This window comes from Denticeps clupeoides, chromosome 5 (assembly GCF_900700375.1).
Source record: "Denticeps clupeoides chromosome 5, fDenClu1.1, whole genome shotgun sequence".
Taxonomy (NCBI): Eukaryota; Metazoa; Chordata; class Actinopteri; order Clupeiformes; family Denticipitidae; genus Denticeps; species Denticeps clupeoides.
The window spans coordinates 15597379-15722404 of record NC_041711.1 but is presented as its reverse complement, the minus strand read 5'-3'; the positions used below and the strand labels follow the sequence as shown (position 1 = coordinate 15722404).

The following is a 125026-nucleotide window of genomic DNA, read 5'->3' as shown; positions in this document are numbered from 1 at the left end:
GGCTAAAAAAAACAGACATAAAAGAATTTCTATAAAGAAATACAGACAAAATAAAGGATGGATGGCAGCAAGCCTGTTTTTATAGACGAGACAAACAAATTAACACTGAGCAGCTGCTTTGTGCCCAGGTGGCAAAGCGTTTTCTCTGTTGACAAGTTACCTTCAGCAAGGTCTGCTCTTTCTGGATGTCTCTCATTCAAGCAAGGCCGCAGTAGACCTCATAAAGTTGAATCGAGCATTTGCCGCAATGCAAAGATAGCTCCCTTTAATTGCATCTACCTGTCTTCAGGCACGCTTTGTTTTGATGCATTCCTCAGTCATGGGAATAGTATGAGCTAGTGTATAAGAAAACAAATTAGAAAAAAATCTGGCTGAATAAGTAGTATGACTATCTTAAAAGGCTCTGAAGACTCCTCATTACAGATACAGTGCTTTTTAAAACTCTCACTCCCAAACACAATGCATTCAGTAAATTATTTCCATTACTCTTTGACAACAAATCCATTGTCAAGTGAGATTTAAACATGAAGGTCCTAATTGGTTTCACTAAATGTCAGACCAATTTGAAACAATATCCTGCATTTTAGAACTAGATAAAGCTGCTGTAAGACCTTTGAATTCGTACTTAACACTGCAATCTTGCCAAAATTGCTTCCTTGTAAGCTAACCTTCTGTTGTCACTTAGATACGGTGATTAAATGTCACTTCACATTATTCTTTCAATACTGTGAGGGAAATTATTTGGAGGTCGATGCTGACTATGAATCAATAATAGATGTTTAATCTGGCATTTGAGGGGTAGCCAGGAAGAGGCTCTTTGTGTGGATGAAAAAGTTTGTTGATTTGAAAAGTCAGTTCACATTCATTTCTTTCACTGAGAGAAATTAGGTGGTTGCCTGGCCTTTTCTGTAGCTATAGCAAGTGACATGGTTTATATCATAACTTTCAAACACAGTACATCCCATTGAAAACATCAAAATGTCTGTGTTTCAAAACACAGGAAAAAAAAGAAAAACTCAGACATGAAACCATCAAAGGTCAAAGGTCATTAGAATAGCAGGAGAATACCATAACCTTTTCAAACCTTATCATAGTGAATCCACTCTGATGAATCCCTGGAGTCTCTTTCTCCCATTGACTTTCAAAGATAAGGTATATGTCACTGCTAGGCTGAAATGAAACTCTCTCATTACGTTGCTAGATAAAGGCACAAGTTGTGGAGATGTGTCTTATGAATGTGCCTGGACTATATTTTTTTTCTCAAAAAATGATAAAAGATATTCTTTTAACTGATTCTGTTCATGGGAAAATTAAAGAAAGGAAAGAAAATAAAGTTTCACCAAACTTTGAACTGCTATCTTTAATTCTGGAATTTCATAATTGTGCAAGCATAGTAGACTAAAAAGCGTGTGTTGTTTTTTAAAAAATGTTCAGTGAGTTGTTTTACAGTGTTTTGCACTGAAAAACAACCACAAATGCTATGTGAGCTCAGTATCCAAACCAAATCTAGAAAGGACAAAAAAGAAATATCATATTCCTTAGAAGGCCATATACCAATTGCATTATTATATATTATTAATAGATCAATGTGGAACAATATTTCTCTAAAATACTATCCTTAATTTTACAAGTGACAAACCAACCATCTTATGGAGTCACAGACTTAACTGAAACCGGAAGGACAGATACTTCAAAAAAGCCATTAATGCTGGATCGCTAAAAACATGGTGAAATGATGCATCTGACATGTGGCCATTTCTTATGTGATGTCGTAATGTACACACTGAATCAGTGAATTCCATGTGTTTCAGTTATGATGTTCAAGAATCTATCTGTCTCTTTAATCCTGCACATACAATTTACAATTGACCTGCAAGCTATTCAGATAATATGATGTCACTGACTGGATTCGATTACTCTCAACCTTGGAAGAAAAATAAAAATGAAGAGAACTAAAACATCTCTGCACTTTGCAAATTCTATAATAAGAACTACTTGTTCTTGTCCGAAGCGTTTCATGCAATGCACATGAAGTAGATGTAGAGAATAACTGTGATGCCACACTGTAACTGGTGCCCAGGTGCTTTGGGGTGATTAGAACCTTTTATATGTTGAGTAGAACGGACACTCCCCTGTCATACTTTGAGTCATGTGTGCTGAGTTACTAACTTTGGTTTTGTATGCTTCTCATGCCATGATTTGTTTTCATTTATTATAGATCACCACTTATCACAATGTTGTGCGCTTGTGCCTCCTCTATCACCTGATGTTGCATTATAATAACTAATAAATAAACTAATAAAACCTTCCTCAAGAATGCAGCTCAGTTGCATTATGTTGAAATTGGTCATTTTCTATATTTTTTAGATTTACCCTGGAATTTTGATTCACTGAGAGTGATCCTGAGAGAAACAATATCTATATGACAATATACACTGTAGACCGCACCTAGTGTGGTAGTAGCCTAGTGGGTAACACACTTGCCTATGAACCAGAAGACCCAGGTTCAAATCCCACTTACTACCTTTGTGTCCCTGAGCAAGTCGCTCTGGATAAGGGCGTCTGATAAATGCAAATAAAGTGGGGAAAAAATTGTGAAAGTTTCTTTCCCCAATATTTCAGTCAGGCAACTTCTTATGATTAGGACAATGTTTAGCACAAACAGGAAGTCGTGTCTGCATTTTTCCAGAAAAAAAATTAAATTAACTGGTTCCTCAGAGTCTCATGTGCCTATTTCAACATCCAATCAACTACACTGCTTCGCGTGTTTTCAAGCCATGATGGTCGGTGGAGGGGTGGGAAATTCTCTGGTCAGAGAAAGCATGAGAACATAAGGGGACAACATAAGGGGACAAATTCCAGATCCGACCGTCTGAGCTGCCGGTCTCTGAACGACGAAGCAGAATGGCCAAAGCACTCTTTACACATTTCTAGCCACTGCAGGACCATAGACAGACTAGGAGAACTCTTATTAATGTTAAATCATCTCACAAAGTGAAATTTTAAGGGAAACTTAAATGATTATAATGTTTATGAGGAGGTTATTCGGATTTGTTGTGTGCATGTGTGTGGGTGTGTGTTTACAGAAGTTATAATTTCCATCAGATCATCAGAGATTTCCCCGATTTTGATTATTATCTGTAGGCAAACTGTGAGATACAAGCCTCTGACAAGCACCATGCTGTTTTCATCTTCCCATGGCAGTGCTAATCCCATCACAATCCCTTATCTATTTCCCATGTGAGGCTCTATTGGACATGATACATAGACCCTTTTATTTGCCCTGCAGGCGTCACTAAATCCTCACAGCCATCACGGAACCTGCAGTGGCATCAGCTGCTTCACACACAGACAAACAGCACCAAGAGCCATTTTTATCCGAAATAGGTGCTTCACCTCTGTCATCAAGCAATAGCTTCAATAAGATGCCAGGGGCTGATGTTCCAAAGAGTGTGTAAACTCTCAGTAAATGCAAGTGCTCGCAGCACTGCGGTAAACTGAAGATTGAATGTCTCTTTCAGTAGATGTTACACAGTTGCACAGACTCATGGTCTTCAAACGTATGGCCTTGTCTTTTGCTGATCTGATAATGTGGAATTTATCTGCCAACGTGATTACAGCTCACACTTTCAACACACAGGAATAGATCTTTTGCTTTTAGTGTTTTTTAGTGTTTTGCTTTTAGTCTCTGTGTAAATTTCAAATTTCAAATTCAAATTCAAATTTTATTTGTCACATACACAGTCATACACGGTATGATGTGCAGTGAAATGCTTTCTGCAACTGCTACAGACCACAGTATTGCAAATGTTGCAAGTAAACAATGAACCAATATGCAAATATTGCAAACATAACCAAGTATTACACTTTTACGTCTTTAACATAAAATATGTGTAACTGGTAGGGTGAAGGTGTGCAAATGAGTTACAGTTTTTACAATGTTTAAAGAAAGAAGAAAGAGCCATAAAAGAAAGAGCAGTAAGGGCCTAAAAAGCGCAGTCATTTTGTGCAAAGTGATTTTGTGCAAAGTGGTTTTGTGCAAAAGAGTCCGGAGTGATTGGAGGTGAAAGTGCATGAGTTCTATGTACTGTTGTTGAGAGCTTGGACAGCCTGCGGGAAGAAGCTCCTCCTCATTCTCTCTGTGTTGGACTTCAGGGAGCGAAAGCGCTTCCCTGATCGCAGCAGAGAGAAGAGTCCATTGTTGGGGTGGGTGAGGTCCTTCACTATCTTCCTGGCCCTGGTGCAGCACCGTTTGCTGTAGATAGATTGAAGGTCAGGGAGCTTGGTACGGATGATTCGTTCGGCTGATCGAACCACCCTCTGTAGGGCTCGCCTGTCCTTTATGGTGCTGTTCCCCAACCAGGTTGAGATATTTCCCGTCAGGATGCTCTCTATGGTGCAGGAGTAGACGTTCCTGAGCAACTTGGAGGGCAGTCTAAAGTCTATCAGGCGTCTGAGGTGGTAGAGACGCTGCCGGGCCTTTTTCACCACGGTGTTGATGTGACAGGACCATGACAGGTCCTGCGTGATGTTAACACCGAGGTAACGGAGGCTGTCCACTCTCTCCACTGGGCTCCTTTTGATGAGAGGGGTCTGGTAGGTCCTCTCCTGCTTTGTACTGAAGTCCACATTTAACTCCTTTGTCTTGCTGACGTTCAGGTGGAGATTGTTCCTCTGGCACCAGTTTGCCAGATTTCCAACCTCCTCCAGGTAGGCCGTCTCGTCGTTGTCAGAGATCAGGCCCACCACGACAGTGTCGTCAGCAAACTTGATGATGGTGGTGGAGTTTGTAGTGGCTGTACAGTCATGGGTGTACAGGGAGTACAGCAGGGGGCTCAAAACACAGCCCTGGGGGGCTCCAGTGCTGAGAGTGATGGAGGCTGAGACATGTCCACCCATCCTTACTGCCTGTGGTCTCCCGGTTAGGAAGTTGGAGATCCACTGACAGAGAGTCTGGTGCTCCAGCTTGGTGGTGAGTGTGGAAGGGATTATTGTGTTAAATGCTGAACTGTAGTCAATGAAGAGCATTTTAACATAATTTCCCTTCCGAGTGTCCAGTTCTTGGGGACCGGAACAATGATGGACTCCTTGAAGCATGTGGGGATCACCGACTGAGATAGAGAGAGGTTGAATATCTCTGTAAACACAGGTGCTAGCTGGTCCGCGCAGGCTCTGAGGATGCTCCCCGAGATGCCGTCTGGTCCTGCTGCCTTCCTGGTGTTCACTCTCTTGAAGGCTCTCCTCACATCATGAATTTATGAATTTAGGGAGACAGTTGGTAATGCATATTGTGAAGAATATGAAAGTGAGGTAACGAAATGTGTCCTCTGTTTTTAACCATCACCCTTGGTGATGCAGTGGGCAGCCATGACATGCGTGTGGAGACGGTTCTTTGCTCCAGGGCCAGTGCAGTGTATCACAATGACAGTCACTTCACTTTCACTTTTTACGTTTACTCAGCAGCACCTTGGATTCGAACAACCAACAACGGGTGCCGCTTCCTTAACCACTAGGCCACCACTGTCCCTTTTTTTAAAAAAAGAGAGTCTTCTCTGAGCAGTAAATAACAATGAAGAGGAATCATTGCTGTCTGCGACCATTTTTTTTTTACATTTTCATCCATATAAAAATGTGGCCATTAAAATGCTGTCTTCACTTCTGATCACTCCTTCAATTGCAAAACTTTGTTTTTGCATTTTTAATTTCAGCACACATCTCCAGCTGTGTGCTACTAAAAATGTTAAACTACTGGCATTGTTGTTAGCACCTTCACACGGGTGTACAGTTCATTCTTTTCCTTCTTCGGTTATTACATTTATACTTACAGATTATGGTACTGCATATCATTCTGGAAAATAAATTGCTGGATAATATGGTAGATTAAGATAATCACTGATAAAAGACATTTTGAGATGAAGATGTTACATGGATCTATTGAATTTTTTCACTGATTCAGAATTGAATAGAGAATAATTAATTTCTATAGATATGTATGAAAAAGGCCCTTATCCACCTGGACCATAAAGCAGACTGAATAAAGGACTGTGATGTAATTCAGTTTTATGCAATACCATATTGTTTCACATTACTTTTGGGTACAGCACACAAATCAAATTATAACTGCAATCTCCCATCAAGCAAGCAAGATTGGTTCTCACAGTTGATTTTAGCTCCATCTGCTGGACCGTTTCTGTGACTAAGGCCCACTAGGCCCAACGTAAAACCTTCAGTCCCCAGTTCTTATCACAATATTAAAGGCAGGATAAATTGGTGTAATGTGCGACATGGTGGGAACATGGGTCAGTACGTGTACAAATAGATGAATGTCTGCAAAAGCTGTGATGATATATAAAATGTCATTAATCACTACCATTTAAAGTTTTTTTGTTATTTGGAAATGCCCTTGCTTTTGCTAGGAAGCTTTGTTCACAATTGACATCATCTAAATAATAAATAAGTAGGTGCTTCAGATGATTTCGGGTTTATTACATAATTATTTCAAGCTGTGTCAAGGCTTTCTTTCTATTTTTTTAAATGCAATTTTTCAAAAAATGTTCTTTTCATATAAAAAAACAAGAGCATTTTTATACAGAGTCCTGTTCCTTGTGTCCCTTCTCACATCATTTCAACCTTTTTTCCACCGACAGTTACATTTATGGCATTTATCAGACGCCCTTATCCAGAGCGACTTATAATCAGTAGTGACAGGGACAGTCCCCAATGGTAGTAAGCTGGGGGCAGTGGTGGCCTAAGGAAGCGGCCCCGTAATCAGAAGGTTGCCGGTTCGAATCCCGATCCATGCCACTGAGGTGCCATTTCACTGTGTGCACCGGGTGCTGTGTCACATGTGACAATCACTTCACTTTAATTAATTGATCACGGGTCTCTGTGGTCTTCTGGACTTTTATATATGTGATAAAAATGAATAAATGTTACATTTTTCAAATGACTGAAAAGGCATTTAATGACTTGTTGTAACTGTGAACGTCGTATGAGTTTTGATGGTGACTGAAAGTGTTATTGGGTTGGAATTGAAATGGCAAAAAAAAAAAGACGCACAGAGGCCGCGGCCACACGGCGCCCCCTGGCGGCGGATCGCCCGCACCGCGCTCCCCTCCAGCGGGAGCCGCCGCCTGGTCCTGCCGCGCCAGCCGCCCGTCTGCGGATCCTCCGCGCAGCGCTCGAACATGGCCGAGTGAGGGAGAATGCGCCCGCCCAGCTCCGTGCTGGTCTCGGTCTCCCTGTTCACGGCCGAGACGACGGCTGCGCTGTACCTCAGCTCCACGTACCGCTCCGCCGGAGACCGCATCTGGCAGGGCTTCACCCTGCTCTTCACGCTGGTGCCGTCGGTGCTGGTGCAGCTCACCCTCATCTTCATCCACCGGGACCTGAGCAGGGACCGACCGCTGGTGCTGCTGCTGCACATCCTGCAGCTGGGGCCGATCGTCAGGTAGCCGGCTTATTTCATTACGACCAAATATGCAACATTCCGTGCATGAATTGGAGCTAATTGAAGGTTATTATGCAATCGAAACTGCAGCGTAAACACGCAGCGTGGGTTTACTGTGCCGACGGACTGGCGTGGGGAGCGTGTGCCCCCCCCCTCCACGCTGTTCGCGTGGAAACGTCAGTTTGAGGTGCCTCACGATTCCCCTAATCATGAACCAAAACCGTGACGAGCAGGACATGACAGGCTGCTATTGGTTATCATCGTGATTTTATTATTTCCATAATTAAATGCATCCAGTGCATAAGGATATGTTTGTGTGCACATAGAGCATGTGTGTACCTCCAGTCCACCCCTATATGTGTTTTGTGTTCTTTTGACACCAACAGAAGCTGTTTACAGTGTGGTGTCCCCGTTCCACAGGAAGCGCAGCATCTGCACTGCGAGATAAACAGTCTTCCTAGAGTTGGACGGCGCCGCAGCTCTCTGTTCAGGACACAAGGCTGATAGTGCACATCACATGCCCTGCACTGGCAAAAAAGTGACACTTCTAAAGCACAAGGGGTGTAAGCTGATACGTATAGCTGCAACCAAAAGCTTTAAAAGTCCAACCCTTTCAAGACAGAAGCTGCCAAGCGTTTACTGGCCACTAAGCACACTGCTGTTTGCATGTGGGGGGATTTAAACAGGCACTTTGCCCAGTGCTGGGGCATTAGGCTTAATCTGAAAGCTCCTCCACGTGGCAGGCTGCCCACAGTGGTGCCCTAAAGTGCTAACAAGGCTGTGGTCACTGTTGGGATCTTCTGTCTGAACTCAGACCTATCGGCGTCACATTCTACACACTGCTCGAGGAGCTCTATAAAAAAAAAAAAAACTCTTATATGCTTGAGACAAGAGCCACTTAATTTGTTTGTACCTCTGACTGGACCTCTTGTTACAAGATACCCCTGGTTGGCCTAGGGTCAGGGGGAACAAGGGTGTTGGGGATGTGGGTGCTGTGAGAAACCCAGGGGAGCCACGTTAGCGACTGCGCCGGAGACCACGGACGTGGTAAAGCAAAAGAAAAGAACCCCGACTGTTCTGGACACCCTGGCTGACTACCTGACCCTCCAAAACGTACATGGGCTGGCACCCGCTCGCTACTACTAGTGTGTCTAACAGAGACTAGACAGAGTCCGTGGTAGAGGAATGCCAGGGTGTTCACCAGCCCACAGGCACCAGAAAATCAAGTTGGTGCTACTGACGATTTCAATTTCAATCAACTTCATTTGTCCCCCAGGGGCAATTTTGAAGGCACAGTGGAGCAGCTAACGTATAACTCTTGTTACAATAGACACAACATATGACACACAATAAAATATGAACAACAATAAATAACTGTACATAACAGGAGCAGTAAGGTGCATCATTTAAAAAGTGTATGAGGTGATAATGGCTGTTTTGAGGAGGACAGCTTTAGGAACAAAGGTGACCTTCCTCCTCTGTGTCCTGCAGCCGGTGGCATCGGAGAGCCACTCGCAGGCAGAGTTCAGAGGGCGTGAGGGCAGCCTGCATGTCTGCTGGATCTCACAGGCAGTCCAATAATCTTGGAGCCCACGCTGATGGTGCTCTGTAGCCGATAAGGTATAAATAATAATCATTACAATAGCGATGATGACGATATTGCTTATAATACCAGCAGGAGTAGGTCTACACAAGATAAGATAACAAAGAAGATTTGACTAAACACAAATCACCTCAACAAGGTGGACCGCATGAATGGCAGCCAAGAAGTTCCTTCAGGCTCAGAGCACTAATAAAGCGAAATCTCCGCCCACTCCACCTGCAGAAGACCTCCAGATGCAGGTGTGGTCTTCATCAGCCTGGGGGAGGAATCCGGGGGAGAAGCTCGACCCAGCACATACCAACAGCTCCAACATTTCATTCTTTTACAGCCCATAATCACATACAGTACATCTCAATGGGCTTTGACAGACCCTACGGTTGACACCCCCTTCTGCACACAAGGAGAAACTCCACCCAAAAAAACTCTTAAGAAGGAGAAAAACTGAATGGGGGGGACGCCCTTCCAGGGTAGAGTTGGTGATGGTTTGTCCAAGAAAGAAGAAAAATAGTCCAACAGGTGTAGTGGTGGAAAAGTCCAAATTGAAGTATAGAGCATTTGTCCATGCTTGGAGGTACTGGACAGTGCAGAGTGGGTCTTAGTCCAGTGTCATGCTCTACACTGCATGTCCATTATACGCAACACTCCCCACTTAATAATGACGAGAGACGAGTGAATTTTATCTGCTGCCATGGGATTGAAATGAGTTACGATAAAACATGGTAGTTTTGCTGTGGAATCTGTCTTCCCGGATGTGGCTGCATATGGACTATAATGCAAAATAAATAAGAGAATATTAATTTCTTCTTAAATCCTTTAGAGCAACACATAAACAACCACAAAGTCACAGGCTCCAACCCCACTTACTTTGTGCAAGACACTTAACGCTGAGTGTCTCCAGGGGGACTGTGCTCTGGATGAGGGTGTCTGATAAATGCCATAAATGTAAATGTTAAAATGTATTTGTGGTTTCCACACATTTTTCTCCAGAGCGTCTTCCAGATATTACAGATTCTGTGGCTTTGGGGTAATCCACGGCATTGTGGTAGTAACCACATCATTCTGAGGAGCATTAAGATCAAATTTTACATGCTAACACTAAATGTAAATGCTTGCAGGTGCCTGGATGCCTTCTGTATCTATGGAAGTGCCGGCAAAGTGGAGGAGCCTTATGTCACCATCACCAGAAAGAAGCAGATGCCCAAGGGTGGGCGGTCAGAGGAGGTGGAGCAGGAGGTTGGACAGGCGGAGGGGAAGCTCTTCACCCATCGCGCCGCTTTTGCCCGCACCTCCGTCATTCAGGCCTTTCTGGGCTCCGCCCCCCAGCTTACGCTCCAGCTTTACATCTGTGTGCTTCAGCAGGGAGTGTCCATCGGGAGAGGTATGCAGACCTACTCTGTCTCAACCAATTACTGTTAACGTTCACGGCATCATATTTCCTACAAACGCTGAACCCTACGCTGAAAAAAAGAAACCTGAGACAGGGATACATCGAAAACTTTCTCTAAGGGCCAATCAGCTTCTTCAGAACAATATTATGCTTCCATCCTTCTTTTTCATGTGGCCCAGTGTCAGCCGGTGACCAACTATTCAGTGGAGTTTACTGATGCCTGGACTCTGGAAATAGAATCTGCACTCCCTCAACAATCAAAGGCATAGAGGGCTTCAGGGAAAGCTGCACCGCCCGCTGCTTAGGAAGGCCTTTGTGTCATCAAAAAACGTTCACTTCTGATGAATAGCAAACCAGCTTTGGGAAGTGTAAGGCCCATTTCAGGTTTCATAAGATGTGCACATTTTTACACACCATTCAAAATGAAACCAGACTAATACATAAGCAGTTAAAAGGATTATTATACTAAATTATACTTGTTTATCATACTAAGAGAAATTAGTATTCATTAATGAGTTACAGTGTATAAAAGTGTTTTATTTCCACTTTGAGAGTCAAGTGCTGGGTTTCATCAGGAAATTAGAACAAACACACATTAATCAGAACATTCCCTGTGCCAGAATCGGAACGTGTTAATTAGCAGCCTGAGCGTGAAATGAGAGGCCGCATTCACTTTTACAGACACTCTGAACCACACGAACCCTGATCAGTTTAATCTAATTTCCGATAAAATAATAAACGTGAAATGCAGCTCTCATATAAAAATCATGTCCAGCCTCTCCATGTCCAGACACTAAAGGAGTACCAAAATACACCCTCTGTACCGTGCCGTCACATCCATCTTTTTATACCAGAAGTGAATCAGAAGGGATGATGGAGAAGCTCTTAATCTGAATAATGAATATTTTAGAAGGGTTTTATTGAAAAATATGCATAAGCAACGTTCAGTTCGTCTGTAACATTGGTGGGATGCCAGTTTTAGTGTGGAGAGGAATAGAAATTTGTGGGCTCAAGAAATTAAAGCCTGAAGTTTGTTGAACTTTGTGCACCTTCATGATGTGACCTTGTCCACACCAAATCAGAGTTCAATCTGAGAGAAAATGGGAGAATACGGGGGCGGGGTTACAAAGAGCAGAACTTTCATTCCAGGCTGGAACAGCAGGTCCTCCAGTTTACAGATAAGATGTAGGCCAAGACAAAATAGACTTAGTTACATAGCCAACCTGTTTTAACACTAATCCCCAAGGTGCTCTTTCACTAATCAATTACTTGTATTGGAAGCGTCTAAATACCTCTGGAAAATACCTTAGGGTAAGCATATAGTAAATATAACATCATGCAGTATAACATTATGCAGTATCTAACCATTTTTCAACAGAGATATCCATAACAATTAGATATACATAATTTTACATATTTGTGTAAAATACATGATTATTATGTCCGTATATAACAATATAATATTAAAAATGTTAAGCACAATACCAAATTAATAATTTGGATACCACAGAGGTATAATCTGTACTGTACACCAAGCAACTTTGAAGACCATAACATCTGCTCTACACATGCTGAAACTCTTTAATCAGTTTTACCAGTGTTAACAGTTATTTCCTTCATTTCCTGTCATTTTCACATGGCTTTTGGGTTGAGACAGGATTTGTGATGATATGGGGATGTTCTTTAGACCCTGAAAGAAAGAAGGTGAAGTGATTGTCACATGTGATACACAGCAGAACAGCACACGGTGCACACAGTGAAATGTGTTCTCTTTAACCCATCACCCTGAGTGAGCAGCGGGCAGCCATGACAGGCGCCCGGGGAGCAGTGTGTGGGGACGGTGCTTTGCTCAGTGGCACCTCAGTGGCACCTTGGCGGATCGGGATTCGAACCGGCAACCTTCTGATTACAGGGCCGCTTCCTTAACCGCTAGGCCACCACTTCCCCCGCTAGGCCACCAGTGCCCCACCTGTGTCCAAGACAAGCCAGGTTTTTTATCATTGTTTTACACTGCTGGCTATGTAGAGTCTATATTAGAGCTGTAAAATCGGATCTAAAACGTTATGCCTGACCCGGCCTGAGCTCTATAGAATTCAACCTGAACGACCCAATTGTGCATTTACAGTAACACAGTAACACAGTCAGTGTGGTTTCTCAACTCCCAACATTACTGCGCCATTTCCATACTGCCAGGACCCTGTCGGCTCTTATCCTTGCCTCCGTTTCACCACCTCAGCACCAATTTTTGCATCTGTTGCAGCGAAAGCCTGGAGACTCGAAATCTGGTTAAACGTCTCCTCCGACGACATTTGCTCTCTCATCTCATCACCTTGCTGCACAAGATGAATATTTACTCAAACACATAGAAATAAAAAAGAACACGGATTCAGATCACCCGAAACGCAATGTTCCTTTAACATTTTGCGCATGTTTTCTCTCATTATAGGGACACTGATGGTGATCTCCCTGCTGTCCATCGTCTACGGCGCGCTGCGCTGCAACATCCTCGCCATCAAAATCCGCTACGATGACTACGAGGTGGCCGTGCGTCCGTCAGCCTATCTGTGCATCTTCCTGTGGCGCAGTTTCGAGATCGCCACCCGAGTGCTGGTCCTGGTTCTGTTCAGCTCAGTGCTGCAGATCTGGGTGCTTCCCGTGGTCCTGCTCAACTTTGTCATCTTCTTCTTCTACCCCTGGGTGCTGTTCTGGTGCAGCGGCTCTCCCTTCCCCGAGAACATTGAGAAGACGCTGACGCGGGTGGGCACCACCATTGTGCTCTGCCTGCTCACGTTCCTGTACGCCGGCATCAACATGTTCTGCTGGTCGGCCGTTCAGCTGAAGCTCTACGACCCGGATCTCATCAACAAGTCGCATAGCTGGTACCATGTTGCCGGCTACTATGGCCTCCGATTCCTGGAGAACACCACGCTCACACTTCTCTGGTACATTTACCAGACAGACTTTTACCACTTCGTGGACGTGCCCTTGCTGGCGTTGCTGCTGCTGGTGGGCTACTCCATCGGCATCTTCTTCATGTTGCTCTTCTACCAGTTTTGCCACCCATGTCGGCGCCTCTTTAGCTCCAGCGTGGTCGAGGGAATGTGGGAGTGCTTCGGCTCTGTCCGCCTGCTCTGTGGAAACCGCGGCCAGGCAGGGCCAGTTCAGGCCAAGACCTCCCTGGAGCCACCGTGCCCCGCTGACAAGGACAGCTCCGAAGATGCGGCCACCAATGGAGACATCAGCCAGAGCTTGTCCAGCAATCCTTAAGAACCCTTTCTTTGCACTCTGGAACAAGTGCCCCTTATAGAGCCACAACAAGAAAAGCCAATGAAGATGGCGCTTTGCCTGCCGGGGCGCTGTGTAGGAATGTAAACGACCGCCATGAGAGCATGAGCCCGCTCTGTCTGTCCCGTCAAGTGATCAATAAGCATGACAGTGGCATTGACCCTTGTTGCACCCGACCCACAATGCATGTGAAAAAACGCTAACCGAAGATATTGAATTGCTGCTTTAGTCACATGATGTCTGGAATTGAACTGAATGGCAGTATTTCCAAGTGCTGGCGTTTCATTAATTTTACTCATTGTTTATTACACGACATGCGTTCAGATGTCCAGATAACTCGACAACGGCCTTTTGCCAACTGCATTTTCTCAGGTTTATTCAGACATCACAAAGTAAAAGGGAATTTTGCATTATTCCACCCCAAAGACAACAAAACTTATGTTCAGCCACTGAAGCCCCTACATTACATGAGATCGATCACATGCAGGCTGGCCAGATTTTCTTTATTAATTTGCTTTATATTGGTGTGCAATAGTGACACGAGAAGAACGAGAGGTTGTGGAAATACTTTTCTAAGATTGTGTCTTGATATTTGTATCTATGTAATTGAATGTTGTCATCGTTTAATTTTCTATTTTTTACACAAATATATTTTGCACCTGTTGCACTTGCATTTGTATTTATTTGCCTAGGGACCACCCCATTGCAGACTGAATAAAAGATTGTATTTTACACTCTGATGCCACCTGGCGGTCAAAACCTGTTCCAGAAAGAGACACCAGAGGACTTGTTACCATTTTTTTCTAAAAAGTGTTGGTTAACTGTGTTTATTTATGCAAAGCTTCAATAAAGATAGCCTTCTGGTGAAAATGTTGGAAAGGCATGAATATTTCATTCTGATGTATTTAAGAGTAATTAAATAATTTTCTGAAACAGTTTTCAATTATTTGAGGAACTCTTCTACTTCCTCAGTCAAAAAGGATCGTTTATTGGTTGCAATAGGGATCATGTTATTTTGGCTTCCCCTTCTTGCATGTAGCTCACAACATTCTATGGTGAAATAGAGGAAAATTATTTTGCTGCAATTGTTGTTTCTGAACACCGAACCACAGGATCTCTGATAAAAAAGAGGAAATGCGACAAAATAAGATTCTGTGTGAAGTGTATAAGTCCCATTTGAATGGCATGTTAATTTATTTAAGGTTTATTCTTTATAAATGCAAAACGGGAAACATTTATGGATGACATGAATGAATCTAGCATGAAATAAATGATACAAAAATATATATTTTTTAAATTTTATAAACTTTTCCACAAATGATGTCAGTCAACACATTATGACATGACCTGTGTTAGAAATCATGCACATACAAATAGTAATGAATGATTATATTGCACCATATCTTACTGCTGAACAAATTCGAATTTAGACACGCCCATTGAAGAGACAGGGTCTGCCTCCAGAGAGTTTGCAAATCAGTGGTTGGAACAGATGACTTTATTTCCCCTAAATATCTAACAGTTAACTTTTGTCCTTTCCATCTCACTCTCTCTTCTGCTCACACACTGACACTCTCTCTGTCTTTACCATGGGCAACTTTGCAGCTAATGAGGGTCTCTCGATTTTTGTAATTGTAAGTATCTATGCTGTGCTAAATACATTTTAATATCTTTATAATTTATTGTAAATTGTTTATTGTATAATTTTATATATCATTTATTATTATGTCCTGCATCTGCTTACCATGTTTCATTTACTTATCTGTGTCTTTTCGTATCTCAGCTTGTGTGGCTCGGGATCAACGCTTTCCTCTTTGTCCATTTTTACATCGTCTTCCTCGATGAAAGATTTTATTATACTCGGGTGCTGCTGGGGGTAAATATCCATTTCTGACTATTCTGACTGTCTCAGATATTTTGCCCATCACCAAGGGCATGAATTTCATGTCATTTCTGATACCTCAAAGCTGATTCTGGGTACAGAAGCCCAGGTGCATGGTCTTAAAATAACAGTGCAGAAGTGAAAGTTATCTCTTTCTTCATTACTGAAAGCATCATATTTTTTATGCTTGTATTTTATCTAGATATTGCACATGTGACAATGTGACAAGAAAAAAGGATTTATTCTCTTTCCTCAGCATGCTTTGTCATGGGCCAGGGCTCCAGCTGCCTGTCTGAACTTTAACTGTATGCTCATCCTGCTGCCTGTCTGCCGTAATCTGCTTTCCTTCCTGAGGGGCACCATCCAGGTAAGAGAGAACTACAGATGGCTCTAACACAGTGCTTAACACCCATATTGCAGTCATAAATCTGAGTTTCGGCTTTTTTTCAACGTCATTGCAGTGTTGCAGCCGCACTGCTGCTCGACAGCTGGACAGAAACATCACCTTCCACAAACTGGTTGCCTATATGATCGCCCTTCACACAGGTACAGATAAATCAGCCCCGCTGTTACACACAGAGCAGGAGTGAAGTGCTGTGGTTGAGCTCTTCAAAACATTTTCTTCATTTTCTTCGCTCAGCAATCCACATTATCGCCCACCTCTTCAATTTCGAGCGGTTCATGAATGCCCAGCTGGACGGGAATGCCAGCGACATCAACTACGTCCTGTCCCAGATCGGCAACGGTGACAACAGGTCATTCCTCAACCCTATCAGGACTAACGATACTGTGAGTGTGGCACAGAAGCGATTCTTTCCCCGCATCCATTTCCACATCTAGAGAAATCAGGAACCACCACCGCGCTCAGCGCAACAGTGCATGGTCAGCCCAGAGTGAGCAATGTAGCACAAGATCCGCCTACAGTCAGGCACTTCAGTCCGTGTGGGCTGAGTGATAATAAACGTGCACTTTCCCTGTGCACTTCCGTAGAGATGACCTCCTGACAGATGCCAGAAATAGCACGGCGGGAACCCCTTTCCAATACCAGGACAGAGAGCTGCCAAATGCTGTTATTCAACAGCGGGCCATTAAAAGGAATTGTGTGCAACGCTCAGAATTACAAATGTACTTCCTCACCGATGGCTGCACCCTTTTTAACACAGAACCAGACCATTGTGATGTTCACCACCATCGCTGGACTGACAGGGGTAGTCATCACGTTGGCCCTAATCTTGATCATCACCTCATCCATGGAGGTCATCAGAAGATCCTACTTTGAGGTGTTTTGGTTCACCCATCACCTCTTTGTTGTGTTTTTCATTGGCCTGGTTCTCCATGGAGTTGGGTATGTATTCTGTACAATAGGGTTAAAATTGAGATCATTACACTAAATTTAGGAATTGGCCACAATGATGGTCTCATGGTTTGGAGATGTTCTATCTACACTCATTTGTGGTGTTTTGGCAGACGAATTGTTCGAGGACAAACTGTAACGAGTTTAGAGAACCATAAACCAAATGAATGTGAAAAATACTTTGAGCAGTGGGGTAAGAACGGTTCACACTGTCAGTACCCTGAGTTTGCCGGAAACCCCCCAATGGTGAGCGCAAAAATGTTCATTTGACATTTACGCATTTGGAAAATTGTCCAAACTGGTCAAAATAATGTTTCTTTCTGATGCTTGCAGACCTGGAAATGGGTAGTTGCACCGATGTTTCTGTATCTGTGTGAGAGGCTGATCAGATTCATACGATCCCAACAGAAAGTTGTCATAACAAAGGTAGGGCTGTTCATTTGCATCTTATGATATTTATTTTGCAGCTTAATACAGACAACTCAGTTTTTTGGTTTCCACTCACTTTGCTAGGTGGTCATGCACCCCTCAAAAACCCTGGAACTGCAGATGAAGAAGAAGGGATTTAAGATGGAGGTGGGCCAGTACGTCTTCATGCAGTGTCCTTCCATCTCACAGCTGGAGTGGCACCCCTTCACCCTGACCTCCGCCCCTGAGGAGGACCATTTCAGCGTCCACATACGCATAGTGGGGGACTGGACTGAACGCCTGTACAAGGCCTGTGGAGGAGACAAGTCTGAATTCCAGGATGCCTGGAAACTACCCAAGTAATTTATCTCACACAACAGGCCAAACGTTCTATTAAGGTTCAAAATCTAACAAAGAATCAGACATAACAGACTGGCACATTATTTAGACATGAAGGCGCAAGATACTGGTTTTCAACAAAACATGTCGTGTGTCTTTTGCTGTCTGTTGCTGTGGGAGGGGTGGTTATTGTGATCTGTTGTAATTTCCACCATGAAGATTTCAGGGTTACCTTTAAATGTGACACAGCTTTTCATTTAATAATGAATAACGTTCTGTCTGCTTTTATAGAATGGCCGTGGATGGTCCCTTTGGGACAGCCAGTGAAGATGTGTTTCGTTATGAAGCAGTTGTACTTGTAGGAGCTGGCATTGGGGTCACTCCTTTTGCGTCCATCCTCAAATCAGTTTGGTACAAACATGTGCAAGAAAATGCTGACATCTTCACAAAGAAGGTGAGAAATCACAGCCTGCAACAAAAACAAACTTGGTGTTGCGAAAGGTTGAGAACAACAGTAAATGACAGGAAAACTCCCGAAAAGGATTTTGTTTCAATCACTGGTCCATTAGAAGCAAGTTGGCGGTCCGGATTTCACTTTCTGAACCCGTGATCTCCACCACTGACATGTAATCCTTGCTTTCATGGTCGGTATACTGGATCTGTGTTGCCTCCTCAGATCTACTTCTACTGGCTGTGTCCGGAGACCCAGGCTTTTGAGTGGTTTGCTGACCTGCTGCAGAGTCTGGAAGGCCAGATGGGTGAGAAGGACATGAGTGACTTCCTCAGTTACAACATTTACCTCACCCGCTGGAAAGATAAAGAGGTACCACAAGCTCCTGTTTGATTTGTTCATTTTGCATTGCTTTGCTTTAAAAAAGCCCTTGACCTATCAGTTAATATAGTATGAAGTGGTATTTGAGCGGAGTGCGCTTCACTTGCTTGTGCTATGGAGGGTCAGCCAAGCAGAAAAAGGTTTTGGAAAGGAAACAGCTGCATTTATTATTGGTGTATAGACTCGAGTGACACCGCTGGCTGTAAATGTCAACGTGTCCTGTGTTTCCAAGCCACCGAGAAATATGTATTCTGCAGGCAGCACACCTCCGTGTCCACCATGAAGCGGAGAATGACCCCATCACTGGCCTAAAGCAAAAGACCCTTTATGGAAAACCCAACTGGGACACTGAGTTCAGCACCATTGCAGCAAAGCACCCTGGGTAAGTACAATGAATGCCAATGTGCCGTTATTAAAAAGAAACAAATCGCACCGTTCCAGCGTATTTTCATGAAAACGTGAATAATAAAAGAACTTTGTGTGTGCAGGTCGAAAGTCGGCGTGTTCCTGTGCGGCCCTCCTGTCCTTGGTGAACAGTTGGCCAAGCAGTGCATTGCCCACTCAGAGTCTGGAGTTAAATTTATATTCAACAAAGAAAATTTCTAAGTCAAAACTGTGGCATTTTTATACCAGTATCTGGTCAGCAACGTACAGAATGACAGGCCGGATTACAATGTCTGCTCATAAATAATTAACGATGTCTTCAAAAATGAACTATCTATCCTCTGTAGTGAAAAGTGTGAAAGCAGTCATTTCTGAAATGCATGTAGAAATTTGCTGCCGCCTCCCACGTCAGATCCGCCGGCACTAGAGTCCGAGGGAAACTCCACGTAGCTTTAGGCCTGGTTCCCCATTCCTCTTTGTGCTTTATCTTTCAAGCTCATACATTGTGAAAAGTCAAGTTAGTCAGACATTATGTCATGGTGCCAGAGAAAGCAGTCATGTGCACGTCGTTTTTTCGAATGCCGCGCCTCCCTTTTTACGTCGTGTTCAAATCTGTGCTAGATGCAGCTGCCTCCTTTGTTTGTACTTCTTTTATGTATTTCATAGCTCTTTCCATGAAAATGTTTACAAAATTTCTACATTGTTTGAGAAATCATGATTTTCATAAAGATCTGATACTTGTCAAAGTTTGGTGTGTTATTTAATTTTTCAAACTCTTAAAAAAAAAAGTAAAACAGGAACCACAAAAGGTGTTGCAATGTCAATGTTTGCCAGAATTACATAACCAGTAAAACAATTAAAACGTTCAACATATAAATAATACAACAATTGAATTTGGATTTTTCACCTGAGGCCTTTTCTGCTTTACAAATCAGTGTCACTGATACATGTGGAACATCTTTAATAAATCCCTGTAGTTTCTGTAAAACACACCTTGGTATGCTTTAATGAAGCATTTCATCATTACAGAACATTAAATGCTGCACTAAAACAAAGCGGGGCAAATTAGCATAAATTAAACAATCATAAATCTAACTAACTGTATACCATAATTTACAAAATGGAGTTACACTATAACTAGCGAAAACCATGTCGTTAAAAGAAAATACATGGGCACGTGCATGAAGCCACCGGTGTGACTACGACCAGAGCGGAGATTGCTGCATGCTAGCACTGTGATTATAATAAATGCGGTACGGACACAAAAATAACAAATGGTCCAAGTCTGATCCATCTCCTTGCCAGAGATTTACTGGGGATTTAAAAATCATGTGTTCACTGAACGGTCAGCTGTCTCTCATCTCTCCTGCATCTGTGTGCATCTCAGACTCATTTCTTCAGGCTTCACGGAGCATCTCGTTCCTGGATTAGAGTGTGACGGCCACAGCAAAAACACTGACCACGCAGTACATTGTACGGTTCTCCCATCGCACAGTGCAGCTGCCTGCAGGGGAAACAGTGACAAAACAGAACTCCAGGACAGTGGAAACACTAACACGGGCTGCCTCGCTGTGCATCCATATACAGATGATCTGCTATCCCTGTTACTTTTCATCCTTAAATAACATGACAACACAAAGGAGACAATTTAGAGCTAATTTGGTAAGAACATAAAGTCAAGAATTTAAGAATATATAATGTGTGTAACTAATGTTAATGTCATATGCTCATACCATCAGTGGCAGTGTCCCAGTAGCAGGAGCTGGCCGTGTGAAGTCCTGCACCACTCTTTTGCATCACGGCACAATTCACTGAAAAAAAAAATAAATCCAAGGCATCCACATCAATAAAAAAAGTTCCAAATCCACATGATCACAGGCAGTTACAGGAAATGCTGAAAGAACTCTACCAATAAACTTGAAGGGTTTCCCCTGCTTGACGAGTTGGGTGAGGGAAAGCTCCACAATGCTGGCCGTCCACTGGTTCACTTTGTTCTGGCTGTAGTCAACCCCTCCGATGATGCTTTCAATGCACTGACATTGAAAAATAATGAGAGCGAGATGAGGGGGGGAGGGTGTGTTGCCAAATTGGGCTGTTCACAACCTCAAGAATGCACATACATATACATTTACAGCATTTACCAGACGTCCTTATCCAGAGCGACTTACAATCAGTAGTTACAGGGACAGTCCGGCAAATTAGGGTTAAGTGTCTTGCTCAGGGACACAAAGTAGTAAGCGGGATTTGAACCTGGGTCTTCTGGTTCATAGGCAAGTGTGTTACCCACTAGGCTACTAACAGCCTCACATACACAAATGTAGTATGGCAGCAAAAAAAAAAAAAAAAACGAATCAACAAATGAACGTTTAAAACTTGAGTTTTTAAAACCACAAACCTGGTAAATCATTCCCCAAGCAAGCACCCACAAATGACAGATGAACTAAGGGAAGGCCGAGACAGCGTATTGCAGAGCTATGGTCAGTACCTGTAGTGTTCTACTGGTGGAAACGATCAGCTGCACATGGCAACATTACACCGGGTTATAACGCTCGAGGTCATGTATAAAATCACGAGTATTAAAAACAGTAGCCGAATTCTTTTCAGTCAGGGTAATGCAACAAAAAAATAACTACTTAAATACAATACCTCTTTGACGCAGTTGCTTGCTTCGTCGGGGTTGAAGGCAACCTAGCACACGGATACCAAGTTAATAATGCGGTTAAACATTCTGCACGTTTACATGGAAGACGGGCCAGATCCTCTCATTATTGCGAGCTTTGCCGCTGCGGTTGAAGCCTCCTGAAAGCTTTTTTAATGTTTTCCGTCTTGTGTAGCCGATGCGATGGGTAAATCTCGCTCGTCTACTCTTGTGCCGAGTTAGCCTAGCCGCTCGTTTAAAGCCGTGTGTTGCTACTAAAAGAGCTCGGTTAAAAAACGCTCCATTTAAGATTTTTGTTCATTTTAAAAGGGTATTCGGGGGGGATAATGACCTCGTCGCCAGAATGGTACTCCTCCATCTTTTCCAGGGAAACGCCTTGTTTTTTTTTTCCCTTCTTCTTGTCAGACGGCCGGAGCTTCGGTTCCTGTTGCTGGGCTCGGCTGTGACGTCGACGACACGCAGTCAAGCTGAAGCGCGGCGCTGCGGCTGCGCGGCGCTCCGAACGTCGCCCCCTGTCGGCGAGGGACGGTCGCGCAACAAAACGAGTCCGAACGGAGCGGAGCGGGGAACGCGCGTTTACTGAAGACACGTACATACAAACCGAGTACAAAAGCCACGTTCACATCTCCATAAAAATCTCAGCAGCAACAACAAAATTATTCATATTCCCGTTGGGCTAAAATGTACACCAGACTTCATAAAGTGCAAGTGTGCAGAAGATTATCCAATATAAATAAATACTGTATGAAAATATATACACATTCTGATGCTATAAAATAAAACCACAAATACAGCTGAACACCACATCAACTCCCATTAAGGCTTACATTCCTGAAGAAAGATCAAATCTGATTTACCATTTGAACATAAATGGAAAACATATAAAATATTGTTGCCATTATGTGATCGCACTGCTACAGCAAATCCAGTTAAGCATTAGTGGTTGCAGCATTCACAAAGTACAGCTGTGTTGGGTACAGTAGTCCTGTGCTGATTTCAGAGAAGGGTGCAGGCTGCTGAGCGGGAGTGTCTGACTCCAGCGGCCCTCCCTGCCTGACGGGCTTCTCGTGCTGGGCTCATATCTGTGTTTCCGCCACCTGCGTCTACCACCGGGGGACTTTCAGCCATCTGCTTGCCAGAACAAGTCTCAGCTTTGTCTGTCTGCCGGCCCTTGGTGAAGGACATCCGCTTGAAAAGGGACAACTGCAAGGAACAGGAATGGCAGTGAAGCTTCCTGAACTCAACATACCTATATTCTTCAAACAATTTGAAACCCTACCTTGCTATTTGATGCAAATATGGTCCTAGGCTTCCCTTCTTTGACTCCATTCTCTGGCTGTTTTGTAGCATTGTGCTCCTCATCAGTCTGAGGCTTTGGGTCCGTTTGGTCTTGAGTGTCTGTGGTAGTAATGAATGTATAGTCCAGTCTGCCACAACAATTAAGACTATTCTCTAAAATCGGCTTACCGTTAATGAGACCATCTGGGACTGACTCGTTACTCGTTACTACTGATTCCTGCAATGGAAATCATTTTTCACCAAACTGAAATCTGTGAAATAAAGTTCATAAAATAATTAAAATGCAACTTGGTTGTACATGTAACACCTTAGGTGGAGTTTCTGTAGTCAGGGAGTTGATGCACTGATCATCTTTTACATCGTCCACTTCCGCTTCCCTTGTCTTTTCCTTTCCTGCCTCTAAGCATTTAGTCACTCCATTCTCCTCCTCTTCCTCCTCCTCTTCTTCTTCTTCTTCATCATCATCATCTTCATAATCTTCACCATTTTCTTCATTATCAATGTCCTCGTCTTCCTCCTCTTCACCTGTGACATTGTTAGCAGGCTTGAAATTCTATACCAAGAGAAAAAAATAAAGAATGTGATGAGTCTTATACATTATTGTGTAGGAGGGAAGGAAATGTGCTGAACACTGGTCTACATGGGTTCTAAGGCTTCTAAGGATATTTCTAGACTAAATAAATTATCATCATCCTCATCTCACCTTGCACTGGCACAGATCCTGCTATTAAAAGAAGTTCCAAACCCTTTTAAACCACCAACCAAAGTCAATCAGCATGTTCTAGGCTTCAAATCAGACATTCTGTACAGTAATGCTAAGAAGGCTCATTATAAGACAAAGTAAAATACAAAAAGAATGGGGAAAAAATAAAACCACAAGTACCTTATTATAATATATATAAAAAAAAAAAATCCATTACTCTACTACATGATACATAATAGAATGACTAGTCACGGAATAGTAACGTGGCACAACTGGTACATAGAAACCGTGAAACTATTGAAAACAGTGTCGTTTAGGTTGGTCATTTTTGCACAATATAACAAATATCAATATTCAGTGATGGAGTCTCAGCTGTTTAAACACTGTGGGCTGTGGAATTAATATTCTGTTACCAAACATACAGTAAATACATCGTAATAAAGACAAGAAAATGCACAAGTGTGGCATCAAAAAGAGAAATGTAAGAAATCACATACAAATGGCAAAACGCACAGATATAAAAAGAGCTGTAAGCTGCTGGCAGCTTTGGAACGAGAGATCACTTTAGGTTAAGGTACTGTGGAAGGACGTCGTCCCAGAACTGCTCCTCCTCAGACTGGCTCTTAGCAGGACTCTGACTGGACTTGGCTCGGCCTTTAACCTGTCTGGACACTGGCTTCGGTTTGGTGGATTTAGCAGTTTTTTTTTTCTCTTCATTTTTTATTTCTTCCTCCTCTTCTTCTCCTTCCTCTTCATCCTCCTCTTCTTCTCCTTCCTCTTTATCCTCCTCTTCATCCTCCTCTTCTTCATCCTCCTCTTCATCCTCCTCTTCTTCTCCTTCCGCTTCATCCTCCTCTTCTTCTCCTTCCGCTTCATCCTCCTCTTCTTCTCCTTCCGCTTCATCCTCCTCCTCTTCTCCCTCCTCCTCCTCTTCACCACTCTCTTCTCCCTCCTCCTCCTCTTCACCACTCTCTTCTCCCTCCTCCTCTGCTATTCCCTCTAGTTCCTCTGCCTCAGATTCCTCATCCTCATCATCCTTTTCTGTTTCTTCATCCTGTGACTCTTCACCCTCCTCTCCTTCTTCCTCCTCCTCCTCTGGCTGTTTGTTGTCCTCTTCCTGCTCATCTTCTTCATCCTCTTCATCTACTGCTTCAGTCTCCCCTTCTTCTTTGTCCTGGCTTGCTTCTTCCTCTTCATCAATTTCATCCTCTTTCCCTTTACTTTCAGCTTCACTTTCTTCCTCCTCAGCTTCTTGCAATTCATTTCCTTCATCGGTCTCACTCTCCTCACTTTCATCTTCTTCCTTCCCTTTTCCATCATCCCCAGTTGAATCCTCTTCCTCACTCTCAACCTCCTCATTCTCATTGTTATCTTCTTCCTCTTCTTCACCCTCCTCATCCTCGGCACCACTCACTCTTCCACCCTCCTCATCTACTTCACTCTCATCCTCATCCTCTGCTAAATCTAAGCCTTCTCTCTCACCCTCACTCTCTTCACCCTGTTCATAGTCATCCTCCTCCTTTTCAGACTCCTTCTCACTTTCTGATTCTTCTGTTCCTTCATTTGTTTTGCTTTCAACCTCTGTATTTCCATCTCCATCTTCATTATCTTCATCATGCTGTTCCTCCTCCTGTCCCTCATCTTTCTCGTCATGTCCACTCTCCTCTTCCATTTCTCCAACTTCATCTTCTTCCTCCTCTTCAGCCTCACCCTCCATTTCCTGCTCTGATGCCGATTCGCTCTTTTCTGCACTACTATCCTGACCATCTGGCATCTCTTTGAGGGTGGTGTCATCTTCCTCCTCATCAGAGATGTCATTCAGTGTTTTGCTATCATCATCTTTCTCTTCCCTCTCCTCTCTTGCCATTTTCACCTCTCCTTCTGATGTACCTTGGGTTTGAAGTTCTTCCTCATCTGACGTCAACCCTCTTTTCTTGGTTTCATCTTCAGATTCCTCTCCTGCCGTCATATCCCTGCTCTCATCACCCTGTTCACCCTCCCCATCTTCATCATGGCTGTGTAAACTCCCTTTGCCTTTTTCGGTCTCCTGATCAGAGCTTCCTGGTTCAGGCATGACATTTATAGTGACAGCAGTCCTCCTCTGTGCTGGCTCTTGAGTCTCAGACTCTGAAGAATCACTACACATGGCATCAGAGAGAGCGCTCCGACTGGCAGATCGCACCGCCCTGCTCTTATTCTCAGAGGTGGGCCAATAGGAATCATCATAGGAATCAAAATGGCTGGCAGCAATACCCTTTACCAAACTTACAGGACTCTCTGTGCCCATATCTCGGACAAAAGATGCCACCCCAGAGAGAGTGCTACCAAAGGAAGGGTCTGAACCCTGTTCCCTGTCAGTGGTAGCCTCAGAGACCATGATGGGTTCTTTAATGTCAGGGGTCCCATGTTTTTTTGTCTTTAGACTGGCATCATTTGCAGGAGAGAAAATCTTCTGCCTGCTTACAAGATACTCCTGTTCTTTCTTAAGGCTTGGATGATGTCCTTTGGTTTTCTTTCTTGTTGGTGCTTCCTTATCATCTCTGGATTTACTTTGGACTGTTATGGGCTCACTTTTCAGCTTTGCTGGACTCAGCTGTGCCTTGCCAAGTTTACCTTTAGTTTTCACTGGTGTGAGTGCCTCTTTAATGGTTAAGGATGTGACTTTGTGCTGTAATGACATCGTTTCTCCTTTTCCCTGGTTCTCCACTTGATCTTTCCCTTTGGAGAGTTTTGCTTGCGTAGGTGAGTGAACTTCTGAAACTGTTGTGCTAACATGTGCTTTTGGTTTGCTGTGCTCAGGTTTATCTCTACCTTCTGCTTTCATCACGTGCCGTTTACCCTCGGTGGGTTTTGTGTGTGGAGGTGAGAGAGGTCTTGACTCTCGCTTGCTAATGTGATCCATGCTCGGAGACCCAACAGCATGTTTACCTTTGCTGGATGTTATTCCTGTTCGCCTTTGTCCAGGCTCTTCAACAGTTAGGAGTACATTTTCTTTCCCCCTGCCCCTCATCTGAGAAGCTGTACCGCTTGAGCTCTCTGACAGGAGAGACTTAGAGCTTGCACTCTTGAGGAGCTCAGTGGGCAAAGCCCTTTTGGCTTTGGAATCAGCCTTCCCTTCAGGAAGCACATGCTCTTTCAACAGGGTCTTACCATGGCTTCTCACAACCTTAACCTTCTTCTATCCCAGCGCCCGAAAGCAGAGGATAAAAAGAGGGAAAGCGTTAGAGAAAAGAGTGAACATGCAGAGAAGGTGCTGAATGAACTCACAGCTGGAAGATAAACAAAAACACAATAGTCAATGGACAGTAAAAGTAAAGTAAAGAGTAAAAGACTGAAAAAAGGGAGGGCGAATATGGTGGGAGACCTGCATTCTCAGTATAATAATTCATGTACCATGCTGCTACCATGTGCAGCAAACCAAAAGCACATGGTAGCACAACATCTTACCTTCTGAACCGGTGATAAAGTCAGTGTGTTATCAGCAGGATCCATACTCATTACATGAGTCTGTAAAGAGAGAACCAAAGACACCATACTCACTGTTTTTTAGTACTTCAACTAAAACTTGTAATGCTTTAGTGACAGGATATGTTTTAACATTTCAAGTTGTATTTAATGATAAAATTCACTTAAATACTGTAATAGCCTATACTTGTTAATGGACGCTTACAACGTTGAGTAAATCAGTGGTCTCCCCCAATCCTTTCACACTGTCAATGTCATCAAAATCTTCAACGGCTGAGCTTTTCTTTTCTGGCACATGTTCTTTTGCCCCTTTTCCTGTAAATCATTCAAACCACCAGATAAAAACAAAATTATTGTCAGCATGCCAAAAGTGTCTGACTTCAAAAGCACCTTGGATCTGAAGTGACAGTAGATCTGAAGTAGAAACAAGAGCTTCTGTAAAGGTTTCGGTTACCTTTCCTATATGATCGACGTTTGTGTCTGTTATGAATTCCACTCTGATCTAGATTTGGTGGGGAATCCCCAGAAGGCATGCTGGCTGGCATAGTTTGGCTAGGTACAGTCTGAGATGTGCAGAGGTAGCTGCCAGTTAGAGGTGGAAGGGTACGGAACATGAGTCCAAACTGCTCTGACGATCGCTCCTAAGCAAAGAAAATCAGGAACTGAGTAATACATTTACAGCATTTGCCAGACACTCTTATCAAAGTGCCTCAAAATGTTTATTGCTGAAAAGCACTCATTTGGTTCACTAGTTCCCAATATCATTAAGTCATAGAACCCATGAACAACCCAGAAATGTGCCTGGAATTCATACAAGGAGATCCGGAAAATATATGAGAATGAGAATGTATATTAATAACAGGTATAAACACAAATTAATTTGATCATGCACATTCATATGTCCATACAAGGTCATAAATGAGGTCATGGGATTTAAAAGATATCACCCACCCTCTCTCTGCGCCTGACGCGGGCTGACAAACTCCTGTTCATGGTGGTCAGAATGGCGGAGGAGGTTGTGTCTGACATCAGCTCACTGTAAGGCTTTTCCCAGATATCTTCTGTAACGTCTTCCTCTTCCAGTGTCACCTCCTCCGACCCTTTGGCCCTAGGCTTGGCCAAAACAAGCATGTGGCAACCTCCACATGTTACCTGTTAAAACAGACACATTCAAGCTCACAGGACAACGCAGTTAAGGAGAATGTTTGGCTGGAGCACAAGGAACATACCGACTCCACATGGTGTTTGAGGAATCGGAAGCACAGGGTTGGTTTAAACTGATTGGTGAAGTTTTCCTCTCCCAGACCAAGCTTGCCATGCCGACCATCTCCAAATGTGTACAGAAGGCCAGAATCTACAGTGAAAATTGGCCATTGTTATATGTGTAATTCACAAATGTTTGTTAAAAGAAATACTGAACTAAAAAGATTTACATAAAAATTTTATATATATCAGATTAGAAAATAACATACATAAGAATAATCAATATCAAAGATATTCACCTGTTATAACAGCAGTGTGATTCTCCCCACACTCCACATGACGCACCAGTCCTTTGCGAAAGTATTCCACATCCCTGGGTAACCACGCCTCAAAAACGAAGGTTCCATGACCCAGTTGTCCAAATTGACCCAAGCCAAAGGTGTATAGTTTATCCTCTGAAACAGCAGCATTGTATGTCAAACAAGTATGTAATGGTATGGTACGTTAAACGTTACAAGATGTGGAATTAAATTATTAAACAATATGTCTTTTTTTCTAAATGTCCTGAATAAAAACTACTTTTTAGGAATTCTAAATACCCCATAATCATATTTTTATTAGATGGAAAAAAAAGAGTAATACAATAAGAGTATAAAATAACAGAAATAATAGAAAAGGTTAAACAAAATAATTTAAAGGAAAAGGACACTGTAGTAGTGTTGTAGTGTTAAATGGCTTTAGGATGAATTCTGATTCAAATAATGTTTCTAACTGCAGTATTGGTGAAGGTGTACTTAATTTTGAATACCCCAATTTTTTTTAAATACACTACCATAGACATACATCATGCAGAGTATACACAGCCTACACCACGATATTTGCAATTAATACTGATAACAGTGAATTTACAAATATTAAGACAAACAGATGAGACCAAATGTGCTAATTATATTTGTACCCAGATGAATTTATTACCTGTGAGGGCTACAGTGTGGCCTCCACCGCATGCCACCTGGAGGACTTTTCCAGTAATGCCCTCCACCAGCTGAGGCACCCTGTGATTGGCAAGTTTATTGGTATGCAGACCCAGTTTTCCACTATCTTTCTCACCAAACGTGTAAAGGGCCCCGTCCACTGCAAAAACACACAATCAAATATATGTACACACAAAACAGTTACACAGAACAGAACAGTAACGGAACAAGACGTCTTACTGGTAACTAAGGCCGAGTGGTAGTATCCACATGAAATCCAGGACACAGACTTCCCAACAGACAGTTCTTGTGGACTTAGTGCATTGCTCTCTTTTCCAAGACCAATCTGGCCTTCTGAGTTATCACCCCACACATAGAGCGTCCCGCCATCTGCAGACAGCGCACAGGAAAAAGGTCGCATCAATACCACAGGCATGCCAGAAGACATACCACTTCATTACACACAGCTTTCAACCAGTCACTTTTACAGGACTTTACAAGGGACAAATTCAGGTGCACGTGTTGTGTCATATGCAAACATGTTCAAACTGTTTTGGAAACACCCGACTTTGTATATTCGACCTCTTTATTGTCTTACCTGTGAGAGCGGCTGAAGTGTTAGAACCTGCGGCGAGCATTTTAATTGGACCGTGCTTCCTGAAGAAATCAACCAACTCAAAGTAGTTCCTCTCTTCAGAGTTCCCGAGGCCAAGCTGACCCTCATTGTTGCCACCAGCAGCGTACACATTTCCCTGAGCTGTCAGCAAGAGACATATTGCCTTAATGCACCTTTACACCACGGCACAAAAATATCGCCCGTTAATAAAAATACACTATAAATAATAACACTATAACTGAATAACACAATATACCGATATTAATTTATGAACAGAAAAACCCCGATCTCTACTGACTCAAACAAACAGTGTACTCTGGTGAGTATAAATAAAATTAATAATAATATTAACATATATATATATATATAATTTTTATTTATTTTTTTCAGACATCTATACACTTACTTGTGTAAATAATGGTGTGATTTCGTCCACAAGCTGCCAATTTAACTTTTTCTGACTTCAGAGCTTAAAAATAAAGATTCATTATATTATTTTATAATGCATTTTATACAAAATGTGTTTCAATTAAGTAAAATTACATTACATTAAACATATAAAACTCATTTTTATTCTCCTATATATTTTTTCTGTCTTTTCTCTGCTAGGTGCAGTGCACACAGTCAGGCTGGTGCTACTATACAAGGTGAAAACAGCATGATACAGCCTTATTGGACATTCAACAGTTCAACAATGTTATTGCTGTAAAGTGCAGAATACTGTATTTTAACACATGGAGATTTTGCAAGATTATGGAGCAGATTGGGATTATCTGAATGACAAAAAAAAATGTGTCTTTGTTTCGGGGAAGGCTCTCTTTCTCTCAGTTGTCACAAATGTCTCTCATTCACATAATGGAGTATCTGTGGAAAACTGCTGCACTATTCCAAAAAAAAAAGGAACCGGGTTTATAAATAAATGAAGTGGGCTCTAAATGTCGAGTGGTATGAAGCAGATGGTTGTGGCAGACTAAAAACAAGACCACGGCGAAAACGGTTACAAGAGGCAGTCCTATACTGGGTAACCCACCTTTCACACATGTTGGTTTATTCACAGTGGCCTTCGTTCCCAATCCCAACTGTCCCCAGTTATTACTGCCGAACATAAAAAGCTTCCCATTTTCTGAAAAACAAGAGAAAAAGAAATAGCACGTCATTGCAAATGTAATTAATGGAAACAAGTGTTACAAGTGTTCGCAACATATTCATTTGATAAAATTAGGAATTTAAGAGATTAGTAAAATGTAATTTTTTTTTTCTGCATTATATGCAACTGTCCTGTGATGAATTGAGAATTGCAGAATCTTTTTCTTTCTCATTCAAGTGATAGAATGGAGGCAGGTCACCTGTGATCAAGGCAGTATGTTCATCACCACAGGATATTCTCAGCGGCCTGTCATTCTTCAGCCAGAATCTGCTGGGCACGTTGTCGGCGAATTTGCTCTTGCCAAAGGTGAAGATTGCGCCCGATTCTGGTTCAAAACAAGCCGCAGTCGATTTTAATAAGCAGCAAGACACCTCTGATCCGGCGAGGGTGGTTCGATCACTACTCTGGACACTCAACAGGGCATTCTGTTCCATAACTAATAATAAAATGGCATTTTCACAGTCTCTGACCTTGCAGGTAGCTAGTTTAACCACCACGTTCACTGGCAAGGTATTCTCCATGATTACATTAAATACATTATTCAGTTCTCCTCACACGAAGAAGGCGAAGCTTTGAGGCTGTTTCAGGTCCGAGGTGAAAATGTGTTAAAATTGGCCACCGCCCTGGCCCCTCGCAGAATGTCCAACCGAACGGCGTGACGCGATAAAAGCGCTGCGTTACCAGGTATCTCGTCCTCCGTCTCGCCGGCCATGTCCGAGGATAATCGGCTTACTCCCACCGCAGCCTGTTAGCCGCCCTGCTACCGCCGCCGCCGCCGCCGCACCAGCAGCCCCCTGCTTTTGGTCGAGGGGCAACCCGGAAGTAAACAAAATCTCGCCCGTGGCAACCGGCAGACGCCGACGTGACCAAGGGCGGCGTCTTGCGTATTTATATTTCTGTATGGACGATCTGGCAGATTTAATGTAGATGTTAGACACACGTATCGCTTAAACCATGACGAAGAAATATCCCCCAATATCTAACAAATTTGGATATTTACAAAATAAAAAAATACAATTTCTGTTCCAAATATCCTGTATATGTCGCCATATGTAAAATATGTATTCACATTTACAATATTTATCAGACGCCCTTATCCAGAGCAACATACAATCAGTAGTTACACGGAAAGTCCCCCCCCTGGAGACACTCGGGGTTAAGTGTCTTTTTTTTAAGTGAAGTGATTGTCACATGTGATACACAGCAGCACAGCACACGGTGCACACAGTGAAATTTGTCCTCTGCATTTAACCCATCACCCTGAATGAGCAGTGGGCAGCCATGACAGGAGCAGTGTGTGGGGGAGCAGTGTGTGGGGACGGTGCTTTGCTCAGTGGCACCTCAGTGGCACCTTGGCGGATCGGGATTCGAACCTTCTGATTACAGGGCTGCTTCCTTAACCGCTAGGCCACCACTTGCTGAGGGACACATGGTAGTAAGTGGGATTTGAACCTGGGTCTTCTGGTTCATAGGAGAGTGTGGTACCCATTAGGCTACTACCACCCCGTACCACCCTGAATATGTTGACATGAAGTTGTATGTAGAATATGTGGACATGCAGTTGTATGTAGAATATATGGACATGTAGTCGTTGTCTCTCTTCGTCCGATCCCATTAGGGGTCGACACAGCGGCTCAACCAGTCTGGTTGTCCGCACAATGGTTTGGCAAACGTTTTGTGCCTGATGCCCTTTCGTCACGCCACCCTCTCTATTTACTCGGGTATACATGTCTCCAATGGCTTAATTTTGAGACATGCAGTAAACATATAAAAAGAGTATATTGTTCTTAGATAGTTAGGAAGGTTTGTTAGTTCAATCACATTAGCATGCAGGTGTGGTTAGTTTATGTTTAATATGGGATTGCAGTGCAGGAGGCGATGAACCTGTAACCTAACCAAGGTCAGCTGCTGAGTTTCTACTTTGTGTTCTGTTTTGCATGGCTTCACCATGTGTGTGTGTGTGTGTGTGTGTGTGCGTGTAAATGCACTCCTTGAAGTGACCGGGAACGCAATAGTGCAGAGTTGCTTTGTCTCTTGTCTTAATATAGCTCCGTGAATAACTGTGTGCATGAAAATACAATTGTTTACAACATTTCAGTGTGGCTGTCACTTCAGGAAACAAGCAGTTCTCATATAAGCAATGCCTATACTCTTGGATATTATTTTGTGTTGTGTTATTTGATTCATTTATTGATGGTTAATTGTTTTTGCAAGTACTGCCCAATTTTTGTGTTTAGAATAATGATTTTAATCATATCAGGTTTGCAATATATTATAAAAAAATAATGATATTTAGGGCAATCATGTGGCCTGAAAAGGAAACACAGAAACATGAGCTGCGTTCCTGACTGAGGTAAGTGCATTTATATTTCCTGGGGTAGGTGAAGCGCAAAAGCATTTTGCTGAGGTAAACTGAAGGTCACTTGAATTGTGCCTTTAAAAATGAATGGTTTGTTTAAGAAACAAACATTCAGGGACATAATGCTTCCCCTCGGCGGCTAGTCAAGTAACAGTTGTGGGAGAGCAAGTGCACCAGTTTCATAAATAAATGAAAGTCTCTCGGCATCCTGTTGCATAGTAATACACTACGACGAATGAGTCGCATACAACATTTACTCCAATATGGCTTTTAAAACAGCAATATTTTCATGGTTTATTACAGTGCATTTACAAGTAGTATATAGTTACACTTGTGTGTGTGTGTGTGTGTGTGTGTGTGTAATATGCCTGATACCTCTTCTATGGCCCAGCGGTTTTCAACTTCTAACGTCATTATTTAGAACACCAGTGTGCAAATTTTCTTGCTGCACTGTGAACTGCTTTCACAGTCCGATGCCAATCACATGAGCCTTCTCATTCGCAAGTGAGCTCTCAGTGCATGCTGGCTCTCACGTCTTATTTTAGCAAGTCAAGAAACTGGTGTATCGTATTCTCACTGCGGATGGGGATGACACAGCCTAGGTTATTTCTGACATGCTATCCACAATCCACTCACAGCAAGTCAGAATGTGATAGACACAGAGTGGGGATAATATGTGCTGCAGAAATATGTTCATATGCACATTTTGCACATACTGTTTCAGCAGACAAAGACAATCTTGACTGTGGCTGTACTTTGTAACACGACCAACATAAAATGCCAATTCTACATGACCCCATTAATAAATTTAAACTGCACTTTCAATTAGAGCTGGCATATTTTAAATGAACATGCATTATATTTAAAGGAATTGCTAACTAGCATCCGTAACCACCCTACTGCTGATTCCTCTCCTTGCCTATTCTGTATCTTTTACTGCTTCTATTTTCACGTTCCATGTCGAGTCCTTCTTCTCACACCGACACGCGAGGACCAGCAGGGGGCGCCCTGCCGCGGCTCGCTGCGCGCTGATTGGCCAGAGGGCCGAGCCCGACTGCGCTGGGCGAGACTGCAGTGGGTCGGAGGAACGAAGCCCAGCGGAGAATCTCAGCAGCGCAACTCCAGCGGAAATTCTGCGCCGCGCTTCACTGTAGTATGGCATCAAGGAGAATGGAGACCAAACCAGTCATAACCTGCCTCAAAACGCTCCTCATCGTCTACTCCTTCGTGTTCTGGGTGAGTGGACCGCGCGTTTCGAAGCTCTGCGTGGCCGCGGCGTGTTTTCGGCCACATGTGCGTTAATGTGGCGAGCATTTTTGGACATTTTCACGCGTATTTGCTGGTTGCGCGCGGCTGCTCTTGGAAATCAAGTGCATGTCACGTCGCGTCACGGACATCTTTCGGCACCGCTCATCCGCTCCGGATTTTTATTTTTTTTTGCACGTTGTCTGCTATTTAACGCGCTAATGTAATTACGAGATAATAAACGCGGTTTTCTGGCAGTTTCCAGCAGACCTCGCGGTCTCTCGTATTCGGCATCGTGCAAGTGGGAATGCCGGCGGGCAGCATCCCTGCGTCCCGCGTCCCGCATCCAGGGATGGAGAAGGGGATGGGGATGCGGCACCGCCCCTGGTTCCTGCTGTAGGTGCATGTGAATGGCGTCGTCCCTCGTTTCAGCCCAGAAAAGGCGCGTCACGTCAGATGGCTTTCGATCCTTTCCACCAGTGTGAATGTTATGGCGGTGATCGGGCCAGACAGTTTGCCCTGCAGTTTTATTCTGGCCTGGATGTACAGACGGGAAAATGGTGTCAAACATGGAGAGAGGGGGCGAGAGAGAGAGAGACATCCTGCTGCGGGCTGAGAATTAAACCAGAATGTCAATATTTCAATATCACAACCTGGCCAAGAGGTGAGGGGATTAAAACCCAATTACTGTCTGCCCTGAAGTGGCCGCATCAACTTCAGACTTAAAATGGTGGTTCTCATGCCAGCCCTGTTTTTTTACTCTCCCTCTATCTTTTTTTTTTTTGGTGATAGAGGGATTAACCGTCCTTCCCTCTGGCACCGTGGGCGTTGAGCCGTCAGCTCCGAAAATGCTGCCAGGGAACCAGGCCCCCATCAATCCGTCACTAATGTTCACTCCGCGGCCATGCCATTTGTATTAGCGTTGTTTCTCAGTGCTGCGCTGTCCGCACGCTGTACATCCCTGTACCCCTGAGCAATTCGTTCTTCAACCGGCGTCGCACGTGATGAAATGAAGCCCCCTTTCGGTGTCATTCTTCCTCTCCGTCGAGGTTCCAAACCCTTCGCTGTCACCGTGTTTGTGGGGGGGGGGACAGAAAGAGAAAGCGGCCTTTTTCATCCAGACAGGAATGGAAGAGTCAAGACTCTCTGCTGGTATGACATGTCCCATCAGCGTTTTTGAGTAATGACCCCCCCTCCTCACACTGTCCCCCAGTGTCTTCTGTTTGCGTTGCACTGCCCACTTGGAAAAGACAACACTTCAGCCTGCCCTCCGTTCTCCGTCCTGCTGCCGGCAGGGGGGCTGGGCGGGTTGGACCGGTGTGAATCATGCCTCTCTTCTCCTTCACAAATTGGGTGGAACAGAAAAACTTTTCCGTTGCTTTGAAGCTCGCTTGTTCCTTCCCTGAGACTGATGAGAGAGGATGGGTAACAGAGATACGGTGGGAGGGGGGGGCGCCGGTGCCGCTGCTGGTGCAATTTCCAGGAGAGAAGTGGGCTGTCACTCAGCGCCGGCCTGCCGAATGTCCCTGCTGCTGATAACCAGGAGCAATAGAGCTCTGTGTCGGACGCCCGGTATGACAGCGGGAAGCACTTTGTTAGACATCATAGTACATGTCATCGCGCCCCATATCTGGAATTTTGAAATGTTCCTCAATTTTGAATGGTTTAGACTCAGTGTAGGCTTCATCCATGAACAGGAATGGAGTCAGTGTGGTCCATGTTGGTCCGAGTCTTTTTCATGATGGTGGGTAAATCCCCATCATGTGGGTTTAACATTCAGTGTGCTTTAACACTGAACAGTTTTACAGGCTTTACACTGTAAAGTGTTAAATTTAACTCTGATTTGAACAGATCTCAAATAAACTATCTGCAGGATTAAGACTTGCATTTACTGTGTAAGTTCAATTATCTTGTCTGGCCCACTTTACACCAGATATCCATTTAGGGCTTTAATAAGCGCCATTACATCCATTCCGGTGTGATTACATGTCATTTTACAAACTGCTAAAGGTGCCAGAGGTACACAAAACCTTAAGACAAAGTGCAAATACCTACTTTATTTTAAATACCTAAATGATTTTAAGTAAACAGTTTTACCTAAAAGATTTTAAGTAAAGTACGTTTTTTTACTCAGGTAGCTTTTACTTAATGAGTGAAAACTGACTTGTGCGAACGGCTGCTCGGCATGCATACATGGCGCACCACGGTTCACTCTTTATGTGAATGGAATGGCATGTGTCTGTGACACCAGGATAAGCCTGTATGGTGTCCTATTTTAACCCCAGTTTAACTGCAGTCTCAGTTGTCGGACTGTGGTGAGGAAGTAACACCAGCGGGACATTGCTAATGTGTCGACACGAAAACAGGTGACAGTTCATATAGAATAAAGAACATCTGGGCGATGATCCATCCTCATTATTGTTAGAAGCAAATACTGTTAAAATTGCATTTATGCATTATAGCCAACTCATAATCATGCATACTCATCCTCAAAATGAACCCTAAATAACGATACAACAGATTTGCTTATGGACACAGTATGACATTCTGATACGTAGATTTATAAATATCTCACATTGCCCGGTTTCTCCTGATTACCCTGACTGTGTTGATGGGTAAGCCTGCCTTGTGCCCTTCCGAGAGCGGAGCTGCCATAAACAGCTCATTTCAGGTCTGGAATCCCTGGAAACCAGCAGTTGGTTTTTAATTTAACAAATCATAAAACTGCCTTGATAAACATTGTTTGACGAGAGCATTGCATTATTCAGCCACTGTCTAAATTGCCATTCTTGGAAAAAAAGCCAAAATGAGTCTGTAAATCATGGATGTAATCTAACCACTCTAGCAGCCCTGCCAACATAAAAACCATTGCGCAGCCAGGGTTCTGTCAGAGGCTTTCAGGCACAACACTGGGACATGCAAGTTGCTGTTAATGGCCTAGGCAGACAGCTTGTTCATTACAACCCAGGCCGTGTCAGCCTCTCAGATATGTCCTAATTTATTCCAGTGGCTGTGCAGTTATTAACATGCCACATGGGGCATAATGCAGGATGCTCTCATTAATGCATTTTGCACTTTGTGTACTTAGAGGTGGAGGCTTTTTGTTGGGTCTCATTAAGCTCATTATAGCTTATGAACTATGAGAAGGCAGCTTGAATATTGTCAAGTGAGCTGAAAGAGGAGGGAGGCAATCGAACCAGCGAAATGCCATTATGCCCAAGCCTCAAATCAGGGCCCTTATGGAGAGGCGATGCCTTTGGTATCGCGTAATACGATACAGCTCATGCCTTCAAATGCCAACAGTCCCCATGCCTATAATATTCTAAGCTGGCTCTCAGAGACCAGTTCTCGGGCCATATTATAAACCTTGCTTTACATACAGTTATGTGCACAGTGACCGTTCACTTAATGCATTTATTGCTAAATGCATTTATTGTTATTTTCCCATCCATGAAGAATGCAATAAGTCTATGTTAAGCAACACTGCTTCCCACTAGCACTGGACCAGCAGGTTTTATAGGCACTTCTATATGTGCCTCATGTTGCGCTGGCATGTCATTTTATTGTTACAAATTAATTTTAAATAGACAGCCTTGTTGTCACACCAAAGGATTTTTGCAGAACAATATTTGCATAATTCTGATCTCATGGCAGGCTTCATCCAACACGCAGACCCCTGTACTCTGTTTAATGGAAACAACATTTAATATGCAGAATTCTTCCTGTCGATGGAAAATGCTGACTCGCTGACCGAAGGTAATGTGTTTTTCATTGTTTCTGGTGCCAGCAGGCAACGAACCTGGCTCTCAGGGCTCTCAACTGATCCCTTCATCAACCCCCACCAAAATCCCGGGCTTGCCCATTTTTGACTTCAGCTAATCCTAACAACATCATTCTGCCTTCCACTGGAGGCCTATCCACCCTTGCTGTCCTTCTTAATTCCCATTTGCCGCTCCAGTAACTTTTTCATAAAACAGGGTTGGGAAGGGATTGAAGGTATAATGAACGTGGCTGCTGTGTGGCTACCTCCAGACTCCGGCTGCAGTGGAATGTAGAAGGGTCATGGCATAAACGAAGAGAAAGACAGAGAGTGAAAGTTCATTTTGTCTGTTTACTGTGCAGGGACTATGTCCAGTTGGGCTTTCATTTGATCTTTCGTCTTATTATCTCTGTAAGAAACCTTTTGTCTTTTGTCATAGAACCGTAGAACCAGCTAAGTGAATCCATGCTTTTCATGTAGCTGTGTGATGTGGTCTGGCTACAGTGGCTGCAGACTAATCTGCATGTGAGTGTCTGACTCATTGTAATGGGGGGATGTGACCACGTTTAGCAATGACTGGGCATATGCTGGCCACCGCTTATGTTCTATCAGCTCTGCCTGGCCCAGGAGCAAGAAGAGAAGCATCTGAGGAACCAACGTTAAATGCTCAGTACCCATATGTCACTGGAGTGGTCAAAAGGCTTTAAAAGAGGCCATAGGTCAAGCTAACTATGATGAGTGCTGACCTGAGTGATCACAGTTCATACAATTCACACCAGCTTGTAGAATGTGGAAGTTGACCAAAATTCCATTCTCCCTGGTCAGGAATCTCATGAGGGGGGTCATCGTACCCTGCAGTGCACCTCATCATGGCAGTTTTGACACATAGCTGGTAATGAAAGAGATCTATAATTAGCGGCCAGCCAGAGGAAGACGTGCTAAATGTCCTTGTTTGCGTTGATGATGACGGATCTGTGTGTGTGTGTGTGGCTTATCGCTCATTTGCAGTGGTGTTGTTTTAATCTGATCATTTCAGCAGTTGTTGGGCAGATGAACTTTCATTCGGCTTTAGGAGAAGCATATCGCTCATTTAATGAGAGTTTATATTATTAAAAACTACCTGTAGTATATGTCAGTTTTATAATGGAAAAGGTTTTGATGATGTCTCGAGTTTAGTGGATGGTAGATTACAATTTTTGTAATTCAAAATGTTTCAAATTTTGGTTGAAGTCACATCACATACTTAATGGAGTCTTATATCTTTCTGCACCTTCATAGGAAAAATTGATACATTAAACCAGTCTTACCTGATTTAATGTATCAATCAACAGATTTAAATTTTACATTCATAGCCTTTTAACTGACTAATATGATGTGCAAATTCCAACCAAGATCCAGTGTGCAAGCTCCGGCCTGCTTATTTTAACGTGCAGTTTGTGTTGTGGCTTGCATGAAAAAGGTAAACATTTTCTCTGCCAGAGTTTCATCACTTGGATCTACAGAGATTATGAAACCATAATATGAGTGCAGGCGTGTTTTTTTTCACCCGATGTTAGTAACAAGAATCTTGAGGAAGTTAATAAAACAGCTCCTCGGTAGAAACAAGACATTTCAGAATGGCAGAAAGGACGAACTGCATGTGCTTAGAGTGAAGGGCCGGAATGCATTGTCATGGTTGGCCTAGCGGGTAAGGAAATGGACCTGTAATCAGAAAGTTGGCCAGTTCCAATCCTGAACCACCAAGATACCACTGAGCAAAGTACCGCCCCCACACACTGCTCCCCGGGCACCAGTCATGGCTGCCCACTGCTCACCAAGGGTGATGGTTAAATGCAGAGGACACATTTTGTTTTGTCACCATCTGCTGTGCTGCGGTGTTTCACAATGGCAATCACTTCACTTTCACTGATATCCTGGATGGATACATGGGATGGGCAGCCAAGAGCCTACATTAATAAACAGGAAATGAAGATGAAATCAATAATTAGAGTGCAGAATAAATGGTGGAAAAATTTGGGCCAATTGTGTTTTTCTTATTGGGCATGAAAAAGCAAACTGTCCCTATTCCAGAAGGTTCTGATAAGAAGCATTCATAAGCAGGATGTACGGGAAGAGAGTCTGAGCGATGGAAACCACTTCAGCCTGTATCCCTGACAGGTGCAGAAAACCATTAAACATATTAGGCAGCCCCGCACCCTGAACAAATAGCTCTTAGCTGCTAGCTATTGGCCGGATGGAATGTAAAGTGCACTTTGTGTGTGTGTGTGTGTGTGTGTGTGTGTGGCCCAACAGATATGTATTTGTAATAGTTAACTTGGAGTTTATATCATGCCTTTTATAAGAATACTCCTCTGCTTTGCATAGTGATCCATTCATATATAATAAATTGGGTGATTTATTTAAAAAAATATCTTCATTTGTGTTTCCTCTGATTGCAGTACAGTGTGATATTGCACATTGCTGGGTAAATAGTGTGAAATGGCGGTAAAAGAGTCCACTGGGTAAATCGCAAACTGGCCTGACAGATTGACACGCTCCCCTGTCCTTTCTCAACCACACCAACGTGATGTGCCCGGTGTTTCTTTATGGCAGTACATCCCTCTGGTGTCTCACAGGTTGAAATGCAAGGCCTGCGCATGTGCCATCATCACGTTTGATCAAAGAGCCCCAGTTTATTAGGTTGTTTGGCGAAATCCTCCTTCCACCTGTTGTGTATCTTTTTTTTTGGCGACAACACACTGCCTGGCACTGCAGCCTGCAGTAACAAGTGAATCACACCCCTGGAAGCCGGCACTGACAAACAGCACAGTCGTGTCCATCAGGGAGAGAGGGATCGGAACAGAGACGAACGGTCATTTGGAAAGCTAATCCTTCTGGAGTGATCCCAAACCCCTGGCCCTATCCATAACTGCTGCATAACCTCATTACAATTACATACCTCATTACAAATCATTACAATATACTTTCCCATATTGAACGAGTCGTGTTTTTTTTTATCGATTTTTAATCGCATTTTTTTCTGATATTGCCAGGCTAAAGTAATAAACAGTTTATTAACATATAAAAGCATAACGTTTGCTGCCATGCTCAGACATTCCAACCTCCAAATCCTGTAGTCTGATGTGAAATGGATTTTATATTTTCATTTTTTGGCCGCTGTTCCTCTGCCGTCATGCGCTACTAAACCAATCGCAGTTATCAGTTTTCAGGTAGAATTGAAATAAAAGCACAACCACACTGAAATCTGACACATACACACACCACGGAGGGAGGTGCAGGCACCACAACATCAGTGAAAACATGGCACTTCAGTAAACAAAATTGCATTGCATTGCTTTTGCATTTCTGTGTTTTTCATCCTTCCTCTTGTGTGTAAAGTCATGGCAGGTTTTAAAGCTGTTGCTGAGAAGTGGTCAGAAGTGGCAGACAAAATGTTAGTTTGCAGTTTTTTCAATCATCCAAACTTTCAAAGTAGAGGAGCTGCTTCTTCTTCACATTTATTTGAAGCACCTTTTCCCATCAATCCCAGCCATGATTATGACCATTACATCAGAGAGTGTGTATTAGAGGTTTTCATAATCCAAAAATCTGTTCTTGGCATGAAAAGGACCATTGAAAGCCACGTCATGATTGTTCTGCATGATGGATCCAGCTGTGGTTTTGTTCGCCTTATGTCTTCATTCGAACCTGAAACATGCCTTTTGCCAGACAAAACAACACAGATTTTTTGGGGGGTTCTTTCTACGATTATATTCAAGGCACTCAACCAGGATGTTATTTTGCTAGTACATCTGTGTTCATTATGTAGCAAATCGTATGAAAGCCAAGTGGAGAGGAAACTGGAATATGCATGTGTGAGAAAGGACGCTGAGATGCTGAGACAAGAGAAGCTGAATTACTTTAATAGTGCGAGACAGGGATAAGTGTGCAATGAGTTCATGAGTGAGAGAGTCCTACAAAAAAAGTTTTGTGTTCATGGCAAAATGTATTTAGAACACAGAAAGGAATGATCCAAGATACGTTTTATAATGTGGTGTTTAAAATACTTTACTTTAAATACAGTTGCTTAATTTTCATTCTGAAATGAGAATGTGAATGACAAACCTCTTCCTTTGGCTGCTCCCATTAGAGTTCGCTACAGGGGATTGACCAGTCTGGATGGCCACACAATTGGCATGGCAAAGGCTTCACACCGGATGCCTTCCTAACATAACCCTCCACATTTACACTGTCACATGCAATGAGTTGTGATTGACATCCAAGGTGCCATTGAGCAAAGCACCGCCCCCACACTCTGCTCCCCCGGCGCCTGTCATGACTGCCCACTGCTCACCAAGGGTGATGGTTAAAAGCAGAGGACACGTTTTGTTGTGTCACTGCGTTCTGGGCTGCAGTGTTTCACAATGACAATCACTTCACTTTCACATAAAAGTTAGACCAGAGCCCAACATGTACAGCTAAAAGACCAAATTGTGGCCGTGGATGCCAGCCAACATGACTGTACCAACATGCTTTACGCATGTTACGAGTTGTTTATACATTCATTTCCACACCTCAGACTAGGGCTGTGCGATATGACATAAAATGCATATTGTGATAAAAATGTAACCATAGTTGGTAGATGTAATATATTGCTTTATATAATTACATTTAAATGTAACTGTTTTTGAAGGGGTAACATGTATCCATACTGCAGCAGGAAGTTGTATAATAAACCTTTTACAGATACCTCAACATACTGTATTCAGTTGTAAAGTTTACATAAAAATAATTGTCGCGCAGTGACTGGTGGCTTAATGAGAGATTGAAGGCTTGTTTTATTTTATTTATAGGGTCTATTATTTTTAAGACCTTATTTAATTTATATTGTTTAAATTTCAGCTCAGTGAAGCACTTTATTGTTACCTTTCTTCTAGTGTGCTTGAAATAAAGAACTTTATGTTAAGGGCTGCAGCTATCGAATATTTTTGTAATCGAGTATTCTGTCGATTTTTTCATCAAGTAATCAGATAACTCATACTTTTGCGTTTTTAACTCTGTCAATAGTGTGTTATGCAACATGAAAATCCTCTTAAAATGAGCAAGCAATGGGCTGTTATTCCTCACAATTTTTTTTTTATTCAAATACTTTTATTAGATCAAAGCTTAAAACCTTTGGGTTACAGGCTCCAGAACTAAGCCCATTTAATCAATCTTTCTGTGAAACATTCATGATGTACATGAAAAAAAGCTATGAAACATGGGTTAACCCATTTGTCCTTAGTTTTATTTTAATTAAAAAAACGAAAAGGTGTTTACCCCCTGCTTTAGCCCATCTGAGAATAATATAAATATATATAAAGTTACAAAATAGTAAATATATATATAGGGCTGCAACTAACGATTATTTTAAGAATCGATTAATCTGTCGATTCTTTTTTTTATTAATTGTAGAAAAAAAAAACAAGAAAAGCATTCATTTCCAACCATTTATTCAAAAACAGAACCAAAATCTTTAGAAAGTGCACAAACATGTTGCTCCTTGAGCTGTTATAATAATAATACAATAAAATAAAAATGGACTAACACAAAAAACATACACATGTATGCTTTACATCTGCCAAATATTGACTTTTGTTTTTAAATAAAGTGCCACCTGAGCTGCCAGAACGATAAAAAATGTATAAAAAAAATAAAGAACAATACAAATCAGAAAATTTAACAGGATTTGTTTGAATGTCAGAACTTGTTCTCTACACTACACTGCAGATGCACACACTCACAAACTCTCACACTGACACACACACACACTGCAAAAAATGCTTTTCTAACTTAGTAGTTTTGTCCTTATTTCAGTCCAAATCTCTAAAAAATCTTAGATACATTTACTAGACACATGAAATAGCATAAGAAATTGTCTTGTTTTCTGAAAAACATCTCAAAATTAAGTGATTGTTTGCTTAAACGTATCTGCCAATGGGGTAAGAAAACTAATCTTAATGAGATATAATCTCAAACAGAAGTTTTAAGCATCACTTAATTTTCTCATGCCATTTTTCTTGTCTAGTCATCTTCATTTAAGATTTTTTTAGATATTTGGGCTGGAAACGAGACAAAATTACTAGGTAAGAAAAGCTTTTTTTGTAGTGTAGCTATACATGACAACAGATTGAAAAATGAATGGTCCAAAAAAAGCTAGTGAATAAAAACATGTCTAGTCTTTTAATGCAAAGTGCAAAGTAACTATAGCACCCCTGCTTTACTACTGTTATTAACGCGCTAACGCTAACTTGTCATGCTTGTCAAGCTGGATGACGGGTAAACATTTACATTTACAGCATTTATCAGATGCCCTTATCCAGAGCGACAATCAGTAGTTACAGGGACAGTCCCCCTAAAGCAACTTAGGGTTAAGTGTCTTGCTCAGGGACACAATAGGCGAGTGTGTTACCCACTAGGCTACTACCACCCTCCTTTGTCCACGCGGAGACGCAGAGAACGCTGTTTCATGCCCCCTCCACACCTGTAGGTGGCGCTGTAAGTCCCCGTCTAGTTCTCCTCCACAGCGAGTTAAGCACCAGGGACATTACGTTCCTCACTTCAAAACGGAACAAAAGTAGGATTCTGTAGCGACTTACCCTGCTGCTGAACTCCCTTCCTCCTCATCAAACACGCGTTTCAGGTGCTGGATCATTGCCGTGGTGCTCCCGTGCTGTGCCATGTTGCTTTTGCATATTTTCGCGCAGATTTCTCTGCCTCTGCCATGTATCTGTCCTCTACCTCCGCTCGTTTTTTTTTAATTTTTGCTCTGCACTGTCTATGAGGCGCCAAACTCTTTAGTAATCGATTTTTATCGATTTAATTGATTCGTTCTTGCAGCCCTATATATATATATATATATATATATAAACAATTAAAGTATTACTAATAATCCAATTTAAACAATACAGTTCAGTTTCCAGTTGTATCCAGATGAGGTAGGTAAGTAGGTAGAATGTTTGGTGCAAAATAGAGAGAGAGAGAGAGAGAGAGAGAATTTGTCTTATTGCATGTGTGTGGAATGCATGTGCAAGCCTGCGCCGCTGTGATGTACTGTGGGGAAGAAAAAAACATTGAGCAACAAATGCTGTAAACTCAGCCAAAAGTAAATCTATATGCTAGTGAATGTAGATTTGTCCATCTGTCGCATTTATTATTACTACCTTATGTATGGGGAAGGCGTGTTTCGAGATGTAACCTATCTGTGTGTGTGTGTGTGTGTGTGTGTGTGTGGCACACAGGAGGGATTAATTACATGAGTGAGATCTCATGCCTTATCATGCCTCGTCACTATCGACAAATAATTACAAATAATGTACGTTCTAAGAAGCACTAATGTTAGTTAGCGATCATAAAAAATGCTGTAAATGTAATGTAAAAACACGATACCTTGTAGAAGCTCTGCTTGGAGAAGTGCGGTTCACGTGAGGATGATTTCGGGTAAGGAGCTGTAGCATTGACGAAGTACTTTTATGGTAAGCCAGGTCCGTTTTACAGTGTATACACCGCCCTAACGCAGCGTAAAATGCTCCCACACTTCAGACATTTTATGCCTTTTATGCACACCGGTATCTTTTTTTTTTCCGCCAGTAAATCGCGCCTCCTTAAATGTTTGAAATGCGCGTCAGTTTAAGCAGTCCGTGTAGAACAATGATTCCGGTGCTCCGGAACAGCTCCGCACTGCGTAGCTCCGCGGGAGCGATACGATAATAGATGGACTTAAGTGATGAATTAAACGAAGCCTTGAGGCCAAGAATTTTCCTCGAATATTTTTGTAATCGAATCATTTGATTATTCGAATAATCATTTCAGCCCTATTTATGTTAACCAGATTGGTAGTTAATCAGTTACAATATTGCCTAAATTGACAGCGATTTAAAAAGAAGAAAAAAGTTGCAAATGAAATGATTGATGCAGCCTTGTATGTATGGGGGAATCGAAAAAGGATGTGATGGAGCTCAACGTGTTTCTAAATAGCAAACTAGTGTCTCACAAAAATGCCTGCTTGTTGCCTGGAGCTGGTCTCGCTCTAGATATTTGTCGTCTTGCCCATGACAATTTGGATTATGAATGGGGCTCGTACGAGTTCCACAATGACACAAGGAACTCATGCCATCAGAGATCCAGGACTGCACCAGCAATCTAAAGTTAAACTTGACACTATGAAACAGCAGAGTCACTGAGACCCAAGTGGCTTTATTTAAGCGTGAGGATATGGGAGATGTGTGTTTGTGTGCTGTGGAGGGTATGGCTTCTCGTTTTCTCTGAATGGGATTCAAAGATGTGCTTTTAGCACAACAGAACAACACTGCCTTTGATCAGGGCTTTTCATTTGAAATGCTAAGAGGAGCGGGAGGAGCTTTGAATCAAAGCGTTCTTTTCTCTCTTTTTTTCACTCTCTGTGGACCATGTCCCCCGTACCCCCAAAAGCTCTTTTGTGTGCTGTGATGATGGACAGAAATAAGGAGAAGAGAACATTCACTTCTTTCCATGCGGTGGTAGCATGCATAGCCTTCCAATTTCCTCACCGAGCCAGCCAGGTCTGAGGCAGACTTGTTCTTACGGGATCTTTTGCTTTCTGGTATGTAGTTTCTTCCTCCAGGCTTTGATTAATGGGGTCTTTTTAATCTGCCAAGTCTGGCTAGGCCTACTGGGGCTGCCTCTGAACGCAGTCAGAACGTTCTCTACCCAGCTCCGCAGGGTCCTCCATGGAAGTACACGTCAGAGCGAGGACATAAGACTCCTGTGTACATCACTGAGAAATTCCCATGAAATCTGCTTAATGCAGTAAGAAGGCAAGAACGTTCACAGGGTCGCTGTTTATTTATTACAGTACATGCTACACCGGGCTACCCCCCCCTACGTTAGGGGTCACAACAGTGGACCGTCCGCTCTGGATGTAAAAGTTTTACGTGGACGCCCTCCCTGGTGCAACTCTGTTTCTACTTACTGTTCCTACTTAACGGAGGAAGGATAATGTGTCTTACCAAAGTGCAAAAATATTCACTCATTCCAGGATTCAGATAAAGTTCCAGGTGAAAAGGGGAGATATTTAGCACTGAAATTCACAATTCACATCAATATATAACCTATAGGACAGGGGTCTGCTGGAGGGCACCAGTCCTAAACAGCTTAGTCCTTTGCTTGTTCTACTATGCCAGAACTGGCATTTTGAGAGTCACACACGTGCTCACCTGACATCAACTCTGTCTAGTTCTGCTGAATGTCACTGACATAGACTCTGCAGCTGTGAGTTACAGTTCATCTGTTTATTCATTTATGTGCATGATAATCATTATGACAATCTGTGTAATAAGCATTATCACAAATTTCACAAATGATTTTGGATGTGTAATGCCAATTCCAAGCCTAGTGATTGTGTGCACTGTTACCATCTTAGACTCTTAGTATTTGTGTGCAGTGTGACCCATGGCAAGGCAGTATAACACAGTGATGTTAAAGACTCCCGTCTTATGCCACAACAGATGGAGGGGACAAAAGTGTTTTCACGCCACCACCCCCACACATGCCCATCAGTTCATTCTTCAAAAGTCACACACTGAGCCTCTCAACAGACTATGGCCAAAAGTGATAATAAATCACCAAGGCAGTTAATGAGTCAGATCCTTTCTGACACGATATCTCCTGATTACTTGTCCTTGATTACTCAGATATGGAAACATAATGGGAACAGAAAGACAACACAATGGCCTGAAAACACATACAAACTAAAGAAGGAGACACACAGCATTAACACACATGTAAAGATCATCAGGGGATGTGTGGTCATTTAATCATATTGACCTGATTATTGGGTCCTGATCACTGACAGCTGCCGCTCATTAGGCTTGAGTGTTCAAGACCCAATAATCAGGTCAATATTTTGGCATCACATATTCATAAACTCAAATTGTCTAAACTAAATGTTGCGATGTACTAGGGTATTGTATCTAAACTAAATATTAAATTTAAAATCAATTAAGATCAGTTGGGTGGTAGTAGCCTAGTGGGTAACACACTCGCCTATGAACCATAACGAATCCCACTTACTACCATTGTGTCTCTGAGCAAGACACTTAACCCTAAGTTGCTCCAGGGGGACTGTCCCTGTAACTACTGATTGTAAGTCGCTCTGGATAAGGGCGTCTGATAAATGCTGTAAATGTAAAATGTAAATGTGTGGACAAAGACTAGAATGCTACATTTATTCAAAAAAGTAATCAAATTATTAATCATCATAATGTATCTAATTGTAATATTTATTGTCTAAAGTGAAGTGATTGTCACATGTGATACACAGCAGCACAGCAAACGATGCACACAGTGAAATTTGCCCTCTGCATTTAACCCATCACCCTGAGTGATCAGTGGGCAGCCATGACAGGTGCCCGGGGAGCAGTGTGTGGGGACGGTGCTTTGCTCAGTGGCACCTCAGTGGCACCTTGGTGGATCGGTATTCGAACCGGCAACCTTATGATTATGGGGCTGCTTTCTTAACCGCTAGGCCACCACTGGTATTGCAGTTGGTTATAGTTGGTTTCGTGCAGCCATAACACCCATAACAACTAGACATTTACTAGGGACAGTGTTTTTCTTGAATGTACTCTGCATTTCAGATCTGCATGCTCAACAGCAAATTATCTGGTACCTTGAATGTGTGATCTCTCACTGGAGCTAATAAAAAATGCTCATACTGCTAAACGAATAGGATGGGAGACATTGACAATTAACCATTTCAACGCATCCATGTAATCAAGATCAAGATTTTTTTCTGTTGTAATTGATATTTTCCATCCACATCAAAAAGCTACAAATTGTATTTCATGCTGTCAGCTAGAAAAAGAACGACATGTTCACATTTCCCAATTACCTGCAACGATTCACACGAATGGATTTCTACCAGGCAACCAGGGCCACCGACATTAGATGTTGCCAGGCGCTCATTCGCTCTGTCGGCACTCAGACACTTTCCATTAGACGCCACTCTACAAGTGGGGAGAGCGAAATTAGCACCTGGGCTGGAGCATGATGACCGTGACGCACATTAAAAACTACATCACATGGCAGCACCTCACCTGTCCCTCGGTTGGTCAGTTATTATTTGCTGGTGAGACCTTCTTTTGAAGACTCGCATGCTTGAGTCGCTGCCTTCGGAAGAGTTACAGGCAGGCATCCTGGTTTGAGTTCTGTGTTGGAACCCCATGCTGCCTTTACCCCTCCTCCCTGCTCAAACACCCACACACCATCATCATCATCACCACCACCAGTAGCGGGGCTGAGGCGCGAATGTAGACACAATGCTGAATCATTCATGTTTTTGTTGAATAATGCATGAAAAGAAGTACACGGAAAGAGAAGAAAGACAGAAAGAAATGTGCCACCTTTGCTTTTCTGTACTGTTTTATTGGTGAATGAACGGTTCCTCGTATCCTGCTCTCTCTCTCGCTATCCGACATGCTCGCTCTGGTTGTCTCTCTTTTGAACTCAGTGACTCACTCCATCTGCTCTCTCACTCTCTCTCTCCTTCTCTCCCTCTCTGTGTATGGAGGCGTGGAACGTCATCCTCTCACCCCACTCAGACATGCTCAGAATGACAACATGGCTGACGCTTTGGGTGCAGAGCTGCACAGAATGGCCTGCTCTCAATAGAAGCCCATATAATAGATCCCTCACATGCACGCACACTTGAATTCGTAGACTGTCCCATGCGGTGTGGGTTCGTTAGTATGCAACATGATGTAAAAACAGAGAGAAGTCTGGTACCGCATCAGCCGCTGCATTATTAGGGGTTGGTGTTGGTTGTCAGAAAGACTTTGGGCGGAACCAGATTTGGTTAGTTGTTTCTATCTGGTGTACACCTAATGAGTGTGACACCTAATGAGCCACGCGTATTTTTCACATGTAAATGTGTGCGTTCATGACGGAAAACCACACACACACACACACACATACTTCGTTAATAAATAAGAGAGTTGATAAGCTGGCCTCCAGGCTCCTGATTCTATTGTCACTTCACCAGTGTAACACGTCGTGGGAGTGTAGAATCTACACGACATTGGTCCTACAGGGGGCACAAACTGACCGGTTCCGGGATAACCCATCAAACGTTTACAAAAACAGGGTGTTTGCCTGGACTGATGGACCCGTCTCATCGTGTTCATTTCCCCAATCTTTGCCAGGGGAGAGGGAAAAAACAACAGTAGCAAATGAGTGACAGAGAGGAGGACAGAAAGATAATGCCAAAATTCTGCCAGAGGTGAATGAGGAGTGTCATGATTGAAGGACATGGTGAGGACGGAGGACGCGTACGCACGATGTCACGAGACAAGGGATTTATTACATGGAGCACAGGACGGGGGGGAAAATCACTGAACAGCGGCCCGACGGTGAACAGAAACAAACAGGGCAGATTTATACAGGCAGAACACGAGATTCAAAACTTCGGTTCGAACCCTGATTCCGGAATATCCCCTTCTGGACTTGTCAGACAGGGAGGTCCAGAGTGTCCAGATTGATGGTTGTGATTTACATCCACAGCATGTCCCAGGTCTGCAGCCACAGCTTACATAGATCAGACTGGAATTTATCATAGTCTGTGTGTGTGTGTGTGTGTGTGTGTGTGTGTGTGTGTGTGTGTGTGTGTGTGTGTGTGCGTGTGGGCGGCCACTTTCCTAACGTACTTTTAAATCGCCTGAGGCATTCATGCCTGGTTGTATAAGCGCCGGGCAGCGGACAGAGGGAAGTGGGCGACGGTATATGTGAGCAGCAGCAGGGTGCAGATTTTTTTATGTCTGTGTTCCTTCACCCCTGCTGCACTCACAAGGCCCAGAACGAGGAAGTAATAGCAGGAATATCATCCCCGCCACCACCCTGAGTGAAAAGCCTCACAAATGAGTCGTGTGCTTTAGTTGATTATCATTGCATATAGAATATTGCATCCTCTGAGAGAGCCCACAGGATTAAAGCGGTGAGTGCTATTGGCTTGTGAACCTCAGTGGTTTAATGGATGGGGGACTGGGCAGGGATTGTGACGGAAAGTTACAGCAGATGCTTGCTGGGCCAGTAGTAGAGGAAAGAAAGGATGCCCCATAATGCTATTTATCAAGTGAAGATCTATCGTCTGACCTGGCCTCAGTCTTCAGCAGTCCAAACCCTGTACTTTTTGCAGATTATCAGTCTGTCCTTGATGTTTTTCTTGGAGAGAATGGGCTTTTTTGCTGCCTTTTTTTGATACCAGGCCACCCTCCAAAAGTCCATTCCTGAGCAAACTATGCACTGGTGGCGCCCCGATCCCACAGCTAAATCATTTTTAGGAGACGGTCCTGGTGCTTGCTGGACTTTCATGGGCACCCTGAAGCCTTCTTCACAACACTTGAACCTCCATCCTTGGAAGTTTTTGAAACGGTTGATTTAGGTACAATCTTAGTAGCAGCAATATCCTTGCCTGTGAAGCCCTTTTATGCAACGCGATGATGACTGCACATGGTAACCATGGTTAACAGGGGAAGAACAATGAGCATCAGCTTCCATTTAAAGCATCCAGTCTGCTATTCTAACTCATGGGCAGTGGTGGCCTAGTTGGTAAGGACGCAGACCCATAATTGGAAGGTTGCCGATTCGAATCCCAAGTGTGCATCATCCCCGCACACTGGCGCCCCCTGGGTGCCTTTCATGGCTGCCCAATGCTCACCATGATGGGTTGATGGGCAAAATGCAGAGGACACATTTTGCTGTGCACCGTGTGCTTGCAGTGCTTCACTTTACTTTCAGTTTTTCTTTTTCACAACAGAATGATCTCCAGCCTTGTGCTGGTCAACACTGTTAATGAGAGGATCTCTGAAATGGTCTCAGCAGGTAGTTTGGCCAGGACTGTAGTTTTATCTAGCCGACAGCCTCATAAATACCCAACAGACCCTAACGGTCCTGACCTCGACCTTGACTTTCAGGAGTAAGCCTTGAGTCTGAATCTGGGTCTGAAATTATAACCCTGCGGCAGAGAATTCATTCCCCTCAGCCAAATCTTTCATGTCACGTGTAGGCAGTGTTGTGCAAGTTCACACTGAAAAAGAACAAGCGCATACAAAATTCTGTTTCCTTTTTTACAAATCCACAATTCCAAAAAGGAACTAGTTTGTGTTCATGTGTTCTTTAAAAAAAATAAAAGGCGTCTTGTTTGAGACTACACTTATAAACCCAATGTCTGCACAAGCTACAAGTGTGCAGTGTGCAGGCAACTGTGCAAGACAGGTCTGGCAAACAGTACAGACCTAGTGGTGCTGTGTGACCTGCTTAAGACAGTAGAATTAGAGTAGAATTAAAAAAATACAGATCTTGTTTGTAGTTGGTGCTATTTAGTTCACTGATCTTGTGATGAAGTGAGCTGGGTTGACAATTACTTTGAATTACTTTTGACAGTTTTGGTTGGCAGATGCTCCCTTGTGGAGTTGCATTGCCTGAGTTTGGTCCCACAGGCATGAGAAGTTCCGTTCTCAAGGGTCCTAATGAAAAAATACGACTGGAGGACAGGTCGGCCTCAGGCACGTACTCAACTTGTACCAGATCTTTGAACTCAGCATCAAAGCTCTGAAATGAATTTGCTTAACCTAGTTTTACGTGAGTGGTGTGCCTGTGATCAGACATGCTTGTGTTTTTTATCTGCCTTTAATCTGCCTCTCTCTGTGGATGTTCTTTAGAACTTGTTTCTAGCATGAATGAGTCTTGAGGGGTAATTTCACCGGATTTCTGTATGACTGTCCTGTTTTAGGCCAGAATTGATTCGCAGGAGGTGGGTGGCTACTTTTGCATGGTAGAAAATGGCGTCGCTCTCCGTCGCTGCCTTGCTCTTCCCGAGAAACCATCCCTCTGTCTCTCTCTGAAGGACTGTGGGCAGAGGAGCCGGAGCCAGATGGTGTGTTGTCTGGGCATTAGACGCATGCTCAGAGGCATCCCCCTCCTCGCCTGCCACAGTTACGGCACCTGCATGCCAAGGTAGATGCCTGGAACAGGGGCAAGGTGCCCTCTGCTGTTTATTCTGGAAACCTTCAGCCCCGTCACCGTCCTGGCATTGCAAAAAAAAGATAAGATCACAGGCCCGAAGCCATGCCTTGACTTTTTTCAGCCTCACCAGGATGGAGATGAAAGCATATAGTTTTTTTTAAATCCCCTCATCATCATCATAACAGGGGCACATTGCAGCCATCTCTTTACCAAGTGTAAACAGAGTGTAAATGTTTGGTGTTTTTCTGACCCCAGGTTTGTCCAATTTGTATATATATTGGGGTATACATGTTACAATTTGGCAGTCCACAGATTACCTGGATATCTAATTATCTAAGTATATAAAAACAATCAATCTGTGCACATTCTGTGCGAAAATTAAAGCATCGAATGAACGTGCTGATTTTTCAGCCACTAGGTGGCAGCAGAGAACTGTCTGTGAAGCCACTGGGCTCTGGTTTGTAATGACAAAAAATGTATGTGAAGTGAAAGTGATTGTCACATGTGACACAGCACAGCACATCACCCAGTGCACACCCAAAACATTTTTTTAAATAATCCAAAATATTTTTCTGTCCTTGAAACAGATCACGGGGGCAATCCTGCTGGCGGTGGGACTATGGGGGAAGTTCATGCTCGGTCCGTATATCTCTCTCATCGCTGACAACTCCACCAATGCGCCCTATGTTCTCATCGGCACCGGCACCACCATCATCGTCTTCGGCCTGTTTGGCTGCTTCGCCACCTGTCGCGGGAGCCCATGGATGCTCAAGCTGGTGAGGGGAGAGGAATGAGAGTGTGGGAGAGTGTGTACCCGTGTGTGTATTGAATCAGGAAGCACCCATGCCCACAGATGAAAGAGTTCGATCACCATTGATCTGAGAAGTTTAATGGACAGTGACACACAAGCCCAGAGCTCCTGCAGCTGTTAAGATGCTCAGTGCCAGTGGAGGTGATGAAGTTTTAAGGGCAGCGTAGCGTCGACACAGCACTTTTCCCCCGAATCTGCTGTTCCTGCATCATAACTCCTGACTGGCAGAGACTCAGCTTCTTGTTTCTCTGTGTTGTACAGATTAGTCCTCCATGTTCCTCCTTGCACCAACCCTGCGGCAACGTCTGTTAACATCCACCATTACATACCATTAGCTATTAGAGGCTAAAAGTAAATTAAAATGTAATTAAATAGTGGCTGGTGAATGGAATGTCACAATTTATTAAAAAAAAATTTTTTATCTGATGTTCTTGCCTGGTGCTGTAATGTTCTCTTGCATCCTGCAGTATGCCATGTTTCTGTCCCTGGTCTTCCTGGCCGAGCTGGTGGCTGGCATCTCCGGGTTCGTCTTCCGTCACGAGGTGAGTGCTCTCGCCGCCCGCTGGGGCTCCAGCTGAATTATGGGTAAAGGGGACTCATCAGCAGGAGCTCACCATCTGCCTCGCAACAGGCAGCTATTCAGACGGCACAGCATGCACTAATCACGAAGTGCTCTGTGTGTGTGTGTGTGTGTGTGTGTGTGTGCATGTGTGTGTGAGAGAGAGAGAGAGAGAGAGAGAGAGAGAGAGAGAGAGTGTATGCGACCATGCATGTGTCTGTGTGTGTCTGTTTGTATGAATATCAGTGACGCGAAGATGCCATCACAAACAGAAGAAAACCTTTTGTTAAAATCTGTCTATTTACTGAAATAAATCCCCAAATTGTCCCTTTGCCTACCTTAAAAACAAATGTGAGTGAATGCATACTGTATCCGTTTTACTGATCATTAAGTGACTTTTTCCTAAAAATGTATTTAGTTGTGGTCTGGGTGAATGGGTTGGACTGGTTAGTCGGTATGTCTGTTAGAACTGTACAAAGCACAGGCAGCTCCACTCAACTTTAATCCCCATTGTGAATTAAAAACCCAGCCATAATTTTCAGATTTACCAGATCAGAACAATGCAGGTCCATTTTTTATGACATCACTTTAGCATCAGGTGATTATTTACCTCACTGGAGATAATCCCTTAAATAATTATAGATCACTGTTAGCATCCATGTGTCAAATGAAACACCAATGTGGGGGCAGGGGTGGCCTAGCGGGTAAGGAAGTGGACCCGAAAAAAGAAGGTTCGAGGTGCCACTGAGTAAAGCACCGTCCCCACACTCTGCTCTGCTCTGCTCCCCGGGCGCCTGTCATGGCTGCCCACTGCTCACCAAGGGTGATTGTTAAAAGCAGAGGACACATTTCACTGTGTGCACTGGGTGCTGTGATGTGACAGTTGCCTCCACTTACAAATGCATATGTGTGTGTGTGAGGACAGATCAAGGGGACCTTTCTGAGGACATACAGAGAGGCGGTGCAGAACTACAATGCGAAGGACGAGAGGAGCCGCGCCGTGGACAACGTGCAGCAAAGTGTAAGCTGAGCATCGCCGAGTCGGAGAGTGGCGGCCGCCGCGCTCTGCCATTCGTCTGGGTTATCCGACTGAGTGGAGGAATGTCATTAGGGTATTGCAATTACTCCTGCTTCGCACCGGCCGCATCCGGGATTTTAGGTCGTGCTGGGGGTTAACAAGCAATTATAATGCTGTAAGTAGAGGGTGCTAATGAGGAGTTTTAGTGCTTAACCAGAATGGCAATTTGTGCAGTTGGACTGAAGGCTGCGACGTTCCCTGTTCCCCCGCACCACCTCCCTCGGTTTCCGTCCTTTCTCGCTCTGATCCGAGCTTTCTGGTTTCAGCTCCGCTGCTGCGGGGTGATGAACTACACGAGTTGGTTCAGCAGCGCGTACTTCCCCACCAACGGCATCCCCCCCAGCTGCTGCGCCAACGTCTCCGACTGCAGCTCCTCCGACCTGCGCAACTCCACCATAGCCCCGAGCAAGGTTCACCAGCAGGTCAGTGTGTTCACACACACACACACACACACACGCGTGCCAGCCCCACCAGGAACGTGTGTTAACTCAGGTCCTGGTTGGTTGAGTGTGAAGCAAATAAAAACGAGAAAAATAAATGCTGTCTGCCTGATACAACATCGCTGATGATCAGCGCCGGTTATGTTGCGTCTTCCGTCCACCGCAGGGCTGTTATGAACTGGTGACCTCCTTCATTGAGACCAACATGGGCATCATCGCCGGAGTGACGTTCGGCATCGCTTTCTCACAGGTTCGTGCACAGAAGCGTGGAGCAGATTAATTCATGAATCTAGAATTAGTCAGGAAACGTTTTTAAATTGGGCTTTTAGGTGTAAGGCCGCGTGGAGCTGTGTGCTCAGTAAATGTGTTATTTACTGCTGTAAATAAAACACCATAGTGTGTGTGTGTGAGATATACACCACACACACGCAACAGTAAGCATAAGTGATATACCACACACAAACACACACACCACTGTGTGCGTGCGTGTGTGTGTGTGTGTGTGTGTGCCATCCCCACACTTTGCGCAGCAAAACGTAGCCCCTTCACACACAATCAAGCCGTCCGTCACTCAGGAACAGCTCTTCGCTCTCGCTCTGCTCACAGGCCCTCACACGCACACACACAAACCTCCTGAGCCTCAGGACTATTATGCAAATCAGCTTGCTGGAAAACACACAGCCCCCCTCCCTCCCCCGCCTGCCTGCTACGCTCCCTGGGCGAACACACAGCGAGCGAGCGAGCGAGCGCTGGTCGTTACCGCTCGCTCGGCTGACATGCTCGATTAGCTGAGCGGCGCGGCAGTCATCCTCCGCCTCCCCTCTCGGCTGCCCCCCGCCGCCTCCCCACCCCGTGCTCCATTAGCCGTAATGGGCCTGGAGGTGCTGGAGGCCCGTCAGCTGCGCCGCGACCCTCGAACGGCCGTCCTTCTGGATCCCTGCGCCATTAATCGAACTGTAAATGTTATCGGGAACGGAGCCACGGAGGGGAGATCAATGACACCTTTTAAAAGAGCAGCCAGGCTAATGCGGCCTAATCCCTCGTCCACGGGTGCGTGTGTGTGTGTGTGTGTGTGTGTGTGTGTGTGTGAGTGATGGCTTGGCAGTGGGGGGGCACAGGAGTCAGTGCTGAATGGTTCCTCTGCTGCTTCCATTAAAAAAGATGGCTGGGGCATTAATCTCACGCGCGCACACACACACACACACACACACACATGCGGCGGTGATATACGCCAGTTTAGCTCAGTGCTAACAAAGGGCTCGAGAAACGGAGCTCAATAATCTCAATTAAAGGGCAGGCATTTAATGCCGGATCTCCCCGGAGTCTGCGGGACTCTGTAATTACGAACTTTCCGGACCATATTCCCCGTCTATTTATACGAACCCCCCGCCCGCCCCACCACGGTTTATTTAACCCACGCTGGCGTTGAAGCAGAACTCCCCGAAGGCCTCGCGCGCCTATGAGGTGTGTGCGCCGGTTGCCGTGGGGATTTGCCAGTGCCATGGTAACAGGTGATTGTGTGTGTTCTGCTCCGTCTCTCCTCAGCTGATCGGCATGCTGCTGGCCTGCTGTCTGTCACGGTTCATCACTGCCAATCAGTACGAGATGGTGTAGCAGTGAGAGCGTAGGTGCGTATTCACACACACACACACACACACACACACACACGCACGCTCGGGTGGCGTTTAACCCGAAGCGCGCCTTCTTCACTGAATTATTGTCTACGGCCTGGAAGTCGGATGCTGCAACATGGTGAAATGGTCGGTGTGAGCGTCAACAAGCTGCGCCGCTTGGGGTGCCGGGGGAGAGAGAGCGAATGAAAGGGAACGAGGCGGCGAGGTTACGGGGAGGGTAGCGAGTGCAGAGGGAGCGACGGAGCAGGGGAGAGAAAGAGGAGGAAGCAGGGGAGAGGCAGAGCGTTTAGTGAGCGGAATGGAAGGAGGGAGGGTAGCGGGAGAGGAGCGAAAGCGAGGACAATGAACCTGCCACACACGGCTCTGATATGGAAATGGAGCCTGCGCGGCACAGCGAGCGAAACACCCGAGGACTGCTGATTAATTATTGAAGTGTGTGTGTGTGTGTGTGTGCGTGTGTGTGTGTGTGCGTGCTTATTTGCACTGGATGGCTTTCTGTGCCTCTAAGTACATCGCCCTGGGCAACAGAGTTATATATGGGTGTGTCTGTATGTGCGTGTGTGTCAGATCACAGATATCCACAGCTGGAAGGGCCACCAGCACACATACAAGTATGGACAAACACACCCATAAACACACACACACACACACACACTGGCGGTTATCACGAGCTCACACCTTCTCGGCAGCAGCACTAATTGCTGGGTGCTGCCAGTGCTGCCCTAGATTATAAATAAAGCTGTTTGCTCCTCAATTAAACCCACCGATTTATTACTTTCCATGGGCACGGCTGTTTGCTATGATAATGTCTTAAAGGCGCAGTCCCGTCTTTTACACGCACACACATGCATTGTGTGAGACTGGGGGCCTGCAGGGGACGCTGTGAGCAGGGAACATTCTGGAAGTGTGTAGTTTGGCTTGTGTTTTTTCTGCCGCGGGTCTGGTCTGTCTGTGTGTGTGGTTTTAGGTGCTGCAACAGAGGGAACGTTGTACTAATATATGTCTGCAGTATTTACAGATGTAGATAACATTTAATAATAGTTATCTGTATTTGGAACTAACAACCCATCCAGCCCTGGTGTATAATTATCTCTGTCACCCAGAAGAATATTTGAATGTTTTTGAGTTCAAATGGGAGGAGCCAATAGCAATTATTGACACACCCTACATACTCATTTAACTCATTTCCCGCTGTTGTCTTTGCTGTAGTGTTATATAATTGAATCATATACATGATTAAAACCTGGATGTCTGCCTCAGTGAGGTGAGGTGTCAGTTTGCACAGTTTAATGGATTTTGCACCTGTTAGTGGGTTCCGTGAAAACGTCCTCTGTGTCCAGACCGGACGGAGGCCATGGTCACCACGTTCCTTGTGCCACCAAGTGGGTTTAAGCAGGGAACAGTGGAGAAAGTCCACTGGCATGTCTGCGACATGAGGAGGACAGGTTATCTCTGCATCATTCTCACTCTCAATCTTACACACATACCACACAGTGGTGATAATGACAATTTGTTGTTTTCGCAGGAGGATGAAGAGAGGGCATACATCACCTTGGAAAACCTGGGGGAGGACACACCCAAAATGCTAGCACACTCCATTCATAAGACTTTACTTCCATATACTTTCTTTCTGCCTTTCTTTTGTCCCCTTTGTGCAGTGCATAATTCCTAAATGTGCAGTTGTGCCATGAATAAAGGCTTTCCTTTCAGGATGTAACTCTGCCACAACAGGAGTAGAATCATCTCAGCACCTGCCTTTAGTCAGCCTGTACATCCAGAGCCATGCATGCAGATTTAGAGTTCCTGCTAGACCCCATCTTTCTCCATTTTAACACCCTTTGTGACATGCTCACCAGTAACCAAAAAAAACAGTGACTTAAATGCATTGTAGTACTTTGTCAGATACATTGGTTTTGCTGTACAAATGACAAAAAAGAAACACAAGATGTCTGTTAAATATGTATTTCCCCCCTAGTCGGGGTGTTTTTTTCGAGAGGTTCTGAAACCCACCCACACCTTTAACAGCACACGTCGCATCGTTCCTCGCTGCTACATCCTCTGCATCCTGTTTAAAGACAAAAGAAGACGAGTATAGCTCACATTTGAACTTGCAACGTGCTAGTAGCGCTCCGTGGATGTGCGTTTGTGTTGCTTTTTCTGACAATGTCTGTGCTCAGCTGGCTCCATGCTCAGTGCCCTCTCTCGCTCCCACCCAGTGCCTTCTCACTCACCCTTTATTTTGCTGATGTTCTTTGCGATCTGCGCTTTTATATTTCTTTAAATACATTAACGCATTCGACTGGGTAACGTGTCGAACTTACTGTGGAAACTGCCCTTGTTTTACACGTGGAGATCTACACCGAGACTATACCACTCCATCTTTGCGTCTCTCCTAAACTCCACTCGGCCTGCCGTGTTCTCCCTGGCCAGTAAACATTATTCTGCACACAGCCCCAGTTCTTTTCCGACTCAACATTACTTATTCATGCATCCCACGCCTGTTATGTTCCTGATTATGATTGTTTAAATAATAACAGCAGCGACTGGTGGCTTACAGGACGGAGAGAGAGGGGAGGGGGAGCTGGAGTGAAATCACCACTGACGTCAGTACCACAGGCACTTAAGCCTTTTTAGGAAAAACAGGGGAGAAAAGAGGCCGAAATAAATTTCAGGTTTAGTGAGGAGAGAAGTATGACGCTGGCTTCCGCTGAATCTGCATATTGTACAGACTCTGCAGCCACAGACTGCCCCTGCATGACCTCCTCAGTATTTCAGCCTCAGATATTACATGTGATCACTGAATGACTTAAATATGGCGCCCTCTGTGCACCGGTTAGAATTAATGATGGCCAGGCCGCTGAAACATGTCACGCAGGGTGGTGCAATCCGCGCGCAAATGTGAGTGGGCATGGGAGTGTTCCAGAGAGGGAGAGAGCACTGACCTCACTGGAATTGTTTCTGGTTACATAAAAGTGTGACGTAAGAGTGAAGCACGCTGGTGGTTCCAGTTCTCAGTTTAGGTATTAATGTGTAGAATTTTGTCGCATTATTATTATTACTGCTCAGATTTGAAGTTGTGGCTGCATTTTTTTGCATTAGGTGAAATCAAAGAGAATTGCACCCTGCTGAAAAGTCATTAGAGTCCTATGGTAAAGTTTGTAATACTCTAATGGGAAGTAGTCCACAGTTTCTGGTTTATATGTAACTGCTGAACATCAGAGAACATCAGCGTGTGAACATCAGGTTGTGGGAATCTTTAAAACAATTATTTTATAATAAAGACCAACAATACACAAGAAACCGTTAGAAACGTCTGAAGATTTTTTTTCCAGCTGGGACAAACATTGTCATTACGTTTTAATCACACAATCTGAAAAGTTGGACAAGCATAACAATATGACTTTGTATTAAAACAAAAAACTTTTTTTAAAAATCACCAGCTAGCATGCCAACAACTGTATGTTGATATTGTAAACAACTGTGATCTCTATTAATAAAATGTCATTTCATCGTTCCTTTTGTTCTTAATCTGCTTCTTTCTGGCTGTGTGAACAGTAGTAATATAATAAAAGGCAAAAAAGAAAAGGCTCAGATCTCCAGCCACTGATAATTAAAAGTAGTTTATTGGTCTCAGAACATGGCGCTGAGCTCACATTTCCTGAAGGATTGTAAAAATGATTGCATCGTCACTTTATGGTGTGGTTGACATCCAGTGATTCTGGTGAATTTGCTAGACGCTGCTTTGACGTTTTGCTTTTTTTAATTCAATAAACCGTACATTACGAATTCGTGGCTCGCAGAAACGGGCGATCTCGGCCAGCGGTTCCGCTTGTCGCCGCTAGATGGCAGACATCCCCTGCCGAAAAACGTAACGGAGCGCCGCGTTCCGTCTCCGCGGACCGAGCGGAGCAGAAAACGACCTGCGCGCGGTTCGGTGCAGGCAGCAGTCTGATTGGTTTTTTTTTTTTTTAGGCCACTTCAGGATGCTTGGACGGATGAATCTGGTCTGTAGCATATCCTGAATCTGACAAGGGTCTCCGATGACACTCATTTGCGTAAGAAGATTTAAATAGACGGTGTGGATACGGAATACTGTGTGTGTGTGTGCGCGTGTAAAAAAAATAAATCTGAGCCACCCACCGTGTAGCGCGTTACCCCCGCGGTGCTGTTTCGATAATAACCCAATTTGGCGCGAAAAACGCGACCTGGCAACCCAGCCGTTCGCGCCGGCGCGCACGGACGCTAATCTTGTTAAGCAAATTAGCGGGGATCAGCAGGACTCCCCGAGGAAGACAGATCCGCGCTGCGCCGCGTCCGCGCCGTTAAATGGAGGGCGGCAAATTACATCCCCGATCGGTCGTGACGGCGAGAGGGGGAAAGCGAAGCCGCTCACGTCGACGACGAATTAGCATTCCGCGGATATTTCCGGGTTTAATGGAGCGGCGCTTTTTTCACGGGCCTCGTCCCTCCGGGCAGGGCGGCTGCTCGTCGGAACATCGTTAATATTCAGCTGGACAAACACCGTGTGGATGCAGAACATGTGGACTTTCGCAGCACACAAGACCAGTCTCGGACAAAAATAATAATCGAAGGCATTTGTTAGGGAACAATATAAAATATTATTGAGAGATTGGTGGCGTTTTATGTAAAACAACAGGGAAGCAGCAGGAATTCGGAGCTGTGGGGAAAAATACTAACCCAATGCACAATAAAGAAGGGCAAACCGAGAAAACTAGCGTGTAAAAAAAAAAAAACAGATTTTATAATAACTACCCCCTCTCCCAAAACACGTCCCATCCCGCCCGTTCGCCGCGCCGCGCTCCTGTGCCGGCGGACGTCTGGCGCAGCTGACTGGCACGGAGCCCGGCGGGGGGCCCGACGCATCTGATTGGCCGACGCCGACCAATCGCGTGGCCGGACGGGCCGGCGCTCCGCTGATTGGCCGAGAGCGAGGGTACGGCGGTGGGCTGATGTGTCGGGGCTCATGAATATTCCGGCTCGCGGGCAGGCCTCTCCGAGCGGCGTTCGTGTGGAAGAGCCCGCTCGTCTCGGCGCAGATACGGCCGTGGCGTGTCGGGTTGGGAGCCTCCGCGCATCAGGTTGGTGAACCTCCGCGAAATATGTCTGTGCGGAAACTCTCCGCCGGACGCCGGCTCGGTTCGAATGGCATCGCCCTGTAACGCGGAACGAGCACGGCTGTCGCAGTGTGTAGCCTGCGCCGCTAACCACGTCACGTTCGGCTCGTTAGTTTTATTTACACGTTGCGACAACGTAGTTTATTACGTTCCCGTTTGCGGCTTATTTACCGAATGATACTTGTCTCTCATGCCGCGCCTGTCTCTCCAGGTCGCCGTGAAACCACAGACGAGCGCCGGTTCATGGGAGCGACGTTCCTGCCCGGAGCCACCTGCCGCCGCGGAAGGACTCTCCCGGCCGTAGCCGAGCGACGACGCTCCTGTTTCCCGAGACCTCGGCCTCCGGTCGGCCTGCCAGCATGATGCAAATTTCCGAGTCGTACAATCAAAAGAACTCGCTGTTCAACGCGATGAACCGGTTCATAAGCGCCGTGAACAACATGGACCAGACCGTGATGGTGCCGAGTCTCCTGAGGGACGTGCCGCTGGAGGAGGAGAAGGAGGTGAACCCGGTCCGGACCGCCGGCACCGCCCCGGAAGTCTACTTCAAGGACGGAGACATGTACGGCTACTACGTCCTGCTGAAGTCCATCCGCAACGACATCGAGTGGGGGGTCTTCCAGGCGGAGGAGCGGCGCAAGGACAAGCTCGGGCCCCTGGAGATCTCGGCCCGAGCGGAGCCCGACGAGGAGGACCTGGAGAATCTGTTCCACTTCCACCTGAGCGGATTACACTCGGTGCTGTCCAAGCTGACCAGGAAGGCGAACATCCTCACCAACCGGTACAAGCAGGAGATCGGAATCGGAGGCTGCGGACACTGACGCGGCCCCCGGCCTGCTGGTTTTACTCGAGAAAAGGGGGGGAGGTCCTGCACCGTTTCCCTGTAAACTTATTTTCATTTGCACTGTTTAGAAATTGACAAAAGTCTATATTATAAAAATATAGCTATCTATCTGTCCGATGGTCTGTATATATGGAAAGAGTGGGAGCTTGGTTATTTCTGGGGTGCCTGATGCAAGACTGGACAGTTTTGTGTACAGATACAGGCTGCAGTGAAACACAGCCCTAACACTTCTAAATAATCCATGAAGTGGAATCGAATGATATTTCATTAATGGTAGAGCATTGAAGGATTCCAGGAGATTGTTCAGTTGGTGTAACCATCCTACCTGCTTTTTTAAAATATTATTATTATTACTATTTTGCTGACCCTTAAGAATAAAATTTGTATTTTAATGTCATAAATCTGCTTTTGTCTTGCACTTTTTTTTTTTTTTTTTTTTTTTTTTTACCCCCACCAGATGTTTGCAGTGTCTGGAGTCTGGATAGTAGGAGCTCAGATTATGGCTGGCCAGCTCACGAGGGCCTCGGTTGGGTCTGGCCAGGTTGCAAGAGGGTTTGGATGCAATTTAGTCTAATTTGTCTCTGGCAGGGCTCAGGCTGCCAATCCAGCCCTTCAGCACCCGACACATTACAGATCATTTGCATCAAGACATTTCATTTGGCAGATTTCTCTGTTCATCTTAAGCTTGGATTAAGCTAAGCTTGAAGTCGTGGTTGACCAATAGGAATCCTCCTTACCTAAAGCCATGATTTCTGGCTTAAGTTAAACCAGCTATCTGAGAAAACGTGTTCTGTGGAACACACATTTTTTTACGATTAGAGTGTGTACATTTTGTGTAAACCATGTGGACACGGAAAATCGTATGTGCTGTACTTCATGTGAAGCCACAGTTCTTGTTCAGTGTTATTGCTTTATTTAGTAAGTATCTGTACCCAATTTTTACATGACTTGACATGGTGCCCCGATGCCCGCTCATATTCCCCCGAGTGCTGCAACCTGTTAATTCTCCGGCCCATGTGTGCTTCGTCACGATGAAGTTTGGTGAAAAACACTCCACTAAATGTAAAAGGACACCACCACTCAAAGGAGCATGTGCTGGAGAAGCATTGTCACACAGTGTAATAATAAAATTTGCGTGACGATGTCTCATTTTCAGCGTGCAATATTAATCACACCGAGGTCAAATTAGAATTAAAATTAGAATAAAAAATGTCTAGGTTAGAATGTTCCGTGGAAATGAGACATTGGCTTGTTTTGTGTTAAAGTGATGGCGAGTTACTCTTGAGATGCTGGTGAATTTCAGAATTTGACTGAACTGAACTTCCTTTATGGTTTTGTTGATCCAGATGCTGCTACTCTGTGGGTTTGTCACCAGTGCTGATGCCACACTATACTAAAGCCCGGATAAGGTGAAGCACCCTGGGTATTATTCTCACGTTCAGTTTCATTCCTCTCGTTGTAAAATAGGGTAGTCGCAGTCAGACTGCGGTGTTTATATGCATAAATATCTCACTCTGTGACATTGTAGAGATCAAATCACATAGCACTAAATGCAAATCCCTCTCACACAAGTCCACACTGTGTTCTTAAAGCCTCCTCACCGCACAGACAGTTCTACGGTCTTTTATCGGAACGGCGGTCCAGTGTGTGGCCCTGTGCAGGGGAACCTGTGTCTGCAGTCACGCTGTCACAAATCCTGCTAAATTAGCCATGACAAATAAGACCGTAATTGATTTGCAATTAAAATGTATAACTGATTGCATCTAAATAGACTCCCAGCCAATTTCTAATTAAACCACGTATATAGTAACGGCCTTAAGTTTATGGATTGGTTGTGAACTATAGAAATATAGTTATATTGAGTGTTCAGCAATGTGCTGTGCGAGTGTGTGTGTGTGTGTGTGTGTTTCGTGAGGGTTAAGTTTGCAGGTTGTGGAATAATTCATTACTCCATCAGATGGGCACATTTATTTAATTACTGGCAATAATGCGTGCGAGTGTCTAATGGAGAGGCGTTAGAATTTAATGTGCGATGATTTCGCTGCAGATTTACGAGGTTTGAAACCCATGTTCTTCCATACACATAACCTTCTCATTATCGCGGACCAATGCGATTAGTATTGACCTGAAGCGTGCGAGTTTTGTGCCCACGAAGGCCTGCTACCTGGAAGAATCTCTCACGTGTGTTGTTTGAAGGCGGCGCTGCCCGGAACGTTCGACGGCTATCTGGCCTTTTATTTGTATTGACATGGCTGGAGGCGCAGGAGAGGGAGGGGTCTCTGTGATAATGAGCAGGTTTATCGACGGGGGTGAGTGAAGGTAAGTGGTCTAGCTTTGCCAGTCAAAAGGTTCACAGCGCCATTTCATTGCAGGTGCACCTCGATGTAAATGGCAGGCCGTAATTGCTTCCCTTTCTATTAAAACGGTTCCTCCTCTCTCCCTCGCCCTCGCCTCGGCTCCTCTCCCTCTCTCCCCGCCCTCGCTCCTTTTTCCTGACAGTCTGCTACAAGCCTCCTCCTTATTGAGGTATGCAAAAATTATTCATAGTTTTCCATGCATTTTCCATGCGAGTGTGGATGATTTGCATGAATTGAAGGCGGGCAGGGGAGAGCTGGAGAAAGGGAAAACGGGATGGGAGGGAGGGAGACCACGGCAGATGGGGACCTGCAGAGAGGGGGTAATGAGCAAAAAGAGAGAAATGGAGGGAGGTATGAGGAGAACAAGAGAGGGTGGGCTGGTGAGGGAATCGTAATTGCTGTCTCTGCTGAGGCGTGTGTGTGTGTGTGTGTGTGTGTGTGAGAGAGAGAGAGAGAGATGGAGGGAAAGAGAGGGGAATAGAAGAGAAATGGAAAATGAGAGAGGCAGAGCTAGATAGCGCTCTTTGAAATCTCATCCGGCGCTCTTCCTCCCTCCCTCCTTCCCTCTTCCTCTCTCGCTCTCTTCTCCCTCTGGCGCAGCGGGGCACATTAAACAAATCTCCCCGCGCTCGGCCAGATTGCACCCGAGCACTTAATCTCCCGCCGCTGCTCTCGCGTGGCAGCCGGCTGATAAAGGCGAGTGAGCGGAATGCCGGATGGGAGCGGCAGGCCGCATTGCTGTTCTGCGACAGGGCTGGCGTCGCCCGTCCCGGGCGACAGGATCCGGCCATGCGGAGATCCCCTCTTAAGGTCCATCCTCTTCCTATACACTGTGATCTGGGGAATGTAATGGCGGTTGTTCGAGTCGCCAGGAACCCACCCTGCCAGGTGCCGGTGCCGGCGAATCTGCAGCTGCCAGTAGAGATGAATACACTTTACATTGTGTGATGTAGGTGCACTAGCACCACATATACCTCCATTAACAGCCTTCATCAACCTGTTAGAGTATACTGGCAGTTTACCGGGCACACAAAATACACTATAGAGTTTATTTTAGAAGGCAACAATAGTTCAGAAAAAAGCAATAAATGGGAAATTCAAGTCTCCACACGACCCTGGCAACTCCAGACATCCTCACCCTGAGAGGAACCGAGGAGGTGGGTATGTAAGAGTGCCGGGCTTGGGTTGTGGGTGGTGCGTAGCACGGCAGGCGGAAGTAACTGATCAAAAAGTGCGCAATACGAATGCCATCCCCTTGGGTGACGTAAGCACCAGGCTCCAGTCTCACCCCACTGGATCTGAAAGAGACAGAGCTCAATTCAGAGCATCTCATAATGATGGCAAATGTGTCCTCTTCTTTTAACCATCACCCTTGGTGAGCAGTGGGCAGCCATGACAGACGCCCGCGGAGCAGATTGTGGGGACGGTGCTTTGCTCAGTGGCACCTCAGTGACACTTTGGCAGATCGGGATTGGAACCGGCAACCTTCTGATTACGGGGCCCCTTCCTTAAATGCTAGGCCACCACTGCTCCACAGCCAATGTCCTTTGGGGCTTTATGTTGACATGTCTTGTGAATAACGACACCCATTTCAATGCTATGACACATAGATTTATTTAACAACAGGGGGACTGTTAGTTCTTGGGTTTAATGTCCTGGCAGCAGGAAAGAAATCACCAGAAATGGTCCAGGTCAAGTCCATGGACGTCCCACAACTTAAGAGGACGCCTGCTAGAAAAGCACAGATCACCTTCAGAGGTCTTGTGAATACCACGCCTCAATGGATCAGAACTGTTTTCGTGACAAATAAGAAACCTATACAAATTCAGGCCTGTGGTTTTAATGTTGTGGCTGATTTGTGTATATATTTATACTGAAAAGTTGTGAAAACATACACAAGACACATTTAGCACCCCACTTTACTTGCCTTTTTACTGTTTGTCCACACTGTTCTTCGATGCCCATCTGCTGCGATGGCAACGCCGGCTGGGAACCTGTAGATTGGACTCTAGTTTTTGTGTAATGTGGGTGCTGCCGCAGATTCCTTGACGCAGCACTCTCTCAGGCTGTCCTGTCTCAGAACTGCAAGGTCTCTATCCAACCAGTGCCAACTCAAGCACAGCTGGAACAGTGGATCTCTGGCCTTCATTTTCCACCTAATTGACTTTTAATTAACCTCTCACCTTTGGAAGTGTGTGAGAATCCCCAGATGTGTCCCCTGATGCAGAAACGTACATTTCCTCCTTTACTTACTTTCACTCGCCTTTTTCTCATGGTAAAAGAACAACCACACACCACACAGATAGACGTTCTTACTTGTCTGTGTTCCACCCTAAAAAGGACTGATCCACAGGATGCATGGTTGCCAGTTTTTACTCAGTTAATTGGGATTTATTCACCTTCCAGACCACACACACACACACACACACACACACAAAGCCACTCTCTCTTTCAACATGCAGAGTGTGTGGTGTTAAATGGCTGATCCCAAGTGCAGGCTGGGTAATAGTGGAGGGACTGTGAGGTCGCAGCAAAACACACAGCATATGGTTGGTTTCAAGCATTTGTGTTTATTGGTGCCCTTGGCATGGCCACGCCCGAGTGCCAGGGCTGTTTGCACATCGCCTGGGCAGTTTACCTTGGTCATGTGGGCTACAGTGTGTTGTGCTGCCAGGTCTATGAACAAGGGTGGGTGTGTGTGTGTGTGTGTGTGTGGTTGAAAGAACATTGAAATTTTGAAAAACTGCGGTTAGCAACGTGGCCTCGCACCACCAGCGTTGTGAGTTTGAAACCTGGCTCGGGCCTTGTGCGTGAGGAGTTGGCGTGCTGTACCCGTGTTGGCACAGATTTTCTTGGGATTCCCTCGCGCAGTACAAAGGCATGCACACTAGGTGAGTTGGCAACTTTTAATTATTCACTGGTGTGTGTGTGTGTGTGTGTGTGTCCGCACCCTGTAGCAGACTCACACCCCGCCCTGCTCCCAGCGTCTCGCGATGGGCTCTGGCAGATGCTCTTTATGGAAAGTGAGTCAGTGAGGGAATCTACATGTCAGTCTCCGGGCTGGTTAGTGTGTGTACGTGTGGGACAGGGAGAATGGCGTCCTGCGCCCCCCCGGACTCAGGCGGTAATGTGCACCCGGCCGTGATCAACGTAAAAGTCCTTGCCTGCTGCACCGGACAGAACTCCTCTTCTCGCTGAGCTTGCTGGCCCTTGTTGTGCCGCGTCGGTGCGGCAGCGTGGTGTGTCCTTGCGGAGAGGACAAGACCGGGCACAGGAGCAGGGGACATCTTCCATTAGCGCAGGGGGACCGGAGAGTGTGTGTGCGCGCGTAGGACGGCGTAGCTCAGCGAATGGCGAGAGAGCGGAGGGGAGGGGAGCGGAGCCCCCGTGCATTAGCGTGTGATTGGACGCCCTGTCCCTGAGGTACGGCTTGGCCGGGCAGCCTGTGAAGATGAAGGATTACGGTGATAAAAAGGATGCCCTTGAGGCGAGGAAGAGGCCTGTGCAATCACCCACCAGGTGTTCACATGACAGCCCGGCCGCCACGGCATCTCCGCCGCTAGCCCTCCCTCCCACCGTCTCTCCCACTCTCACTCGCACACGATCTTTCTGTCTTTTTCTCATTATCTCCCCTTCGCCCCTCCACATCCGCGGGGAATCTCCACTCGTCTCCTGGCACCCCGTGCCACGCTGTGTCTTTTCTCTTCTCTCCTCCCACCATGGAAAGCTCATTAACACATCCTTCCATGCCGGATTCGCATCTTACTGGATTATCTGGGACCGACACCCACTTCCATCTCCCCGCCCCCTCTGCCTTTAAGGCTATTGATTGGTTAATTCAGACTTGGGAGTTGGCTGATTTCAAGAGACCCCCCCTCCCATTCCCTCTCCTGCCATTCATCAGCTGAGAGTGGGTGTCGGGGGGAAGTGCCGCTGTGAATCAAACCCCTAATCAATCGGGGTTGGGCAGGGCCTCTGCGGAGTAATGATTATATACAGCATTCCCTCCGTCACACGCGCGAGCCCATCGCCTTGACAGAAGTGGCTAATTCAATTAGCACTGGCCTTCCCGAGGCTGGTGTGTGTGTGTGTGTGTGTGTGTGTGTGTGTGTGTCAGAGCCTTAGTCAGTGAGAGGAAATGAGCAGAGAGGATGAGGCAGTCGCCTAAAACTGTCAAGGTTGCCACGCATTACACACACACACACACACACACACATACACCGATGTCACAGGCACCTACTGCTACTGCCTCACTCACGGGGGCATTTTTTTGTGAAGCTTTATAAGACATGGGATGGGGAGTGTTTAGGAATACTGATAATATTCTTATAATATCGTGGGTGTTATGTCCATGCACAAGGCATCACCGCAAAGGCATCACTTAACGCATGCTCCTATCAAAGTGACTTACAGATGACATTATATTTTAGCTGATGCTTAATTTCATGAGTTACAGGGACAGTCCACTGGGACAAACAAGCCCAAGTGCTGACTACACAACTTTCAAAGTTGTGTGATCGCTGTACAGTTTACACTTGTTATTGGGCAGTAAGGGTTTGTGCTGCACAGCTTTTGGGTCCATTCAGTCTAGAAAACCATAGCAAGAAATGCTGTGTTAAAACCTGACCGAAAAATGTCATTTCTGTTCTCATTTCCAAAATAACAAAAAAAAAGGAAAGAAAAAGGGGATTGAGCCATGGAATGGATTGGTGCGCACAGGCAACATGTTTAGCGTCTTCCTGTGCTCTCAATGGCTGTGGCTCATCAGCAACTCGTTCAGATATTTAGCACATTAGATTTCTGACAGCCAGTCGCCAATCAGCAGCCAATGACCTGGTCAGCTAGGTCAGTCAATGTTTTGGTCTCCAAAAATTTTTTTTTCCAGATATAAGAAGCAGGAACGGAGGGGAAAGGACCCTCCGGAACAATGCTGAACACTCGGATCTTATAGAGCAAAAACCAGGCCCGTAGTAGTCAGATACGTACCACTCATGTTCCCCGCTCTCTGCGTTCGGGCTAAACTTTTTGTGCGGCTTTCGGCGGGCGCCGTAATCATTTATATAAGGAATTAACAGGCAGGCTGCGTGTAATTCCGTTCTATTGGATTTCGGCTCTTAACGGAGTGTACGAATTATAATGGATTTTTCCAGTCAGCAGGACCGCGTGCGGTTCACCCCCTCTGCTGTTTGCTGAGGCGAGTCCTTTTCTCAGGAGGACTGCCACTCCCCCGCCCCCTCTCCGACCTCCGACCTGTAGATCCCCAACCTCATTTTCCGTGTGCCACACAACAACTGCGACCTCTAATTACCTTCGTCTATAATTAACAAATGGACTTGCGACGGTTGAGAAACTCATTTCGGTCTCGGCCCCTTTTTCCGGCTCTCCTCGTCTTGTTCCTGCTGAACGCCACTGTACTCACACGCGGCAGTTCAACAAAACTATTCTACACTGATTAATTTATTAATTTCCCCAACCGCCGCGTGTTCGCGGATTTGCCCTGGGTGAGAACGACTCATCGGTTGCCGGAGATTCCCGTGAGCGCCTGGGTTTACTCATAAGCAGTGAGAAGGCGGCGCACCAGCAATGATGCCTGTAGGATTACGCCGTTCCGCTCGGTGTGAAATGGGCTTTTTTAAGCTTCAAGCGCAGTGCGAATCGCATTTTTTTTTCTTTTTCTGTCCGGCTTTGTTTCTGTTTTAATATTAGTGAATGAAAAGGGGGAAGAAAGGCATGCGTGGGAAGGGGGGGGGGGGGTCTGAGAGAGAGAGAGAAGCAGAAAGACGGTACCATTTCCCCCCACAGGCCAATTCTGCTTCAAGTGCTTTAAACTTTCAGTGACCTATGCAGTGGAGCCACGGGGCACTTATGTGAGTGTGTGTATGTGTGTTTGTGCATGTTCTTGCCTTCCAGCTCCCCCTGTTTCTCCCTGCCGATCTGTACTTCCTTCTGCAGGAGGACCGTCTCTGCTTCTAATTCTCCTGTGCACGTGTTGCTCAGCAGTGGGCTCTCTCTCTCTCTCTCTCTCTCTGTCTGTCTCTATGTATCTGTGTGTCTGTGTGTGTCTACACTTTGTTTCAGTGCATCTCTGATCCTGAGCCTTTGAACAGGCCGTGTGTGTGTGTGTGGTTTGACCGCAGTGGTGGTTTCACGGGGACGGCTCAGGCCAGAGAGCACGTCTGCCACTAATCCCCTGGCAGACGTCGACCGTGGACCCACGGCACGGCTTTAGATGAGCTTCCACTAACTGGGTCAGGCCTTATAGGCAATGCACATTAGTCTTCCCACACGTACCACACCCACACACGTTGTCCCGCAATTAAGTAGGCCTGCAGTGCAAATGCTCATGATTAACTTTACATAATCGAGGAAGGGGCTTAGCCGGTAAGACCTCTGACGGTTGTGGCCGTGAACAGGCAGGGCGGAGGCATGATTAGCTGCACCTCAGTGATGGAGGAAGGTTGCGTCATCGTTCCTCATCAACCTGAGCGTCCATTAGAGCAGGACTTATCTTCCAGCCTGCAGGTTTTAGGTGAAAATCTCAGCGGATGCAGCGCGGTATCAGCATGGGTAGTGCTGCGCATTCGAAAGCAATTAGAGGCAAAATCGGGGGGAAATAACCGGCAGAGAGAAAAAAAAACCACACACACACACACACACACACACACACACTGCCTCGCTGGAGAGGAAGCTGTTCTGTATGCGGCGCGCGTGCCGCTGCCGCCTGATCGCTGCCGGGAAATAAGAAGGAGACGCGCGGCTCTCCGGCGCCGCCGAATCGCTAATGGCCCCGCCGAGTGCGCGGTTATTATTCCGGCGCGATCAGAGGCGCGCGCCTCAAGCTGTCTGCCCGCGCGGCGTGAAGAGGGGGGGGGGCAGCAATCGCGCAGAGCGTGTGTGTGCGTGCGTGCGTGTGTGTGTGCATATCTCTGTGTGTGCGTGTATGCATGTATGCGCGCGTGTGCATATGTGTGTGACTGTGTGTGTGTGTGCATGTATGTATGCGTGCGTGTGCATATGTGTGTGAGTGTGTGTGTGTATGCATGTATGCGTGCGTGTGCATATGTGTGTGACTGTGTGTGTGAGTGTGTGTGTGTATGCATGTATGCGTGCGTGTGCATATGTGTGTGTGCCTGTCTGTGTGTGTGTGTGTGTGTGCGTGTGTGGCTGCCCTTTAGGTCAGCCTCTCTCGCGCTCCGTCTGATGCCTGACAAGCCCTCCGCTGCAGGCGCCCATGCACGACTGACTGACAGCCCACGCAGAGAGAGAGAGAGGGAGAGGGAGCGAGAGAGAGAGAGAGAGAGGGGGGAATTATGAGCAGAAATTCAATAAGGACAGGCAGAAATTAATCATTCCGATTATTCTAATGAATTTGGACTACTGTGGATGCCCGGTAAGGGTTAAAAATCAACAGGAAATTAAGACAAAGATGGTGGATTGGGGAGGGGGGGGGGGGTGGTGTATCGGGGTGTCACACAGGCTCCATGCGGAAAAATCAATAGAAAAGCCAGACATTAAATATGAGGGCTATTTAACAGTCCGGATTGCTGTGGACGCGCTGAGCATTAAAACGGGAGACATTTCTGCTGGAAAGAGGGATGGAGGGTTGGAGGGAGGGAAGGGACGAGGGAAAGGGAGAGCTTGCCAGGTTTCCACCCCGGCGCTTTGTCCTTTGGCTGTTTGCAGAGTTGCTTGGTAACCGACACACCTGTGATAAGGCTAAAGCGAGATCGGGGAAGACAGACGGCGACGAGAAGAGGAGGGGTGGGAGGAGAAGGGCTTCGAAGAAAGAGGGGGGTGGGGGGGTGCACGGAAGGGATAAAGGTCAACAAAATTATATCTGACGACAATTAGGGCGCCGCCGCGTTTGCTTTCCGAACCTGCGCCCGCCGCCAGGCCTGTGGACCAACACAATGGCGGCCCCGCCCGCACGAAGCTTCCCCACCGCGGCTTTCACATCACGCGCGGGGCGGAGAACGGGCGGCGGAGAACGGGCGGAGCCGCAGAGACTTAAGGACACTGATGGATGGAAGCGGTGAATCCTCCATTGTTCACGGCCGCCGTCCTCCTGCCCCGTCTCGGCACGCCTGACGTATCTGCGCCATTGTTCAGCCGTTCTTTGTCCTTTTTGGACACCTGAGCGTTTGGGACCCACGTGTGAGTCCTGGCCTTGTTTTCCGAGCGGGGAGAAAAGCGGCAATCACGCAGCGGGCGGGTCGGTGCAGCCGTCGAGCGAAGGAGCAAAGAGCTCTTCAGGTTTTTAAAAAGAAAATGGCACCGCGGGAGGCAAGACATTGTGCCCGCGGCGGTGGTTGTTGTTTTTTTTTGTTTTTCTTTTTTCCCCTCCGTCGTGCAGACCCCATCTCTCCTGTCGTCAGAGTCCTCGCGGTCGCCGCGGACCGAACGCTGCGCTTGTAAACAGGGTCCGGCCGCTGCCGGGACAACGTGACCTAGAACCTGGACACGTCCCCGCTCACGCGAGCCTGATCCGTCCCTGGGCTCGGCTGGACCGTTCCAGTCGCGGGAATACACGGGAAAAAAGAAGCATGTTCCTGACCTGCGGTTACCACTCGCTCGGCACTGAAAATACCCGGCGGAGGAGCTCAGTAATGATGCAAGGCTGCTGCCGGGGCCGGCAAACCTGAGGCTGCCGGTCCAGCCGGGCGGAGACGGCCCGGCCCGCTGAGAGCTGCCCACGAGCCACCTAGGAGTGCAGCAGGCGGGGCGCAGGGGCCCTGCCGTAATTGATTTAAGGAGCAGAGGACGGGGGGGGGGACAATAGACGGGGCAGTAAATAAATAAATAAATAAATAAATAGATGGCTTCAAAAGGCGCCCGCCCCCCCATTGTCTGTAATAAGATTTGCTGGCTCTCGAGCGCCAGCGGGGAATCGATCTCTGGTGAACCTCTGATGCTCGGATAAGTGGCCCATCTGCCCTCCGTCTCTGCCTCTGCGCCTCTCTCTCCTCTCTCGCTCGCTCTCATTCTCCCCGGCCCCCGTGCAGCCGAAATGTTTACCTCCCCATCGCAGGGGAGCAGAGAGCAGGGAGAAGGAGGGATGGAGGGATGGAGGATGGAAAGGGAGGGAAGACGAGCAGGCAAGAAAGGTTTGGCTTTTTTAAAAGGAAATCCTCAAGGGCGCTGGCGCGTCTGCTCTCGGGGAGGCATGCTGGAGGGAAGCGGTGGGACGGGCATTCTGCCATCACATCAGATACGAGGAAAATGGAGACATTTCCGTCCCTTCAACCTCCTGTAGGCAGACATTATTGACGCCGGGCAAAGCCGTTGTTGTCCTTCAATAAATGCGAATGCAAGCTCAATGGTGTCCCTTGTCACTGTGGTCTGCTCCTGTGTCCCGTACGACATTCTGACACATGACACCGCATCTTTTTCACTCTGTTCCAGGGATAGGACATTTGGTGATACATCATCAATGCAGTTGCAGATCTATTGATCTATTTCTGCTATTATCTCATTCAGCTTTGCCTAATTTGTTAAAACACTGTACACTGTCCACAAAGTTTCTGCTTTGGAGCTGAGCGAAGTTAAACTGCACTAAATACTTCATCTGCATAGAAACAGCAACCTCACGAACAATCGGATTCATTGTTTATGGTGGTGTTTGCTTTTTTACATTTCAGTTGCATGGTGACAGGAGAGCTCTTATTCTTAAAGCGCCTGATAAGAGGTGTGTCTGGGAAGAGTGAAGCCGCACTTAATCTCTCCAACTCTCCAAGTGAGAATTGCTGAAGCCCGTTCCGTCTCAGAAAGAACACGTTTTCAGCGCTGGGCCTTGCCCTCTAACCACTCGTGATAGGTACCGTTTGCAGCTCTATAAATCATTGACTTCGATCTGATAGCGGTGGCGAGGCTGCGCACCTCCGTATTTCTCCGACTGCTTCGCGGCCGTGGTGTGGGTGGAAAGACGTGAAGGCGGCATCCTTATCGGGCACGTTGTGCCGCTATGCAGTTATCGCAGCGTAGATTGCTGATGTGATGTTAAAATAAATGTCTGGGGCTGGACGCAGGCCAGATCTCGGGCGCAACTGCAGTCCTGCGCTTTCAAACGCCCCGAGCGCACAGACTGTTTACCAGCAGCCAGGAACATCTAAAAATAATCCCAGGGCTTCTCTATGATCTCTGGTTCTTAGAGAGAAGGTGTGTGTGTGTGTGTGTGTGTGTGTGTGTGTGTGTGATGAAAACGAGGTGTTAAGAGCCTGGAAGAAGCAGGGGTGTGCGAGAGAAGAAACGAGTATATGCAGACAGACAGATTGCCAGGCTCCAGGTTCAGCCCAGATGCACTGCGAAATGAGCGAGTGGCGCCACAAAGCGCCCCCACCCCAGCTGCCACACTCAGCTGCACAGTGATGAAATTATTCATACGTAATAATTCAATTACGCCAGGATTAGGCATGGGACCCGGGATTTTTTTTCTTGCCAAGGGATTGCTAAGCTTCCCTTATTGAGTCTTCCAGGTCATCGTCATCCCTGTCTGATAGTGTCTGTGTGTGTGTGTGTGTGTGTGTGTGTGTGTGTGTGTGTGTGCGTGTGTGTGTTCTCATCTCATTGCAAGAGAAGCTTAGACTCCTCCGCGACTCTGCTGATGGAAAGATGAGCCGGCGAGAGGCGGGGGAGGGAAGAAGAAGGCTGGAAAGGAATTATTAGTCATCGCAGGTCCTTATCCCGACACAGTCGCAGCGCGGCCCAGAAAACAGCCTGTAATAGCACCGCCACAGGAACACCTGTTTGTACCAGTGCGACCAGCTGAATCTGGCAAGCCCCGCCCACCCTGTTTGTTCACAGCAGGCTGTGGCTAAAAGTAGCCTTCTCATTAGAGGAGGTCTGAGAACACGGCGGCCAGGGTTGGGTGGGGGTTGGGGGCTGTTTGGCTTATGCACCCGGTTCAAGGTCAAAGTCTGGAGTAGAATTTCAAACAGAACTGAAATGGTCCCAGTGGACTATGAATAGGCCAGAAATAAACACAGGACCCCAGCAGTGGAGAGCATGGCTAATGCATGACCGCTGGTGACCAGGGAGTTGGGGGTGGATGTGGATCAGCGTGGGCCGGTGGATGGGCTTCGTCTGGGTATTTTTTGCTGACTTGTGTGTTTAGGAAAATGCAATTGCAGTGGTGTGCAGATTTAACATCATTACGAGCACAGTAAGAAACATTTCATATCTTGTGTAGAAGACACAAGCTGCTGTCCAGAGTCTGATATCATCAGTTCTTTTTTGACGTAAGGGAGTGCATGAGGATCTTTGGACAGGTAGTGAATATTCCACTAACCAGTGTTGACCCGCTTTCATCCACTTTGCTGTGAAGGACTCACTGAAATAGCCTCCGGAGATGAAACGGATGAACAGACACTTTTCAGCGGGCAGGCTGGCCTGGACTTTGTCAGGTTCACCTCAGTGGTCAGCGTCACAGCAGCCGAGACTCACGCCTGAGCGTGTCGGCTGATGGGGCCGCTGATAAGCTATCGTTTAATTGGCTCACAAATGTCAGCTAATGTGTGCTTGAGTGATTTATGAGGCTGCCGTTTCAAGGCAGCAAGGCCGTCAAGACCGGAACCACAGACTAAGGCGCACACACACACACACACACACACACACACACGCTGGCTCAATATTCATATGACCTTTGAGTCAGGCCACTTGAAACACAAGCCCTGCCACGTGAACATGTTCCAGTAAAGCACTTCAGATGCTTCTAAATAAAATGAAAGAGCATTTCGCTTTATGAGATTATCTCTTATCTCTTGACTTGAAAAGAAAAGACACTACTGCATGCCATGCAACATCCTGTAACTCCTGTAACCCGCTACTGAGGGCTCAGAACTCTCCACATGGGCACCTGTTGCTCCTGTTTGCTTCACGAGACAAGGTGCTAACTGTACTGTGCTCTCAAAAATAAACATGAGCATTCCGGCCTTCAAGACATCAGACGTCCCCTCGCAAAAGTCAATATTGTCTGGGCATAATGTTGAAACTGGCAATGCAAAAAAAAACCCCACTCTTTTCAATAATTAAGTCTTTATATGAGTGAGAGATGATACAGGTTTCATAAATGGTTTCATAAATTGTTTAAAACATTTACATTTGACATTCATGTTATCAGAGCCTGAATAAAACTTTAGAAAAACCTGAACGTTCACCCTGCACCATCACTGGCCTGGTGTAAGTGGTGTGTCTGTTCCCTTGCATCACTTTCAGAGCCCATCAGACTAAATTAAACATGGAGCTTCCTCATCTCAATTAAAGAGATGCACGGGCATTACCCATAATGCTCTGAACTTTTTAGGAAGCTCAGAAGCTGACTGTTGGTGAAACTGTAAATGTGTGCATGCGTGTGAGGGAAAAAATTCACACACACACTCCTTATCTTCACTACTGATAAGCTTGACTACTGTGCCCAGTAATTGCAGTCTTGGAAACATTAACCATTTAGATTCCATGTTGAAAGTGGCAAGAGGTAAATAAAAAGATTATGTGAAAAATGAAAAATTATGCTCGCATGTTTTTTGACTGTTTTTGCTTGTAATTTCCAGTTCTTAGTCCTTGTCCACTGCACAAATCTAGCGCTACTCCAAAAATGAATAATTCTGTCTGGTCAATAAGCAGTCTGCTTCTGTCTTGTCCAGGTATTGTTTGGACATAGCCATATTGGTGAGTAGAGATGGTACCATGTACCATGAGTCAAGATGGTACCATGCAGAGGGAAAATCCAAAACAACGGGAAACAGTACCTGAAGAACTGTTAATGAACAGTTCAAATATGGAAATGAATTTGTTCAGCTTGAAAGTACCTTATATGGTACTGTCAGGAATCCCAGGCAAGATCAGCATCACTCTCTCTGCAGTTAGAAAGCTTCTATAAAGATTTCACCTATGCTTGGTGAACAGGAGTGTGTGCTTGGAGCCTGAAACTTTCTAGGTCATCCTAACCTCCCCCATGTGACGCTGAACGGCGGCTCACTTCCCGCGAGCTGAGACGCAGGCTGCTGTTTCACCTTCTGTTACGTAAGAGCTGCACACTGGCGTAATGTAGCAGCAAGTTGCAAGAAGGAACCTGACTTGCCTCCGTCTGACAGGCTGTGTCACTGTGTCGGCGGAGAGGGGAGAAGAGGCGCTCTGGAGGTTGCCTGTCTGTCTGTCAGTCGGCGAGTGAGACACCAGTGACTGTCAGCTACTGCCAGTAACAGCTGCTCTGGGATCAGTTCTCTTCAGCTAATTCCAAGCGTTGACTGTTGCATAAATACATCAAAACATCATTTTTTTTACTATTTTTAATAATCTGTGGTAAAAAAAATTTTTGTGTGTTTGTTGCCATTAGTCTGCCATTAGTCTGCTAAACTGCTAAACTAAGCTGAAAAGCAAGACCAGTTTTGTCCAAAGTGCTACTGGCAAAGTTATTGTTACATCCGCATGGATTTACTTGGGAAGTCTGCTTCTGTGGCACAAAGGAGCCACGTCCCCAGACTGGCACCACACTGACGCAGGAGTCACAGATGTGGGCGATGAAGGACAGTTCACCCTCATCTTCTCTTCCATTCCAGTGATCCAACCAGTCCTAATCATAGAGGCACCAGGCCAGACAGGGCCGCATTTCAACCCCCAGCTGTGAGAGGGACGCGGCCCTGACCTGTGTCGTCGGCTTCATGCTGAGCACGCTTGTGTGTGTGTGAGTGTGAACGAGGGCCTGCCTGGTGTGTGTTATGCTTGTCATGCTGAGTGCGGGTGTTTGTGTTTCCTTGTGTGAAACAGGTTAGGTCTGGCCTGTGTTATGGCTGTTAGGTTATGATTGCAAGTGTGTGTGTGTGTGGCCTGTGTTCTGGGTAACGGGCTGGGACACTGGACTCATGTGTGACAGCGCAGGAGGGACGGGCTGACAGAAAGCGGCCAGCGAGATGACAGCATGTCGCCACGGTGATAGATAGCCAAGCCTCTTCCTGGCTCGGAGTCTCAGCCTCCTTCCCTCCATCCCGTTGCTTTTCCCTCGCTCCACTCAGCGTGCTCGCGGAGGGAGAGAGAGAGAGAGAGAGAGACGAGGCAGGAGGGAGGGAGGCAAATGCCACATCTGGGTTCCATCACCGCGGCGAGGCCGATTTTATTCCCCGCTTGCGGCCCTCCTGTTTCCCGGCTCTGACAGCAGACTCATTTGCCCGTCGCTACGCCCAACCACAGATCAAAGAGCCCCAGTGATAGAGAGATCTCAGGCTGCTCCCTCTCTCCCCCTCCACCTCCCGTGTCTCCGTGCGTCTGCTGTCAGGCTGTCAGCCGCCTTCTCCCGCTCCGAGTTTTGTGTCACACTCGTCTCTCCTGCTATTTAAGGAGATTTAGGCAGCATAATAAGCCTGGCTGGTTGCGCAGCCATGGGGAGCTCACCGCAGCCTGGCAGAGATCATTATCATCGCATTACCATCACTCACTTAGGCTTGACTCCACATCCGTCAACACCATCAACAATTTGTGATCTGTCATGAATCAAAAAGACTTAAAAACCGTCATCTGGTGTTTGATAAATGGCGTGCGCCGCACTCGGAGAGAGTGGCACGCTGGGATCTTTTCTTTTTTCCCTTATCAGATTCATTATTTATGGCTCTCATAATGTCGCAGGCGTATTTGTTTGATGTAAACAAATTCACATCGGAAATGGTGACATGGATTGTCTGTTCTTTTTTTTCCTCCTGTGAGAGGGATCGAAAACGCATGCATATGGTTTTTTAAAAGCTGACGTTCAACGGAACCTGACTGACAGGCAAAGATAGTTTTTAGGGGCTTTTTTTATTAATTACACTGTATTGTAGGATGCTATGAGCGTGGAATGGGAAATGTAATAAATTCTACACTACAAATGTGCTGCACAGCACAGTGTCTGGAAACGAACTAATGATATGATGGATTTTATACACGGTAGGAAGTACACAGTGGCCTTCGGGGACCAGGACTTCCCAAATGACACGTAGGCACATGCAAATCAATGCAATCGATGCACGACGGGCGCTCAATAACAGGTTCTGCTGTTGCCACTGCAGTCTGTAGTCAGCAGGCACAATAACATGAAAACCGCGCAAGAGGTTTAATTTGTGTGCAGAGCTGCAATGCAGGAATGTCACACACAGAATTTTGTCCATTCATCGAGTTTTGTTCATTCGTTGCGTTTATTGCATTTATTTGAGGAACAGTAATCCTTGGAAAATAAAATTTCTCACTAAATGGCTTAACAGAGGCTTTCAGGGAAGCTCACCTTAGCAACCTTATAACTTGAATGAATAAGCCTTAACATTAATAACAACTAAATGTGCCGTGATAGTAATGAGATTCAGTGACACTCTGAAAGGATGGAAACTGGGAACGGGTGGACGTGTGGGCCTGTGAATGGCGCTGTTCTCTCCCTGGGGTCATGACCTGCTCAGACAAAAGCTCTCTTCATGAGACACTGAAACACTAGAATGCCAGCCAGCCAGCCAGCAGCGGCGCGGCCTGTACGCCACGCCCCCGCCGGCTGATTTTAACTGAACCCGCCCCTTGTGAAAACACACACACACACACACCCGGCTCTAATACATTACACACTACTGCTCTCACACACGCAGGGTCCGTGTAAGTCTTTGCCTCGCTCCGGCCTAATCCCTCTCCTGCCCCGCCCTCGCTCTCTCGCTCACTCTCTGAGGCCGTGCTAAGCTCTTGAACTTGTCTGACCCTCTCACACTCATTAACCTGTGTGGGTGAGGGAAGGGGGGGCCTGACGGGGGACAAAGACAATAGATCGGGTGTCAGAGGACATCGTTGTGTGCAAGACATAAAAGTAAGAGAAGGAAAGAAAGGAAATAAAGGAAGAGGTGCGTTTCCTGTGTGGGTTTGATTCTCTGTCTGGAGCTGCTGCTTCTGCCAAATGTCTTTTATGCTCCACTAAAACTGTTAAAGAGCCCACTGGAACAAAACACGGGGTTTTAAGCAGACTCAGGAGACAGCAGGGGGCCAGACCCCCCTTTCTCTCTATATCTCTCGCTCTCTCTTTTCACACATTTGTTTCTTTTTTCCACAGCAGATGTTTCTTACCGTGCTCCTGTTTTTTTCGTTTTTACGCCTCGTTCCAAGTACACCACGCTGGCAAGAACACTGGAGGTGTTTTTTGACTCGGGGAGTTGGGGAAGCCACGCTCCTCTGGTCCTTCGTAGTTTCATGAATGATAGTGGATCTTTGGACGTTAAAGCCTGCAGATGACTTTTGCAACTGAAGGGTCAGGAGCATCTGAAGCTGGAGAGAAGGTTTGCCTATGCCCACCTACACCCTCAGATATACAAAAACAGTACTTTAGAAAGGGTGGTGTGACATCAGTGACAGACCAGTGGAGTGAAGGTGGCGGTCCAAGGTCTAGGATCTCAATAGGGCACGTTCAGGTGGAGATTGTCATCTGAGAGCACAGGACTTTCAGACCACACACACTCTCGCACATGGGGGAGTTCATACTGAGCTGGGGCCGTGGCTGAGGACGTTCAGACCACACACAGACATACACACTTCACGCTGAACTGAAACTTAGCACAGGACCACACACACACTCTCAAATACACGTGCACATACTCACACAAAGCACGCACATACCTATGTACATGTGAGCAGGGCTGTTATATCACGCTAGTGCGATTTCAGTGTGAGCCCAGAGTCACACATTAACCACATGGAGCACACAGTGGAAGTGAGCTTGTTCTATAGAGGGCAAAGGGCACACACTGGAAACCACAACCACAGTTTTTTTTTTTAAAACCACACCCCACAGAAGGTTCACTGATGTATGGAGCTTCACCCTCTCATGGTGTAAATCTGTCTGTGAGGTAGAGGACAATCCACTCTGTGTCTTTCTCTGTCAGTATGTGATTTAAAAATCATAGAAATGGCACTAACTAAATCAAGTGTTGTTAATAAAAAAGTAATATTGAATTTGTATTTTTTGTAAATAAGCAGAATATCTGTCACATTAACATGCATCCAGCTTTTTGTGACACACACAAGTCCTACCCTGCAAATTCACTGCAGTGGGACTGCATGTGTGTGAGCGTGTGTGTCTGTGTGTGCGTGTTGGCCTGTTCTTTCTCTGGCCGTGTCCCCTTCCTGACCCTCTCCTCCTGAAGGGAAGCTGGAAAATTTTTAACAGAAAAAACCAGTGTGGAGGCCACCTGAAACTCACTTGTGCATTCCCAGAGAGAGCGATGTGTGTGTGTGTGAGACCCATGCATGTGCCATTAGTGTATATGGTGTGTGACCACATTACATGTGTGTCTAACATGTACTGAGTGTGCATGTGCCTCATTTTCAGTGTGTGTGTGTGTGTGTGTGTGTGTTTGAATGTGCATCACTGCTGGTATGAGAATATGGTGTGTGTGCTTCTGTTGTTGTGAATGTCAAATGTGTGTGTGCAGTTGCGAATGCGAGTTGCGGATTAGCAGCTTGTTATCAGTTCAGTGGCAGGCGCTGAGTTCAGCCCAGACTACACTTCCTGTTTACCCTCCTCCCCCTTCGGCTCTGGCAGGATCGCCGTGGCGACGCTCTAATTGAAAGCGGAAAATAGGAGCCGCGCGTCGACGTGCTCAGAGTACATTACACCCCACCGGCGACTGTGCCAGCACACACACACACACACACACACACACACACACAGACGGACACACGCCGCCAACACACTCTTCCTTTTTCCTGTCTCCTCCCCCTCTCATCATTTGCTTTTCTTCCATCTCTCCTTCCCTCCATAATTTCATTTCGCCTCTTCCTCTACTTATCGTACTCTTTACTTCTCCTTTTCATTGCTCTCTCTCTCTCCGTTTTGTCTCCAGCCTCACTCCCGTCCAGTGCTATCTTTCATTAGTCCTCCATACCCCCCATCTCTCTCTCTCTCTCTCTCTCTCTCTCTCTCCCCCTCTCTGGTGTAAGTGTTAATTGCCTGGCCATGTGCTTGCGGTTCCTCGACCCGGCATGTGGGGGCTGTTTTCTGCGTCTGAGGTTTGGAGCGGAGAGGCGGCCTGTGGAGAGAGAGCGGCACACGTTTCCCCTCTGCTCGCTGGGAACGGCTCCATCAAAAGCCGGGTTTGTTATTGTGCTGCTCCCGGAGGGAAGGGGCCGGCGAGGCTGCGGTTTCCCAGGTGTTGGATCTCATTATGAGGAGAGGCCTTGATTTGTTTAGGCAGTCCTCCCTCTGCGGATTTCTCCGGCCGCTTTCCTTTTTAACGTTCAGACATTCCGAGCACTTCCAAAGCTCTGCTGGCGAACGCTGCCCGTGTTCGTCTTTATCGTCAACACGCCGGGTTGTAACGAGGTGCTCAGTCCGAAGCAGTATTTAGAACACTTAAAATACTTTTAAAACTCATAAGGTCCCACACAGGACTTCCTTTGTTGCATATTTAATTCTTCATGTGTGGAAGGTAAGTAACCGCTTACAAACGGGCCTTTCTGTTTCATGCAGTCAAATGCAATAAAACAGCCAATAATATTCATGTTGATATGCCGATATGCAAATCATAATTGCGAAAACCTCCAGAAGTAAAATAACCAAATAATGAGACTCTTACACATGTATTTATATATCTTCTAGTACATTTATATGCATTGAGCCATCACTACTGCTTCAACATTTTTTCACATCCCTGCCTAAGGACAAGCATGGGTTGTGTGTGTGTGCACCTTTCCCACCCACACACATTCACACAGACACAGCCAGTCCTCTTTAGTGCGTGTGTCCTTGACAAGCTGACGTTGTTGGTGTGTATGTGTGTGTTTATGTGGGTCCGAGCCTCGCCATCAGCATCTCTCTGCTGGGGCTGATTCAGCGGCCTTTAGACCCCTGGGAATTGCATTGTCTGGGCCCCATGTGCCAGAACCTCCTGCTGCGGCCCAGAAAAAATGAGCCATGGCCAGGCCCCACCTACCACCCCCCCAGCTCACCCCGCTCAGCTTCTCCTTCCAGCTCGCTCATTGGACAATCTAGTTCTGCTAATGCGATAATAACACCAGCCAAACCAATGTTGTTTTATTTAAATTAATATACACTTTTACGTCCATAATAATTTCATCTAAGTGTGTTATTATTTCTCATTTTATATTAAAGCTACATGGGGCCTGCAATCTGAATGTATTTCTAGGCAGATTTGTGTGTGTGTGTGTGTGTGTGTGTGTGTGCGATGTTTAAGCTGTGGGATTTAACATGGCTACCACACAGACACACAGTTGCCACACAAGCACAAGGGGAGCTCCATCATTAAGGGATTATGTGCTCCATTAGGCATTAAGGCCTCTGTGAATCCAACACTTTCTTTCACACAAACAATCCCCTCCTCCCCTTCACATTAGAGCCCACCGGGTCCACAGAATCCCACCCCCCCGACCGGGCCAGTCTCCCCACAGGAGTCATCTCGATACCCTGCATTTACTGATCAGCAAGAGATGAGGCATGCCTGTGATTACTGGGTTTGGACAGTGGTGCACTGCTTACATGGAATAAAAGGAATGGACGTTCTTACCCGTTTAAAGGGTTTAAAAACAGGGTTTTTAATGGGGCCAGGGCTGAGAGCGTAGTGCCCCAGTCATGTAAAATGGCCATGTCTGTCAGTGCAGCCACTGAGACGGGCTGGAATCTCCCTCTGAGGACACTGATGGATTTGTGTGGCTAAAGGCTGCTATTGCCCATTGACATCTGCCACTGCCTCCGCCTGATACCCACTCAGTCAACAGGGCGGCTGCGCCAAGCCACAGGCGCGCCACCCGTGTGCTCCCACACCAGGCTGCTGTCACAGGGGCTTTGTGCAGCCTGGCACCAGGCCAGAGCCTCGGCAGGCAAAAGGACGCCGTATTGCAGGGCGAGCAGGGTGCAGGCCACCTCCGGCTGGGGGCCTCGGGTAGAGACAGGGTGCACTCTGTCACACAGCTCCGTCAGAGGGCCCATTGAGGGAGAGAGAGAGTGGTGTGGGCTTATTGTTTCACAGCAGCTGGGTATTCTTGTTCGGCTTACAGTACCCCTGCTGTGTGTGAGACAAGCAATTACAGTGACGTGCGCACACACACACACACACACACACACATTCGAACATACCACATCGTTCTCACTCTCCTTTCTGGTTGTAGTACCTAACCCTAATTTCATTCTCCATTCTAATCAGCTCCACATGTACCTACTTACATCTGGAAATGCACACTCACACACACACACACACACACAGAGAGAGAGAGAGAGAGAGTGTCCATGTACATGCTTGAGAGAAGGGAAATCCACCCACAGCAGCATGCCTGGCTGGAAGGCTAGGCGCACTAAAAGATTATAGATTACATTGATCAAAAGCTCTTTAAAGATTCATAAGCGAATGCGCTCTGCATTTTAAACAGGGCAGCCGGCACAGAATGGAAATTTCTTATGTCACCAAACGATGATGAACGAGTGCGCTGCTGAGGCTCGCAGGCTTCGCACTCCCGCCTTTCTTTTCCTCATGAACAGCCCTGTGTGTGTGTCTGCAGCCACATCAATGCCACACCACACAGGTTCTAGAGGAATTCTAGGCTGAGGAGACTGTCTTCTATGTCAAAAATGTGTGTGTGTGTGTGTGTGTGTGTACGTGCCCTTATCTGCACAGTGAACTTCCTCTTTGACCCATCAGTCATAAACTTTGCCCAATGGCTCTGGGGTCTTCCTCGGGTCAGTGCTTGTTTCTGCAGGGTCCTCAGGTCCCACGTCGATGATGATGTCACTAGTGAGTATCAGGCCTGGTGTGTACCTTCATGTAGGTGAACGTGTTCATGCATGACGTTATTTTTGTAGTGAAATATGTTTCCAGCTGTTTTTAAATGTTTGTGTGTGTGTGTGTGTGTGTTTGCCTGTCTGGATATCGTCAGACAGCTGCTGTGGCCCATCATTCCACAGAGACCCTCTCTAAACAGCAGTGCACGGCGTCGGAAAAACAGGAAGCGTGTCGTCTCTTTGTCAGAATTACATAAACCCTCCCAGACAGCCCTGCGAAGCGGCACCGGAAAAAACGCTCTTCCTCCCGCCGTATTGTTTCCAGTCAACCGAGGACATCCTCCAGCGGTTGCCATGTAAACCGCTGACGAAAGACTCTTACAGGACAGACGGAGCAGCGGCTGCCCAAGAGCCTTTTTTCCAGTTACCTGCCGCTAATGGAGAGCTGTTTAGAAAACATTTTCGGCCAGACTGCAGCCAAATCTTTCTCATGCGTGGGTTACTTTGACATCGTTCCAATAAAACGTAAAAAAAAAAAGCACTGAGAAGCATTGCTGAGTTTAACTGGCGGCCCAGATGAAAAAAGTTGCTTCATGCTGACCGAGACCAACAGATAATGGCTGACCAACAAAACCATGCTGGTGTGATCATGTCTTGCCAGTTTCTCCGGTTGTTCCTAGTACAGATCTGGAAATTACGGCAAAAGGAGATTTTTCACTTACTTCTCGACATGATGGTCTTGAGTCTAAAATCTGTTCTTACGTCAACATTTCAGTGTTCATTAAAGCCATTTATAAGATGAAATAGGTAAATTGGTGTAATAATGATAAGCCATAATTAACCAGTTTCTACCCAGTAATCACGAATATGTTTATAATAATGAAAACAGGAGCATCAAATCTCAAATGTTTTCTTGTTTGTGAGGAATTTGTTTCCTGCATGTTGGTGTTCAATTCAACCAATAATGGACATGGAATTGCTGACGAAGAAATATTTCATTCTCCAAAAGGGACACTTACAGTGAGCCAGTACAAGTACAGCTTCTCTAATTCTAAGTCAAGTGTATGGCAGTTCTTCAAATCTATTCCTTTTACTGGATGCACTTCCATGTCCCAATCAAGCCACTAAAACATTACTGTGCCTTTCTACCGCTCTTTATCAAACATGCAGTGGTAAAAATGGCAATTTTTGACTTTCAAATTCTAACTATTAAGTGATAATTTGCAAAACAATCAACTGAATCAGTGTATGTCTGCTGATTGGAAAAGGGTTATGCAGAGCATGGTGTGTGTGTGTGTGTGTGTGTGTGTGTGGGTGCTTGTTTATTTACTTGACTGGGTCAGGTCATGTGGCTGTGTTGTGTTGTAGGGTGGGACAGAAAGAACACCTTTGACAGATTTTTTTTTTCTGGGTGTGTGTGTGCTTGCACACACACACACACACACACACACACACGCCCCAGGTGTCGGCACAGCTTGGACTCTGAACGTGCGCTGTATGTGGCCCTTAGTCACCCACGCAGCGAGACGGACGTGGTGCGCTCCACCCTGCCGCGCGCCGACTCACGCGAGCCAGCGAGCGTTCACGCGCACGCACGCACGCACGCACGCACGCCCGCGCACGCACAATCAACACTCTCACACCCCTCTTCACAGCACAACAGCCAACAGAAAAGGTGTTTGCCGAAATATTCGTTCTTGTTTGCGCGTTGCAGGCGCGTGCCCGCGCGTTGTCTCCTGTTATTAATGTTATTAATGTTATTAATGTTATTAATCTCCCAAACGTAACGTAATTCGGAGCAGGATGGGGGTGGGGGGCACGAGTTCCCGTCTCCTGTGTGTGTGTGTGTGTGTGTGTGTGTGTGTGTGTGTGTGTGTGTGAGAGAGAGAGAGGCTGCAGTTGCCGGACGGTGCGTGCAGGGGGCGCTGCTGCAGCGCGGTTCTCCGCTCCCCTCCGCGCCGCCGTCCGCGCTGCGCTGCGCCGCTCCCTCCCTCCCTCCCTCCCTCCCTCTCATCCTGTTTCCGCGGCCCTGGATCCCTCTGTCTGTGTCAGATTTTCTGCCCCGCGGACCCTGCTCGTTGCGCCGTTCCTCCTCCTGTCCTCTCTCCGCCCGCCCAGGGCCCCGGCGCTGGTGGTGGAGGGCGGCCGGTGTTCTGTTACCTGTATCGGAGTGATTAGAGAGCAGTGATGGATGGAGGGACGGTGGAGAGCGGGAGTGGAGGAGTAATAAAAACGAGCAGAGGAGAGCAGAGGAGAGGAGAGGAGAGGAGAGGGGGATGAAATTCCAGCTGCCTGTGAAAGGCTGTTTCCTGCGGCGCTCCGGCTGCCAGGAGATTAATGAAGTGGGAGGAGGAGGAGGAGGAGGAGGAGAAGGTCTCTGTAGAGATGCCAGGACGGCGGGGCACGGCACGGCACACAGAGAGCACACAGTCACACGCTAACCCGGCCCGGTCCGTCTGAACTTGGCACAACATGTTAATGCACAGCAGGCAGCACTGGTAATCTGCAGGCACAGCTTAACACAGAGTTGGGCAGCGGTAGCACCCGAACACAATCCTGTACAGTGTAGTGCAGTGTGCTCATATTTAACTCAAAGCACAGCACAAGGGTCGTGTGATGTCATGGTCATGCTCTCCCTGTGATGGTGCTGGTTTCCTCTTGGTTCTCCGGTTTCCTCCCACCGTCTAAAAGCATTGTCCATATGTGAGGGTTTGACCATCCCCTGCAGTGGGTGAGCCCCCGCCTGGCTCCCAGGGTCCTACGATGGGCTCCAGCAGCCAAGGATCTGAGAAGGACTAAGTAGTTATGGAAAGTGAGTGAGTGTTATCACAGCACAACTCAGCTCGAACAAACTCAAAATACGGGTCATCCTAGTGTAGTCCTATCTTACACTGGCACAGGCCAGTGCAAATGGAAATCCTGCTTAAAAAGCAAATGAACAGCAAATGCAGAACACCGTAACAGTCCGGTGCCAATGAATAGCAAACGCAGCACGGTTTTTGCACAGTCCGGTTGAAAAGAACTGCAAGCACCGCGAAGTTCAAATGAACCGAGTAAATACAGTACATTCGTGCACAGTCCAGTACTGGCACAATGCAGCACAGGCATAAGACATAAGAGGTTAATTTACATAATGCGTCAGTACCTACTGCACCCTGGTGTGAATGAAGTTCAGTCTGAGTGTGATGGTAAGTCAAGTTGGCAGCCAGAGCAGGTTCAACATACACTCAACAAGCGTAGGCATTTTTTATAGCCGAGCAAAGCGGAAATTACATTACGGCACTAAATACACTGGTGACCTTTAGCAAAAACCAAGTGAAAGTCGACATCCATTCAGCATCATTGGCGCTCATAACCAGCGGGGAGACAACAGTGATTCTGCAGTATTTTTTTATTAAGGTTGACTAGGAACCATTCAGTGAGAATGGTGTTTGAAAAATGGCAATGGCTTTGTTACACCCAATCAGCACAAAATCACATGCACACATATTTACATTTACGGCATTTAGCAGACGCCCTTATTAACAATTAGCAGTTAGTCACAATGGTAGCAAGTGGGGTTTGAACCTGTGACTTTGTGGTCCTTTGGTTCATAGGCGAGTGTATTACCCACTAGGCTACTACCACCCTTGCGCATAGGGCCTAAAATGAAAGGCCACACAGAGGGGAGGGGTTAACAGTGGTGGCCTTTTCAGATATTGTGTTATTTCAAGCGATGCATTCTCACAGTCTACGTTTAGGTCTGGGTGTGTGAATCGTGTTCTGGTGTATATTCTGTCTGTCTGTATGCATGTGTGTGAATGTTTGCGTGCATACATGTGTGTGTGTGTTTGTATGACAGCGTGGGGCGTGGCAGCCATGCAGCAGCATGCTGCAGGATGACTGTGGCACTTGAAGGGAAGTGAAACTCCATCGCTGCTCCGATCTCACACCCCTGCACCTCTTTATGGATCAATAACCTCAGAATGAGAGGAAATTGGAGCATTAAAGTAGGAATGAGCTGTCCTTTCTACTGCATCTCTCTCTTTCGTTCTCTCTCTCTTTTATGAGCAGCTGGTGCTCTTGTGAGACTTGTGAGAAATGAATCAGTCCCTCACTCTCTTTTTCACATGTGCACATGTGGCTGCAGTCCACAGCGAATGGTCTGATTCATCTCTATCTTGAACTCTACCAGCTGAGTGAAGGGGAGACAGACCGACAGACAAAGAAAGATGTTCTCCATAGATCAAAGTAGCACGTAATGAAGATAGGGGGGAAAAGAGGGGAGCCTGGAGATGCAATAAAGGATAAACTCATTAACACAGGCACTCATGTCACCTCTGTTGAGATGTGTACCGTGACTCATTTTGGTGTCCCATGCGCCCTCATGTAGGTGGTGACAATGGTTTCAGTTTTGGTCTTCACCTAAATCGTTGTAAATGGTGGGCAGTAGTGGCTGCCCACTGCTCACCAAGGGTGATGGTTAAAAACAGAGGACACATTTTGTTGTGTCAGGGTGTGCTCTGCTGGGACAGAAAGAACACCTTTGCCATAAAAGATCACCTCACTTTCATATTAAATTGATGTATTGGCCATCCTGGTACTGCCTTTGATCAGTGCCACTTTATTCTCAGCAACAATTTTTAATTCACAGTCTTGTTAATACCGGGGCAGTGGCTGCCTAGCGGTTCGAATCCCGATCCACCAAGGTTCCACTGAGGTGCCACTCAGCAAAACACCGTCCCCACACACTGCTCCCCGGGGGCCTGTCATGGCTGCCCACTGCTCACTCAGGGTGACGGGTTAAATGCAGAGGACATATTTCACTGTGTGCACCGTGTGCTGAGCTGCTGTTTATCACAAGTGACAATCACTTCACTTAATACCAAGGCTTCCACTGACGGTACACAGGACTACAGGCCCATTGGACTCTAGGTTGGTGTGCATATTCTTATGCTGTCTTGAGCAAGTTTTGTGATGTCTTATTCGCGTCATCATCTTGGGTTTCTAGTTTTAAGCCAAGGCCCAAATGGATTAACTCTCACAACCTTTGAGGTGTGAGGCCACAACACTAACCACCTGTAATTTATGTAAATTAGGGGGTCAAATACATTATAAGACAGTCAGGTGTCTGTTGAATGTACCTGCTGTGTCACAGTGCTTGTGTCCAACACGAGTGTCATACGCTCACACATTTCTGAAACGTGCTGCTTAAACATAGTTTCATAACGTGTCACTGACTTTAGACATGGCTTTGTGAGAGCTTAAGAACGACGGCCTTATACGTGATTGGAACATCATCATCAGGGCAAAGCCTAATTAGCATTTTGCACCATACCCTGTTAGATTTGCTAATCTGATTCAAGGCTGTCATCTGCGTTGTGCTGAAGTAGCTCTGCGCTGCTGTGTTTTTTTCCGAATCCCCGCTCTCTGACCTCTGCTGCCTGAGCGCCATCTCCCAGCTGTGCTGACGCTGGCCCGTGCGCCGGGCTCCGTGCCGCATGGCTGCAGCCGTTCTGGTCTCAGAAGGCCGGCAGCTCCAGGCTGTAACGCTGATAAGATCTGATGAGGGGCTGCTGTTTCCTGGAGCCGGGGCTCGGAGGCCATGAGATCGATGGTCCTCGGGGGGGAGACGGGGGACGCTTATCTAATCCATACCAGACCTCACCGGAGGAGTATCGACACACGGCGTGAGGATGGATGTTTAAAATACAGTTGCGTCGACTGCGGCTTTCTCTGACTCTCCCACAACGTCTCTCCTGCTTAAACTCAAATGCTGTCTAGCCATGAGGTGTACATGTAAAAAGTAATACACTCTATGCTGACTAGAAAAATGGGCGTTATGAGCTCATTTTGTGTGAACGAACCCTGAACAGCTTAAAATAAAACCATTTTGCAGTCAGCTTTAAGACCAAGACTGCTATGAGGCCTGGAAAGCGAGACCAAACTGAATATTTTGTGATTAAACTTCTTGACCTATATGAAGCCATAAAACTATGAAAAATGCATATCCTGCTGACATCAATGTATGACTCCTGAATGCAATATCTTAGTATGTATGACACATCAAATTTCATACAGACAATATATGAACTGATCCATTTGCACTTTACGCAGTTGCTTTGTAAACTCCACTTTTGTCATGTACAGTGTTTGGCATGTTCCAGCCACTCAGTTTCTTACCACTGCATAGTTTCAAATTCAAATTCAAATTTTATTTGTCACGTACACAGTCATACACAGTATGATATGCAGTGAAATGCTTGTGTGACTGCTATTCAAGTTGGTAACCATATATTATAAATTTACATGATAGTCTGGTTTTGGTCATGAACAACTGCTTTTATGGCAAATAATTCATTCTAATTAAGAGTGGTCAGAGGAGTTATAATTGGGTTTGAATTTGTGGACCTTCTGTCCTTCTGTGTCTGGGTCTGTAACCCCCTTCATTTCTCAGTCTCTCTTCCTTGTCCTCAGTCCTGTCATCATCCCTCTTTTTCTGTCATTACCCTCTCACATACACATTTCTCTGACTGTCTTTGTAGGCCTCATATGCTCTTTGTCATTTGTCACCTTCATTCAGGCTCCATGTTTTCTGCTCTTATTCACCTGCACACACAAACACACACATTTTGCAACCTGTATGCGTGTGTGTGCAAGAGAGTAAGACAGACTGTGTGTGTGTGTGTGTGTGTGTGTGTGTGTGTGTGAGAGAGAGAGAGAGGAAGACAGTGTGTGAGAGAGACAGGGGGGCAGACAGGGTGTGTGTGTGTGTGAGAGGCATAGAGAGGGAGGCAGACAGTGTGTGTGTGAGAGAGAGAGAAGGAGAGAGGGAGACAGACAGTGTGTGAGAGGGGGGCACAGACTGTGTGTGTGTGTGTGTGTGTGTGTGTGTGTGTGTGTGAGAGAGAGAGGGCGACAGACAGTGTGTGAGAGAGACAGGGGGGCAGACAGTGTGTGTGTGTGTGTGTGTGTGTGTGTGTGTGTGTGTGTGTGTGTGTGTGTGTGAGAGAGGCATAGAGAGGGAGACAGACAGTGTGTGTGTGTGTGTGTGTGTGTGTGTGTGAGAGTGAGAGAGAGAGAGAGAGAGAGAGAGAAGGAGAGAGGGAGACAGACAGCGTGTGAGAGGGGGGGACAGACAGGGTGAGTGTGTGTGTGCAAGAGAGAGGCATAGAGAGGGAGACAGTGTGTGTGTGTGTGTGTGAGAGAGAGAGAGAGAGAGAGAGAGAGAGGGGAGAGGGAGACAGACAGTGCGTGAGAGGGGGGACAGACAGGGTGTGTGTGTGTGTGTGTGTGTGTGTGAGAGAGAGGCATAGAGAGGGAGACAGTGTGTGTGTGTGTGTGTGTGTGTGAGAGAGAGAGAGAGAGAGAGAGGGGAGAGGGAGACAGACAGTGCGTGAGAGGGGGGACAGACAGGGTGTGTGTGTGTGTGTGTGTGTGTGTGAGAGAGAGAAGGAGAGAGTGAGACAGACAGTGTGTAAGAGAGGGGGGCAGGCAGGGTGTGTGTGTGTGTGTGTGTGTGTGTGTGTGTGTGTGTGAAAGAGAGAGAGGTAGACAGTGTGTGTGAGAGAGGGGGGGCAGAAAGGGCGTGTGTGCGTGTGTGTGTGAGTGAAAGAGAGAGAGAGAGAGAGACAGACAGTGGGTGAGAGAGAGGGGACAGACAGTGTGTGTGTGTGTGTGTGTGTGTGTGTGTCTGAAAGAGAGAGAGGGAGACAGTGTGTGTGTGAGAGAGGGGGGGCAGTAGCCTAGTTGGTAAGACACTCGCCTATGAACCAGAAGACCCGGGTTCAAATCCCACAACTACCATTGTGTCCCTGAGCAAGACACTTAACCCTAAGTTGCTCCAGGGGGGGACTGTCCCTGTAACTACTGATGGTAAGTCGCTCTGGATAAGGGTGTCTGATAAATGCTCTAAATGTAAATGTAAGTGTGTGTGTGTGTGTGTGTGTGTGGTGTGTGTGTGTGTGTGTGTGTGTGTGTGAAAGAGAGAGGGAGAGAGAGGGAGACAGACAGTGTGTGAGAGGGGGGGCAGACAGGGTGTGTGTGTGTGTGTGTGTATGTGTGTGTGGTGTGTGTGTGTGTGTGTGTGTGTGTGTGTGAAAGAGAGAGAGAGTGAGAGAGGGAGATAGACAGTGTGTGAGAGAGGGGGGACAGACAGGGTGTGTGTGTGTGTGTGTGTGAATGAGAGAGAGGGAGATAGACAGTGTGTGAGAGAGGGGGGACAGACAGGGTGTGTGTGTGTGTGTGTGTGTGTGTGTGTGTGTGTGTGTGAAAGAGAGAGAGAGAGAGGGAGATAGACAGTGTGTGAGCGAGGGGGGACAGACGGGGTGTGTGTGTGTTTGTGTGTGTGTGTGTGAAAGAGAGAGAGGGAGAGAGAGGGAGACCGACAGTGTGTGTGAGAGAGACTCTGGGTTTCCCCATTGCTGTCTTGAACCTGCCTCCCCCTCAGCTGAGCCTCTGAAGTCTGTCGACTGCCTGCAGGCACGCTGCATGACTCCACTGGAAGAGCTCCATCGCACAGCTGCGTTTGTGTGTGTGTGTGTGTGTGTGTGTGCGCACAGAAAGAGAGAGAGGGAGACAGTGAGAGGAGAAGAAAACGGAGGGGAGTACAAGAAAGAGCATGAGAAAGAACAGAAGTCGTTATAAAAGCGAAATTTCGTGACTGGGGGGGGAAAGAAAAGACAAAAATCTCAGAGGGGGGAGTGATAAAGAGAGTGAGAGAGGGAGGAAGAGAGAGGGCGAGGGAGAGAAAGCACGTCAGCATTGCCTCATTAAACCCTTTCCGTGTGCCGTATGCCGGCTGAGCTGCCTGCCATCGATTTCCTGACAATCCCGTCTCTCTACGTGGCACTTAGACTCTGGAAGACCCGCTAGCCACTAATTTCCCCATTTACCATGGCAGTCCGAAACGAACATCAGCGCTGGGCAAAGGTCAGCCACCCGTAAACGAATTCGTATGTATGTATATAAAGGAGATTGTATTAAAGACGTGAGATCATCATTACACGGTATTCCACGGAACAATCTGCTAATAGGGGCCATGAGCTGGTATTGCTAACATAGTTTTAAAAAAGTCTCCGTTTCCCAGCTGGATTCAGACGTGCAAACTGTAGGCGCCAGAGGCTGCGCTTCTCGTTCTCTCTCAATATGGTGATGTCACGTGCTGCAAAACTGAACTATGGGTCCTTCGCTTCACTTTGCTCGGTTGGCTTGTGGCAGAAGGTTTGAACAAAAGTTTTCAACTGTCAGTGCCACTGTCAGCCAATGAAATCCATGTATGCAAATTTAGAGTGTAGGCTCTAGCCAATCACATCTCGTCCCAAGTGGGAATCTGTGTGATTGGTTACAGATGCAACGGACCTCTGGTTATGAACCATGCAGTATTACTGTGATAGCAGAAGCACATTTATATTCACATTTACAGCATTTACCAGACGTCCTTATCCAGAGTGACTTACCATCAGTAGTTACAGGGACAGTCCCCCCCCTGGAGACATTTGTAGTGTCTTGCTCAGGGACACAATGGTAGTAAGTGGGGTTTGAACCTGGGTCTTCTGGTTCTTAGGCGAGTGTGTTACCCACTAGGCTACTACCTCCCACAAACATCTCTTAATCAAATATCTATATATCTTTTTATCTTTCTCTCTAACAAACTTTCTAGCTATCTGTCGGTCTATTACTGCCATGCATCTGTCTGTGGGGACTTGCTGTGGAATTTCGTCTCAGATACGCTGTATTGAGTGCACACTGCCCCTCTTCTTCGATCACTCTTCCCTCTCACTTTATCACTCTGTCCCTTCCTCCGTTCCTCATTTTCATTCATATCCCTCCCTCTCTCCCTCACTCTCTCCTTGCCTGTCCCTGGTTTGCCCTTCATTTTTTATCCATGTCTCATCTCCTCACTTCCTGCTTCTCTCCCTCCGGCCCTGTGGGTTCTCCCGCATAGAGATTTAAATTTGCTCTCCTTCTCCTTTCGTTCCATCTCTCCATCATTCCAGATCACCTATTTTTTCCTTCATGCACTCCTTAATTCTTCATCTATCCGTCTATTCTCTCTCTCCCTCTTGCTCTGGGTGGTCATGCGATCATTAGGACGGGGTTTTGAAGGGCACGTCAGTGCCCGTCATGTGTGCGACCTGCATTACAAATAGATGTTTCCGTTCTCTAAAGCCCTCACAGACTTCACGATTGTAAGGAGCAGGACTCAAAGCATGCAAAGATCAAGACAGGAGGAACCCCAGGCACCAGTCACCACAGGGCAACAGGGATATTCACTGTTCACTTACGTCTACCTTAGTCCATCTAAGTTCACCTAAAATGGATGTTTCTGATGTTTCTGGAATGTGGGAGCAACACTGAGCACCTCAGGCAACCTTCAAGAATGCAAGAACATTCACACAACATGCCCAGGTCTTGAGTTGAACGCTGCCTGCAGGACAGACAAATAAGCACCAGAAGGTGTGGCACAACAGGTAATGGCCCTCGGCTCAGACACAACCCTGGTTAGACACGGGCTCGTGCTCTTCCTCCTGCTAATCACCCACATCTCGCTCTGCATCGACTGATCATCCAGAGACACGCAGCGGCACGCAGCAGCACGCAGCGAGCTTCGGACGATGATTTGATGGCTATCCTGGTAGAGCTCACCTTGCAACGTGGAGACTAGCAGGGGTGCGTTTCCCAAAGCTCTCGTTATCAACTTCTACAGCTAAACTCATTCAGTGGCATTTAGCTACTAGACCTTTGGGAAATGCATCCTAGATGGGCTTTTCAGCACTTTTACAGCCGGATGTTTTTGTAATGCAACAAATACTGGGGGAAATGCTACTGTAAATATAAACCATGTATTTTGATATACAATACAGTACAAAAGTTTGGACACACCTTCTCATTCAATGTTTTTTCTATATTTTCATTAGCATTTACATTGGTAGACACTTGACATTCTATCGATGAGCTTCAAGATGTCGTCACCTGAAATGGTTTTCCAACAGTCTTGAAGGAGTTCCCAGAGGTGTTTAGCACTTGTTGGCCCCTTTGCCTTCACTCTGCGGTCCAGCTCACCCCAAACCCTCTCTCTTGGGTTCAGGTCCGGTGTCTGTGGAGGCCAGGTCTCCATTTTTTGTTAAGTATATAACTCCACATGTGTTCATTCATAGTTTTGATGCCTTCAGTGAGAATCTACCAATGTAAATGGTCAGTAAAATAAAGAAAACACATTGAATGAGAACTTTTTTGGCCTGTACTGTATATATTACAAATACACATGTGTAAATGTAATTTAGACACAAATAAAAAGCAAGGGTAAAGAATTACATGCTGTTCCTGTATTCTGCATGTTTGGCTGCACTTCATTACTTGGAACAGGTTAATAGGTATGTCATCCACATACCTTAAAAAGCTTCTCTGTCAAGTTATTCTAAACCTTAACATGTTCTCTACAATTTGACATAACATGATTGCATGACAAGCTGAGACAGAGGCAGCTAGTCAAAGGCCATATTTTAATATTGTATTATTGCTTTAATATTGTATTAAGCAATGAGTATAAATTAAGAAGCCTGTCACATTTGCATTGAATTGGTTAAGCTGTTGTTCAGCACCAGAGATGTTCCAGCTGTACCTGCATAAAAGAAGAACTGAAATTTCAGAGTAAAAATGGGAAAACTGTGCCCGGTGCACCCTGTCGGATATATACATAAAACAGCGATGGACCTCACCGCTGTGAACGTGTAATGGAAAGGAGGAGACGTGGAGAGAAGAGGGACGGGGAGGCGGTGGGTGGAGAAGGCGAGAAGGCGGCCCGTGACTAACGGCGTGGCGGGAGCTGTCGCCTGCGTGTGATTTCTCGGGGGACGTTTTCCGCTCACGCTCCGCTGGCCGCTCGAGAGCGACAGGGAGCGCGAGACAGCGCGAGGTCACCGGGGAGAGAGGGAGGGGACAGGGGCCGCCGGGAGGGGACAGGTCTCTCTAAAGACCTTCCTCTTTAGAGAATATTTAGATTAACTTGTAACCTTCTTATTGTCTAATTTATGTACAGAATCTACAACAAGAGTGAATAAAAAGGTTGTATTCATAGCTGGGGGTCCTAGTGAACCAGATCTGATCACTCCATCGATGGTAACATGGAAGCACGTTGTAAGTCGCTCTGGATAAGGGCGTCTGCCAAATGCCTTACACGTTAAATGTAAATGTGAATGCGCAGCGGCGGGAGGGGACAGGGGGACGCGTGCGGCGCCAGGAGGTGACAGGGGGGACAGGCCCGGGACGCGCGGGATGAAAGAGCACGACGTCCACCATTTACACCCCGGAGCGGGGCGGGCTGCTCAAGGTTGGATCGTTTCGTCTCTCACCCCCAGAGCAGCACGTGTAATTGCTTATCAGATTGCAGTTTGGAGTTTGCGGCGAGAGGCGGTTTCTCTTCTAATAGACCTTTTTTGGGGGGAATGTCGCACATTGGTGGGTTTTGAAAAGACTGGAAATTGTTTTTTTCCCTTCAGTTCTCCAGGAATGCTGAAATTTGAGCATGTCACAGGTAAGAAAGCTTCAGAGGAGCTGGTACATAAGATACACACTATGAATCGTGGGAAGGATCTCTGATTAGGTGGATTTGTGTCCCCCGTTGGCTGGCCTCACCTCGCTGATTGTCCTTGCTCTGGTGTTCCTGCAGCTCCAGCTGTGTCACCATGCGCATGGTGGAGGTTTGATTTATGACTGTGACTGCAGATACACAAAACACCCACACACACACACACACACACACACACACACACACAGTGTTAGAGGCCCTGGGGGGGGGGGGCTCCTGGCAGCACTCAGGGTGCAGCTTTTGGGGGATCCTGGAGCAGATCGGTGTGGGGGGTGGGGGCAGGAAGCACCTGTTCCCCCTGCCGCCCCTCCACTGAGTGGGCTTCACCTGCCCTCCTCCCGCAGATGGAGCTCCCGCCACGGCAGCCCATTAATCCTGCTTACCGCCCGCTCAGCGCCTCACACACACTGCCCAGAGCCGAGCCAATCCCATCAATCCCCTCCCTTCCCGCGCTCCTCTCCTCTTATCCCTCGCTCTGCGTCCAGCGAGACCCCTCCCCCGAACCCGAGGGCTGGAGGGGGATCGAGGGCACTGACCTCTGAGCCCGGGCAAAGCCTGCGGCTCAACCAGCTGACCGGAGAGGCAGGGCGGCGAGCTGCTGTAAAAACATTATGTGTGACGAGCAGGAAGAGAAACAGGCGCTGGGGGGAAATTTTACACATAAAACCATACAACGCTACACACACACACACACACAGAGCAAGCCATATAACACAACTTTACAACACTATTTTGTTATTTTACAACATAACAGCAATGAAAAGTAGCTGAAGCAATAAAGAGCGCATAAAAGAACAGGAGAGAGGAACACGGCACGTAGGACTGAGTGAATGAGAGACAGAGAGAGAGCAAGAGGGAGGAAGGCGGAGAGATAAAGCTGGAGGGGAGCGGGTGTGTTGAGTAAACAGCACTGCGGAGGGCATGAATGATGAGTGGCGCGAGACGGCGAGAGACAGCGGGGGCCGTGAACCGAGCCCACCCTGCCAACGGCCGCGCTGGCAGGGGTGCTGCAGAGGGCGTCCTCAGGCCACCAGCAGAGTCAGACCCCCCTCCGTCACATTTGCGCTGCCCACCGCGGCGCCGGCGCCTCTGAAGTGCTGTCTGATGTGCTGCCCACGTGGGCGAGTCTGAGGTGGGAGTGAGGCCAGCAGACATCCCTGACCCGCTGAGGAGGAGAAAAAACACACACACACACACACACACACACACACACACTTACACGCCGCCTGAGATTTTATGCTGAAAATCAAACTCCGGTCACGGTAGATGAGGTCACATGTTTTTTTTTTTTGCAGACGCAGACTTATTAATTTACATTTACAGCATTTATCAGACGCCCTTATCCAGAGCGACTCACAATCAGTAGTTACAGGGACAGTCCCCCCCGGAGACACTCAGGGTTAAGTGTCTTACTCAGGGACATGATGGTAGTAAGTGGGGTTTGATGGTAGTAACCTGGGACATTGTGATTGGCTGGTTCATGGGCGAGTGTGTCACCAACTACCACCCCTAATTCACCACTTATTAATGAAAATATAATTTTATCCGTAAGATGGCTCATTTAATTTATAGAAAATGCATATTTTCTTATAAATTCTATAAATGGAGAGAATTACAAACATATCCCAACTTGTAAAACACATACGAAATATCCTGCATGAGTAGATCTGTTGTGGTCACACTGGCGCTGTAAAACCACCATCTCTTACCACCCTTTATGAGACTGGAGTGTGTTTTTACAACTCCTAAGGCCACAACCTGAGGGATGATGCAAAATCACTTCTAATTTAATTATGCTGACAGCACATACCACGCGATGGTCAGGAGGCGATCACAGTCACATGGCTTCACTTCTCAAAAGTCAGTGAAAAGGTGTCTGTTACTCAGCAGACTTGCGTTGCCTACTGAGAACACTGTCAGAAAAAAAACGGGTTGAACAGGAGTTCAATGCTGTTCCCCAAGAAACAGCCCACAAGAACTAGTCTAGATCTAGTTAACTGAGCTCCCGGTCCACGTGTACAAAAAGACATGTACATGTCACTGTAAGGTATAAACAAGTATACTACCCCGGTGAGAAGCCAGTGTATGCTTCTTAACTCACATATTCACTCAACCTTTCTCCAGCACCACTTATTTCTTAGTGGGATCTCAACTGATGGAGTCCAAACAAGGGCAGTGGGCACAAGGGCGGGACTTGTTCAAGTACCACACTGTCCAAGTACCATTCACTCACACACTCAGATGTACAATTTAGAGACGCCTTTCAGAGTGCACATGCTTTTGGGTGGCGGAAGGAAACTGGAGAACCCGGAGGAAACCCACGCTGCTGCAGGAAGAGCATGAAAACAAAGCCAGAGGAGGGATTCACCACCTTGGAGGTGTGAGGCAACAATGTTCAGTGCTGCGTCCCTGAGATCTGGAAGTCACATGTGAGAAGTATGTACTGGAGCAGGTTGCCTCCGATTTTTAATGAATTATGAAGGGACTTTCAAGCAGAAAATGCCTCAAAACGTCCCAACATTGAGTTTGGGCAACAATCCACCAAAATCCTCACAATGGCCTGGAGGGACAGCCTAATAGCATATAAAAAGCCGTGACATACTCTTTGTTGTCCCAAATCTATATTTTATAGGTTAGGGGTGTAGAAATGGCATGCATTTCATACAGTGAGGGGTTATTGTTAGGGTTGAGGTTTAGGCCAGGTTGAGATTAGCATCGCAGACAAAACTTTAAATGACACACTAGCGAAACATGGATATTTAATGTTTGGATGCTGAGAAACGGGGGACTTTTTGCGTGTAAAAAAAGCCCAGGCTGGAGCGGAGGTGGAAAACAGGGCGAGCAAGAGCAGATGTGCTTCAGTAAAAATTCATTCTGTGGCAGTTGCGCATGTTAATTGAGTTTAAACTTGGGAACAAGCACTAGCCATAGTCATTAATGCAACGTAGTCGGGGCAACTTTGCAAGTTGCGTCTGGCAGATTTGTGTGTGTGTGCTGTCTCTCAGGACCTCTGTACGGCGTGCTATCACACATGGGTGTGCAGTGAGGATGATGGGAATATATTGGTGGAGCTGCAGCTGTCTGTTTTACTGGTCGGGCTCCCGAGCGGCAGCTCTGGTTAGAGCCGATCTCAGGGACCGAGGGCACACATGTTTCACTGTTTCCGCTCCCTTGACACTCAGCGAATGTGAGTGATGACACTGGGGGGAAGGGGGGGGGGGCTGGGAAGACTGGAACACACACACACACACACACACACACACAACAAATATATGGAGAGTATTGAAAGCGGGAAAAGGGGAGCCATGAAGTTTGACCTCAGTCTCCCTTGGAACCTCTTATGCGCATACACGCACACACATATGCGCACACAGCAACACACCACACAGGGCTGGCTGTGCTCCAGCCACATTACCCCGGGTGAGCTCCTGTTGGCAGCTTTTCAGAGCCGAGTCTCGATGCCGTCCCGGTAGCGAAGCGGCGTGCCGCAGCGAACGGCTGCTGCCTGTCCTGCCGAGCCCCGGATTAAGTGACTTAATGGAAAAAGGTCTTCAGCGGAGAGAACCGCCTCGCAGAGGGACCAGGGAGGGGGAGAGGGGGGCAGATGGAGCATGAGAGCGGCGAAGGACGTTTTTTTTTTTTTTTTGCCTCATTAAAAGCGTCAGCTCTGTTTTCTTTAGCAACGGCCCTCCACTCAGCGGCAAAGTTCCTATTCAGCCCACCCGCAGGCAAGACCCTCACGAGGCTCGGAACGTCTCCGTAGAGCGGCTCATCCAGCCTCCTCCGGTCTGCCGGAGTCACACCGCAACAGGCAGAAGCAAGGCGCCGTCTCTTTCCCCCGGTCTCCGGTGGATACCTCTGTTTGCTCAGTAAATGACAAATCAATGGCGGGATCATTCAGCGCCATCAGTCACATTCCCTGCCAACATGCCGCAGACAAAACGCGCTCTTCCCTAACAACGCCCCGATGAGCCATAACAACGGCACTTCTCCCTCCCATCGCTTTTTTTCTGCCTCCCTTGTTCTCCCCGTTCCGTCTCTCGGGGGGCCTCCGCTCTCAATATATTAATAGCTCTCGCCGTGCCCCAATTCCCAGGATAGCCGGAGAATTCTCCCCTCTCTCCAGCTGGCTCGCAGACGATCACGTAGCCAGGAGATTTGGCGTGTAAGTACACTTCAGCTGGAGGATCAAAGCCCCGCGGCCGCGAGGGTCCGGCTCTTCCACCCGCGGGGGTGGGAGGCGTGCTGGGGGGGGTGTTTTGGCGTGTGTGTTTGTGTGTGCGGAGGAACGGCTTTCTTGAGAAAGGGCAGGCAGGCCTCTGGGGTATTGAGGACGGGGAGCGATCGGGGAAAGGGGGTGGGGACCGAGGTCGGGGTCGGTCAGGGTCTGTGGATAACAGAGGGAGGAGTGTATCCCGGAAAGGGTAATGGGACACGGGTGTGGGGGCGGGGGATCGGGGGCCCTGACAGGGGTCAACAAGCTGACGGGGGTCTGTGCCCCTGTTGCCAGGGAGAGCCCCGGTGCTGCGGCTCCGGCAGAGAACCAGAGCGGAACCCCCTCGGCCCGCTGCCGAGCCTGTGATTTATCGAAGCGGAGATCGCCTGTGGCCTCGGGGCAACTGCGGGGTGTTAGTGGGGTAATTTGGCACATCTGGTGAAGGCTAAATGGCCGCACACGCACCCCGGCTTCGTCCCTCTCGGCTTCCTTTTTTCCTCTCTCGGGGTGTATGAGGGCAATCCCCGACAGGACACGGGTGGACTCAGTGGACTCAACCCGCATCGTGTCCAGAGACGGCTCCATTGGCCTACCTGCACATTAAGAGTCAAGCAGCCCAATTTAAAAAAAAAGAAGAGCTCCGCGGTAACAGGCAGCTTTGAGCGCGCTCCGTGAGGGACTCAAAGGACATCTCAGTCGGACGAGACTCGTTTGATGTTCACTCGGCACTCCCGTTCCTGGCACATCTGACGCTTCCTTTAATCCCCCCCGACGCACACGCACACCTCCCACCTCCCAACCTCATCTTTCTCTCCCTCTCCCGCTCCCCCTTTTCATCCGGCTGCTTCCTGCGTCTGCGAGAGCGCTATTAAAAGCGTTCAGTAAAATGGTATTCCACCGCGCTGAACCGTCTTTGATCTTGTCGCGAGGGAAAAACACTCACGGTTCACCGAATCAAACGTCAGGATTGCCAGTTTCCATTATGCCTTCACACGGCACGGCCACACTGGTCACCCTCCACCCATTCATCTCGTCCTCTGTGGGTGAATTCGAATCGCACGGAACGTGGATACCTGCGTCACTGTCCAGCTGAATGTTTATCCCTTTTGCAGATGTTCTCTGTCTCCACAACTTTCCAGAACAGTGTGTGTTGATGGGGCAACAGCAAGACTAGACGTGCAGGAGAGGAAAATTGCGTAACATCCAGGAAGAGGCTCTGACACCGAGAGGATGGATCTGATGCTGGTCTAAAGGGAGGACCTGAACTCTGACTCCAGCTCGGGGTCCTGAAGAGGGGCTGCGAAAGCGGAGTGTGCGTGTTGCTCCAGCAGCACAGCTGGAACCCATGTGTCTGCTAAGGAATGGACTGAAGGAGTCTACAACCCAAAGGCTCTCATTGCAGATTTATATTCCTTCATACAGCCCCCACTCCCCTCCCCTCACACACATCAAAGAGTTTGTCAGCCATCTCGTATCCCCTTATTTCCTCCTGAAATTTTTTAGTCCCTTCGCCCACTCTCCCTCTCCCCATCCATTCTGTTGGTGTCAGCCAGGTGCTGCAGCCGTTGCCTATATGACCGGAATATCCTCCGCTGATGCATTACAACCCTTGCATCAGTACCTGGGGTTCTGAACAAATATGAACACGTCAGGTGGCCGGGCTGGCTGTGCACGGGCAGAACCTGGCAATGTCTACGGGCGCGGCATTAGCATGCTGCCAGGCTGCCTACTGCTGATAAGCTGACAAGTACACAGCATCGCTGCCACCACCCAGTCCCCCGCTGGCCCCCTGGCAAATGCCAAGCTGAATGCCCCGACTGCGGTAAGGCAGGATTTGTCAGGAGTGTGTCCATGCGTTCTATGTGTATATGCGTGTATGGCCGAGCTTCATATCAGTCATTGCTTTTAATTTTGCAATGCAATTTTCCATGCTTTGAGCCTGAGGTCATTTTCGTGTTCTTTACCTGGAGTGGGAGTTTGCTTTGAGAGCCATGGAGATCTTTCCCTCGGCGCTCACCAAAGTTGCAGATTGTCACTTCGACACGTTTCTCGGCTCTCACCCATCCACTCTAACTGTTGATCACTTGCCCACACATTCTTGTCCATCCTCACGTTTACATTAAAGCCCTACTCCAACCTCGCGCTGGCATTTCGAACAATGAAACTATCCATAAGCACCCACATTCATTTAATTTATCTATCTCTGAGCTGCTCTGGATCTGCCACCAAGTTGCCGTTAAGACATTAGTTAAAGGGATTTTAACATGGACCAATATCATCATAGTGGACATAAACTTGCGGTTTTGGACTATGATGCTGGACTAATTAAAGCTACCCAGTACCATCCAGAAAGAAACATTGTGCACTGACACCTATTGCATGGTGACTCTACCCTAGAAGAGGGACCTTCTCCAATGTTCTCCATGAAAGTTTTAATCTGGGTCTGTCAAAGTCCATTTAGACATAGTGCTTGTGAACGTGGAAAAAAAGTGAAGTGAAGTGATTGTGAAACACTGCAGCACAGGACGCGGTGCACACAATGAAATGTGTCCTCTGCTTTTAACCATCACCCTTGGTGAGCAGTGGGCAGCCATGAAAGGTGCCAGGGGAGCAGTGTGTGGGGATGGTGCTTTGCTCAGTGGCACATCAGTGGCACCTTGGCAGATCAGGATTCAAACTGATTCGAACTTCTGATTAAGGGGCCACTTCCTTAACCGCTAGGCCACCACTGCATGTGATTTTCAGCTAAATATCAAATCCCTGGCATAGAATCTATATAAAAACATTTTACAATGAAAGCAAAATATAATAATATTATAGATACTGTAATATCTATGCTGACAAAAAAGGGACATTTACCACTGTGAAGGCACATTATAATATTCCTCATGTGAAAATAATGTCTGTCAGAAACCAGGAGCCTCAGTTGATCATCACCAGGAAGCAGTCACCCAATGAATGGGATAATGAGACTACTCACAAAATCGACTGGATGCAGGCCTGCTCCTCCTTAGAGATTCACTTAAGTGTTTATGAGGAGCTGGGTTATTATTAGCTAAGCTGAGGGTGGTGGTTACGAGCTTTAATGTGGACTTTTTGTAATTTTTGAGAGACTTTTTTTATGCTCCTCACATTTCCAGAACTACTGGTCTGTAGGACTCTAAAATGGTAATTATTTAAATTATTTTAAATGTATTTATTTTTAAATTTAGTCCACCACTTTGACACCACAGCCCATTCTCGTCATTTTGGATCTGCAGCAGTGTATTAAAATGGAGGAAAGTGAAGTAAAGGCAAGCCTGTGATCAGTGGTGAGGGAAATTGCATGTCACCAATGAGACCCCCTCAGATGGCTCTGACACTCAGCCAAGGTTCTAACCAAGAAATCAGCACTGAAGGGAGGAACTTTTTTTATGAAGTTTTCATTTATTTTCGATTTGTATATAAGGCCTTATGGAGCATTGTATTAACATGCAATTTTTTTGCCTTGTTTGATATTTGCTCCGACTTACAGGTCTTGTCAACCTGGTCCATTTTACCGCTCCCAAATGTGGCTGATATATATCTAAACAATGCTTATTTCTGTTTCTGACGAAATGCTCAATCAAAACTGAATTTCAACTACCTGACCACAATCATGTTTTGTGTTCACTGTTCCCAATACCGTGCAAGGATCCAGTTCATTTCATAGAAAGATACAACCAGATTGAACCAGCAGTTGATTTTCAGTTCATGTATTAATCTATTTAGCTGGAGGCGAATACACGTCAAGCAATGAAGTAGATTCTAAAGTTATAATTGTAATTAATGACCATTAATTTACAATTATTAACAATTAATTAATGTATGTTTAGTTCACTCCCGTCAAACATATGAATTTATAGTAACAATGCAAACCTTCCGGCTTTGGCTTTTGGAACTATGGATTCCAGCAACAGAAGGTGGAGTTTGGTTGCTCCTCAAACAGATCAGCAGCCAAAAGCTTCACATGTGTGTCTGAAGTGTAAAAAACATCTAAAAGGCTATTTAACCTGAAGAACATTTTAACGTTGTTTGTGTTAGACACAATTCAAGTTAATATAATGTGACCGGATCACCTTGCCATGGTGCACCCCTGTGCCTTGTTAGATGACCGTTGTTTAATGACAGTGACCTGAGTAAGCAGACAACTCAACTTGCATAAAACAGTGCTAAAATATTTTGACCTTGTGCCCTTTTAGACACTGACAATTTTTGCCGCAGAAGACTTTTTGTGAAAAACAACAAACGTGAAATAATTGGTTCCTTAAGGATTCCCCAATTATTTGTTTATCTCATAAACAGGACTGCTGTAAAACTAATAAACTCCAAGACAGGAAAGCCAAAGACTAGTAACTGAGTACTTATAAAGTGAAGTGATTGTCACATGTGATACACAGCAGCACAGCACACGGTGCACACAGTGAAATTTGTCCATCACCCTGAGTGAACAGTGGGCAGCCATGACAGGCGCCCGGGGAGCAGTGTGTGGGGACGGTGCTTTGCTCAGTGGCACCTCAGTGGCACCTTGGCAGATCGAGATTCGAACCAGCAACCTTCTGATTACGGGGCCGCTTCCTTAACCGCTAGGCCACCACTGCCCCACTTGATTGCCAGACAACAACTAAACTGCTCTCCATTCCAGTTCTAAAGAACAGATCTTATTAGAACCTGGCTGAAATGGATCTCGTTTCAGTGGCACCTGTTGTCATGCTCCTGTCCTTCGTGCCACCTGACGTTTAACCTGGTATAACCTCATCTTCCCTCAACACACCCTTCACTCCCGTTCTCAGAGCCTTCTCTTCTCTTACTCCTGCCATCTGCCCCGGTGCCTGCCCCCCATGGCCTCTGAGTCTGGTCTTCGTCTTGTCAAGACTCATCTTCCATGACTGCCCAGGTTGTGTCTAACTGTTCAGACGTGTGTTTAACCATCCCTTCTGTGTCTTTGTCTGTTCTTGACATCAACAACAACCACTGACGAGTGTTGGTTTTGTCAATTATATTATGATGAAATATCTTTGTCAATTAACCTTTTTGACGAAACAAGACGAAACAAGAATGCTGGTCATGTGACAACTAAAACAAAATATATCATGTAATATTGTTGACTATTATAAACTATACTAAACTATAATAAAATGTTTAATCACGTTCTTATATCACAGTTTCTGTTTCCTGTATCTCTCATCCGGTCAAACAGATGACGTCACTTCCGCAACACACAATCGCAACATTAATTATAAATTCAGGATACTTCTGATGGTTTAGCAGATGGCCGGGAGAAAATGAGAAAGCAATCTCTGGACGTACTTTTTTTTACCATGAAGTGGAAAACAAAAAACATGGAACAAATCAGAGGGTTTTCCAAGTCTGGAATGGAAGTATTATTGACCTGGCCAGCAGGAGCCATTTCACTTTTGAGTGCACTTACTGGCATATGTTCAGGGAGGCTGTAACCAATGGCAAAAACACCATCAATTTGAGTACACAATATTAATTAACAGCTACATCAGCAAACGCACTGGTGACAGTCTTCAAGTCCATCACTTCACGTCCCAACCAGAAGCTGTGGATGACTGCTGAGGTATGTGAACTGTTGAAAGAGACTCCACTTTCAGGAAGGGTGACAAGGTGGCCCTAAGGACAGCAACGACCAAACTTGAACTTGTCTTGAACCATTAGAGCAGCAAAGCGTGCACAAGGGCAAAAAATCCACAGCCACTTCCAGGACAGCAGAGACATGTGGTGCATTTGACATCCAGGCCGTCACAAACTACAGGACTAAAATCTCTGCGTGTGACAGTGACCCCTCACTACCAGACACGCTGAACGACTTCTATGCACGATTCGACAAACAAAACAACATTGCGAGGATATCCGATCCTCCTCTCTGTGATCAGATTCCACATCCCTGGAAGATGCTCAGAGAATGTGCAGACCAGCTGGCAGATGTTCTCACCAACATCTTTAACATCTTACTGAGCACCGGCATTGTTCCAACATGTCTCAAGGCCACCACCATCATGCCCAAGCCAAAGAAGTCTTGTTGTGTCTCAATGACTACCGTCCCGTTGCACTTACACCACTGCAATTCGCTCCACGGACGATGTCATTAAGGATACAATAATGATACATATGCATGAATGCTGTTCATAGACTTCAGTTCAGCATTCCACAGCCTCATTACTCAGCAAGTGTCAAGAAGATGAGCCTACCTGGCCTGAACACCTCCATCTGCAAATGGACCTTGGACTTCCTGACTGATCAGACTGTCCGGATCAGGAACAGCATCTCCAGCACCACCACACTGAGCACTGGAGCTCTTCAGGGCTGTGTGCTCAGTCCAATGCTGTTCACCCTGCTGACCCACAGCTCCAACCTTTTACTGCTCCAACTGACAGGTCTTTTGTGGAGATGGTCAAGAATGCAAAGTTTCTCTGTGTTCATTTAGAGGAGGACCTCTCCTTAGCTCTCAACACCAGCTCAACAGCCAAGAAAGCCCAGCAGCATCTAAACTTCATGTGACGGTTGAGGAAAGCCCATCTTTCTATAGAGGGACTATTGAGAGCATTTTGACCAACTGCATCACTGTCTGGTTTGGGAACTGCACCACATCGGACCGCAAGACCCTATAGCGGATACTGAGGATAGCGAAGAAGATCATTGATTCTCTCTTCCCTCCATAATGGATATTTACCACACGCTGCATCCAGAAAGCCATCAGCATTGTGAAGGACATGCACTCTTCACCCTCCTGCCTTCCGGAAAAAGGTACTGAAGCAAGGTACCGAATCAAGGTACCCCACCTCCAGACTGTGCAATAGCTTGTTTCCACAGGCCATCAGACTCAGGGACGTTCCAGTCAGAACTGACACACACACACAGTCTACCACTCATGTTCAGAACATATCTTTATTGGGTGGTAGTAGCCTAGTGGGTAACACTCGCCTATGAACCAGAAGACCCAGGTTCAAATCTCACTTACTACCATTGAGTCCCTGTGCAAGAGAAGTGACTCTAAGTCGCTTCCTGTAACTACTGTTTGTAAGTCAACATTTGCAAATTTTTTCTCAGCACCTTCATTACTATTTTTATTAGCACTGTCTGTCTTCTTTGTTGTCTATATGTTTTGTTTGACTTAAATGTTACTCTTCACTGCACTTTGTCCCATGTGTTTGAACTTCATGTTGCCCAGTTAGTTAATGTCGCACACATGCACTTTATGTTGGTCTTTAACCTTGTTTTTATGTTACACGTAGCACGTACACGTTCACGTAGGTGAACTTGAAGAGGTGGACATATTACACAGTAGATGAGGGCCAATGGTGGCCTAGTATGTAAGGAAGTGGACTCATAATCAAAGGGTTGCAGGTTACCAAGGTGCCACTGAGCTCCCCTTAAGTAAGTTACCATCCCCATACACTGCTCCCCAGATACTTTATATGGCTGCCCACTGCTCATTAAGAGTGATGGGTTAAAGGTAGAAGACACATTTCGTTGTGTGCACCATCTGATGTGCATCACTTCACAATCACTTCAACAATCACTTTTACATGAAACTGAAAGCTGGAAGCACTGGCAACTCTGAATGTTCCAGGATATTTGCATAAATGTTACTGATTGGACAATGGGTTCACAGGGAGACTTGAAGAAGCAGATTTGGTTGGCTGGTGCTTTAGGCGTGGTGGAACATTTCAAATTTGTGCCACAACAACTTCAAGAAATTCATTTTGGCTGCTCATTATGTCACCCCATTTAGAGCTGAGTTGACTTCATAACAGAAATGTGTCGGATGGCACTTGAACGTCAGAGCCAAATCATGAGCTACGATTACAATTTTAATCACTGGTCTTTGTTTTAATGATGTGCAAAATGAGCCAGTGGTGTTAATTCCTGCATTTAAATCAGTTTACGAGATTTTGACCAGAGCATGGAGAAGAAGAGCAGACAGTGAGAGCGCGATGGAGAGGTGGAGAGAGTGAGAGAGGGAGGGACGTAGAGAGAGAGGGAGAGACGATGTCACGTTGATCTGGCTTCTCTCACGGGCTCCCATCTCCTCCACCCCCCCTTCCCGCCGAGCGTCATCTTTCTTCCTGGCAGATAATATCGTTCAATTACCAGCGCTGCGCAGGCTCCGGCTGCCTGTCAAGTCTTCAGCAACGCCCCCCGCCAGGACACCGGAAAGCTGTTTGTGTCTGCACATTACTCAGACCGCAGAGAGAGGGGAGAGGCGCGGCGGAAAAACGCAGCACAGCAGAGTACGGGGTCGGCTATGGGCATGGGGAGATCCAAAGAGACAAAGAGAGAGAGAGAGAGCGTGAGCAGACTAAAGGGAAAAGGGCGGGGTAGCCCAGGAGATAAGAGCGGAGGCTTTGACCACAAATGTGTCCGTTTGGCAGGATGGCCCATTCACACGCGCACACACACACACACACACACACACACAAATGCTGTTTGATGCCATATTACTGCTGCGGAAGGATTAATCATTTCTGATCACTGAATCTTCATCAGCCTTAATTACATCAGAGCAGAATGAGGATTAGGAGGCGGAAGGAAATGGGAAATGTGTGTGCGAGTCTGTGGGTGTGTATATATGTGTGTGTGTGTGTGTGTGTGTGTCTCATCAGAAACTGATTCGGTGAGGTAGACGAAGGCCTCCACCTCCAAACTCCTGGTCCTCCATTTAAAAAGAAATACCTCCACCTCCCCTTGCATAAAGCCAAAATAATAAATTTTACATGATTTTCACTATTAGTGTACCTTTCTGACTGGTAACAGTAACAGTATATTTTACAGTATATTGCAGTATATTTAATTGAAAATATAACCTTTGCACTTTCAGTTTATTGCTGCATTAACAGTTCCGCGTCTCAAATGATCTAAACGGCTACAACCTGGTAGACCCCAGCAGCAGAATTATTCTGCTTCTGAGGAAAAAAATGCACAAAAACAGTGGCCTCAGCGACCCTGCAGTACTCACCTCCCATGAACCCTTGTGCCCACCTGCGTGCCCGTGGTAAACCCCTTCCCCGTAGCCCAGTGTGTGAGCAGCAGCGGATGTGCCCTGCCTTTATCTCTTTTGACCTTTTTCTCAGAAACGGCTGTGAATTATTCTACTGCAGATTTCCTGTTTTCGCAGTTACGCGGGAGCACGTTCAGCTATTAAATATGTATAATATTTATATATGAATATGTAACAGTTTTTGCAATGAAGCATTCTCATACAAATGTGGTCAAATGTAGTGCACAAGAGAAAATGACAAATTTATAAGCCATTAAGGTGAATTTGACAAAGGATCCTGGCCTTCACCACTGTGTATACACTGTGGATTCGTCACGCTCTTTTTAAATGACAATGGCGAGCGGAAAAACACCAGAACTCTCAATCGTATATACGCTACTCAAATTTGCATTAGTGGTTTCAGATTGAGAATCCTGCATGGCCAATTCAGAACAAGTTCTTGAGTTCAGAGGTACAGTCCTGTGGAGGAACTTGTGACCAAGACATCTTCTTCTTTGCTAAAACGTCTGCACAGATTTTCTAATGTACTGTAATTATATCAGGAATGTGAGTCTCCTACATGTTTCATCATAGAGATTATGTTCTTTCATATGATAGCTTCTGTTTGAGTTCTGTGAACTCGGAAAAATATGACCTACCAAAAAGTCCTAATTATATTTCATCTGTCATTACTAATTTCCTTCAACACAATGTAGCTTTTGCGTGCTTCAGAGGTAGGTTCTTCTTTGGTCTACCATGTAGCTAAATCTTACATTCATCCCATTTATGATTAGGCGCCCAGGGGCAGAGGTGGCCTAGCAGTTAAGGAAGTGGCCCCGTAATCAGAAGGTTGCCGGTTCGAATCCCAATCCGCTAGGGTGCCACTGAGGTGCCACTGAGCAAAGCACCGTCCCCACACACTGCTCCCTGTGCGCCTGTCATGGCTGCCCACTGCTCACTCAGGGTGATGGGTTAAATGCAGAGGACAAATTTCACTGTGTGTGCTGTGCTGCTGTGTATCACATGTTTTTTAGTTATTATAAATAACATTATTATTTTTTACTCATTTGGGAGGATTAATGGAATCAACACCTTTGTGTATGTGTGTGCGTGTGTTGTGTTTATGCGGTACTTCATCTAAATGTGAGAGGAAGTGCTATGATGGACAAAAGAATAGACTCGGGTGTGGTGAGGTCCTGACCATATCGCCGGAAGCTTGCCAGCTTGGTGCCCCTTGTGCCATCTTTAATCATAAGCTCTTCCCAGGAAGGGTCAGCCTCCCAGCTGGTCAATCCCCCTCTGCCCTGAAAGCTGCGCTGCCAGAACGTTCCAGAAAAACACACTCCCCTGCCAGCCTCATGCCCGTCGGCAAGAAGCCCGCTCACAACTGCCAGGCCTGCTCGCACTGGCGCAGGCACCACAGTAATCTGCTCTGATGGCCTTTGAAGTCGTACGGCACGCCGCTCCGGAACCCAGGATCCTGACGGGAGATGGTGGGGCGATGCGAACGGAAAAGAGGGGGAAAAAGACAGTTGGTCTGATTAGAGCGCAGCCGAAAGGAGGGGATTAGATGTGAAGAAAGGGATTATGGCTGTTATTATTTCAGAGCACTCAGGTGCTTTATCTGCTCTGTGCTTAAGTGATTTGCCAGGCGTACTGAGGCACGCTGTGTTTGTGGTTCGTGTCAGGATTACAGAGACCCGCAGCCGGAGGGAAATGTGCACTGTGAGAGCTGCCACACAGCCTGGCATGAACCTCGCTCCACATCCCCAACATCAGTCATGTAGGCCACAAGGTGAGGTCTGGGAAGATGGAAATGCAAAATTTAATCCGGGGAGAAAATTATTATTGATCCTTCAGATACGAAAGTAAATAATTTCTTCTGACTATAAGATCATTTAATCATATTAGTTATTTGTAATTTATTATAATGTTTCAGATTGGTATATCGGTGCAACATAAGAATCTTTGGGGCTCACCTTAATTTAAATAAAACCACTATGATATCCTACCAAAACCTACCTTTTTAAAAAGGTAGGCAAAAATGAAAGGAAATGTAAGCAAATTTTTCAGTCTTATCAAGCTTGTGTGATTCGTGTGAACTGAAACAGACCAGTTTCAACACAGTGATTATCACACCCGCATGTACAAGAATCTTTTGTATGGATTCTTGTGGATTCTCCTATGATGACTGAGGGCTGAATGGGGAAGGAAGCGCAGGATCAGGACATGTCAAAAACAAGGATTTTTAATAAAAGGAAACCAACAGGCATGTGGGCCAGAAGAAAGGAAAACAATACAGGAACTGAACACAACACTTAACAGAAGGTAAGGAGAGTCTCTCCACATTAATACAGTTGCCACGTCTGGCCTACTGCTTTTAACAGATCCTGATGGCTCCTGCTCCATAGGCTGAGAGCCACCAGGACCTGCTAATCAGCCAATGACCTCTAGACATCACATCTCCACCCCACCACACAGTGATCGGCAGCTCAGATTTCATCCGGGTGTGTCCACATCACCGAATTATGTGTCCATAATTCAAGGCTCTCATATCATGTATGTTACAGATTAATTTTCTAGCCTATATTGATAACCGATCTGCATATCATAGCACCTAATGTGACATGATTGTGAAACATTTTATATACTACTTTAAAAACAGATGGTGAATACAAATAAAACATAGTAACATATTTAAAAATGCTTTAATTATCCTGTTTTAATTAATTACTGAAATCATGGTTAACAGAAGTAGAACTTTCATTGATTACCTTCCTGACCACTGTATCCACAGCAACAGCGTCATATGCTCCACCCGGCTGTGAAAACATTTGATGTGGTCTGATCTTTCCCTCTCTCCTCGATCATTTCCTGTAGGTCTCATTCCTCAATTAGCAGGTTGGCTTGACATGGGCACACTGACCACATATTTACACAGGTCACTGCATCTCGAGCAGCACCTGCGTCATGGATTTCCCGGCCCGGAAAATAAAGAGTTCAAAGAGTCAGACGTGGAATAAAAAAATCCTGCACAAATCCTTAAAAGCTCAATTCTTCTGGTCCTCTTCTGGCTCACACCATTCTCCTTCTCCCAGCTATTGCTAGGAACGATGACTTAATGGTGGCCTAGATTCCATTTTTTAGATGTGGTCCAAATAAAGACCAGCAATGGCCCAGGCACAGACTCAGGACAGAATCATTGGATCAGCTCTATCCCAAAAACCAGCAGTGGCTCAGTTTTCCAATATGGACTGGACATATAAAACTAGCCCATATTACATTCATGCCTTCTGTCAAGATTGTGAGATGCCTACTATCTGGGATAAAGATGAAGGGATTAAGATTATTGATTGATTATTGAACCGAAAGTACATCAGCCAATCAGTCATGTGAAATGTGCCCATGGTCCCAGACAGACCGTGGAAGACCCAGCATCAACAAGTGCCGCGCTGTCTTCCATTGTTTCTCTACACATTTCACTCAGGAATCTGTGTGCATGTATGAATAGGTGTGGGCGTATATTTATACATGTGTGTGTACGCGTGTGTGTGTGCGCATGTGTGTGTGTGTCCCTGGTGAGCCACAGACAAAGCGTGCTTGTGTAGCCCAAGTTTGTGCAGCTTTTGTCTCCGTTGCCGTGACACCCAGTGCCAGCATGACGCGTCCTGATTAGACACCTCTCTGGGGCTCTCTGTCACTCTAAATAACCTGACTGTCTCTCTCTCTCTCTCTCTCTCTCTCTCCCTCCCTCATCCACATACATGCACAACAGGCATCAAGTCTCTGTTCTTATCCTATTTCCTGTATTTAGACTTCTTTATTCTGATATACTTCCTTTTTAGTTGTGCTGTTCTCTTTCTCTTGCATCCCTCCCTTTTCACTCGATCCCACTTCTTTCTTTAGTTTTTTTTTTCTCTGTGTTCCTCTGTTGTTCGGTGTCTTTGTGCTTGAAGAGTGTTAGGGCTGGCCTTTTAAAAAAAATCTTTCTGTCTATTCTGGTCAGACAAAAATCTTTTTTTTTTTCCTAAGTCCATCTCTCCCCTCCTCCCGCTCTCCTACTCCGACTCGTCAGTGAAAAGACTGATGGTGAAAAGCTGGAGTTTTGGTCGGACAATGTAAGACATGCCGAGGTGTATTTATGGGAACCTTGGCGCCATGCAAAATTTAGCACCCTTTTTCAACTTTCTTTCCTGCGGCAGGTTGTAGCGCTGTGCGTCTCTTTCAGGCCCATTGTTGTTACAACGCTGGAATTCCTTTCTTAAAGACATTGATTTTTTTTCCCTTCTGCCTCCTTTTTTGCGAGTGATGCTTCTTCCCGCGGTGGGACATTCAAGGAGAGCAGGGGAGAATCGTTAATTTACGCAGATATTTTTACCCAATGACAGCGGTCTTGAGAGCCTTTGTTCAGGGTGGAAATCAAGCGTCATGCGCGTCTCCCCTTTGTTTAATGTTTTGCGTTTTTTAAGGACGTTGCTTCTCTCGTTTTTCCTACTTCATGGTCCTCACCTTCCTTTCATCCCTCATTTTCAGCCTTCGCACCCTCCCACAAAGACACACACACGCACACACACACTAAAGCTGTCTTTGTAGGAATTGCGCTTCCTTTCTTGTTCTTCGCTTCGTTATTTTCGGTCTCCTCCCTCTTTCGCTCTCTCGCTCTCAGCGACACACGTTCCCCCAATTCTTCGTCTCCATCACTCCCCTCAGTCACACTCGCTCGCTCGATCTCTCTCCTCCTCTCTCCCGCAGCCACACACACACACACACACACACACACACACACACACAGGCGCCGCTCTCTCTCCCGTCTCCCGGCAGAGCGCGGCCCTGTGCACAGCTGCGTAGAGGAGCCTCTAAATGACAGATCATTATCATGCTAATTAAGGTACTTTGTACCTTGGGCTCATCATTGCCCTGCTCGTAAATGGGCGCGCTCGGAGAAATTGGATGCCATTTATTTCACTGTACAGGTTATTAAGGCACGCGGCAGTGAGCATGCTCCGTCACCTCCCCCCTCCCCCTGGCTGTAACCCCCCAGACCCCCCTACAGGGCAGGTACACACACACACACATACACACACACAGCCCGTAGCATGCGTGCTGGTGTGCTGCTGGAAGGTTCTGTGAGCGGAACAGAGCGGCTGTGTGTGGTCGGCCCAGCCGGAGCTGTGGTGGCAGAGGCAGCACGGCACATTTTTTACCCACCAGCCACGTCTCTTCATCTGGGATCGACAGTGGTAGCCTAGCGGGTAAGGAAGCGAAGCCGTTATCAGAAGGTTGAATCCTGAACTGCCAAGGTGCCACCAAGGTGCCACTGAGCAAAGAAATGTCCCCACACACTGCTCCCCGGGGGCCTTTCATGGCTGCCCACTGCTTATTAAGCTAATGGGGCAGTGGTGGCCTAGCGGTTAAGGAAGCGGCCCCATAATCAGAAAGTTGCTGGTTCGAATCCTGATCCGCCAAGGTGCCAAGCACCGTTCACCGATCCGCAAAGCCCCGTCCACACACACTGCTGCCCGGGCACCTGTCATGGCTGCTCACTCAGGGTGTGCACCGTGTGCTATGCTGCTGTGTATCACAAGTGACAATCACTTCACTTTAAACTTTAATGTGGTAAATGCACAGGACACATTTCATTGTGTGCACCATGTTCTGTGCTGCAGTGTTTCACAATCAATACATTTCCACTTTTATTTCTGTATATATAGATCTGAATATGTTTTTTACAGATCACACAAATTATCACATTGTGTGGGAATATCAAAAATGTTGCGTGTCTGTGTGAGTTTGAAAGTAAATTTAATGTTGTATGTAAATGACTAGAGCAAAGACATTTAATTTTTTATGACAAGTTAGTATTTGGTGGAGGCTTCATAAGATAAATAATTTTTCAGTAATTTGACGTCTTTAAGGAGAAATACACCTGGTATTACTATATTAATATAGTTTCATTACTATAGAACATTCATTTCATTTAATGGCAGTGGTGGCCTAGCAGTAAAGCAAGCGGCCCCGCAATCAGAAGGCCAGAAGGCCAGTTTAAATCCCGATCCACTGAGGTGCCACTGAGCAAAGCACCGTCCCCACACACTTCTCCCCGGGCATCTTTCACTCTGTTCACCAAGGGTTAAAAGCAGGGGACACATATCATTGTGTGCACAATGTGCTATGCTGCAGAGAATCTGCATGACAATCACTTCACTTTCACTTCAGTTATGTGGATTGTTTCAGTATGTGCATGTGTATGAAGTCTCTCTCTCACACACAAACCCACACACTCACACACACATACACAGACATGTATTAGTCCTCAGTAGAAATTTGCATTTTGAGCAAGTGATAGACAGCAAAAATTCTATTCAATCGTATTCCCACCAACCGGACCTGAATGTGCATTTTTATCTAATTGATCAACGGACACTAGGGTGCTTTTCAACTTCTCTTTTTTTAGTTTAGACCTCTTGCCATTTTAACAGAGAAGGGCTAAAACATTACACTCTTTTAATTTATTCACTGATCCAGTGTGACTTCCATTCACTGATTACAGGCTCAGTCTCTTGGAGCAGCATGGGGTCAAGTGCGTCACTCAAGGCCAAGGCAGCGGCAGGATCGGTAAGAGTGGAGCGCACACTTGACTATGACTGTGTGGGTCAGCTGATCAATAGCTGAGCTCATTGACAACTAGTCTACTGACTGAGCATGGACATGCATAATGGATGCGGTTCAGGTAACTAGCGTTTTTGGAAGGTCTCCTTCCATACCCGGATGCTGGAGAGATATTGGCTGCTTGTAAAAAATCATTGGAAAGACAAATATCTGAATATCTATTTAAATTGTATTAAATATTTGCTATTATTTCTAATTCTAATGTGTTATTCCCACTTCCCACAAAGATAAACCTGTGCTTATATGCGTGTTTTGTGTTTGTGTGAGGGAACGCCCAAAGTGAGTGTTTGTGATTGTGCCTGAGGCAGCGTGTGTCTGGTTCACGCTCAGGTCAGTTCATTCCAGTGATGTCATCTGCCCAAACACACACACACCCATGCAGGTAGATGCAGCAGTAAGCACGTACCCACACAAATAAACCATCCTTCTAATCAAGATGCCTCTCATTGAAAGTCCTCTGCCTTTAACCACCACCCTTAATGAGAAGTGGCACCTTGGCAGCTCGGGATTCGAACCGGCAACCTTCTGATTACAGGGCCACTTCCTTAACCGCTAGGCCAAAACTGCCCAAACACACATTCACCAAAACAGAAAGATATACACAGGCGTTAAATCTTAGATATTTTACAATCTCAGATATATTCTTCAGATCAGATGACATGAAACTTCATTGAAAGTTAAATATATTTTATATTTGTCATACAAAATATCTGTTCTCTGTCCCCATGTGGAATGCAAATCAAGGCTGATTTCATTTCCACACTGCGATCAGAAGATGACATAATTGTGGTTTGGCTAGGTGATGTGGTTTGTGGATCACCTGCTCTCTCCCTCTCTCTCTCTCTCTCTCTCTCTCTCTCACACACACACACACACACACACACACACACACAGACAGCTAATGAAATTACAAGCTGCTAGAGAGCGATGGAGACGACTGAAAATAGCTCATCATAGACCGCATTTACAGGCCTGGTTGTGGTGTTGTCCAGTTCAGTACAGCCGTTGCATAAACTTCATGCAGGGTTACATTCAACGACAGCATTTATTTGTTATATGCTCCAGAATTACAAACAGCATCTCTCTACGAGCATCTCTAGAGGGGTTTAGGCCACTTTGTAAAAACCCTCCTTATGGTCCATAGGCAAAATATTGGTCCATTCTTTAAAGAACTGGCCTATTTTGTAAAGGTAAAGGCTCCCGGTCGTTTTCTCATTACATAGGCTTGAAGATCCCTCTGTCTTCAGATGGTTCAGATTGAGTTTGAGTTTGGCTGGTGTGGGGGACACTGTGAGACCGATGCATAAACTACATGCACAATTTGGCAGAACCACACTTCCATGCATACCAAGTATGAGTGTTCATGTGTGTGCTTGCCTGTTGAGTGTGGGACGTGCGAGTAAACAGGCGATATTGATGGTCCAGGTTGATTAGCCTGGCTGCTTCCTGCAGCTGCAGACCGGAGCTCATAACTCATGCGGCTCTGCGCCTGCAGCCGCCCGCTGCACCACTCAGCCAATAAATATCATATTTATGAAATTTATGAAGAGCTCAGGCCCTGTACACCCCCACATGAAAGACCAGCGAGAGAGAGAGATCGAGGGAGGGGGTGAGGGAGACGGAGAAAAGCGCGGCGCAGTGAGAATAAGGGATAAGAGCAAGAGAGGAAGAGGAAATGATGTGCAAAAAAGCTGGAATTTGGTGGGGGGAGGGTGCTCTCCCTCTGATTTTAATCTTTCAGCGGGTCACTGGCTGCCTGAGTCGCAGGCATCAGAAGCTTAATGAAGACACACACACACACACACAAACACACACACTACTAAACAAACACGCAGCATTACACACAGGGACTCATGCATATTAACATACACAATTCTGCAATATAGGACAGACACTCACACACTCCAGCGCTGACTGCTGAGTGACGAGCGATGAGCGGCGCGGCTCACTGTAAGCCAGCACAATGAATTCAGCACCCGCCGAGCCGACAGCACGAAACCATGGAAACAGGAGGTTTTGATAAATAGTTCAACCGTGGTACCTTGGAGGACATGTGGGGATCCGGGCTGCGCGTGTGTCTGTCTGTGTGTGTGTCAGTTTGGGAGTTTTTTATTTTGGGGTGGGGGAGAAATCTGTGTGCCAATTATGTTTCTACATATGGGTGCTGTATGTGTGTGTTTGCGTTCGTGAAATGTACCGGGCAGCCCCTCACATTCGCCTAGGCCATTGTGATGGAGGAGGATGTCAGGGTAATTGGATGACTCCTGGATTGATTCAGTGAAATGTGATTGTGGTTAAACAGATGCTCTGAGGAAGGCAAGAGTCAGTTCAGTGTGTGTGTGTGTGTGTGTGTGTCAGGTTTTAGAGACGTAATGCTCTAATATGCTGTTTACATATTTGGAAGTATATGTGTATCGCAGGAATGTTGTGTGTGTTTGTCTAGGACAGATGCACAGCATACCTGGGTGAACGAGTTCCTGTTTGACTCAATATGTGTCTGTGGTTGTATTGTGTGGAAATGGTGTTATAAGTGAATTTTTGATAAAAAAAAAATTTTTTTTTGGATAAGGGTCAGGCCAATATGGCAGACAAATTGCCACAGCCAAACCATCACCACACAGCTGACATTGTGTAACCTCTAGTCCTGAATCACTTGCAGCCATTCTGCTCTTTTCTAGCTTTACCTTCCACAACAATTCAGGCTGCGGTTGCATGCAGAACAAAATTAAGTAATCTTCAACTTTTCAAGTGTGGCACAATCTTGAGCCAGTCAGTTTTTTTTAAAGCCACTTCTTTGCCACAAACTCTGACCTGCAGCTGTTGTTCAAATGTCTGCCTTGAGTGAGAAAATATGTCAAAAGCGGATCATAATTTTAATAATTTTTTTCTTCACAATCACTAATGCCATTTGAATAATCACCTTGGCTCAGGGAGTATGTGCGTGTTTGTTATGTATGTATGTGTGTATTCTGAGTGGTCATACTTCACAGTTGTGTGCATGTTCATGTGTGTGTGCAAGCTATGCCTGTGTGAGGGTATTTTTACAATTTTACAGTATGGCCAAAAAGTATTTCGCAGGCAACGATTGTGCAAGTTGTGCAATGCGATTGCAGCCATATATTATATTATATTCAAACCCTTTGCTTAGTATTTAGTTGAAGCTTTTTGTTTAAGTAGACGTTTTTTATCTAATACAGCCATGAGTCTTTTTGGGAGAGTTTCTCAAACCTGGATTTGGGGATCTTCTGCCATTCCTCCTTGCAGATACTCTCGTCATGGCAGGTTGGATAGTAAACATTGGTGGACAGCCATTTTTATGTCTCTCTGCTCAATTGGGTTTCAGCCAGGGCTCTGACTGGTCTGACTGGACATTCAAGAACAGTCATAGAGTTGTTGTTGAAGCCACTCCTTCATTATTTTAGTGCTTAGGGTCATTGTCTTGTTGGAAGGTAAACCTCTGGCCCAGTCTGATGTCCTGAGCACTCTGGAGAAGGTTTTTGTCCAGGATATCTTTCCATCGATTGCAACCAGTCGTCATTTCCCTGCAGCTGCAAAACACCCTCACAGCATCATGCTGCCTCCACCATGCTTCACTGTTGGGACTGTATTGCACAAGTGTTGATCAGTGCCTGGTTTTCTCCACAGGTACCGCTTAGAATTAAGGCAAAAAAGTTCTATCTTGGTCTCATCAAACCAGACAATCTAATTTCTCAAAGCCTTGACTGGTGATGGTTGACTTTCTACAACTTCCTCCCATCTCCAGACAGTTCCTTTGACCTCATGATTCTTATTTGTTCTGACATGCATGGCGAGCTGTACGGTCTTATACAGACATGTGTGTGATTTTCCTAATCAAGTCCAGTCAGTATAATCAAACACAGCTGGACTCCAATGAAGGTGTAGAACATCTCAAGGATGATCAGAAGAAATGGACAGAACATGAGTGTCACAGCAAAGGGTCTGAATATTTAGGACCATGTGATATTTCAGTTTCTCTTTGTTAATAAATATGTAAAAATGTCAACAATTCTGTGTTTTTCTGTCAATATGGGGTGCTGTGTGTACATTAATGAGAAAAAATAAAAGATTTGACCAAATAGCTGCAATATAACAATGAGTTAAAATTTTAAGGTGGTCTGAATACTTTCCATCTCCACTGTATTTGGTCAATTGCAAATGATTGCTTTAATACTTTGTAATGTAACCTTGGTTGGCAATGACAGGGGTTTCCTGTAGGTCTTAACCAGGTTTGTACACACTGTTGCTGGAATTTTTTCAGCCCATTCTTCCATGCAGATCTTCTCAAGAGCTTTGTTTTGGGGTTGTCACTGGGCACAGATTCTGGCCAGGTCACTCCAGAATCTTGTCATGCATTTTGCGAAGCCACTCCGGGTGGTGTGTTTAGGATCATTGTCCTGCTGGAAGATCCAGTCACGTTTAATCTTCAGTGTTCTCACTGATGGAAGGAGGGTTTTGAATCTCACAATGCATGGCCCCATTCATCCTTTCCTTAATACGGATCAGTCGTCCTGTCCCCTTTGTAGAAAAGCAGCCCCAAAGCATAATGTTTCCACCCCATGCTTCACAGTGGCTATGGTGTACTTAGGATGCAACTCAGCATTCTTCAGCCTCCAAACATGAGTTTTATTTTGGTCTCTGGAAGTATTTGTCGGGCCTGGCTGCCTTTCGAGTGCTGCAGGATTTTAATCCATGTGTTACTAATAGTAACCCCAGTTTTATTTTGTTATACTTTATTAATCCCGAAGGAAGTTGCTTCTATGCATTTAACCGATCACCCTTGGTGAGCAGTGGGCAGCCATGACAGGCGCCCAGGGTCAGTGTGTGGGGACGGTGCTTTGCTCAGTGGCACCTTGGCAGACATGGATTCGAACCAGCAAACTGATTAAGGGGGCCGCTTCCTTACCCGCTAGGCCTCCCACTGCCCCCTGGTCATTGACCAGTTCCTCCCGTGTAGTTTTGGGCTGTTTTCTCAAAAGTTGAAATCTTGCATGGAGCCCCAGTTCGAGGGATATTGTCAGTGATTCCATTTTCTAAACATTGCTCCAACAGTTGATCTCATCACCAAGCTGCTTGCATATTGTAGATTGGCTCGTCCCAGTCTTGTGCACGTGTACAATCTTGTCCCTGGGGTCCTTAGACAGCTGTCTGGACTGTTTGAAGGTGTGGACAGGTGTTTTTTATACATATAACTAGTTCAAACAGGCGCCATTAATACAGGAACAAGTGGAGGATAGAGAATGGAAAAAAGAATTAAGTGTGAGAATTCTTGCTTGTTTGTAGGTGCTAAATACTTATTTATTGCACCATATACAAATAATTCTTTAAAGAAATCATACAATATGACAGCTGATGTGTAACTATGATGAAAATTACAGATCTCTCTCACCTTTTTAAGTGGGACAACTTGCAAAGCCACAGATTGTGCAAGTTGTTTTTTGCCCCACTGCATTTGGTTTTTACAGTATGTGAGTGTTCGCACTATATGTATCTAGTAGCATAAATAGTGTGCAAATATATACAAATATTATTATATTTCTAAAGTACTTTATTGTTGACTGAGCTCTATTTATTCACATTACTGACA

General features: G+C 46.1%; 6 protein-coding genes across 10 annotated transcripts; 4 read left to right on the top strand and 2 right to left on the bottom strand.

The window, feature by feature from the left end:
* Positions 1-7103: 7103 nt before the first annotated feature.
* xk (X-linked Kx blood group (McLeod syndrome)) lies at positions 7104-14599 on the top strand. The gene is made up of 3 exons (XM_028980138.1): positions 7104-7450; positions 10169-10431; positions 12887-14599. The coding sequence occupies exons 1-3, from the start codon at positions 7206-7208 to the stop codon at positions 13705-13707; spliced, it is 1329 nt and encodes a 442-aa protein (XP_028835971.1). The 5' UTR covers positions 7104-7205; the 3' UTR covers positions 13708-14599.
* Positions 14600-15219: 620 nt separating this feature from the next.
* Positions 15220-19670, top strand: cybb (cytochrome b-245, beta polypeptide (chronic granulomatous disease)). Its single transcript, XM_028979433.1, has 13 exons — positions 15220-15359; positions 15509-15601; positions 15864-15974; positions 16069-16153; positions 16248-16396; positions 16771-16952; positions 17075-17207; positions 17295-17387; positions 17475-17728; positions 18000-18162; positions 18385-18531; positions 18798-18922; positions 19029-19670. The coding sequence occupies exons 1-13, from the start codon at positions 15315-15317 to the stop codon at positions 19144-19146; spliced, it is 1698 nt and encodes a 565-aa protein (XP_028835266.1). The 5' UTR covers positions 15220-15314; the 3' UTR covers positions 19147-19670.
* A 62-nt stretch (positions 19671-19732) lies between these two features.
* On the bottom strand, positions 19733-22066 carry dynlt3 (dynein light chain Tctex-type 3). Its single transcript, XM_028979434.1, has 5 exons — positions 21915-22066; positions 21571-21612; positions 20834-20957; positions 20658-20735; positions 19733-20428 (listed from the first exon to the last, which is right to left on the bottom strand). Exons 1-5 carry the CDS (start codon positions 21939-21941, stop codon positions 20352-20354), a joined length of 348 nt encoding a protein of 115 aa, XP_028835267.1. The 5' UTR covers positions 21942-22066; the 3' UTR covers positions 19733-20351.
* Positions 22067-23294: 1228 nt separating this feature from the next.
* Positions 23295-31826, bottom strand: rpgrb (retinitis pigmentosa GTPase regulator b). 5 transcript variants are annotated; one of them, XR_003749737.1, is made up of 15 exons: positions 31672-31826; positions 31190-31315; positions 30874-30966; positions 30250-30312; positions 29826-29984; positions 29468-29617; positions 29229-29387; positions 28553-28708; positions 28280-28404; positions 28002-28202; positions 27505-27691; positions 27256-27365; positions 27033-27092; positions 23586-26763; positions 23295-23435 (listed from the first exon to the last, which is right to left on the bottom strand). XR_003749737.1 is itself a non-coding variant. In XM_028979430.1 (15 exons), the coding sequence occupies exons 1-14, from the start codon at positions 31700-31702 to the stop codon at positions 24145-24147; spliced, it is 4239 nt and encodes a 1412-aa protein (XP_028835263.1). In that variant the 5' UTR covers positions 31703-31826; the 3' UTR covers positions 23316-23435; positions 24099-24144. The 5 variants fall into 5 exon arrangements, 4 of the variants coding, with proteins under 4 accessions (XP_028835262.1, XP_028835264.1, XP_028835265.1 ...); XM_028979430.1 differs by having other exon boundaries at positions 23316-23435; positions 24099-26763; XM_028979429.1 differs by having other exon boundaries at positions 23302-26763.
* A 2568-nt stretch (positions 31827-34394) lies between these two features.
* Positions 34395-61405, top strand: tspan7 (tetraspanin 7). Its single transcript, XM_028981687.1, has 8 exons — positions 34395-34585; positions 53957-54145; positions 54648-54722; positions 55665-55760; positions 56084-56239; positions 56424-56507; positions 57803-57885; positions 59417-61405. The coding sequence occupies exons 1-7, from the start codon at positions 34505-34507 to the stop codon at positions 57869-57871; spliced, it is 750 nt and encodes a 249-aa protein (XP_028837520.1). The 5' UTR covers positions 34395-34504; the 3' UTR covers positions 57872-57885; positions 59417-61405.
* Positions 61406-62151: 746 nt separating this feature from the next.
* Positions 62152-64271, top strand: mid1ip1b (MID1 interacting protein 1b). The gene is made up of 2 exons (XM_028980553.1): positions 62152-62990; positions 63238-64271. The coding sequence occupies exon 2, from the start codon at positions 63386-63388 to the stop codon at positions 63845-63847; it is 462 nt and encodes a 153-aa protein (XP_028836386.1). The 5' UTR covers positions 62152-62990; positions 63238-63385; the 3' UTR covers positions 63848-64271.
* The last annotated feature ends 60755 nt before the right edge of the window (positions 64272-125026 follow it).

What these genes read in the sequence shown, in the direction of transcription:
- xk (XM_028980138.1), top strand. Translation starts at nt 7,206, where the DNA reads ATGCGCCCGCCCAGCTCCGTGCTGGTCTCGGTCTCCCTGTTCACGGCC. An exon ending in CAGCTGGGGCCGATCGTCAG is followed by an intron (nt 7,451 to 10,168) that starts GTAGCCGGCTTA and finishes AAATGCTTGCAG; the next exon opens with GTGCCTGGATGCCTTCTGTA. An exon ending in GGGAGTGTCCATCGGGAGAG is followed by an intron (nt 10,432 to 12,886) that starts GTATGCAGACCT and finishes CTCTCATTATAG; the next exon opens with GGACACTGATGGTGATCTCC.
- cybb (XM_028979433.1), top strand. Translation starts at nt 15,315, where the DNA reads ATGGGCAACTTTGCAGCTAATGAGGGTCTCTCGATTTTTGTAATT. An exon ending in ATACTCGGGTGCTGCTGGGG is followed by an intron (nt 15,602 to 15,863) that starts GTAAATATCCAT and finishes CTCTTTCCTCAG; the next exon opens with CATGCTTTGTCATGGGCCAG. An exon ending in CTATCAGGACTAACGATACT is followed by an intron (nt 16,397 to 16,770) that starts GTGAGTGTGGCA and finishes TTTTTAACACAG; the next exon opens with AACCAGACCATTGTGATGTT.
- dynlt3 (XM_028979434.1), bottom strand. Translation starts at nt 21,941, where the DNA reads ATGGAGGAGTACCATTCTGGCGACGAG. An exon ending in CAAGCAACTGCGTCAAAGAG is followed by an intron (nt 20,958 to 21,570) that starts GTATTGTATTTA and finishes TTTCAATGTCAG; the next exon opens with TGCATTGAAAGCATCATCGG. An exon ending in CTGGGACACTGCCACTGATG is followed by an intron (nt 20,429 to 20,657) that starts GTATGAGCATAT and finishes TTTCCCCTGCAG; the next exon opens with GCAGCTGCACTGTGCGATGG.
- rpgrb (XM_028979429.1), bottom strand. Translation starts at nt 31,702, where the DNA reads ATGGCCGGCGAGACGGAGGACGAGATACCTG. An exon ending in TCACACTGCTGTTATAACAG is followed by an intron (nt 28,405 to 28,552) that starts GTGAATATCTTT and finishes TTTTCACTGTAG; the next exon opens with ATTCTGGCCTTCTGTACACA. An exon ending in CCACTGATTTACTCAACGTT is followed by an intron (nt 27,093 to 27,255) that starts GTAAGCGTCCAT and finishes CTCTCTTTACAG; the next exon opens with ACTCATGTAATGAGTATGGA.
- tspan7 (XM_028981687.1), top strand. Translation starts at nt 34,505, where the DNA reads ATGGCATCAAGGAGAATGGAGACCAAACCAGTCATAACCTGCCTCAAA. An exon ending in TCTACTCCTTCGTGTTCTGG is followed by an intron (nt 34,586 to 53,956) that starts GTGAGTGGACCG and finishes TCCTTGAAACAG; the next exon opens with ATCACGGGGGCAATCCTGCT. An exon ending in TGGACAACGTGCAGCAAAGT is followed by an intron (nt 55,761 to 56,083) that starts GTAAGCTGAGCA and finishes TTCTGGTTTCAG; the next exon opens with CTCCGCTGCTGCGGGGTGAT.
- mid1ip1b (XM_028980553.1), top strand. Translation starts at nt 63,386, where the DNA reads ATGATGCAAATTTCCGAGTCGTACAATCAAAAGAACTCGCTGTTCAAC.